The sequence below is a fragment of the Sorghum bicolor genome, chromosome 1 (genome assembly GCF_000003195.3).
Source record: "Sorghum bicolor cultivar BTx623 chromosome 1, Sorghum_bicolor_NCBIv3, whole genome shotgun sequence".
Classification (NCBI taxonomy): Eukaryota; Viridiplantae; Streptophyta; class Magnoliopsida; order Poales; family Poaceae; genus Sorghum; species Sorghum bicolor.
Window position 1 is genome coordinate 70,329,536 of NC_012870.2, and position 134,119 is coordinate 70,463,654.

At 46.0% G+C, this 134,119-nt stretch overlaps 19 protein-coding genes, 1 long non-coding RNA gene, 1 other non-coding gene and 1 pseudogene across 28 annotated transcripts; 10 read left to right on the forward strand and 12 right to left on the reverse strand.

The window, feature by feature from the left end:
• On the reverse strand, window positions 2,131-7,759 carry LOC8084941 (probable tRNA (guanine(26)-N(2))-dimethyltransferase 1). Its single transcript, XM_002468062.2, has 12 exons — window positions 7,454-7,759; window positions 6,247-6,537; window positions 5,713-5,800; window positions 5,497-5,618; window positions 4,997-5,136; window positions 4,850-4,922; window positions 4,591-4,679; window positions 4,394-4,499; window positions 4,079-4,294; window positions 2,877-3,071; window positions 2,689-2,766; window positions 2,131-2,573 (listed from the first exon to the last, which is right to left on the reverse strand). Exons 1-12 carry the CDS (start codon window positions 7,556-7,558, stop codon window positions 2,262-2,264), a joined length of 1,815 nt encoding a protein of 604 aa, XP_002468107.1. The 5' UTR covers window positions 7,559-7,759; the 3' UTR covers window positions 2,131-2,261.
• On the reverse strand, window positions 9,973-13,650 carry LOC8081511. Of its 3 annotated transcripts, XM_021451942.1 has the most exons (4): window positions 13,506-13,650; window positions 13,274-13,418; window positions 10,474-11,114; window positions 9,973-10,380 (listed from the first exon to the last, which is right to left on the reverse strand). In XM_021451942.1, exons 1-4 carry the CDS (start codon window positions 13,633-13,635, stop codon window positions 10,319-10,321), a joined length of 978 nt encoding a protein of 325 aa, XP_021307617.1. In that variant the 5' UTR covers window positions 13,636-13,650; the 3' UTR covers window positions 9,973-10,318. The 3 variants fall into 3 exon arrangements, with proteins under 3 accessions (XP_021307617.1, XP_002468108.1, XP_021307618.1); XM_002468063.2 differs by lacking the exon at window positions 13,274-13,418 and having other exon boundaries at window positions 9,993-10,380; window positions 13,506-13,629; XM_021451943.1 differs by having other exon boundaries at window positions 9,993-10,380; window positions 13,274-13,621.
• LOC8081512 (E3 ubiquitin-protein ligase SDIR1) lies at window positions 16,379-20,920 on the reverse strand. The gene is made up of 9 exons (XM_002468064.2): window positions 20,765-20,920; window positions 20,357-20,527; window positions 20,177-20,234; window positions 20,038-20,090; window positions 19,689-19,902; window positions 19,468-19,603; window positions 19,260-19,308; window positions 18,688-18,813; window positions 16,379-16,790 (listed from the first exon to the last, which is right to left on the reverse strand). The coding sequence occupies exons 2-9, from the start codon at window positions 20,435-20,437 to the stop codon at window positions 16,665-16,667; spliced, it is 843 nt and encodes a 280-aa protein (XP_002468109.1). The 5' UTR covers window positions 20,438-20,527; window positions 20,765-20,920; the 3' UTR covers window positions 16,379-16,664.
• Window positions 21,198-23,662, reverse strand: LOC8081513 (aspartic proteinase PCS1). Its single transcript, XM_002468065.2, has one exon. It carries the CDS (start codon window positions 23,001-23,003, stop codon window positions 21,579-21,581), a length of 1,425 nt encoding a protein of 474 aa, XP_002468110.2. The 5' UTR covers window positions 23,004-23,662; the 3' UTR covers window positions 21,198-21,578.
• LOC8081514 (E3 ubiquitin-protein ligase RDUF2) lies at window positions 27,718-29,129 on the reverse strand. Its single transcript, XM_002468066.2, has one exon. It carries the CDS (start codon window positions 28,911-28,913, stop codon window positions 28,086-28,088), a length of 828 nt encoding a protein of 275 aa, XP_002468111.1. The 5' UTR covers window positions 28,914-29,129; the 3' UTR covers window positions 27,718-28,085.
• On the reverse strand, window positions 30,478-37,492 carry LOC8081515. Of its 3 annotated transcripts, none has more exons than XM_021464808.1 (4): window positions 36,926-37,492; window positions 36,646-36,813; window positions 31,599-31,668; window positions 30,478-30,782 (listed from the first exon to the last, which is right to left on the reverse strand). In XM_021464808.1, the coding sequence occupies exons 1-2, from the start codon at window positions 37,475-37,477 to the stop codon at window positions 36,679-36,681; spliced, it is 687 nt and encodes a 228-aa protein (XP_021320483.1). In that variant the 5' UTR covers window positions 37,478-37,492; the 3' UTR covers window positions 30,478-30,782; window positions 31,599-31,668; window positions 36,646-36,678. The 3 variants fall into 3 exon arrangements, with proteins under 3 accessions (XP_021320483.1, XP_021320476.1, XP_002468112.2); XM_021464801.1 differs by having other exon boundaries at window positions 31,576-31,668; XM_002468067.2 differs by having other exon boundaries at window positions 30,490-30,782; window positions 31,385-31,668.
• LOC8081516 lies at window positions 37,548-41,137 on the forward strand. Its single transcript, XM_002465443.2, has 6 exons — window positions 37,548-37,828; window positions 37,936-38,081; window positions 38,971-39,021; window positions 39,837-40,058; window positions 40,146-40,248; window positions 40,358-41,137. The coding sequence occupies exons 1-6, from the start codon at window positions 37,743-37,745 to the stop codon at window positions 40,902-40,904; spliced, it is 1,155 nt and encodes a 384-aa protein (XP_002465488.1). The 5' UTR covers window positions 37,548-37,742; the 3' UTR covers window positions 40,905-41,137.
• TRNAG-UCC lies at window positions 38,241-38,312 on the forward strand. The gene has a single exon. It is a non-coding gene; the product is annotated as a tRNA-Gly (tRNA).
• On the reverse strand, window positions 41,167-43,254 carry LOC8084942 (pentatricopeptide repeat-containing protein At5g59600). Its single transcript, XM_002468068.2, has one exon. The coding sequence runs from the start codon at window positions 42,774-42,776 to the stop codon at window positions 41,367-41,369; it is 1,410 nt and encodes a 469-aa protein (XP_002468113.2). The 5' UTR covers window positions 42,777-43,254; the 3' UTR covers window positions 41,167-41,366.
• On the reverse strand, window positions 43,405-48,484 carry LOC8081517 (protein TOC75, chloroplastic). The gene is made up of 7 exons (XM_002468069.2): window positions 47,054-48,484; window positions 46,495-46,716; window positions 46,085-46,192; window positions 45,046-45,240; window positions 44,701-44,949; window positions 44,140-44,394; window positions 43,405-43,941 (listed from the first exon to the last, which is right to left on the reverse strand). The coding sequence occupies exons 1-7, from the start codon at window positions 48,335-48,337 to the stop codon at window positions 43,702-43,704; spliced, it is 2,553 nt and encodes an 850-aa protein (XP_002468114.1). The 5' UTR covers window positions 48,338-48,484; the 3' UTR covers window positions 43,405-43,701.
• LOC8081518 (RNA polymerase sigma factor sigB) lies at window positions 48,837-51,970 on the reverse strand. Its single transcript, XM_002468070.2, has 6 exons — window positions 51,650-51,970; window positions 51,007-51,546; window positions 50,057-50,287; window positions 49,833-49,973; window positions 49,457-49,654; window positions 48,837-49,347 (listed from the first exon to the last, which is right to left on the reverse strand). Exons 1-6 carry the CDS (start codon window positions 51,830-51,832, stop codon window positions 49,054-49,056), a joined length of 1,587 nt encoding a protein of 528 aa, XP_002468115.1. The 5' UTR covers window positions 51,833-51,970; the 3' UTR covers window positions 48,837-49,053.
• On the forward strand, window positions 52,169-54,297 carry LOC8081519. The gene has a single exon (XM_002465444.2). It carries the CDS (start codon window positions 53,208-53,210, stop codon window positions 53,694-53,696), a length of 489 nt encoding a protein of 162 aa, XP_002465489.1. The 5' UTR covers window positions 52,169-53,207; the 3' UTR covers window positions 53,697-54,297.
• LOC8084943 lies at window positions 59,369-61,430 on the forward strand. The gene has a single exon (XM_002465445.2). The coding sequence runs from the start codon at window positions 59,820-59,822 to the stop codon at window positions 61,257-61,259; it is 1,440 nt and encodes a 479-aa protein (XP_002465490.1). The 5' UTR covers window positions 59,369-59,819; the 3' UTR covers window positions 61,260-61,430.
• LOC8084945 lies at window positions 61,681-68,595 on the forward strand (annotated as a pseudogene).
• On the forward strand, window positions 63,841-66,356 carry LOC110431814. Its single transcript, XR_002449277.1, has 2 exons — window positions 63,841-64,446; window positions 65,227-66,356. It is a non-coding gene; the product is annotated as an uncharacterized LOC110431814 (long non-coding RNA).
• LOC110436881 (serine/arginine repetitive matrix protein 1) lies at window positions 69,269-76,338 on the forward strand. Of its 4 annotated transcripts, none has more exons than XR_002454761.1 (13): window positions 69,329-69,465; window positions 69,585-69,674; window positions 69,805-69,927; window positions 70,562-70,729; window positions 71,117-71,203; window positions 71,346-71,470; window positions 72,376-73,182; window positions 73,257-73,373; window positions 73,503-73,640; window positions 73,745-73,825; window positions 73,918-74,046; window positions 74,573-75,509; window positions 75,879-76,338. XR_002454761.1 is itself a non-coding variant. In XM_021464536.1 (13 exons), the coding sequence occupies exons 1-13, from the start codon at window positions 69,445-69,447 to the stop codon at window positions 75,327-75,329; spliced, it is 2,553 nt and encodes an 850-aa protein (XP_021320211.1). In that variant the 5' UTR covers window positions 69,329-69,444; the 3' UTR covers window positions 75,330-75,603. The 4 variants fall into 4 exon arrangements, 3 of the variants coding, with proteins under 3 accessions (XP_021320207.1, XP_021320211.1, XP_021320216.1); XM_021464536.1 differs by lacking the exon at window positions 75,879-76,338 and having other exon boundaries at window positions 72,376-72,690; window positions 72,781-73,182; window positions 74,573-75,603; XM_021464532.1 differs by lacking the exon at window positions 75,879-76,338 and having other exon boundaries at window positions 69,269-69,465; window positions 74,573-75,603.
• On the reverse strand, window positions 82,458-84,019 carry LOC8084946 (AT-hook motif nuclear-localized protein 22). The gene has a single exon (XM_002468071.2). The coding sequence runs from the start codon at window positions 83,538-83,540 to the stop codon at window positions 82,722-82,724; it is 819 nt and encodes a 272-aa protein (XP_002468116.1). The 5' UTR covers window positions 83,541-84,019; the 3' UTR covers window positions 82,458-82,721.
• LOC8081520 lies at window positions 92,303-97,834 on the reverse strand. Its single transcript, XM_002468072.2, has 3 exons — window positions 96,352-97,834; window positions 92,867-93,436; window positions 92,303-92,776 (listed from the first exon to the last, which is right to left on the reverse strand). The coding sequence occupies exons 1-3, from the start codon at window positions 97,261-97,263 to the stop codon at window positions 92,675-92,677; spliced, it is 1,584 nt and encodes a 527-aa protein (XP_002468117.1). The 5' UTR covers window positions 97,264-97,834; the 3' UTR covers window positions 92,303-92,674.
• LOC8081521 lies at window positions 101,755-104,664 on the reverse strand. Its single transcript, XM_021462553.1, has 3 exons — window positions 103,188-104,664; window positions 102,113-102,733; window positions 101,755-101,968 (listed from the first exon to the last, which is right to left on the reverse strand). The coding sequence occupies exons 1-3, from the start codon at window positions 104,049-104,051 to the stop codon at window positions 101,864-101,866; spliced, it is 1,590 nt and encodes a 529-aa protein (XP_021318228.1). The 5' UTR covers window positions 104,052-104,664; the 3' UTR covers window positions 101,755-101,863.
• LOC8081522 (proline-rich receptor-like protein kinase PERK15) lies at window positions 105,753-108,697 on the forward strand. The gene is made up of 8 exons (XM_021463496.1): window positions 105,753-106,298; window positions 106,421-106,879; window positions 106,980-107,066; window positions 107,164-107,234; window positions 107,500-107,576; window positions 107,709-107,856; window positions 107,962-108,123; window positions 108,224-108,697. The coding sequence occupies exons 1-8, from the start codon at window positions 105,821-105,823 to the stop codon at window positions 108,443-108,445; spliced, it is 1,704 nt and encodes a 567-aa protein (XP_021319171.1). The 5' UTR covers window positions 105,753-105,820; the 3' UTR covers window positions 108,446-108,697.
• LOC8084947 (tropinone reductase homolog At5g06060) lies at window positions 108,905-112,303 on the forward strand. Its single transcript, XM_021451382.1, has 6 exons — window positions 108,905-109,095; window positions 109,187-109,394; window positions 111,152-111,368; window positions 111,475-111,581; window positions 111,838-111,988; window positions 112,086-112,303. Exons 1-6 carry the CDS (start codon window positions 108,995-108,997, stop codon window positions 112,226-112,228), a joined length of 927 nt encoding a protein of 308 aa, XP_021307057.1. The 5' UTR covers window positions 108,905-108,994; the 3' UTR covers window positions 112,229-112,303.
• LOC8084948 (probable protein phosphatase 2C 30) lies at window positions 123,938-126,957 on the forward strand. The gene is made up of 3 exons (XM_002465450.2): window positions 123,938-125,482; window positions 125,591-125,926; window positions 126,023-126,957. Exons 1-3 carry the CDS (start codon window positions 125,162-125,164, stop codon window positions 126,569-126,571), a joined length of 1,206 nt encoding a protein of 401 aa, XP_002465495.1. The 5' UTR covers window positions 123,938-125,161; the 3' UTR covers window positions 126,572-126,957.

Below are 134,119 nucleotides of genomic sequence, written 5' to 3' on the forward strand. Positions count from 1 at the left end.
GACGCAAGACGATCGAGACGGCGGCCAGGAGAGCGTAGCTTTAATTTAACGACGCCCGGCAAGGCGGCAACGCAGCATGGACCGCCCGTCTCGGCTCCCGGATGAATATGAAACGTACCTCGAGGCCCATGCCCCCCGTGCGCCCCCGATGGGACGTGCCACCAGTAGTGCGCGCCCGTGCGGCACGTCCTTGGCGCGCGCGGTGCTTGAAGCGATCGATCGGCAGCTAGTGGAGCTGAGACAAACCGATGTAGTAGTAGTAGTAGTAGTAGTAGTAGTAGAACAGATAGGGAACATGAAGACGCATGCATGCACCGAGTGCGTGCATCAGTGGAGACTGGAGATGCGACAAATGCACACGAGCTGGGAGCGCGCACCGCCGGGAAATTTCTGTTCCAGGCATCATCCAACGCAGCCTGCACTCCGAGGCACCTCTTTCTTTGACGATTTTACTGCCTGCGAACCGGTTCTCTCCTCGGGTTCGCACTCATCCACACCTGCTGTCTTGTCTCATCACCGACTCGCGCGCATTAAACGGTTGCTTCCACCGCGCGCGCACTCTCGATCGATCCACATTCCACACGCAGTCACGCACCTCGACCTCGTGCCCGCCCGCCGGCCCGAGCAAGCAAGCACCGGTTCTAGCAGACTGCTGCTAGCTGCGGTGCATCGTGCGCGTGCACGCGCGCCTTGCGGCACGGGCAACTTTGCCACCCTACTGCATTCGGGCGCTGCGCCCGCGCGCACGGCACGGCCCGCCCCTGAGTCCCCTCCAACATGTGCGGACACGTTGGGGGCGGCGCTGGAGGTGCCCGTGCGTCGAGAGTCGAGACCCCAGCCGCCGCCCCTCACGACGCGAGGCGCCGCCGACGTGCGTGCCGCGTGCGCATAGGGGGTCTCGTCTCCATCTCCCGGTCACACGCCGCCGGTGCACCTGCCGCTGGCCGGAACGGAGGGCAGGAGCAGAGGATCCGCGCCGTGACGCTGACCGTTGACCTGACACGGTCTAGGACCCACAAGTAGCCACCACGACGGGGAGTCCATCCAGCAGTCGAGCTCGAGAGCGGGCAGCAGAAAAAAAAGAAGGCACGCAGACAACCTCAACATCGCACGTGGGGGTGGCGGCCCCATGCGCTCCCCCACCAACCGGACCTGGATCGGCCCCGGTGTGACGGATTTGACCGCGGACGGGGGCCACACGCCCACACCGGCGTCCGGGCCCTTGCTGCCCGTGGGTCGCGGGTCACGTCGCCGGGGGCGGCCCGGCGGCCCGCCACGTCGGCGCGGTCCGCGGCGAGGCCGGGGTGGGGGACTGGGGAGCCGGGCCACGTGCGGCGGGACCCGCCCGCGGCTGTTGGGCTCGCGCGCTGACGCCGGGGCGCACCGTGCGGGAGAGACAGGGACGACGGAGCGGCCGCCGCGGCACACGAGCTCACATGAACGGCGACAGGTTTCACACCGTCGAATCCTGCGAGCTTTTTCCATGATTCTTTTTCGGGGTGCTCGCCGGCTGGAAAATCTGCCGGTGGGTACCGAAGAGATTCAGGTGCCGGCCGGGGCTGGAGTGGAGACGCGACTGGGACTGGGATGCGCACGTACGTAGCGCCGCCGTTTGGATCCATGCGCGCGTGTGAATGATGAGGATACCAATAGGAGCTCCGTGCGGGACTGCAACGTGGTCACCGATCTCATGATTCGGGTGACAACCGGCTGCAAAGAGTTGGTGGTTTTGATTGTTTCTGACGACTGACCGCGCGCACACCCACGCACGCTGCTCTGCTCGCAGATGCTGCAGCCTGCAGGATGACTGACCTCAGAAGTCGTAGGTTCTTGGAGAAGGATTGTTCGCATTGTAGCTGGAGTCCATGCGTCCAATGTTAATACAAGCATCGAAGATTATACGACAGTAATATGATAGCCTCTCAGTGATCAAATTTTGTTTGATCTGGTGATTGTTTGCTGTAGTTTGCTTATACGACAAGGGCTAATTTCCACGATGGTTCCCTTCTCAAAATCCAACGGCGTCCACAATATAGCCAGCTCAAGCAATACTAACATCTCGACATTGCAAAAGCTATGTATATTACGCTTTAATAGGGCTTTCCCTCTGTTAAACAGGAGCATCACACATGCAGCAAAAGATGACAAAAACTTGGCGCAAATTTGTTCCATCAAAATTCAACAGGTGATATAAATAACCCATCGGCCACAAACTAGCAAAGCACAGACACAAAGGAACCACACGAAAGATTTCAAACAAATCAAGGTTCGCTTGCTGGTTCGCCGTCGCTGGTTTTTTGGCGTTTGTTTGAGGGTTCATTCTCAACGTCTTTGATCCCCTCGGGTTCTGGGGCTGTATTATCTAGACCAGCACCGTTTCCTTCTTCGTGGCAGTCACCACCATTCAGAGCGCCATTGATAGCGTCAGGGCCCAACAGAGAGATATGTTTGCTCGTGATCTTCCTGCCTGCTCTGACCTTTGGACCCCAGTGCCGTTCTGGGTTTGGAAGGAATCGTTTAATCTTCTTCGCCTGAGCCTTGCTGAGGGCAGCAACTGCTCTTGAAAAATTTGCCTATAAAAAAACATAAAGAGGAAAAATAATAAATCAAATAATACAGTTTGCAGCCTGCATAGAAAAAGAAAAACATAAAGGAACATCATAGGCGCAATAATTATAGACCACATACTTCTAGCTTTGGCGATTTTGAAAGGATCGCCGTGCCCGGTGAATCACGGGGCTGTTCCTTAATAGGATGATTCTTCACCTGTGTTGAAGTTTGCAATCAATTTTGTAAGGCAATTTAGAAGTTCATGTAGGCAAGACATCCACCAATTCATACTAGACACGAGACGCTGAGGAACAATACAAACTTACCCAGCAGCGCATGATGTCCCAAATAACATCCCAAGGGGCATCAGACTTAATGCCAAGTGGGTTAACATGGGTGCTTGAGATCTGATACCCTGCATTTAGAACTGCAGATCGAAACATAACCAAAGATGGAGATGTGCACTTAACAGTGCCAGCTATGTTATGGAGACTGAAAAACAATGGAATGTCATGTAACTCCTGCATCAGAAGAAAAACTCAAATGAAGTTGAGTGTTTAGAGAGTATACAAAATACTTCATGAATTGCAAACAGTTAGTCACTCTAAAAAAAGAACAGCTTGCCAAAAGACAAAAGCTATTAGTCAAACTTTCTGCAAATCCTCCCAAAACTTAGCTGCAATGATTCAATTTTTTATCATGCACAAGGGGAATGAAAACAAGGCCCAGAAATGGTTTATTAGTTGCACTTGGGTAACCTATTGACTAGTAGATAACCTAATTCTTGACTTAATGGCCTATACATCTAGATTGTATATCTCCATTCCCAGATATATAGCTTATATATACTTTGGTTTTGTCCTAAGTCTAACTTCTCTAACAGTGACAATTTTACAGAAAAATACATATATACGATATCTAATTACTATATTAAAATTCTCCATGAAATATGTTTTGATAATGCATTTATTTGAACTATAAATGTTAATATATTTTTCTAACAGTCGGGTCAAAAACAAGCTATAAGTTTAACCTAAGACAAAGACAAAATAAACTATAATTTGGAATCCCCTACATTGTTTCTTTGACTGGAGCAATAAACCATGATTAATAGGTTATCAAAACATTGACCTTGCTTTCAAAACTCTTCCAAGCATTACCTTTTAATTAAACTACTGTATATACTAAAGCGTAAAAAATCTGGAGTTGGCGATACAAAATAATATCAGAAATCAATAGGCCTTTAACAGTCACGAGAATAACCATTTTGATACTCCATAGGCATCAATTCAAGGCATGAGTAGGGAAAGTCAAATTTAATTTTGAAACAATAATTCGACAAATTATATGAATGTTTAGTCATTCAAAGTTGCATCAATAAATTTGTATTCAAAGTGCCTTTAGGATTATATGGATTTTATGGCAATTGACATAAATTGCAAGAGAAATTAAGGGTAAAAAACTACTACGGAACACTTTTCCCCTACCAAAACACACCTAAAAATTGATGGAGGGGGCTGGGGGATACCTCTGACACAGTAGTTAGAACTGAAGTAATTTTATCATATGCAGGATATCTATCCTTCATTGACTTAACACCTGTCAAAGTAGAAACTACCCAGTCTTGGTCATGAATAGGAGCTGACCATATTGGCCCACCTATATTAAATTTCTTTCCACAATCACTGCATTCTTGAGGAACAACAGGTCCAATAGCAGGTGCATGCTTCACACCATTATTCTTCTGCTTATACAGGAAGAAGAAACAAAAGGAAAGTCAAGAGTGTCAATACATAACAGAGAGAATGTTGTATCAAAGAGTTAAATGGTATGGAAAATAAACCTTCGGAACAGTCCTTGCAAGACACTGAAGATGGAAAGAGTCACAGCCAACACACTGATATATGTAAGAAAGTTTAAGAGGTGTATTCTTTATTTCACTTGCAGAACTGCACGTGGAATCCAAATACAATGCCACATTAGAAAAGAGGACTTTAACCAAATATGGAACAAACTAGGCACTAGAGGGGGGAAACTCACGTGAATACTCGAACAAAAACACGGATATAAAAATCCATGAACACAGAGAGAACAGGCACAATATATCGCTTGTACCGATTTGCGTGGCTCTGGTGTAAGAAAAGAGGGGTCAAGGGCATGAGAAACTAAGATAACCAAAGAATAAAGCATGTAAAGTGCAGATTAACTTGATACATCATATAGATATAGCAAAAGACTGAAATGGAAGCAGTTTATAGTCCTCAGTATATATATTGCAATTTGTAAATCACCTATGTACCTCAATACTGGCAAGGAGGATCCTCAAAGCCATTTCGTGGCAATACTTGCCCTTGGTTGGGAATGAACCATACCTACAAAACATAATTGATTATTACACTATAGATGGAACATTCCTTGAACACGTAGTACAAAACTATCAACATACTTCGAGTAACAAACTTCTCCATTGGTACCACAAAGAACTGCCATATCAGTGGCAGTGCACATTAATAAACCACCATCAGCAACAGCCTGTACAGCTGAGTCGAGAAATATAGATGGTGATCCATAAGGGTCAAGATCAACCTAAGAACAATCAGAAGAAAATATGGTGTAAAATCATAATAAAATAATTTGCAATGTTTATAGAAACAACCATTATCATTTAGTGCAATTATTTCATGGCATATTTACATGTGACTTTTCAGTCCATTGACTTGTACCAAGAACAAGATTCACCCTTGCATAATAAATACCAGAAACTTCAGATTTAGAATCAGTAACCAGAGACATAACCATATAAATGGTAACCCCCGACACCCTGACACACACAAGTGCATCATTCCAATAAAAAAGCTAATGTATACAACAACGTTGAATCTATATTATGCTTTCATCTTATCTTAGAAAGAACATATTTAGAAATATTTTTCTCGAATGCCTTACCACATCAAATTCTTTTGGATGCATCAGCATGTGAATTCGAGCATCAACCAAGTAAGCTTCCACCTTACTAGCAGCGGAAGCGCCATTGAACTTTATGTTTCGCTTGCAATCTTCGACAGATGCTGAAGAAACAAGAACCATAGTGAATTAGGGAAATCAAACGCGGAGGCGTCAATAGCAAAGAACATAAGCAAGTTTAGTAAACTGTAGCATTACCTTTATCATTATCCAGAGCAACTACCTTTCCTAAGCCCTCAACTTCACGGGCATACCGGAGAGATCGCAACCCAGTAGCAGCCAAAGCCTGGAGAGAAAATTAGCGGTGCAATCCACAAACCTAGATATTAATTATGAGAAGGAAACTAGATATTTGAAAAAATAAATAAATAAAACTAGATATCATTTAATGTTAATGAAGTATACAGAAATTGCATTTCCATTAGGGATAAAATATGGGAAGGATATTCCAATCTGTCCATCCTTCTGAAGGATTTAAATCCGCCTGTAACCAAGCCCGGATATTCAATATCCCTTTCAGATGGATATTCAAAGTTGGGTATATGATACAGATATGTCGTATTTTATTATTGTCTGACTATCCCTTGACCAAAATTATCCGTTAGTATCTGTATCCAACACACCTGATAATATTTGTGTACGAATCTGAATTTGATTAAAAAAATATCTGTATTCATATCCATATATATTTGTTCGTATTCGATCCATCCATATTATTATGAGAAGTCTCACCTCGAGGACAAGTGGTGGCTTAAGCTCCCTGGTTACTTTCCAGGAAGGTTTTGTTGCTTCTTTTGGCAGATCATCAATTTGATCTTCAGCTTTATTTAGCTCCTTTTCACAAACAACATCCATTTCATCTTGCTGGCCAGTTGACGCATCCTCTCCAGTTTGACTCGATGTTTCACTCTGTTTGTTTTTTTCATGTGATGTATTCCTCTTGTCCACCAGCGCTTCATGTTCTTCCTTGCGCTTGGCAACAAAGGTCCTTAAAACAGCAATGGACATATCTCTGTTGTGAACCTAATCAAAGCAGTAAACACAATTTTCAGAAATCTTTATGATGGTATAACTGGGAAATTATCCCTAACTTCGGAGTTGTATGTGATTTTTCCTCAACGTATCAACTTTAAAACAATAACAAATTTGACTATCAACAAACAGTAACTACTTTCATTTGAGGAAAAAAATGTTTATAGCTATGTATCTGTTATGGCAAAAAATCAGGGAGTTACATCACAATTTGAAACTGTTATCTTCTTCAATGAAGCTATAATAAATTTTGGTGATGTGAAACCACTAGACTTTTTTTTTGCCAGGTGCATAATCTAATACCAGAATATGACATGCAGAAGCTCAATCTACTGTTTCGAGTTTGCAATAGATCTAAGCAATTTGAAACTTACACTGTTCCCATCCACTATGACAAGCAAATAGGTAGAATGGAAAAATTCATTTAGCTGGACAAACTGGTAGAATGAGGTAATCTTGGAGTGGACAACTTGATCACTAATTGATTTCCACAGAAACCCAGTTGACAGCAAAATAAACAAGACACATACACAAAACACAGTTCACTGTTTGGTCTCTGTGGAATAGCAAGCTTAACCACTACCGGTCTATGTGAAGCACTAGTAAGTGCAAATGAACTGTGATAGCAATAGAACTAGATAAACTTGAAGCCTACAGACCCAATCCCACACCAATCACCACCCAACACTCAATTTGGAATCCTCCAGAATACCGCAAAGCAGCTCTACGAGCGATAAAGATAAATTATCAACTGGAAGTCAACAAGTCATTACAGCAAATCGCTACGAGCAAATTCAAAGCGTGCAGACTGTAAGCTAACGCAGATAAGGAACCGATAGAACAACACCCCCGTTTTTTTTTTAAAAAAAAAAGGAGAAAAAAACAAGAAAAATGGAAGAGAACGGACCTGCACGGGATTATAGAAGACGGCGTTCTTCTTGTGCAAGAGGATCTCTGCCTCTCCCTCCTTCTTGATCTCGTAGTCCTTGAGCTTGTCCTCCACTTCCGCCATGTCTCCAAATCCAGAACCGAACCCTGGCACGGATAGGGCTGCCAGGCGTGCCAAGAAGCGCGCGGGTAAGCACCTGGTTTTGCGGCTGGGACGCGGAGGCTGGAGATGCGGCGGCGCGTGGATCCAGCACCTGGATTGCGGTCGCCCTAAACCATAAACCCTAGTGTACGCTAGTGAACGGGAGAAGAACTTCCGGTGCTGCTTACAGCAACTTCTCTCCACGCGCTAGTGGGCCTATTGGGCCGGTTTCTCTTTTACTCATTTCTTTTAGAAAAAAAAAAACATCGGTCTTTAACTATCGTGAAAGTTAATTAAAAAAACTATGGCAAAAAGTTTGATTTATCTCTCCCAATTAGAAAATCAGATTCCTTCCTAAAAAATCAGATTGTTTTGAACTTCCACGTCAGCAATAGGAGAGGTAAGTCGAACTTTCATGACAATCTAGGGGTTAATTGGACTTTATCAAAAATTATCCTAATTGTTTTTAAAAAAATGTCTAAATATTTTTAAAAAATAAACATTTAAAATACTAAATTATGTTTTAATCTATGAGGAATCGACCCACCACTGTTGATGCTGCTAACAACGATAGCCTTGGTGAGGTCAAGTACATGATGCAACAGCCCACGCAAGAGCATTAGGTACATGATGCTACATCCCATGCAAGAGTGTGTCATACATGACGACCATAGTTATTAGGACCGGACCGGACCGGCGGTTGGACCGCTAAAAGACCGAACCAGAGCTTAAACCGGTGCGGTTCACTTAAAAGACCGTTTGAGCAATCGAACCGGTAAAAACGGTTGAACCGGCCGGTTTTTTTGGGAACCGGTGAACCGGCCGGTTCCAGTCGAACCGTCCCGGTCCGTAATGGGGCTTGAGTAATTAAAATATTCACCATTGCAAAATAATCTTGAATGCTAAAATGGAGTGTACTATTGCGAAGACCTCGTTATGACAATCAAAATAGATATATTATTTATCTAATTTGGAGCTTATTTAAAAAGTTATAAAAATTTAAAATTTAAAAGATTGTGCTGACACTAGCGCTACCAAGCATCAAGACCCATGAAACATTCAAACAGGAGCAGCCAATGGCAGGTGCATGCAGTCAATCCAGCCATGCACTCCACCCGTAACATTCAAAAAAATGAGGAGCAGCTAGGGGGCCCATTGATGCCACGTGCATGCACTCCACTGACCAGCACCACGCAGCACAGGAAAACTGCAGTTGAAATAGCAAGCGCCATTACGGACCGGGACGGTTCGACTGGAACCGGCCGGTTCACCGGTTCAAAAAAACCGGCCGGTTGAACCGGTTTTTACCGGTTCGATTGCTCAAACGGTCTTTTAAGTGAAACGGACCGGTTTAAGCTCTGGTTCGGTCTTTTAGCGGTCCAACCGCCGGTCCGGTCCGGTTCTAATAACTATGGTCCGACCCGCCACAAGACCGTATCGCCCAACAAAGTCGGTCTTTATGTAAAACTAGCAAATATATACATGCGTCACACACGTGTCCATTGAATAATATATGTACACAATAATGCTATGATACAAAGACTATTCTAACTCCATAAACATAAATTCCTTCTTATTAAAATATTTTTTTTCTGACATTCCTTAATGCATATCACAGAAGACCACAATAGATCAACATTGTCCTGGACCTTAATTAGGAAAAAAAATGTGACTATACGAGCAAAGAACCCTAACCAATATCAATATCAAGAATATTGGATAAGAACAGAAAACACTTAACCTTTGGTTGTAGGCTTGTACCATTGAAACCTTTTAGTTGTAATGCAAAACTAACAACTACGTGGTCTTGACATTGTAAAGATCAACAAGAGCTAGAAAAAAGTGGCACATGAGTTAGCGCATTTTGCTATTAAATCTAGTCGTAGCCAAGTCTTTCTTGCTTTTTTTTTCCAGAGTTTGTTCAGTCAATGACAGTACTTGATTCTTAATAAATTTCCCTTTTTGCAAAAAAAAAGAAAACACACACACACACACACACACACACACACAGAGAGAGAGAGAGAGAGAGAGAGAGAGAGAGCTGTAGGACACTGGTCGTTCCGGCAACCAGGTGCTACAACGGCGGTGGTTGTACAGTACAAAATCCATCGACTCGAAGAAGAAACCTGGTCCGCCCGCTAGCGCCACACACGTATACATGGCTTCCACGAGCATAGCAGCAAGAAAGAAGGTGCTGGATCAACCGAGATCTACCAAATCGGAGGGGACCCCGATTCTGATCAGAGAGGTAGGATCAGTTATGTATAATCATGAAAACAACTGAATTATTGGATGGTTTATAGAAAGGGGTAACTTCACACATAACGCACGCCCAATATCACCTCCTGATAATCATGGATTGTGATCAGAGAGGTAAGATCAGTTTTGTAATCGTGGAAACAACAGAGTCATTGGATGATTTAGAAATGGGTAAAAATTGTAACTTCCGTCTCCTTACCGATCTATTCCGAGACACTAGAACATACAAGGAATACGCTATTTACTATTTTGCCTAGACATGTTCTTATCTGCACACATTATTAACATACATCATGATGCCAGCATTTGATGGGCAAGCTGAAAAAGATAGACATATCACACATATATACATTCAGTGATAGGATTCGGTGTACAAATAGACCGATAGCATCAATAGTAGCCAAGGTTCGCCACTTTGCCCAGCAAGCAAACCATATTTGGAGGTCCCAACGCCATTTTTGTCACAAAATTATCCACTAGAACCTACAGCATGAGGTTCGAAAAATACTGCTCAAATTCTTGATCGATGGTTAGCTTCTTCTCACCTGATTGATTGCCACACACATTACCAGATCCCACTGTGTTAGTACCTAAATCAAGCAAGCAAATGCAAAAGGGAGGTGCATTGGAGAGCTTACTGTGATAGCCGGTCTGGCCTGTTGGCAAAATCTGAATATCATCAACACCATTCGAGTAAAGCTTTTCATCCATGATCTGAGCAGCAGAACCAAAAACATCGTCAGCCATTAGTTTGTCCTCCATTAGGTTATCATACTGTTCAAGCACATTGTATATCCTTTCCAGGTCGTCATTATGTGGTTTCAGCATCACATCTGAATGATGATTCTCTATATCGTGCATAACCCAGCTGTCAGTTTCTCTTGTGCCGCTGCTATGGGAAGAATTAAAAGCCTCCGATGAAAAATTGTTGCTCGAGCTACTGGATGCAGATGTCCCGATCTCAAACATTTTTCTCAAAGATTGTTCCTGAATTCCATTTTTTGAGTCCACTTCAATGCACCCACCAAATAGGCTCATAGTGTTCTCACAAGAGTCCAATTCTTCAGGTATGCTGACCATGTCCGTCCCAGAGGTCTTGTTCATGAAAATGCAATCATATCCTAAACTTTCTGTGGTTGCAGACTCATCATCGTGGCAAGATAACCGTTTGCGAAACTTGCATTTAAGTGGTACCAACTTTGGATCACTCAGCTCATACTGTGATTTTCTTTTCTTATGAGGACTGTTGACGGCGTAGACTTTTTCCATGCTGCTGGAACTGTAACAAACCGTAGCAAGGCACATTACAAACCAGAACTACATATTCACATAGACACAAAACAAGTTCACCTAGGAAACGAAAATAGTCTCACTATTAAGCATCCACATTAATCCTCATGAGACGCACTAAAGAAAGGGATAAATACTAGAAATTCTCACATAAAACAGAAGCATCTAGCCACTAGTATGGTAGACTCTAATCATCAATTCATCATTGATAATAATAGCCATTGGATGGCGACACATTAAACCAATATTGAAGACACATAAATGTATGATGCAGAGGAAAAACTATAAAAATGGACGGAAAAAACAGAGTAACTGGTAAATGATTTTGTCACAACTGGTGGCTAGATCTGCCTAGTAGTAGTGGAGTTGGAGAAGGGATCAAGCCTGAGTTGCAGAGCCATCCCTAGTGGCCAAATAGGAGGATCCAGTCAGCCAGTCGGCTTATTTGTTGTTCTCTCCCATGCACTTCCTAAGTCATTTCAAGAGCTCTATATTTTTTCAAGCATGGAGAATATATGAAAAGACCAATGCCATTGATTTGGTGGCACTCAGTTAGGACATGGGAAGCTTAGCAAGAGCTTACAAATGTACTCTCTTGGGACATCATTTGTTGATTATATGCTGTCACATATGGCCAATCAACCACAACATTTGGTGGGCCTGGGCAACACTAAAATATGAGTCCCGTTATTTTGATCCTTCTCATGATGGTTATATAACATTTGCTAGGACACAAGACTTCCACAGTTTTTTTTCACAAAATTGCTAATTCTCAAATAAATAGAAAAAAACATTGTCTTTTAGTATTATAAGAAATAGAAAAGGTTGCTCTTTTGGCCCAGATTGTTTTCAGAGTTGCATATTTGCCACTAGAATAGACTAAATTTTTATGGTTAGATTGTGAAAGACAGAAAGAGAATCTGCACGTGCAGGAAACTTTTCAACTCCATTGGGAATCTTGTCAACCTCTAGCTAAATTTCCCCAATCCTAATATGCACTATAAAACTCTTTGAGATATTAGCATGCATTGGTGAAGTAAATATTGAGGCAAAATTTCAAGTTAAAAAAAACAGACACTAATGTTGTAATGGCACTTTGGTTATATAGTACTGTCAGGATCCATCAAATGGCCATTACCCACCTACAGAATGAGAATGTATGCTTGCAGTAGCTATTTGTGACAAAGGGCATACGTAATACTCGACGAGTTTTAAGGTACTACTAGTATTAGACTTCCTACACCTAAAAGGTATTATACTTTGTGATCACTAAACTCCTTAAGTGCATTCAAGCAAGTCCCCTCAGGAACCTAGGGTGCTGGTTCGTTGCCCCGCTTGCCCTTCTCCAGGGTCAGGTCTGCACACCATCATGCCATTCAGATTGCGTGTGATTTTGTAACAACTATGGATTTCAGCATAAGTGTATGCTGCAATTAGAAACTGTGCGAGATTGGGTTGGCACTTGGCAGTGGAACCATATTGGGGCAAGTATCAGATCATATACAATGACATATGAGATCCTCAATTTGTTGTAGTTTATCCTTACAGCTGAGAACCACAAATCAGTAGGCACAATTTGCTAGCAATTCAATAGAGTGGACAGATCACCTCATTTTTAATCATACAGAAAGTGGGCGTTTGATGTATTCTGATATAATTCAACCAAACTTCTGAGACTGTGGGTGGACGTTTTTTCTATTAATGGAAATTGTGGGTGTCTCTACCTCTATTATCCAAAAGACATCCGCCTAACTACTATGTCTGTGATGTCATTTTCTTTTCCTCATCTTCGCTAGTGATAAAGACTACAACAAAAATTTTAAAATCATGGTCATCTTTTCAGGCAATGATTTTGTTCCATTGTTGGTTTCACCGCTCGGTAGACCACAAGCATTAAGGGAAAGCACTTGATGTTATCTTTCTTTTCTCCCCCAAAATACTAGTTTGTAGTTCTTCCCAAACGTGAGACCATGCAAAACCAGAATACTATGCACAAAGGTGCCAATCATTTTGGATTTCACCCTCATAGCTTATCGCTAGGCCTAACTATAAATCTATCACCGGCGGAGCCATGGCCCGGCCACCCTGGGCAGCTGGCCGGGCTCCCACGGGAACAGCAGAGGCGGGAGGGGAGAGGGAGGTGCGTACGCAGGGTCGTCGGCCGGTGCGCGGAGGACGCAGGCGAGGGCGCGAGGCGACTGGCGAGAGAAGGTGGGGGGAGCCGCCGACGCCGCCGCCGAGCCTGGGACTGCCCCTCCGTCGCTGAACGATCGCGCGGGACTCCGACGAACAGCTTCGGCGGCGGCAAGCTTGGCAGGCGGAATCATGCCAACGAATACAGATTAAGTAGGGAAGCTGAGTGGAGAGGGTGTGTACTGACCAGCCTTTGAGGATGAGGCTGCACTGATTGGTGGAAGCTGCCGCCTCCGCGTTCGCAGCCGCCGCCCGGCACCGCGCACTCCCTCTCCGCCTTTGCTCCCATTCCGCAACCCACAACCGCGATCCCACATAGACCTTGTTTAGTTCCAAAAATTTTTGCAAAATCGACACTGTAACACTTTCGTTTGTATTTGACAAAAATTGTCCAATCATGGACTAACTAGGCTCAAAAGATTCGTATCGTCAATTTCGACCAAACTGTGCAATTAGTTTTTATTTTCATCTATATTTAATACTCCATGCATGTGTTTAAAGATTCGATGTGACGGGAAATCTGAAAAATTTTACAAATTTTTTTAGGAAGTAAACAAGGCCATAGAAGAGCAACTGAGCAAGTGGTGTCAGGAAATGGGCGTCCATGTGATATGACGGAGGTCCGTCCCCCGTCGGCAATCCCACGAGGAGTCGGCTAGAGATGACAACCGGTACAAAGCCTTTTACCATTCCAAACCTAATGCCCCACGAAAGTAAAATCTGCCTGTTAAAAAACCTATGAACAATCAAGAATTTAGTTTTGTGTCCAAACTCCAAACCTATGCCCATTCGGGTCACGAGCACCCGCGGATCGCTCATGATATCAATAAAATTTAAACTTATTTTATACGTAGATATTTATTAGATATAAATGTCTCACGTAGTTCAACTTTTTTGTCTTTCTAATCTAAGAAAAAAAATATTATAGATTTTAACTGCTTGTCTAGGTATCTAGATTCCACCACTCTCTCCTCTAATTGGTGATATAAGACTAAACACATTATGTTGTAAGTAATAACTAAAAACAAACATATGTGGGCTCGTTTTCCATGTTAAGACCCAGGTAGACAACAACACCTCAAGCAAATGTGTCATGTATGGATACTTGTGTTTTGTTCTTTTCTCTATCTTTTCTAATACTATAGCTCAAATTTAATTTCCATACCTTATTATCTAAAATTTATTTATACAAAGCGCGTGTGATATAGAGTAGGTGCGTAGATATAAACTACTTTGCTATCATGGATTGGGTTTACAAAACCCATGTGTTTATGGGTTTGGATACTACATTCCAGACCCATGCCTATAAACCCACTGTGTCTAGCTTTTTAGTTTTTAACTATTAACAAACCTTGGGTAGAAAAATTGACCCAAACCCATGCCCTAATAGGGTAAAAACCCATCAGGTTTCGGGTATCCGTTGCCATCTTTAGTGTCGGCTGCAACTAGATTCTCTATCCACCAATCCCATCGGATTATTTTTTAATTTTTTATACAAAATAATTCTAGTCCCAGCTCTTTTTTCCTAAAAACTAAGAGAAGTTTAACAGGTACTATAGTATTTTATTTGACAATTAATGTTTAATTATGAAATAATTAGACTTAAAAAATTCGTCTCATAAATTATTCTCTAACTGTGTTTTAGTTTCGTAAATAATCTATATTTTTAGTTTTGTAAATAGTTTATATTTAATCCTCCACACGTGTGTCCAAAAAATTGAAACAGGGCCTAACTCGTTTCACCATGCCAATCTCCGTGGCATGATAGGCGTGCCAGTGCCAGTTCATCGACCCAATCACATGTTGACGTGGCCACCCTACCACGCCACCGCATCAAGCGAGAGGCCGCTGCCGCGCCAACGTGCCTAATGCGGCAAGGGTGGATACAAAGCCACACGTGGCTCCCTTCTCACTTCTCTTCTTCCTCCTGCTCCAAATGTGCTGAGTGGTGGCCGCCACCGAAGATTTTTTTTTATCTAAGGGCTTGTTTTGCACAGCTCAACTTCACTCGTAAAGCTGTTTTTTTTAGAAAATAGCTTCATGAGTGACTTTCTAGATGAAGCTGAGCTGTTTTGGAAAAAGTGTTTGGCAAAATAGCTTCACCAACTACTTTATACATAGTTGAGAGAGAGAGAAATGAGGGAGAAGCTGCAATAAGCTACTTTTTTCCAGCTTCATCCAACTTATGTATTTGTGAGAGGAGGGGAAAAACAGTTTCACCCATGAAGCTGTTTTGGAAATAAGTGTTTGGCAAAAAAAACAGCTCACAACAGCTCATGAAGCTGTTGTGAGCTGTACCAAACAGGCTCTAAATCTGACAATTTGGACTCGCATCTTGGTGAAGATCTCTCCTAGAGCAAGGTATTCTCCCACTCATTTCTTTTTTCACGGTTGCTTTGATTGTGGGTGCAACAAAGCTTGGCAACAATGATACAGTGTGTTCTTTTTCCATGGAGGTCGTGGTTTGTTGTGCTTGCTAGGGGCTTGGCTAATGTTTGACATAGAAAAGTCGAGGTTGCTTATCGCTGGATCCTGTGAAAAGCTCATCTTATCGCTGGATCTTATGATAAACTCATCAACGATGGCGTGCGGTGGCTTTGTGTCGCTGGTGTGGCACCTTTGTTTGTAAATGGGTTGCTCAAGGTTAGCCATTTGAGCTGTCATGTTTAGTTTTTTTTTCACTATTTTTCTTTTTGGCTTTTCAGCCAAACTACCAGGGTATTACTGTGTGGGATGTAAAGTATTCTAGCCTAGTATTTCTTGTAAACTGGATCAAAATTTATTTCTTCTTAACAAAAGACAGAACTCCTGGCACTGTGTTAAAAAAAAAGAAAAGAAAAGAAAACCAAGCATACTAAGAAAGGATGGGGAAGAAGATTGTAACGTCCCGCTTCTCTAGGACATTAGACTACCCTTACCAACCAACCAGTCTTTTTTGCACACTTTGTCCTCATTAATGCGCACTCAAGAACTTTTTGGTCGGTCACCCATCCTAAAATTACTCTAGGCCAAGCACGCTTAACCTTAGAGTTCTTTGAAGATGAGTTTTCAAAAAAAAAAAGTTATAACTTGTTAATCCTATTAAGCCCTGGGCCATGATGTTACAAAGATTATCATCAACCTTTTTATGCATCAGCATCACATAGAATGAGAGAAACATTAGTTGTACAAGAACTCAGCGCACTAGACAGCTGGTTCCACACTTGGTTTTGTTAGGATAGACAGGCTTAGACCACATCCCTAGATTGCATGAAATCACTCCAAAACCGTCACCTCCAAAACAGCGTTCCACGGATTCTGTTAGCAGCTACTACTAGTTACCTATGGCCTACTCCTAGGCAGCTACTTACACCATGTAAGAGGCATCCTCTTCACCGTTGCCTGTGGCATGCCACCCATCACTCACCTGGTGCTTGCAGATTGGGCATGTACCCTGTTGGCGCAGCCATGGGTCGATGCAGTTTACGTGAAACTGTAAAACAAAGAGAAAGTAAGAAATCTTGCATTGTTGCGAATGTTGCCTCATCAGGACACATCACATTAGCACTTATTTTTTTTCGAAGAGCTGTGCCTTGCACTGAAGGGAGAAAACAGAACAGGAAGTTTTACCAAGGGTAGCTCCAACACTGTTCGAAGAGCTAGGTCATAAAATATTTTTATTAAATACACAGAAGAGATAATGATAAGTTAAAGAGCTAAGCTCAAACACTTTTTTTGTATGTTGTGTTACTCTATTTTTATCTTCTTTTTTCTTTATAAGTTCATATGAGCTAGCAAGTTGACTCTATTGTTAAGAGTGCTCTAAGGGGTAGACACACCTCAATAGGCTAAAAGACAACCCAAGCCCTTGAGATAGACAAACCACAAAGAATCAGAAACGAAATGCACATTAAGGCCTCTAACACTAGTTTTGAAAAGCACGTTGTCATTGTTCGAAGTCCTGTTTTGTGTGTAGGACAATCGAGACAGGCGTGGAGCAATCATTTTGGAAATCCGCCGATTTCTTTCTTTCCACAAATTCCACATGATGTAGATGCATAACCCGTTGAAGTGTCATCTTTTATCTTTCTTTCCACAAATCCCACCAACTTTTAATGTTAGTGCAATTTGCAACCTGTACATGCAGAGGTAAAGAGCAATGCCCCCACACTAGCACCCTCCTCCAGACGTCAACCGTGATTTTATCTTGGATTAGGGTCCATGCGAAAAACTTGCATTCTCTTCATGTATGCACTTGTAACAACATCAGTCCTCCATAGGACAACACAAGCTGACTGCTGACATGCGCCTGCACTGCATATGCAGGCCTCAAAAAGTCAAAAGCTTTTACGTTCAAAAAAAAAAGTCAAAAGTTAGGCTGTGCTTACGGGCAAGGTTATAGACTTATAGCAGGTCTTGTACAATAGTCTCTAAGGTTCCTACTAACCTTCAAATATAGGAAGCCAATGGTATGGCGAGACAGAGTGGGGGAGTAGAGATCACACCTGTATTACCCCTTAATCCTATTTCACTTGTGATTCCTGGTCTATATTGTTGTTAAGAAACATGTGATTCCTGATATTATAATCAGGCGTGGGTAAAAATATGACAAATTAGAACTCTATGGGGCAAAGAATGACAAAGCAAAGGAAGTTATTGATGTGTCAAGTAATCAGTCAAATTTAAGTTCGTTTCAAAAAATTCACAGAATTTCAGATCTGAGTGTAAAGAATATAAACTACAATGACACACTCCCTACTTTCTGTTCTGCAGAATCAACAACATAGCACCTCACACTGGTGCATACTCCCTCCAGTATTCCAGTCAGAAACAAGTGGTGTTGTGGGGTTGTCTTAAGTCAATGATTTTAAATTCTGGTCACACATTACTTGCTATATTCTAATTGTAGATATTTGAAAATTATTCGGGTAGGTTTGTCTCGGAAGTTCATAAACTATTTTTTGTATGTTCTACAAATATTTTGTAGCAACAAGTATCATTCAAAGTTGCATTTTGGAGAATGTGTCCAATAAGTCACTTATCTATGAAGAGGTAGCATGAAGCAAGTGGTCAACCAAGTGCAAGATGTAAAATGTAAAGTAAAATATGATATATGCAAACAATAACAGTTAAAAAAACTTTTATCTTAAGTGTGTCACAATATCACAGCGTTCATCCACAAAATGTGTAAAATGCACCAGTTTGTTGGTACATCAAACATGATTCTGGTTTCACGACGTTGTTTTAGGATGTTAGCTAACATGTCAAGTTACTATATCAAACTAGAGCTAAAAGGTGCTACCAGGATCATTTCAGAAAGGAAACAAAACGGAGATCATCTGCAGTTTCCATACAAGGAAAACCAAGGGCAAGACAATGAGCATGATTACCTGATGCAAGCATGGTAGGCTTCTCAACAGATCACCCACGGCGACTTGCTCTAAGCAAACACTACATGTTAGTTCATCCTCTGGAGTTTTGCTGGTTCCATCTGATTTTAAACCATCCTGCTTCTTCTGCAAGGCAGAATCAAGTTAAACAATAATCATTGTGGCCCAAAGTCTGAACCATGCATGTGCTACTGCACAGACGCTGATGGTGATCAGTGATCACAGCAGCTATGTGATTCTAAACACTAGCTGTTACATCAAATAAGAAAGTGTAAACTAGAAAAATCCTTGACTCAAAATATCATATAAAACCCAAAGCTAACCAGACAACAACCAATAACTTCAATAAATGAGGGCTGAACTAAAAGTGTATTGCCCAGTTATACAGATATACATATATGTTAATCTTATCTTTACAATGGAATATTGTAAGAATATCATTGCATATGCATATGACTGACAACTGTGACATAAAAAATAACATGACTTTTTAACAGCCTACATGATTGATGATAATACGATATTTTTCAAGTGACCACACCTTGAGAAACAAGTCAGTATTTATCAATTACCTCATTGCCAGATCCAGTTGAAGAAACCGATAGCTGAGATGGCCCATCACTATTGAAAAACATTCGTTAGAAACACATCATAGAGACAAATTACTCCATGTCTCCATTTCAGAATTAAATGTTTGGTCATGTGTTGATGATGGGTGATACTGGAACCAACTTGACATGGCCATTTGAACAAATCAACCCAAAGGATAATTTGTCTTACCTTTTCTGGGCAGGGGCATTCCCCTGCTGCGCCTGAACTTTATATTTGAATACAGGAAGAGAATTTATTTCTTCTTCACTCATAGAAGGAGTATGCGGGCTATTGTCAGCATCCAATGCTCTCAGAGTGTCATAATCTGAAACAAAACGATTTCCATGGCGCTAAGTTTCCAGGAAACACTATAAATCATCAAATGAGTCGAACGGAATGTATTGGCACACCTAAATCGTCAAATTCACGATCAAGAAGAGCCAGTTGAAGTCTAAGGCTCTGTAACCGGCCTCTCGTAGCAAGGGCAATGGTCGGCGGTACATGCACACGCAGCTCAGTGTGTCCAAGAAAATTGTTGGCAGCTGCAGCATGAGCAAGCTGCTGGCACGTGGCATACATTCTAAGGCTTGTGGCCATTAGGAAGACTCCCAAGACAAGCCAAAGCTAAAAGAGAAGAAAAGATCACACAATCCGACAAATATATAGTTATTAAACTGTTCCACAGTTGCATGCTTCGTATGAATAAGAAACCAACTTCAATCAACTCATGGATACCTCGCACGGAGCATGAAAACTTACCAAAAGATTGGGAGACATCTGGTGTGAGTTCAGTACCATGAACAAAACAAGAACTGCCCAAGAAAAAAACATAACGTTAACCAAAAGAATAATCTTTAGCAGCTCAACAGTATCGGTAACAGACAGGCGAACGGATTACCAGTTAGAAGAAAAGCCAAGGAATTGCTATTCACCGGCCTGCTCCCTGCATGAATTCGCTACACGCAAGCACACATACGAATGGGATCAGACATCAGGACAAGGAAACCGGTTTAAGCTACACTACCACCAGTTACATTTTAGCAGAAATGCGTCACGGATTGAGCAGACACACACTCACCATGGCGCGGCGCTCGGGGGCGAACCCCGGGAAGCCACCGGCCTCGATGTCGGCCCTGCTCCCTCGGAAGACGAAGCTCATGGTGCCCACCAGGCGCTGCCACCGCCCTCTAAGGCGCAAGATTGGCTCCAGACTCCAAAGCCTCACGCAGCAACGAATTTGGCCGTGAACCTGAGGCACCGATAAATATAAATGAAAAATAAGCGCCGGAGAGCGACGCCCCAACCGAAATCCCAGCTAGAAACTCCGTGAGGCCAAGCGATCCGGTCGCGCCGTCGCGGGAAGCGAAATGCCGGGATAAACCCCGAAGCTTCCGGAAGCTTCGCCCGGCGCACGGCTTGGGCACTGACCGGACCGAATCGGAAGCCAGACGAGGAAGGCGAGGGGGAGTTCGAGGAGGGCGCGCACCTGATCGAAAGGCGAGATACCAACCTCCCGCCGCGGCGTCGAGCCAGCGATTCGGTCGCTGGCGGAGGACGAGAGCAGCAGCGCCTGCAGCCTGCAGATGGGGAAAAGAGAGAGGGGGATAGCAGGACTGCAGGAGGTAGAAAGGCTTCTGCGGTTTCGAGTTCGTGCGCCGCAGTGCCGGGCACCCTGTGGAGAGTGCGTGGCATTATCTGTGCCGTCCGTTTCGTGATGGACGGCGCACTTGGATCACGATAGCTAAAACTGAATACCACCATCTTTAAATTTATCCAAAGTTATAGAAAAAAATACTAACCTTTGTGATATGAAATAAATATTATTATAATAATTATGAAATATAACTTCATAATAGATTGATTCAAAGAACAAAACAGTTGCTGAAATAGCAAATGTATAGTTTTATTTGTGGATGAAATTGCGCTATTCATGTCGCATTCAAACTTTTAACATGTAAAAAAAAAGTGTAGTTAAAGTTAATTTGGAACATTGAACTTTATATAGCTCGAAGACATTTGCTTACTCCTGTTTGTGACCGGAGTGAATAAATATTCATCATAATAACTATTTCCATATCAGCTTGTCACCGACTTGTATGTATACCTGATCGCATAATAAAAAGTATCCATAGCTATGTCTATGTGTATATCAGCTTGTCACCGACTTGTATACTTGATCGCGTAATACAAAGTTGACCACGTACAGCAGCAGGTGATCGGAGAGACCATCTCTAATACCTGGTCTCTACCAACGATTTCGTGCCCTGCTGCTGCGTGCCATCAATCAATGCTACCGAAGCCTATGCTCGGGCGGCGAGGCGCTGGGTGGCGAGGTCGCAGCGCGCGGGCGCAAAGCCAACGCGGCTATTCTGGAGGTCGTACTCCACCCAGACGTTCTGCTGGTGGTGGTGTCCGATCACGTACGCCGACATGCCCGCCATGTCCGAGTTCCCGAACGTCAGGCACCACACCGCCTCGGAGCCGCCCTCACCGCGACGCTCGCCGGGCACCATGTACAGGAGCTTCTCCCCGCCGACCGCCACCTCCGCGCCGCGGAGGACGAGGCCCACCTCCGGGAGCAGCTGGCTCGCCGTCGCCGCGGCCACCCGCGCCTCCGACGCGCGGAAGCAGGCGTCGAACGCGCCCTGGAACACGAAGTCGGGCTCGCCGAGCGGGGCCAGGAGCGCGCTCGTCTGGTTCAGGAACTCGCCCTTGAGCGGCGCGTAGGCGTCGGCGAGGAGGAACGTGAACTGCGTGCCCGAGTCCACCATGGTCTGGCCCGCGCCCGTGTGGTCCGGCGCGAGCACGGACTTGGGGATGGGCAGCAGCGCGGCGCCCACGCGGATGCCCTCCAGCTGCACGGAGTAGGCCACCCTGTCGAAGTACGGCAGCGGTTGAGACATCTCTATCAGCGGCGTGTAGTTTAGCTGCGGTGCCGCCGACAGGGCGGCGCCGTCGCCGTCGCCGCCGAGGACGAGGAGGCCGGGCCCGTCCCCTGGGGCAATGCAGTAGGCGAAGCGGAGGGTGCCAGTCTGCGTTACGAAGGACAGGCTGCCCCGGTTCATGCCGAGGAGCCCCGTCGCCGCCTCCGAGGAGTTGGTGGCGCTGGCGTCGTTGCCGTTGCCGTTGCCGTCGGCAGTGGAGGAGGACGAGTAGGAGGTGATGCAGCCGAAGAGCGCGCGCACGGGCGGCGCCCCGCCGAGGAGGAACGTGTCGGCAGCCAGGACGCCGTCGGCAGACGAGGCGTCGGCGTAGGAGAGGGACACGCGGCAGGAGTTGGACGGCGGCCCGGCGCAGAACGGCGGGACGGGGAGGTCGCGCCCGCGCCACTGGCACTCGGGCGACGACGAGCAATGCGCGGCGGCGTACGTGGACGACGCCGACCCGTTGAACGCCGCGGGAGCCTGTGGCTGTGGCGGTGTGGACGGCACGCGGCTCCCGTTGCAGAGCAGCCAGGAGAGCTCGCTGCCGGTGTCGAGCACCATCGTGACGTTCTGCGGCGGCGCGCCCACGGCCACCGGCACTGTCAGGCTGACGTCGTGGCGGAACCGGAGCCTGTTCGCCGCCGGTGACCGTGTAGGCGGCGCCACCACCAGCTGCTGCACCCTCAGAGGAAGAACTGTCCCCTCGAACCTGGCATCTCTGCACGCCGCCTCCGCCCCGTGGGCAAGGAGAGACAGGCAGAGAAGAAGGATCGGCTCCATGTCCATGGCACCAAATGGCATGCAGTTTCTACTACTCTCACCGCTGACTGGTGCGTCACTCACTGGCTCCGCGCCTCCGCCTTCCTGCTAATGTCAGCGTCTCTTTTCCACCGGCATTCGTACGAATCACGTGTCAGTGCTTTTCGTCTGGTTCGGTGTATCCGCAGCAGTTACGCTTGCACTGTGTCACATCTCGCATTCTCGCGTCTTCACCGGCCTCGAGTGCTCGTTTCGACGTTTCCTCTGTGCTCGCATTCACGGTCTCTATTCTCCCATCCGATTCTGCGATGCAGCGGTCGATCGGCGACCTCATCAATACAGGTAGTATAACCTCATGGACACGGCTGTCCGTCCAGGTGGCGCAGCTGGAGCTTTTTTTTAGAGACAGGCTCCTGGACATGGGGGCTGGGGATCCCGCGCTCCCGATTTGCCGTGCCAATCGCCATGGACACCTGAGAGTTTTGGAGGCGAGGGAATGGCTTCCAGTTTCAGGCAGCTGCCTCGCCAATCGCCATGATCTCTCGTTAGATTTGTCGAAAAGGCCCCTGGTATTCGGTGCAGCCGTGCAGCGCGCGCCAGTTCATCCTGCCTGCGGTTGAGAAACCCGTGGTCGACAGCTGGAGAGTGGACACCTACCAATACAGTGAGTGCAACCACAGCCCACTGGCCCCTCATCTTCCTGTGCTCCGCACCCTCGCATGTTCGGCCGCTCAGAAAACAGATTCAGCCATTCAGGAACCACGCTTGCCCCTCGGTTTCCAGTTTCTCACCGGTACGGTTTCTCAATTCTCACAGCAGCTGTGGGCTGTGGCCTGTGGGGCTGTGACCGTGAAGGGGTGAAGGGGGCTTGCCGCCACGGCGCTGCCCGGTGGTTCCGGAAGCCACGGCGATCATGACTTCATGAGCCACCCCACCCAGAGTGCCAGACGGTGATGGTGACTGCCGGTGCTCTGAGCTGCACCGCATGTGACGTGCTCTGCCCTCGCCCTGCCCCCGCTTGACCCGGTGGGCATCATGCGAGAATGACGCAGCATTTCTTACGAACGAACCTTGGACCTTCAAGCGGCTTTTTTACCTTTACCAAATTCCGATACGTTAAGGGAAAGCAACAGGCACTATGGCAAAAGCACGGTACGACACAAACACATGTGGGCCAATTGAGAGTTCTTGACGTGAAATGTGCGGACTTGAAAAGGTAGTGAGTGGTATACTACCGGTATCATGAGAAAAGCCACGCAGAGAGAAATGTGCGAACTGCGGACATTCACACCTTTTTCATCGCGGGTGCTTCAGAAATTTGGCCGGATGGACTCGGACAGGCAGATTCCAACTTCCAAGTAGCAAAATGCTATCCATGCATCATACAGTATTGCACAGGCGTGGGCTCGCCGCTCGCACTCGAGCTAGTAACATCGCACTCAGTCAAAACGCTGCAACTATCATCAGAATCAGAATCTACACACGAGGACGCTGGGTTCGTCGTATTCAGTTTTGTTCTCGCAAATGATTAGCTTCTGCCGCTGGAGACATGTGTTGACCCGACACGAATGGCTACTCTGCTTCTTTTCAATAGAAGCGATCATCATGGCACACACATGGCACACCAATCATGCACAACTGAAGGCTGCTGCCAGACTCCACGGAGAATACATGGATCTGCACGGCAGGAACACTCATATCCAAGCATAGCATGATTTAAGCTGTGATTGTTCAGTCCTGCAGCATTGTTTGGAGACAACTACACAATGAAGCACTCAATCTTGGAACCAACAAAGTGGAGTAGGCTTTCGGAAAACATGGAGCCTCACCACAGCAGTAAGGACTAATTAAGGACGCCGCAGGACCATTGCTTCTGAAGCAACTACTATAATTATAACACAAATCACTGGATCGAGTGCACGGTATTATGAGGTTTGACAGCCGTCAAATTTCTGCAAGGAGCGCACCGAAACATGGAGCGGTGGCTGTGCTGCTGCTGCCAAAAACTGAGTCCATTGCACAGAAACATGGAGCTTGAAGAAAGTTCATCTCTTAACTTATCACAAATATTCTTGCCGGGAAGGTATACGGAACATCTGAGTACTCCAGCACTCTGTGTGATACAGATTTGGCACAAAAACGAAAAGAAGGCAATCTTTCCCAATGCTTCGTAAAAGTTAGGAATGGGAATAAAGCATCGCACCGTGAGCAGTTAGAGTTAGGATGCTCATTCGGCAGCAGTCCTTTTCGTCGAGCACTCAGAGTGATGCGCCAGAACACTGAAAGTTCTCCAAGACCAGGACCACCACCAATAGATTCCAATGCACTGAGCCATCCTGCCAAATGTTTCCCTGATAGTTAAGCCAGCCTAGGTACCTAACAGAAGGTCCTTACCTCGAGTCTGAAGATGAGCACCCATGATGGTTGAGAAAAGCAGGGCGATTTTCTCACTGTAGATGGGCTCAGATGGGTCCGGTCCTTCTTGACCTGATAGCTGTCTTCCAATCTCCGTCACCATGGCCAAGGCAGCATAAATGGAAGGTTGCACGAACAGTGAGCTGTTGAATCAACCGACATTCAGAGAAGTTGATTGCTCAACAACCAAGATAATACATCATCTTAATACAGATAACAAAACTGCTGCGTTAGAGCGTAACTGAGTTTGCCATAAAATGCTAATGGATGGACAATTCAATAACGATGCATAGGCAAAATCTGGTAGGGTAATGTTCCTACCGACGGATGCCCCCACATCACCATACACTGTTACTGTATTGTTGCACTGTGAAAACCTCAAAAATAAATGACCATCACCCTTGTCACTGGAATTCTTCATTGTCAACCTGCAGGCATGAGAAGCATGGGGGGTAATCATCATGAAAAGCATACAGCATTTCCCTCCAGAAAATATGCCACTAGCAACAGACGTACATAACATAGATTAACATTTCTGGAACAATTAAGCTGGAAGAAAGCAGCAAGACAAAGAACCATGGTGCAAAGGGTAAAGCAAACAGCTAAGAAGTTTTTAAAAAAGAATGAGTCACTGGATCTGGGTGATTACTCAGAAACAATAAAAGAAGGGAAGTCAAATAACTAGTTAGGATCTGCTGTCAGTTATCAGCCACTATACAGAGATATTTCGCAACATATAATGATCAAATAATTGGTGCATCAGCAGTGACCTATTACAGCTATATCCAAAAAAAGTACAGGACAACCCCGACAAGAGGGAATGATAATGACATAAACTAAACATCAACAAGCTTCACTAACAGCAAGTGAATTGTTATCATGGACTATGATCCAAACTTAAGAAATGAGAAAAATTTCTTGTTTTTACTGTAATGATATTCAATTGGTGTTTAGTTTTTTCCCCACCAGCAGACAACAGAACCCTGCATAGATGCTGTTAGCATTCATGTTGTTACCAGAAAAGATGTTAAAGAAGCAAACAACAAGGACATGCGCCAGCATGGCATAGCAAGTCTTTCCGAGGCCAAATGGTACTAAAGGTAATCAAATGAGCAAAGCAAAGATTACGGTATAGAGAATTTTATGCAGTTTCTCAGATATCCTTCTGCTTTTAAGTAACTCCCTAAACTGCAACATATTCATATCAGAGTAGAGGCAATACAAAACAATAAAGCAGGCATGAGGTGATCAAGACGAGAAATGAAGCCTTTTCCACCTTCACAAGTACGACATAAAGCCATGAACATATAGGGCTTGAGTTGTGATGAGTTTCTAGATTGAAACCACAAAAGGAGCAAAAACAATAGCTATGCTAATTAATAGAACACAAATAGATGAAATAACTCTGGCAATCTGTCAAGGATGCAGAACTTCTATCATCGTTGCAAATTCACCCTTTACTTATTTGAAAGTATGCACATGCACAGAAGAAATGATAAGCAAAAATTACACAGTTTGCCAACCACTGCGTATGTTGTATGACTCAAACAAGATGGAGGGCTACAGGGATGGACATAGACAAATAAATGCCTATTACAAGATGGTACAGTTCATCATTTCTGCCAGAAATGAAAATGTAGAACATGACACCCCTTTAATTTCCACGTATCAATAATAGAAGCACTAAAGAGTAATTAAAGATAGATAGTAGGTAAAATTCTTTTAAAAATAGCAGCTACTATACCACGAGAGCAAAGCTGCAACCAAATTTGTAGGATCCATCTGGACATGTGTTGTATTCAAGTTAAATTCATCTAATCATCTACGTTCAAAAGTTCATCTAATCATCCATACTAGGACATACGGTAATTTAAATTGCTTTTTTAGACACACAGCAGTCCTATATTCAGATACTTTGAATAAATTCTTATATTGCCCTTACACCATGTGCACCACCCCAAACATGACCCTGCACTAGCTGAACTCACTGAAAAAACCAATCTACTATCGTGACATTTTTTAGGCATAGAAAATATATTTGAGTTGGCACATTTAAAATAGCATGGGACTTGAGGTTTCCTTCTCTAGCAGAGGAAACAAAAACATAAAAACTGCAGGAGAAAATGGACAGAAAATTGAAGAGAACAGTCCTGACCACTTACTAGTTAGCCATAGGAGCACAAGCTAGGTAAGCTATGACCATTAAGCACAAACAAGTGCTCAGCTGGCAGCTGTTATGACTGATCCATGACACGAATACTTCAAATTGAAGCAATGAAGGGATGCAGCTACATGAACAGAAGTAATACCATAGATTTTTGGTATTTTTAAAGTCAATATAAGATATAACAGAATGGAAATTCATGTTCAACCAATCCAGTATGTACACAAACACCAGGATGCAAATACAACAATTGTTCTCTCTACCTACAATATTGACAAAGATTGATTTCCCCAAAACATTCATTGCTATTCCTTTCTTGAAGGTTTGCACTTGTGCGTTTGACCTAATTTGGTTGCAAAGCTTACTCCAAGATGTTTGCTCATAGCCATCTCTTAATAATTCTTAAATGAGACAAAGGAAGGGGGAATGCTAGGCCTTCATTTACATCAAAAGCCCCAAGAAATTATAATCTGGGTTCCATTCTTACACTAGCCCTAGTTCTTCAGTGCTATCAATTGAAAACTTGTTACCAAGGAAAACTGTGCTCAGCCACTACGGGACTGCGACGAACTCGCTGGCTGACCAAAACAGCCAAATAGATTCCTAAGTAGGCGGCGAATCCGACCTTCACCACCATCCACTTGTCCTTCTCCCTCTGGCCATGTCACCCGCCTCGGCCCAACCCCGTTACTGAAGCCGCCATCCAGCTCCGTGTAGACGACCGGGAGCTGCTCTCTAGGCCCACCGGCGAACCTGCCTACGGCAAATCCACCGCGTGGAAGTCGCCATATGGTGAGCCCAGCATCCGCCTCCGCATCTGGGGTGGCTGCGGCCGGAAGCTCTTGGCGACAGACGGGGCAGGAGTTGCGGAGCGAGAGCCAGGGAAGGATGCAGTCCTGGTGGTAGACGTGCTTGCACGGCATCTCCCGGCCGGCGGCGCCGGGCTCAAAGGCCTCCTGGCACACGGCACAGTGAGCACCACCTCCGGCGACCGTCACCGACGGCATGGACTCCACCGCAGCCTTCGACGCCGGCGGACGCGGAGCCGCCGCCTCCAGCCGCGAGAACTGGTCGAGCAGGCGGTGGAAACCGGACCCCATGAGGAGGTGCTGGACGTCACCGGGCAGCGGCCGCAGCCCTTCGCCTGCGCCGTCGTCGTAGTAGAGCTCGAACCCGGAAAGCGATCCGCCGCGGAGCACGATGACCGGGTTCATCGTCCCGCGCCGGCCGCTCCCGCCGCCGCCCCGCGGCGGCGGCTGCGTAAACTGCTCCAGGAAGCCGCCGTCGCACTCCGGGCAGACGACAGTCGACGGAGACACCCTCACGAAGCGGCTGCAGCTGTAGCACCAGTAGGACACCGGCGACGACTCCATCCCCGAAATCGAAGACCCCGACCGCCCGAGGCCCCGACCAAATCAAGCAGGAAAAACTCGCAGGCTCACTCCAGCCGCAGATCGAAGACGGCGGACAGACTCAGATCCAGGAGATTTCGGGGAGCGAGGCGCCGAAATCCCCAAATCGAACTCCGCCGGCTTCGAATCGGGGTTTCGGGTGAGGGGGGAGACGACGACGGGAGGGGACGGGAGGGGAATTGTGGGGGGTGGGTGAGTGGGTGGGGCGGTTTTATGTGGAGTTGTGACGGCGTCTGCCGGAGCTGTGACGTCGCAGATGACGGAGATGCACGTGGAGCGCGGCGATTGGGAAGGTCACGCCGTTAGCTAGCTGCTGGTGGTGACGTTGACTGGTCTGCCGGCCGGGGAAGTCAAGGGGAAGACGGGGAGCCCGGGATGGGTGGATCAGCGGCGGCCGGGTGGGTTTAACAAACCGCCGCGTGGATGGAAAGACGGAAGAAGGGACAAGGGAGGCGGTTTTGACTTGCGCGGTGAAAGGCGTCAGGTTTAAATTTGGTCTTGTTTAGTTCTCAAAATATCTCTAGATTTTTCGTCAAATCAAATTTTTACGACACATACATGGAGTACTAAATATAGATAAAAAAATAATTATTACATAGCTTGCTTATAATTTACGAGACGAATTTTTTAAACCTAGTTAATCCAAGATTAGACAATAATTACCAAATACAAACAAAAAATGCTATAATATGAAAACCAAATTTTTTCACTAACTGAATAAGCCTTTATCGTGGTTTTGGTTTGACGCTGGCCACCAGTTTAAAACCGAGAAACAGTACGACTACTTTTGAACTTACAGAGTGTAAATTAGTTAAACTTGTTGATCGCAACCCATATTAACACGGCACAAACAAAAAGATGGACACTGATACATGACTTTTCTTTGGATGTGAGTCGACTATCAAATCAGGCATGGCTTCATATGTTTTTGTTATGGTTAAATAGGAAATAGTTTGACTTAGAAAAGAAACTGTACTGATTTATTTTTTTTGATAGAGATGTATCAAGTTGTTGTTTAAGATATTAATACAACTCCGGTCCGGCTTGCAACTCTTGTAAAAGTAAACTACTTTAAATATATAAAGTATATATAGTTATATAAATTATGAAAGTATTTTCATGGTTAATTTGGCAACACCGATCATGTTTTAAAAATCTACGTGATTTTTTATATAATGGTTGACCAAGTTTCAGACGTTTTTTCTTTTAAAAAAAGTTTCAGAAGTTTAACTAGCTATAATCCTAAAACGATCTACATTTATATTGGAATCGAAGGGGAGTAGTTAACTCTATGTTTTTTGTCAATTTTGTCTTAAAAAAATCGTTTCTGTCTCTTCAAATATATTGGCAAAAGTCATCCACTTTTGCTTCTCGACGAAAGGATATTCGCTGCTATAGATGGTTCAGCGAATGGTCGCCGTTGCTGCAGCAACTACACTTTCAGTCGCTTTGTAATCATCACTACTAGTCGCTTTCTAATCACTTTTGCAAATACGGCGTATTTTCTGGTTAAACAAAAAAACCGTAAACCAATTGCTGTATTTTTAAAAACCGCAAACCAATTGACCTTCACATGTGTCTACATGTACAGGAACAAAATAGCCAGATTCCAAAAGTCGGTAAAGTTTGACACGTGCTCGAGTCCACGTCAGCGATAGATCAGATCTACAGAACGAACAAAGAAACTTCATATGCTGTCATGCTCAATCAGACATGATACAATCACTCCTTGTCTGCGAACAAAGTTGACGAGAAGCTTCCTCCCCATCCCTTGTGGTCTAGCCACGGCTTGTGCAATTCCAAGTCTATGACGCAATTCAACACCAACAACTGCAATCACACCCGGGTATTGGTCACAAATATATGTAGATGACTTGACGTTCAATTCAGAAAAAAAAATGATATCACCTTCATTCTAGAAGGAACAAAAAATCGATACAAGACATTATCTTTTTTTAAAAAAATCCAGAGTTGTTTGCAAAGCTCAAACATTCATAGTTGTCCACAACAAATAACCAGGCTATGCCGAGGCTGCGAATTTGGCAGCCAGTTCATTCCCACCTTCTCTATATAGCCTCACAGCTCACTTGGCACAATTCACAAAGGAACTATTAAGTTATTTTGCTCTTCTAGAAGGATAGCAAACAGAAATATAATATTATATGTAGCTTCTGTTTCCAAGGCTCCTATCCAAAAGTCAATGCCTAACCAGCCCAAGTTTCAACATGCAAGCAACAGAGAAATATAAGACTTCAGTTTCAAAGTTACCAGTGTATATGGCGCAACAATTCAGGCATATTTGATATTAATAATCTTAAATTCAACCAAAGTAACAAACTGTTCATTAACCCCCAACACCAGTAACAGCCAGGGCTGGCAAAGTCCTGTACATAAAGTTCACAAAAAGAAAGAGTAACAGTAACAGAGCGCACCTCTTGGTGTTCAACACAGTGAAAAGAAATCATGCTAGATTCAGATTGAAGCACAAAGATGCTGATATGTGATTCAGATGCGATGTAGAATTTATGAAGCATCTGTTGTAGTACATAAATTTTACTCACAACTTGAATAAATGAGAAGAAATCAGGCTACTTTGAACAGAGCACAAAAGCATGGAGCTAACCAGTTTTCACAATGACATAAAACCTGAGAAAAGGAGATGTTGAAGACTGATATGCATCTGAGGAGCATTGTCAGCATACGCAGCACATATAACCTGCATAAAAGTAATTCCAGTAGATAGAGGAGTCAAGACATACTTAAGTATGCAGGATCATCTAAATATGGTAGATACATAACATAGGTGATCAGTTGTATGGTCAGATTTCAAACGAGGAGCACAAACATGACAACGACCAGGCTCATAGAGGAAGTATGGTTCATTGACAAAGGGAGGTGCCAACACTGCTCTAACTAGTGATACATTATACATCTGATTCCCAATGTAAGCCGTTTTTAGGAATAATCAGGTAAAACTTTTTTTTAACTTGGTCCATCAGTATATTAAAAGTGACATATATTGACAACATATGGTTCATGTTACTATATTAATCATGGAAAATATTTTTTTAACGAAAATACAGCAGGGAACCTCCATTTAAGCATTTTTTTTATCAAGAAAAAGGAATAGAAACTGTACACACAACCACCAAAAAAAAGCAAAAGAAGCAATAAGCCAGAGAAAGGGTAAGAAGCTAGGCAAGAGAACCTATACAGAGCACAAAAGCAGGACGTTTAGCATAACAGATTCTAACAGCTTCCAGTCTAGCCTCCTCTCAAAAGAAGCACTTCCAAGAATTAAAGGAAGGGCAACCCCTATCGAAAATGAAGTTACTCCTTTGCTTCCAAATTTGCCAAGCAGCAATGACGAATATCTCCACAAAAAAGGAATTCTGAAATTGTTTCTTTGCTTGCATCAACATCCGGAAGAAATCCCTGCATTATTCCATTGGATGCCCTAGTGCTGCCAATAGGCTCAACTGAAGGTGCAGCTGAAGAACAAATGGAAAGCAGTTTCTTCCACATTGTTACTGCAGAGAACACAGTATTAACTGTTTCCTTCCAGTTTATGCTTTTTCCTCTTAGTATATTCCTTGTATTTAGCCTATCCATAAGAAGCCAGGAAAAGGCTCTGAGTTTATTCACAATGTAACTTTGAAGATTTACGCAGCTCTCCTGCGTGTTCGAGAAAAAAAAACTTTGAAGATTTGATACTATTGATAGGCTTGTTCAGAAAGGGGAGCATTGAGACACTGAGATCTTTTTGTATTTGGTAAAAGAGAAAAGCCTGGAAAACTTGATTTGCATAACATTGTCATTCCAAAGATCAGACCAGAATAAAACAGTAGAGCCATCTCCAATGTGAAATTGGCAATACCTCTGAAGAGATACATTATTTTAAAATGTTCATCCACCAAAAAGAGCCCTCATCAGTTGTTGCATAATAAAATATAACTTTCACTATCTGAGATTGTATATTTTAACAAAAAGTTCCAAGTCAAAGTGTCACATTAGAGGTTGTTTCTGTCCTAAACAACCTATATTCAGAACCTTTGGCTCAGTTATAGAATAAGGTGAGATTACCTGAGTAGAAATTATAAAAAGAGTGGGAGCATTTACATGACACGCTTTGAGGTACGCCACAGATTGTTTCCCATAACAGTAACAAAAAATATATATATAAATACAAAGTCACTGATCGGAACACTTGCCTAAAGTGAAGGCAAAGAAAAGAGTGTCTAATGAGCAAATCGAAATAATATAAGTGGATTGGATAATCAAGATAGATTGCAAGATGAAGATGACATGTATTGCTTGTTGAATGGATGATCATTATAGTCAAAGTCCTTGTTAACATATTATCTGGGGGAGTATATATACACATATTATGTGTTGCTCGAAAAGTTTCGGCACAAATGAATTCATTAAAGTTATGTTTTGCCAAATACTGTTATCCACCTTACGAAGTATACAGTAAGGTTTAGTGGTATAATAACAATTTAAAGTTAATGATGGTTTTAAATGTTCGGTGTACCCTTTACAACACCAGACCGACCAAGACCACATCTATTAAACACAGGCCGGTCAACCTTCCTCCGGCATAAGAGCCAGGAGAAAATTAACACCTCATGCTCCGGCCAAACCCCAAAGATGTAAATCCTCCATAGCTAGCAGCAAAGCTCAAGCCAGACTAGAGGAAGCACCACCAAAAACACACCTATTGAGATGCTTCCAGAGAGTCCAAGCACTTAGAATAACAAGGGAATTAAGGCCCTTTTGAATAAGATCAACTGCCCCTCTGGAAATTCTATCTCACCAGTCATCAAAGTAAACATCTTCCATTTGAGGACCAACCCTTCGCCTGAGGGAGAACCAGGATTTGTTGGTTTTAATATCTAGGTTTGGTGTGGGTTTGTGTGGTTCTTTTGTAAGAGATCTTACCCCGTGTTTTGTTCACTTTTTAATATAGTGATACATAGCTCTTCTGCATGTTCATGAAAAAAAATGTTGCGGTTGTACATAAAGTGATACATGTAAGGAATCTTGTTGACAAAATAACTTGATACCACCATGATCCTTTCATTTCATTTCAATTAAAGATGGCTTGAATGTTTCATCTTATGTGAGATCTTAAAGGAAGTATATTTTCAATCTCCAAATCATTACACTAGCCAAGTGGGAGAATATAAAAATATTTTATTCCAGTTATCAACATTCTAGTGTGACGATTGCTTACAAGGGCTTCTGAGGCAGGGCTGCTGCAGCCCCTGTCTAGAAGACCAATTCAGCATAGAATTTCCCTCTATGCAGATGACGTGGCCCTCTTTTTCAGACCGGCTGCAGAGGACATCTCTTTGATACCAAGCATGCTCCAACTTTTTGGGGATGCTTCGGGGCTCGGGACCAACGTTCAAAAGAGTAGTGTGATGCCAATCCAGTGCTCGGATGCTAGTATGGCTGTGATACAGAGTTTACTGCCCTGTGAAATCATGAATTTTCCATGCAAGTATTTGGGTTTGCCCTTGTCTCTCAGGAAACTAACAAAGGAACAATTCCAGCCAATAATTGACAGAATCACGGATCAATTACCAGGTTGGAAGGCAGACTTGATGACACAGGCTGGTAGGTAGTGCAAATGCAATATGTCTTAACAGCCATGCTGATCTATCTAGCCATGGCAATTGACTTACCTCCTTGGGCAATTAAGGCCATTGATAAAATCAGAAGAGGGTTTGTGTGGAGAGGACGCAAGGAAGCAAAAGGTGGGCATTGCCTCATTGCTTGGAGGTCTAGGAATCTCTGATCTGAAATCTCTAGGTATTGCACTAAGAGTAAGATGGCCATTGCTCAAGAAATCTGAACCTAATAAACCCTGGGCAAGTCTACCACTTCAATTAAGCAAGGATGTTGAATGCCTTCTTTCTCTGGCCATTATTACTGAAATTGGTGATGAAGCCAGTACCCTTTTTTGGAAGGATAAATGGTTGACTGGTAAAAGCATCCAGGATCTTGCACCCAATCTGTATGCTCTTGTACCAAAAAGAAGGGCAAGCAGACACACTGTGATGGCTGCTCTTGATGAGGAGAAATGGCTAGAAGATATTCAGGGGGAAATATCCGTGCAAGCATTAATGGAATATCTTGAGTTATGGGATATATTAGAAGGTATGGTACTACAGGAGGGGATCCCTGATAGGCGTATTTGGAGGCTTTCAGCCTCAGGAGAATATACAGCTAAATCCACCTATGATGCATTTTTTGAGGGAACCCTCAGTTTTGACCCATATGAGCGCATCTGGAAATCTTGGGCGCCCTAAGTGTCGCTTCTTAATGTGGCTGGTTGCTCACAATCGCAGTTGGACAGCAGACAGGTTGGCTCGGCGAGGTCTTCCTCACCCAGACAGGTGTCTGGCTGTCTGCTATGTGATCAGGAGGAAGAGAACATCCAGTACCTCCTAATTGGATGTGTGCTTGCAAGACAATTCTGGTATGACATCCTACATAGCATCGGTCTTGCAGCACTTGCCCCACAGCCAGTCCATTCCTCCGATGCCTGGTGGGATAAGGCGGTCTTGACAGTAAGCGGAGATGCGCGAAAGGGGTTGAATTCCCTTATCATCCTAGGCACCAGGACCAAGCATCGAAATGACTGTGCGCTACCCCTAGACTGTCTACGGCTTTGAACCTTGCTCGGGAGGAAGCCCTTTTATGGTCTATAGCTGGTGCTAAGGGACTGTCCCTGCACACAGCTCGGGATGATGGTTAGAGGGTCTTTGGTCAGGTCTGTCATAGGTGATTAGTTTCAGTCAGTAAGTGGGTGTGTGTGTGTTTCGGTCTCTGTATGACTCCTATGTCTACTATTAATACAATGATACGCAGTTCTCCTGCGTATTTAAGATACATTAAAAGAATTGAAATTATTGGGTTTAAATACCCTCCTCTCTCCCTTTAAAAACTACATGGAATGTGTTCATGTATGAAGGAATGGACCCTATGCATGAAAGGACACTTATTATTGAATGAACACATTGAGATGACATGACAATCCATGAAAGGTGTCACTTCATGAAGAGACTAGAGACATGATGGTTCACTGCAACCCTTCATCAAGTACAAATAGATGGGGCATTAGCATCGCTCAAAGAATATACAATAACACTACTTAAAAGGATAAGGATGTTGTTCATGTCTATCCTATTACCATCAAGAGAACACTTAAAGAAGAAGGAAGAGAGGAGAGAAATTCTATGGCATAGTTTTGCAGCATGAAGAAGAGATAAAGATATGTATATCAAAGCCAATTTCAAGGTCCCAACACGTTCTAAACACCTTTCACATGGGACAAAATGCAGCTTTATTCTTGTTTTCACTCTTAGAAAGAGTAGCGTCGTTCAGTCACTCGTCTTTCCAAATTTCATTCGTTCTTGCTTTCCCTCCAGATTATTTTAAGAGTGGTGCAAATTGCTTTTGATTTAATGATTTGTAAATATCCCACATTTATAAATGGATCATTCCTAAAACAAATTAGTTGTAAGCTAATTTAGTTTAGCACGCCCCTCAGCTGAACTGATCAATATGCTAAAAAAAAGTGAGAAAGGAAGGAAAACCACATGTGATACTAAAGGTGCAACGCTACATATAAAAATCATCGCTATTACAAGAAATAGAGTGGAAAAGAAGAAGAAATGCTCACATTGGGGGGTGGGGGTGGCAGTTCATCCCGAAATCAATAATTTCTTCTCTTCTGCCTGGACTTAGCCCTCTTCTTCCTCGCCTCCTCTTTCTGCCTCTCAGCCTCCTCCTTCTCAAACTTCTCCTTTTCCCTCTTCTGCAAGAAGTCCTGCACCGCCAGGTAGATCACCTGCATTGCAAAAAGAATCGTGAGCCAACCAAAAAACACACAGCCTGGCGAGATCAGCAATCGACCATCCAACGCCACAACGGCTCGCTCGCAAGTCGCAGCACACACGCACCCCGAGGGTGAGGAGGGAGAGGCCGACGAACGCAACCGTGAGCAGCACGGACACCACCGTGGCCGTGATGCTGTCGTCGTCCGCGGCCACCCTCATCGCGGCCTCCGCCTCTTCGAGGGGCAACTCCGCTTCGCCGGCCACGGCCGCAGCAGCCGCAGCCGGGCGCCCGCGCCGCAGCCCATCATGCCTCGCGAGGAGCAGGGGACTCGAAGCCCTTCTCACTCGTCCCTCCAACACATTCCTAGCTGCGCGCCTCAACGGAAGCGGCCTCAGCGGCGCGAGGGGCAGAACTGAGACCGAGCTCACCGCTGCTGCCATTATCCCCTCCCCGGCGCTCGCCGAAGCAAATGAACGGTCGAAACGAACGGCCGAAAGACAGAGGGAAAGAAAGGCCCTGGGCCGTATCAGAAAACATAAAACCGAGCCTAGTGGGCCGCAGGCGGTGCAGAACAAGATGGGCCGTTCCGGCCCACAGAGCTGCCGCTGCGGGGTCCGAACAGCCGAGTGATTTCCAGAGACATCCGTCCCTATCCCCAACCTTCCTACCACCATCGTGACGTGACGACATTTGGCGTTTTAGCTCCTAGGGGAGAGTCATCAAACTCATCATCATCCAGACCTGTATCCAGAAGCGGAAATATCTCGCGTCGCCGCGAACGAACGCACACGAGGGAGACGAGCGCACGAGCACACGCACACAACCATCACCGGCTTTGGGAGCCGCAGAGAGAGGAATCGCACGGGACGCGCGGTCGGTGCGTGGTTTGGTTTCGCCGGAAGCGCCGTTGGATCAGGAAGGATAGAGGGAGGAGGACAGATGGCGGGGGATCGGCTGAGCTGGGCGGGGCTGCTGAAATGGAGCCTCTCCTACGTCGACGGGGCGGGGCCGTCCCGCGCCGTCAGGTAAGGGGGGATGTTGGATTGCTGGTGGGAAGGCGGGAGTGTCTGTTGTTATTTTTTAGCGGTGGTGGCTGAAGCGCGTGTTGGTTGTCGGTGGTGCCAATCAACAGCGAGGAGGAGCGGCGGTGGCTGGCGGAGGCGGTGGAGCGGCACATGATGATGGACGTGGTGAGCCGGATGAGGGAGATTGCGCTGCTCATGAGCACCCCGCCCGCCGTCCTGGAGGCGCAGGGCATCACCCACGACGACATCGAAGGTATGGGGTCGATTACGTTGCATGATTGCAGGATGCATTTCCCACATCTCCTGCTTTAATTCGCCGAGCACGCATGCTAGTGTTGGCTTTACGATTAGAACTTTCAGTTTCTGCGTTGAAATTTTAGTTTACATGATGAATTTCAGTTAGTGAACAACAGCGTTTGTAGTCCAACGGTTAGGATAATTGCCTTCCAAGCAATAGACCCGGGTTCGACTCCCGGCAAACGCAATTTTTTTATTTTCCTTTTTCTGCTCATAATTTGAACTCTAGCCTGCCCCCAACTTGCTTGTAACCAAAAGGGGCGATGGATGTGGAATTGGGCAGGCAATTTTTCTTTATAGAAACTTTCCACTTCACATCAAGGAACATAGGGACATTTCTGGCTTTATGAAACTTCGAATCATAAAATCGGAGCTCAGTAAGCTCACAGTAACGATTAGACAAATGATCCTCCCTCCCCGCAAAAAAAAAAAGAAAAAAAAGTTTTTATTATATGTATTATAGCGTTGAATATCTGTGGACTGTGGTAGTTAGATAGCAACTACCACTGTTATTCCCTGTTTCACCCTTTTCTAGGTTGGTGGAGATATATTTCTATGCAGCTTTCCGATGTACTTGTCTTCTCCTTACTTGATTGTTTGAAGAACTGACATCTATCTAACGGTTATAGGCATAGGCATGTTTTGGGCCCAGTTTGAGTGTAACAATCTGCAAGTTAAGGGGAAGCAGATTGTTAATTGTTAAAGTCTGGCTATAATCTAGAATGTGTTTGTTTCAACTTGCAGATTGTAACAGCCTTCAAGCTGACAATCTGGGCCTTAATTGCATTTAGTTTCAAATGCCACTACCTGGTCGATACTAATCTGCGTGCTTCTGAAAATTCCAGATTTGCTGAGTGAGCTGCAGGTGCATGTGGAGTCTATCGACATGGCAAATGGTATGTCCCAGATTCATGTTTAATTTTCCCCATGTCTTGTTATCATTTCATGTATATTTCAGAAATTCTCATGTTTCATATCTCAATTTGCAATCATCTTCTAGTTTTATAGTCATAATCTTTGTATAACCCCACCCTTACCTCAATATGGCTCCATTTGTGGTATACAATACAACTTGCTGCACCTTTTTGGGATTCTTGAGGGTCCTTGATGTGGATGGCTCATTGGGGCCATATTTTTGCACAATTACAAATCACATGACAAAAGTCCTCTTGAGCTATCTGATATGTGTAATGTGTGTGTCCATTAGAATTCTCCTAGTGTCAGTTCGTAATTGCTGCTTGCATTAAGAATATGAACATATTTCATTCATACATACATGAACTCAAATTATTACTTAAGTGAAATCTACAATTCCATATGTAGGAGACAATGGTAGCACCTGGAGTCATGCATTCTTGGTGCCAAACTGAATACATTCACATCATTGGATGATTCAAAATGGCATTCGTAGTTTCTGTTGAGGTGGCTAAACAAATGGATGGAGGCAACTATAGTGGTTTTTGGCAATAGAACATTGCTATTCAGGTGAACTCTCAGCTTCCCCTTTTAATATGCTACCGTGCAACTTTTCAAGGGGAGCTGATCCATTAGAATAAAAATAGTTGACTGAATGATGAACTAATTGTTTACAATGAAGCAATAATAGCCATAAGTCTTAACTTAAAATGTTCTTTATGTGAATCTATCAATTTTTATACTCACAATTTGTTATTTGGATGACTTATTTTGTTATTTCTATGTCATGCTCTAGATTTGCATTCTGTTGGTGGGTTGGTTCCAGTTATCAAGTACCTCAGAAATTCTAATGCCCGTATCCGAGCGAAAGCAGCTGATGTGGTAACAACAGTGGTTCAGAACAATCCGACCAGCCAGCAGTTGGTCATGGAAGCTAGTGGTTTTGAACCTCTCTTATCCAATTTCAGATCAGATCCTGACCTTACTGCTCGGATAAAAGCTCTTGGTGCACTATCTTGTAAGTATTTTGTCCACATTTTTAGATGGCCACAGTATATTATATTCTAAATTGACATGTCTAATGATGTCCTCATTAAATATTCAGCTCTGATACGGAACAACAAACCAGGAGTTTCTGCATTTCGTTTAGCCAACGGATATACAGGACTAAGAGATGCATTGAATTCAGAAAGTGCAAGGTTTCAGAGGTAACACAATTGATTCGAAATTCTGAGGTGATGTTTTTCTGGCAAATGCCTTGCTAACATGTTATTTGACTGAGATGTTCTTGGTCTTTTTTGGTTTTTTGTGTGTCAGGAAAGCGTTGAGTCTGACTCACTATCTGCTCAGCGAAAGCCATTCAGATTGTTCAGTATTTGCACAGTTAGGTTTCCCCCACCTTATGATGCGTTTGGCATCCAGCGATGACTCTGGTGTTCGAGAGGCAGCATTAGGGGGCTTGCTTGAGCTAGCAAGGGACACAACACTTGGAAATAGGAGTCTACTAGCAGAACATGACAGGTTACGGCGGCTTCTCTGTGGACGTATGGAAAGCATAAGGACGATGACTCCTGAAGATTTGGATGCTGCACGAGAAGAGAGGCAGCTTGTTGACTCACTGTGGATCACATGCTACCATGAACCCTCCATGCTCCGCAATGAAGGCCTCCTTGTTCTGCCTGGGGAGGAATCTTTCGAACAACCTCCTGATGTGGCTGGTAGATTCTTTGAGCCAATGCGCCGAGCTTCTGCTAGGAGGACACCCCCTGTTGATAGATCAGATCCAGGGGATGAAACTGGGGGAGGTATGGTTTTGCTTTTGGGTCCAGCACCAGATGGTAGATCAAATTCCCCCCGTCACTGATCTTTCTGGGTGGTGAGACCGTGCGTGAGGAATGGAGAAAGGAAGCAGACCGTGCTGCTGCCTTGTAATTATATAAGTTGCTTCGAGTATTATGTAATGTTATTAGGATCTAGGGACCTAGTATCCATTCTCAAATAAGTAAATACTATGTTGTTGTTTATGCTTGTATAGTACTAGTGACTCCCAATTATGTTATTATGATGCTTTAATAGTTACAGATGTGTTGTGTCAGACGTTGAGTAAACGGTGTGAATACTAAACATTTCATCTACCAAATCTCAGTAGCACAGCATTTCTATTTCCATGGTAGCATCAAACAGACCAATACATGCATTTGTAGGAAAGCGGCTAATTAGACGAGGTAACCTGAACTCTGGGATGTTTGCTTCTACAAATCTAGGCAACCATGAATCTGTGATCAATCAATCAATCATGTACTTCTGATGATCTCAGAGCTCTCGATTATGTAGACTCACTCAGCCAGCTGCAGCCATCCAGCTTCTTCATGCGCCGTCTCTTTGCCAGCCTCTTCATCTTCGTAACATCATCTTGTCTGCCTGCACCTGCCAGCGAGTCCGAGAGTAGCAGGCAACTAGCTGCATTGGCCGGCTCGACGGTTAGCAGGTGGGACGCAGCCAGCTCGGCAAGCTTGATGTCGCCATGGCTCCGGCATGCCCCCAGCAACGCCCCCCAGACGAAGCAGTCAGGCTCCAGGGGCATGGCTTTGATGAAATCATAAGCCTCGGCGAGCCAGCCGGCTCGGCCAAGCAAATGCACCATGCATGCGCAGTGCTCCAGCCTCGGCTCGATGCCGTGCTCTTCCTGCATGTCGCGGTACAGGCTCTTCCCGAGCTCCACCATGCCGGCGTAGCTGCAAGCCGTCAGAACGGCTGTGAACGTCAGGTGATCCGGCCTTGCTCCGTCGCACAGCATCCGGTTGAAGAGACCGATGGCTTCTTGGCAGTGGCCTGAATTCGCCAGCCCGAAGATCATGGAATTCCAAGTCACCGTGCTTCTTTCCGCCATCCTGTCGAACAGCCGGCGTGCTTCCAGCAGGAACCCGCTCTTCGTGTACATATCTAGTAGAGCGCTGCCCACAGTAAGCTCCTGTTCGACGCCGGTCACCACGGCGTAGGTGTGGACTTCCTTGCCACGCTTCACGTCAGCGACATTGGCGAAGGCAGGCAGGATGCTGACAATCGTGGCCGAGCACGGCAGGACGGGGTTGCCAGCGGTCACCATTCTCCGGAACAGCACGCGCGCCCTGGCATACTGGAAGTTCAGCACCGAGCCGGATACAAGCGATGTCCAAGTGACCACGTCCGGCTGGAACCCGTCCTCCTCCATGGCGCCGACCAATTCCCCGGCCATCTGGTCGTCGCCAGCTAGCGCGAAACCAGAGATGACGGCGTTCCATGTCATCAGGTCGGGTCGCAGGCATTGGCCCCGCATCTTGATGGCTAGCGCCAGGGCCCGGTCCGGGAGGGCGTGGCGCGCGTAGCATGCGACCAGCGCGTTCCAGGCGACGAGGTCATCCTTTCGCGGCATTTCGTCGAACACCCTCTGGGCACTCGCGACCAGGCCGCATTTGGCGTACATGTCGAGAAGCGCGGTGGCGGCGACGGCGTCGGCGGCGAGGAACGGGAACCGGGTGATGACGAGCGCGTGGATTAGGCGGCCGGAGGAAGCGTTTCCGAGGCGCGCGCAGGCGCGGAGCGCCGTGGGGACGGCCGCGGGGTGCAGGTCCACCAAGCCGCGATCGCCGCGTCGGAGGTGGGCGAAGAAGAGGTGGAGAACGCGGCCGTGGCGGCCTTGCCGGGAAGCGTTCGTCAGCTGCTTCATCCATGAGCTGGTGGTTGTGCGTGCGCACATTAGCTCTACGCCTCTACCTCATCTCACGTTAATCCATGACTATGAAGCTTGAATGTGAAACTTCAAGCCGAACGAAGTGATGCACCTCTTGCGTACCGAGAGTAGTAAGCTTGTTAAACAAGTGACAACCATACGTATACAGTATAGTATTATCACTTGTGTACTTTTTTCGCTTTAGGCCTTGTTTGAATGTTGTCAGATTCATCTCAATCCACGCGTGTTGGAGTGGATTGGGGTGAAATTTAGTTCAAATTTCACTCCAATCCAACCTGTGGATTGATGTGAATCCGACTACATCCAAACAAGGCCTTAACATGAGATTTTCCCCGAAGCATTAAGCATTATACTGTACTAGCCAACCAGATCAACAAAATACATCCTTTCAAAAAAAAATCAACAAACAAAACTTAATTTTTCAAATTAACTAATAATTACTATCTAGCTATACCAAAGAATCGTATTTAAAACGATGCCACTAAATCTTGTACGTATTTCTGAATTTGAAGCTAGTATCGGCACTAGCCACCCAATAAGGAGGGCATCATCATCAACAGAAAGCTATTATACTTTAGTCACAATCTGAAAAATGACAATGGAACAAAACTGTAGATAAGCAACTGACAGATGGTGAAGGGCAAAACGAATTCAACAATTTGACAGAAGCACAAACAACACAATTGACGGTAAAAATTGGGCCAATATTTCTGAACATTCATCTATTTATGAGCTCCAAGCTCTGAAAGAACAGATCTTACATCCTACATAAAGAAAAGTTAATCTCACACTAGCTATCACTCTTCCTCAGAAAATAGCTTCATTATTTCAGCAGAGCTCCAATGCCGTTTGAGTCCTATCACAGTCCACAAGCATCGCTAAACAGAGTGCCTCAAAAGTCTGTGTTCCACAGTGGCGGAATGAAGCGTACTCAAAATCTCTCACCAAATCTGAAGAAAATGGTTCCGGTACCAGCATTGTGATCTACAATGTACTCTCCCCTTACCAACCCAAGCTTGACACCAACACCATATGAAGATCCATGACCAACACGCCTGAAAAACTCTGTAGGGTTTCCTTTCACATCCTTGGAACTCCCAAGGTCAGTCCCATGTTCAGCAAATGCATAAACGTGTGTGTTTCTTACAGGGATGCGCAACTCAGTAGCAACCTGCACAGATTAACAGACAAACATTAGTTACCAAACAACAACACATTTTTGTGATGTCACGGTGCCAATTACAGGTATTCTTTTAATGAAGGAAACCAGAATAATCAATGGCAACAATAATACTAGGGATGAAAAAGGTGCATCAAACTATTAATACAATGATGCATCAAATGAAAATCAAGAGTGAGTAACGCATACCTCAAGAATATTCCTAGAAGCGCCCAGTTCACCGTTACTAAAGCCCCTAACAGAGTAAGGCCCTCCAAGTGCGAACGCATCATAGCTTGGCAAATCACCCACACAGCCAGCATAATGACCATGAAGAACTAAAACAGCTGGTAGTGGCTTGCCAGCACCTTTCTCTTGCTTATTTAAATTGATGAACTTGGTCAGAGTAAGTTGATGACGGTTGAAGAATGGGTTTTTGCTTCCGATGCCGAGACCTTGGTCTAACTGCAACCAAGAAAATTCTCCAGTTTATGTATTTTACCATGGCAAAGACTAAATGACAACATGGAACGATAAAAGAACAAGTGCAAAGTTCAACATAAAGGTTCGTAAACAATAAGAGCACTGGGCAAGAAAAAAGTAACTGAAAAAAACATTGAATTGCAATCAGTCAATGAAAGTTTAGTGCACTGTGGCAAGCCTCGGAAGTGTAGCACTTCAAAGAGTCTTACAGTCACAAGGCAAATGCTTGAGCATCAAAGGGTAACTTTACTGTATGTCCTTGAAACCATAATTGTACAGGTAGCTTACCTGAAAAATGTATCTGTCTCCAACAATTGCACCATTCACAAACTCAGTATTGTCGCGGGTTATATTAGCCTGAAGGAATGCCATTCGGTCAACTCCAGTACCACTGAGGGTTGTGGGAGGTCCATCCATGCTCAAACCGCCGCTAGGCATTGCTCGAGAACCATGGGTGCAGATAGAATTAGTTTCATCACGTGTTGTAATCTCTTCAACCACAAGGCCATATGTGAATTTGCTTTGCCGTGTGAAGCTCTGAGAATCCAAACAGTTTTTCATCATGTTACAAATATTTCTGGAATAGTACTTGCTCATAAAATAGAAAAAAAATGCGGAAGAACTCGAGCAAACCTCTGTTATGTTGGCTTTAAATCCAACTCTATCGATCCAAACAGGTGGAGCCTCATCCATGTTGGGACCAGCAACAAAGACAGGACTCAATTTCCTCGTGTTGAAGCAGCTAGTTTTGAATGTGCGGTTTTTACTACGATCATCCACACCATCCAAATAAGGATGAACATACTCAAGCTTGAATGAAAGATCATCCTAAAGATCCCCCAGAATACACATGAATAAGTGCACGAGGTCAAAAAAATATAAGTGTTGTTGCTGACAAAAAAAAGTATAAAGACCTAAATAAATACTGTTAGACAGATGTTAGCCTATCAAATACAAATAGAATAGAAAGTATTTCTTAATGATGTTACTATTTAATAAATATATTTCAATAGAACAGTCAATAATCAAGTTTAAGATTGATAAGTCCTAGGTAAATATAATCCCTTCCAGAGGCTAATGCAGACTCATTGCTCTACTTGTTCAGTAATTTTAGACATGAACTTGTCGGCACTTAAAAATGCACAATTTCCACTTGGCAGTCTAATGAAATAGACAGACTAACATAAGCTTAGAAATGCCATGATTTAACTCGCTCGCTGTTAAACACATGCCTCTTAAAGTATATAAAGTGCCAAGGTTCTGATTGGTTGCCTGCAAAAGCCCTTATCCAGGTCCCCGTAGTACAATTCATCCCTATTTGGTTATCTGCACAAGCCCATATGCATGCTAGTGCTGTCCTCAAAGCAAGCCCAGCCTGCATCCCACAATTCGGCCAAATCCTGCATATCCGCTATGCACCCCCCCCCCCCCCCCCTCCCACCCGCACCCGGTCTACCGCCCAAGACTCAGTATGACCACTTACATAGGAAACCAATTACACACATAACTTCCTATTCAGACAAACCAAACAACAGCTAACTCCATAGCCTTATGCAGGTTAAGGATATGCTGTATAACCCCTAATACAATGCAACCCCAAGTGACCAAGGTAACAATAACCAAAATCAGCAAAACAACAAAACTCCCAAAAGAACATTCATCAGCAACTAACCTGAGGGTTCAGCAGGTTGCTGGATGTAACAGAACCAACAATAGATCTATTAAGACCATAGATGTTCCGGTGCTCAAATGACACAGTTCCTCCAGGTTGTATGGATGCCTAAAAGAAAATAGCCATAAGATCTGAGGTTCATGACAGATAACAAACAAGATGTACTTTATTGAAATAGTGTAGCCTAACAATTATATACAGTGGAGGAGTTGCACCTATGGCAGTTATGGCCCTAGGTGCAGCACAAATACGCCTATAGAAATATCATCAAACTTCAATATAAGTTCAAAGAAATCTACAATCTAGTTTGAGACGCATGAATCCAGCCCTAGGTATGGTAAAATCCTAGATCCACCCTTCCTTATATAGAGAGGTTCCAGAAGGAACAGATGAATAAATAGGTACATTACCAAAGTTGGTCGGCCTTCACGCCCAGGTACAATACTCCATTCTGTGCTTACTTCAGCTGACTTGGGTTCCAGCTCCTTGAGCTTAATTTCAACTACTATGCCCCCTTCCTTTGTCTCATCAGGACGTGGATTAACTTCTATATTGGAAAACAAAGCAAGTGAATTTATATTCTTCAGAGCCTGTTTCCCTGCTCCAATGTTAAAGATGTGGCCAGGTCGAAGCTGTAAAAGATTAGTAGTCACAGATTAACAACTGAAGTCACAAACATGCTAGGAGAAAATTCATGTCAGGACAACAACTATTTAGTAAAAATGTACAGAGCAAGTATTCTTGTTGCACGTCAAACAACGTCATAGAGAGCACAAGACCAGAAGAATAATGTGTGATGGCTAACACTGAGTGCAAGTTTGTTTGCATGCTACATGATATTTTAGTTATTGATCCACACATCCTAGTGCACAACTGATCACTGAGTTATATTAGTGAAAATAAAATGTCACAGGCGTTACCATATGCTAACCAATGTAATATCTTTAGTGATTGGATGTAATTGGGTACCTGTTGGGGCAGCTCTCGGTCTATGATCGGAAGCTGGGTATTTCCCTCAACAATATTTCCAAGCTTATCCTGGAACTGGTACTCCACCTTGGTGATGTCACCCTCGACCACCTCACACACAACCTCATTGGTGTTAAGGTTTCCAAAGTTAACCACCTGAGCGCATACGAAACCCTCGTTGTGGTACCATTTCTGGACATGGTCCCTGATCTTCTGCAGCATCCTGGCGCTCACCTTCTCCTGCTTCTTCATCATTCCCAGCACCTCTCCACGTACATTTTCTGGTAAGATGCAGGGCTTAGCACCCCGTACACGCTGCTGGTAATCACGTTCCTGCTTGCGGAGGTAATCCATTTTCTCCCTCTCTGTCATGTCCTGGTCGAAGTCAACCTGTCCTGACTGTGACATGAGCCCCACATTGATGCACTTGAACTGCTTTGCGGCACTCCACACACTCTCCACGAAGGAGACTGTGAGCCCAATTGTGTTATCCGGCTTGGGCTTCACCTCCAGATCAACCCGCTCAAACATGCCACAGGAGACGAGTGTCTCGAGCTCCTTCAGCAGCTGCGACTTGGTGTACACACCACCAGGCTGCAATGTCACCATTTCGAAGAAGGAATCCTCCGGCCCCGTGTAGGCACCACCGCCGGCAGCTGCACGGTCGAAGAACTTGAGCTCAGACAGCTTGTACCTCTTCAGCCCGCTCAGCTTCGTGAGCGGCACCGTCATGTTGACGGGGAGCCCGTGCGCGTCCCAATCCCCCGACGACTTGTCATCCGCGTGCGCCGCGCCGACGGAGAACAGCCGGGACAAGAAGTCTCCACCCCCTCCGCCACCGGCACCCCCCGCGCCCCATCCACCCCCTCCGCCACCGCCGCCGAAGAGACCCCCAGCGCCGCCTCCGAACCCCCCAAACGACCCGAGAAGAAAGGCCGCGCCCGACGAGGCGATGAAGAAGGCAGCGCCGGTCTTAGCGGCCTCAGAGAAGACGGTAAATATCGCGGGGAGCTCGATTCTGGGCTCGGCGGGGACCGGGTCGCTGCCGGGCTGCGCGCCGGCCGAGGCGGCGGCGCGTATGGCGGAGGAGGAGGAGCCACCCCGTGGTGGGCGAGCGGCGGGTTCGTACCTGGCGGGCGAGATGGATAAGGCTTGCCCCGCGTGATGCTGCCCCCAGCCGCGCGGGACCGCGGCGGCGGGCACGGAAGAGGACCGCCTCCCGCCGTGGCCGCGGGGCCCCGCTGGCGGGGAACGCAGGGTGATGCCTTGGGAGGTTAGCGCCATTGCGACCGCGGATGCGGTGAGGGTAGGTGTCGGCGAGGGGGGAGAAAGGGCGGAGGACGAGGAGGGGCAGGGGGAGCCGGGGAGGGGTGTCTTCCTCGCCTCTCCCTGGGTAAGGGTTTGGGTGTTGGGTCTCTCCTATCTTTTGCACCCCCACCGTTTTCGAGTTTTCTGTTGAGGGTTTAGCTGCGGTGGGCCGTGGGTGGGAGCGCCGGGCGGCGTGGATACCTCACACGGCGGCCCGTGATGCGGCTTGCGGAAAGCGCTGCGGTTTGAACGCTCACTTGATGGGCTTTTTTTCTTCCTTTCCCTTTTTCTTTCTTTTCTGATGCTGTTTTTGGTGCCTTTATTTGATTATTATTATTACCAGAACCAGCTGCAAAACCTGCTCGTTGCTGATTCCGTGACTTGGAAGAGAATTTCAGTGTGTGCATCCGGGTTGGGCATACGTGTGGTGCACAGCACAGTACAGAAACGGCTGGCTTCACACCACACGTTGTTATTTACTGAAACACAATTCTTGTATTTTTGCGTTAAAAAAATGTTTCAGCTTCTTTATACACTTAGTACTAGAACATGGACAACGAAATGGATCGAACGTGTATACGTTAAATCCTACAAAAAGAACGGTGTACATACATACGAGTATATACGAATCGTCACGGAAAGCCAGCCGTGTGCAACGATGCGGGTAGTGCTGATCGACATGGCTAGGCTAGCTACCAGCTCTCCGCCGGCTGCAGGTAGTGCTGCAGCGACTGCACCCTCTTCTTGCTCCGCAGCTTCCGGAACGCGCCCAGCTCGATCTGCCGGATCCGCTCCCGGCTCACCCCCATGATCTGCCCGATGTCGTGCAGGGTCCTGGGCCGCCCGCCCTCGATGCCGAACCGGTACCGCATCACCAGCTTCTCGCGCGGGCTCAGGCTCTCCAGCGCCGTGTTCACGTCCTTCTTCATCAGCCACCGGTGCAGCACCTCCTCGGCCGTCTCGGCGCTCGTGTCCGGCATGATCTCCTGCCAGGTCGACGAAGCGAAGCGGAGGCCGTTCATTAGTTTAGATTCAGTCGCCATTATTGGGATGCTCCACCGTGTAGCGTCTACATGCATGAAGGGACGAACAAACCTGGTATGTGACGTCCGTGCACCCGACCTTGCTCGTGAAGGACACGCTGTATTTTGGGAGGCTCATGGCTGCCTCCACCCGCCGGATCGTCATGCCAGTGTCCACCGCAATCTCTTCGTTGCTGGGTAGCCGTTTCAACTCACGACGGAGTCGCCGGCAGCATTCCTTCACTCGGGAACTTGCTTCGGCCATATGTGCCTACATAACAGAGAAAGAAATTAATTTTTGGGTACAATATTGCGACATAAATTTGGTCTCGCATAATGCCAGGTAACAGAATGCAGCATTAGCATGTTGGTACCATCATCGTCACCGCTGCCTTCACCGAATATCAAGAAATTCAAATGGTGAAAGTACAGGGAGGAAGAGGACATACCGGCAGGCGAATTATCTGGGTTTGTTCTAAAACGGACTTGCGTATTGCTTGTTTGATCCACCAATGAGAGTAAGTGGAGAACCTAAAACCCTTTGAAGCATCAAACTTTTCTGCGCCTCTTATCAGCCCTTGCATCCCTTCCTGCCATGAAGACAACGAAATGAGAATTGTAATAATACAATTAAAGCAATAATCTTATTTCAGGAAGAGCACATGTACAGCACCTGAATAAGATCAGAAAACTCCATTCCAGGGCCTTCATGTTCTTTTGCAATTGAGATTACAAGTCGCACGTTAGATTTCACCATCCTGTTCTTGCAGTAAACCCCATGATTCAGGCGTCTCCGCAGAGTGTTCTCATCTGTTCCAGCTGCTGCCGCCCACTGGGAAAATGTTGGCTCACCGCCATTATATTGTGCAACCTCCTTTTGGATGGCTTCCAGTTTCAGGAGGTCCTGCATACATTCATTGTGGCATGCATGATAAGTTCAACGTGATGGTACCAATAGGACAATGGTAAGTGGTACCTAGCAGAAACACCTGACGAAATGGTGAATTGGTTGACGAATGGTGATGGTTGATGCCACCAAGAGGAAGAAGAGCACACTAAATTTTGGCTATATAAATTCGCATAAAACACAAGAACACAAGCTATCATGTGTGCAATGTGCAGTTTGGTTATGATTTAAGTTGAACAGAGCTGCGCTGCAACATGCCAACATTGTGCATTTCACTATCTTCGTTACTTAGCACAGGACACGCAGATACTATTGCAACCTCTCAATAATCTAAGACTGAAATGCATCATGTGTCCGCAAACTTTTCCCACATTCTCATCTGGTCCATAAACTCAAAGTGATCATCTGGTCCTTCAACTTTTTATAAGTGGTTCGTTTGAAGTTAGAATTCAAGTCCATGACTGTGACTGGAACTAAAGTAAACTTGAAATGGATCTCTTTTTTAAAAAAAGAAAGTGACAGGAACCCTGCATTCCATCGAAGTAAGTAGAATGGCTCATTTTAGAAGTTGAAGGAGCATCATTTTGAGAATGTGGGAAAAGTTTAGGGAGGCACGGTGCATTTTAATTTACTCAATAATCTACTACTAATATGTCTCCGCAATCCGCATAGCACCACAAAATCACAAATAAGCTTAAATTTGTTAGTCGTCGTACCTGAATGCCTTCTGAGAACTCGACTTCTTGTTCCGCCGTCAGAAGCCTCGGGCCGGTCATCTTATAGAAGCACCCGAGAGGAGTCTGGCAACCCTTCAACCGCTTCTTCCTCGTGGAGGACGCTCCAACAGCATTCCTGCTGCTGAAACACTTAGCCGCCTTCATCGCTGCCCTCACTCTCCGAGCCTTTCTCTCGGTCCGCCGCGCCGACTTCACCGCCACGGCTATGCTATGCCCGCTGTCATCATCATCATCATCCTCGGATTCGTCGCTGAAGATGCTGCTGAACTCTTCGCCCTCCAGCAATTCGAGCCCGGCGCGCCTCGCCTCCAACAACCCCACCTCGGTGCGGAGGACCTCTCTTGACAAGAAGCTGTCCCCCGTGTCATCACGCCGCGGTAAGTCCGCCGGGTGGTCCTTTTGCGCCATCCGGGCGACTTCTCCGGCGACTTCGGCCGCTGCTCGAGCCAGAGCGACGGCTTCCGCGGCCGCAGCCGCCACCATGGCCTCCTTGTTGAGAAGCGCCTCACCGAAACATCCCTGAGACGAACAATTTAGAAATTTGCCAGTGCAGCCCGAATTGAAACTTGCAGTTACAGGCTTAACAGCTGAGTCAGACCGACGAGATGGAGGCAGACGTTACCGGAAGGGTTCGGTGAGGAGAAGGCGGCGGCTCGACGGATAGCTCTGCATCGGCGACTGCCGTGGAGGAGAAAGAGCAGTTTATCCGACTGGGGCGGGATCCTGCGCCGCCGGAGGGCTCCCTGAACACGGCCGCGCGGGCGGAAGGGAGCCACTTGAACTGCGGAGGCGCGAGGAACGCCATCGACGGTAGTTCGTCGGCGGTTTCTCAACGAATGCGCGTCGCAGAGGTCGCGGCCAAATGACGCATTCCTACTTTCCTAGCTCAGGAGTTTGGGACTCCCTGCTCTGCGGCGTCGCGTTGAAAGTGAACGCGTGGAGGAGCAGGACCGCGGTGAGGCTGCGGGAAAGGAGAGAAGCGGGAGGAGGAAAGCGGATAAGAGAGGGTGGGGGACGGAATCGTGCGGAAAAGGAAGCGGCCACCTCCACGGCTACCCAGCCGCCGGCCACGAAGTGGGCCGGGCCGAAAAGGGCCACTGTTTTTTTTTTTATCCCCGAGAACGTGCAATTGCGCGTTTTCAGGCCACTGTTTGTTAGGGATTTAGTCCCAGCTTTATTATTTATGAAGACACCTTTCGCAAGGCATCCAGTTGCACAAATAAACGTTTATGTTAGTGTTACACCATAAGAAGCTTTGAGATATGGACCATTCCGTGCTTTGATTAATCACGATGCATTTCCGAGCAAGAGGGAACAGGTAGCGTATATACGCGAAAAGCAACGGAGACAACAATGCATGTATCTCTCTTGTTCATCGCGACGACATTGACGACGCCCAGACGCATTCTCCAAGTTCGTCTATGGAGTTGGGGTTTTTTGTTGTGTGTGTGTGTGTCTAGTGTACCTATTTTTGCAAGGAAAAAAACGTGTAAAAGTATCGGTGAAGAATTGTTAAAATAAACATAAGCACTTGTTATTAACATAATCAACCTTGCCGTCCAATCCCAGAATTTTTTACTGTGACCTCTTCTGCTGTACTGTCCGTTCAATGAACTAATAACGTTTATCACTCATCAGTCGTACGATCCCAACTATTTGTAATGCGGCCGAGTTTTGACGTGCCAAAACTTCAATAAACGCCGTCGGCGAAGCACCGAACCCAACCCCAACCCCAAGTGACGTGACAGGTGAAGGATTTTTTAAAGAAAACGAGGGGATCAAATCGAGTCTACGACCACATATCCCAAGACGGTCGCCGATCCCAATCCGATCAGAGCCTGAAGTCAGAAACTGACCGCAGGCATCTCGCTGGGAGACGGTTGCAGGAAGCAAGCGAGCGTTACAAGGGAACTGCCGCACGCCCGCACCGATCCCTCCCCACCGTCCACGCCGCCCCCGTCTCCTCCAAACCCGGCCACCCACTCGCCACCGCTCCGCCCTTTATAGGCATATAGGAGAGCCATCCCACGAGCGCCGCATGCACGCATGTAGGAGAGACTACCCTACGGCAGTTCCCTGCGGAAGCCAGCCGGGCAGACGTACGAGAGATCAGCGAGTCGCCGCGAGAAAGGGGATCGCGCGGAAAGCGAATCAATAATCCACCTGCTCAGCATCAGTCGATGGAGATGAAGATGTCCGGCTCGGGCTCCGGATGCAAGAAACGGCCGCCGAGCCGTCTCCAGAAGCATGCGCCGGCGTCGCTGCAGCTGGAGCAGGCCGCCGCCGCCGGTGCGGGGACGGGGACGGGGGCGGCGCCCGCAGTGTGGGGCGACGGGAGGGCGCCGATCCCGCTCCTGTCGCCGCTCGTCGTGTCGCCCACGGTGCCGGTCTGGGAGGCGGACCAGGCGGGGGCCGCCGCCAGGAAGGAGGGGGGAGGGGACCAGCTGGCCGAGGGCAGGAGCGGTGCCGAGCAGCAGCAGCGTGGCGCCGCCCGGCACGGCGGCAGCGGGGAGCGCCAGGCGCACGACATGTCCCCCAGGCCGCCGTCGCCCGCGGTCGGCGCGGGGTGGCGGCACCCGGCGCTGTCGGCTCCGGTGGCGGAGCCGGCGTCCCTCGTGCCCTTATTCCAGTCGCAGTGCGCGTTGGAGGTGCGCAACGCGCAGCAATGAGGGATTGAGGGGAAACGCTTGCTCAGCCAAGCAACCAGGCCCTAGCCCCCTAGTGCGCGCGCTCGAGCTCACGACAGGCGCCGCTGCGACGTGAGAAGACGCCGACGCTTCCGTCTTCGCACGCTGTCCTCGTCGTGATATCTCTTTTGAACAACTAGCATGCATTGATTTTGTTCTTCGTTAGATTATCGTGATATCTCTATAATGTGGTCGCTGTTCTTTGTGAATATTTAAACTCTATCTCGTTTTAGCGATGGCTGAATCAAAATGTCAGCGGGAACCGATCCCCGATTCCCCGCGGATGGGTTTGGGACAAAATCTCTCCCCACGTGGAGCTAAATGGGGCAAAATCTGTCCCCGTCGGGTTTTGTGGGGGCGAGTCTGGTGTGCCTCCTCCGTCCCCGTTCCCCGTGGAGACTCGATAATAATAAACTTATGCTCGATGTTTGGATTCTTAGTTGCTATTTCTAGTTGATGAATCACTTGTGGTGAATGTATGAACAATGTGATTGTTTCTGTGTTGTTATGAACTATGCAGTAGGCAATTATGGACAAATGGATGTTATTTGTATGTGAATTATTGAATATTTGCTGATGTTTATGTAAGTGATTTGTTGTTGTTTATATAATTGTCGTGGGGACGAGGATGGGGTAGAAGTTCTCCCCGTGACCCTTCACGGGGACGGGGATGGAGGAGAATTTGCCCCCGCGGGGACAGGTTTGGGGAAGTAACCTCCGACGGAGAATTCCCCGTTGACACTCCTATGGCCGAATGTTTGAGAACTATACATCCTTTTGAAACAGCTTCTCTAGCTTTGTCATTGGCCATTGTTGCTATGATTTGGTAAAGCATCGTGTCGACATTCACGCCATTGGTCAATTTTTGACGGTCGGATTATACGTGATAGATTGAGGGCCTATTTGGTTTCTCCTTCTAAATTTTAGTCAACTAAAACAATTTTAGCTACTCTTGGATGACTAGTGTGACTAAATTATTTTAGCTCCTTTTTAATCAGTGTGTTTGGAAGTTTAGCTTTAAAGTGACTAAAATTAAGCTAGCTAAAATTTAGCAAGAGGAACCAAACAAGCCTTAAAAGTAGAGTTTTGTCCTCAACTTTGATATGATGGCTTGTAGAACGACAGCTATGGGAGTCCAGAGGTAGAGGACAGTCGACGGGTAGGGGGGGTGTAGTGGCACCCTGATGTGTTGGGGAATATAGAGTTTGGATACCAAATCAGTTGTGGTATTAAAATGGGCCACAATTTAATTTTTGTTGTAGGAACCACCCAACTCGATCCTTGTTTGGATGTATAAAATTATAGAGTTGATTTTTGGTCATGTTTGTGGCCACCTTCTACAAAAATAATACTTCCACCACTCGTCCACAATGAGGAAGAAAAGAGAAGGGGGTGCTGGCCCCGAGAAAGAAGGGAAAGAATGGGGTGTCAGCCACAAGAAAGAAGAAAATAATGAGGTACAATATCGGTCAAGAAGAACACGAGGAAGAACAAAAAAAAGGAGATGTTGTCCACGAGAAAGAAGAGAAGGGGCCATGGGCCAAAAAGGGGGGCACTCCAGGGAGGATAAAAAGATGTCGATTTTGAGAAAGAAAAGAATGGGGCATCGGCCTTGAGCAAGAAGAGGAAGCTGTTGATAGGGAAGACTAGATCTCTATTCTCGATGCCATAGAGGAATGAAGAAGGAAGCTGATGAGGCCACGACATGATGGCGAAGCATAGTGGTGGCATAGCATAAGCGTGCGACAATGGTAACTAATGCATAGGGAGAGCAGAGAAGGAGGAATGAGCTTCTTGTCTTTTTCCTTTTGATGAGGGGTAGACGTCAGTCACGTACGTGATGCACCAATGAGGCTCTTACTGTTTGTACGCACCAACACCGATAAGTTCTTGTTGTATTGCAATTTAGCCTAGTCCCTCCAACCCCTCTCCTCTTGCGTGTGAATTCATGAACCATAGTCCGTAAGACCTACTGCAACTAGTGATGTGTGGCACGATACAGTGGACAAAGGGGGCAATGTTACGCGAGAAAGAGAAGCTAGTAGGGGCTGTTGTCTACTACGTGTGCTGTTGGACACACTCTTGAAGGAAGCGGTCTACACTATGCTAGATGGCCGGTTCCTATCATGTGTGATGATAATGGGACTTGCTAAAATTTAGGTAATATACCACAAAAATAACAATTACCCATAATAGTTGGTTGTACAAATGCTTAAAATCATCTTAAAATCCAAACATCTAAATTATAAAAAAGTAGTAGAATTATAATAGTTAAAATTCAGACATCGGCCCGGAAGTAGAGTTTTCACCTTGATTCTTGCCGCGAAAACGGGCCACATGTGGCACATTTGAAGCCGTGGCTTAGGCACCAAAGCTGCAGCCTCCACCACACCATCCACACCGCCACCCCGGTCGGCCCCGCACAGCATCATCGTGGGAGCGCCGCCTGGCCGTCGAAGGCGTCGCGAGCGCACCGTCAGCGCCCACAGTCGCCATGGACATGGCAGGAGAGGATGACCAACCACCCGCTGCCGGACGCCGCCTGAGTTGGGCGGGCCACGCCACATCCGTGGTCCGTGGGCTCAAATCTGGCAGGCCGCCCCAGGCACGACAGCTAGAGGAGGTGCACCAGCACGCGGAGAGTCGCCAACGCTGGCGGCACCAAGCCCCTAACGCTCGACGGACGCATGGTGGGGCATGCTCGATGGCCGTGAGCTCGGATTGCAAACTTATTATGTTAGAGCATCTCCAACCGTTTTGCATATGGGCTTTGCATTTTTGTATTTGCAAAAAAGTGTAAAAAATATCCATCCAATGGTTTGGCAAATGGGCTTTGCAATTTTGTTAGCTTGGCAAAAAGAGAGGAAAGATTGGCATATATGCCAAGCCCGACCTCGGTTGGCATCTGAGAAACTCGCGTGAATTGCGTGAGTCCGGGTCAAGGTCGCGTGTCCCTGCGATGTTCCGGTCTTCATCAAGGTCGAGGTCGCGCGAAGAGGGGAATGATTCTCGCGTGAATTGCTGTTGATGTCCGTCGATGCCGTGCGGACGTATCTACAAAGGCCGGGCTGCTGCTGTTGATGTCCGTCGATGCCGTGCGGGCGTATGTACGAAGGCCGAGCTGCTGCTGTTGATGTCCGTCGATGTCATGCGGGCGTATTTGCAAAGGCCGGGCTGTTGCTGTTGATGTCCGTCGATGCCATGCGGGCGTATTTGCAAAGGCCGGGATGATGTTGCTGTTCGATACATGCTGCTGCTACTGCTCGATAGATGCTGTTGTACTTCGATAGATGCTGTTGCTGTTGTTTGATAGATGTTGTGTCATGTTCATCTTATTTTATTATTGTTAACCTTTCACATATTTTTTTGTAGATTCATTCAAATGGATGGAATGTGATCGACGCAGAAAATGTCGGCGCTAGAAAATATCGGCAGAGATTCCACGCCGGTAGAGACTCAACGCAGAAAATGTCGGCGCTAGACCACGCAAACCAACGCAGACCTGGGCTCTAGAGCCGTGATGTTGGCGCCTTGGCGCAAAACAATTCCCGCGAATACTTTCATCACACGCGGCAGGAGAATAGATCGACAAAAAAATTAGTGGGTCCCATATTTTCCTTTTTTGCCAAGTGATTAATGCCAAACCATTGGAGATTGCCTCTTTTCACCTTTGCCATATTTATTTGAAATTTGGCAAACTCCCTCATTTACCAAACCAATTATGCAAAATGGTTTGGGATGCTCTTAGTAGCTCCTGGAAAAAAAAGACAGTACTCAGTAATTGGGTAATGCAAATTCATATAGTTGATAATCTTGACCAAAACAAGTAAACCAAATAACAAAATGTATATTTGCGCTAGTGCTCGCCACTTATTTGATCTATTAAATTCAATGATTGGAGCACTTGCAATTATTGTGATATGCCCTCGATTCACTACCTCCTTAAAAATTTTCCCCTGGTTAGCCTTGATGCACTATACATTGTTCTGCATCCACACTGTGTAAACGTTCTGAAAACAAAAGTACTGTGAATGAATCACTAATATGTAAATATTCTGTTAGTACTGGTATTTGCATTTGAACAAGTAAATTTCATTCAAGTTTCATGCTCCAAGAAAGAATTATATTTAACGTGCAGTTACTTGCATATGTTCATACCTGGAGGAACTCATGTTCCTGAGAAAGGCATTCCTCTCATTCCAATTATAATGATATTAACCAGCAAGAATCAAAGGTAAATCTGTTCTAAGTTTATAGTAAATGCTCTCTCCATTCCAAATTATAAGTCATTCCAAGAATCTTGGAGAGTCAAAGCATTTTCAAGTTTAACCAAAATTATAGAGAGAAATACTAAGATTTGTAACATAAAATAAGTATATTATGAAAATATAATTAAGGAAGACATAAAATAAGTATATTATAAAAATATAATTAAGGAAGAATCTAATAATACTTAGTTGGTATCATAATTATTATTATTTTATCATATAAATTTGATCAAACTTAAGATATTTTGACTCTTCAAAATTCTTAAAATGACTTATAATTTAGGATGGAGAAAATACAAAACATATGGCCTGTAATTACCGCATACCGTTTTCTTCTCCATTTCTCAAACAACTACCACACAAATGAGCATATCAAATCAAACAATTTGAAAGCCGCACTTGGAACTTTAATTTGTGTGCCCATAGTGAGGCTGGGGTAGCATGCCTGACAAGATAGAAGCTAGTGTAGCCAAGTTAAGAAATATATGTTGAAGGGAAATCTCAAATGGAAGATACAACATTCGCACACAGGCATACATAATAATCCTAGTGTTAAAAAGGTTAGAACACATCGTATCCAAGGACGCAAACCAAATTGACGATGACTTGGGGAAGCAAAGCATTTCCGTGCTAAGATGAAGACTCTAGGCACACTTACATTGTGGTGTGGTCAAAAAAGGGGCAGCTCCTGTTTCTTCCTTTTGCAAGTGACGACGCTCGGGTGGTTTCCATGTGACAGCTTTTGGTGGAGCCTCTTTTGGCTCCTTCCGCCAAGCCGTCAACAACGACGCCGCACTGATGGGCTTGGGCAGCAGCTAGCAGCACGTAACGTTCCGCCGGTCCGGGCGCACCGCGCAGCCGCGCAGCTTGGAGGCATGCATGAGCGTTGAGCTAGCGATGAGTTGATGACGACGCGATTACGCGAAGCATGCTAGCTAGCTACTGTACGTGATTTGGTTCAGTTGACGGACGACGGCTCCTGGGCAGGCTGCGCTCGAATCGGATTGCACGATCGAGTAGCTTCAGGACAACAGGTGCAGGACGACGACGACGGAAAAGAGTCTTTTTCTTTGGTTCCAGACTGGTGAAATCTGTGTAGACGCCCTCTTTTTCCAAAGTGCACTTAAGTGAGAAAGCGACGGCCATAACCATAAGTCGTGACCTGGAGTGAGGCGACATGTTCGGACGCGCTCCGCGGCGCCATGCGCCATCCCCAGCGACGTGTTCTGGACGTGGATCGGACATGTTCCAGCGAGACGAGGAAAATAGTGTCGCGGTCGGCGAAGACTTGGGCTGCGGATCTCAGTCAGTCTCCGGCCGCGTCAGCTCCATCACTTCTTTATTAATCCATAAGTGTGCTGCATGTAGCGCTCTCCCCCGCGCGCCTGCATGCGGTTGAAGAACCGGCCGGCGCCCCGCTGCCGGTGCCCACATGGCTCGTGGCTGCTACTGATTCGGCCAAAGCGTGGCCGACTTTGCCTCTCCCTCTAGACGCAGGCACCCGCCCGCATGGCACCCTCGCACTGCCAAGTGCCGACTGCAGGTCGACTGCCCTTCTCCCTCAGTCATCCTGTGTAGCTTGCTTGCTTAGCTCTGCTCTTTGCTGTTACAAACGCGTTGTTGCCGTTGCGTCCACGTAAGAATTCCTGACTCGTCTCGTACGTATCATCTCACGCGATCTAGCTTCTTATCGAACTGGTATTAAACATGAGCTGCCGCAGCTGTTGTTGTTTGTATTTCTGAGGTCAACCGCGCGCGTACAAAGAGTCGCTTGTTTGTTACTATTAGTTAGTTTCTTTAGTTTCCTACGTACAAGGGACTGCTTAGCTTCTCGGCTATGCCGGTCAGGACATGGCTCGCCGACCTGCGCTCGAAGCTCGTCGTCGGCGTTGGCCCCCGGGACCACGGCGGGCTTGGCATCCTCGCCTTCGAGGCAGCAGCCACCATGTCGCGGCTCGTGTCCCTCCACCGGACGGTGTCGGACGTCGAGGTCAGGAGGCTCCGCGGCGACGTCTTGCGCGCCGAGGGCGTCGCGCGGCTAACGTCCGCGGACCAGGCTCTCCTGCTCCGTCTCGCGTGCGGCGAGCTCCTGGCGGACCTGGACCGCGCCGCCGACAGCGTGGCGCGCCTCGGTGCGCGGTGCTGCGCCGGCGCCGGCGACACGCCGGCGCCGCTCCTGCGGGACTTCGACCGGATCTACGCCGAGGCGAAGCGTAGCCGCCTCGCGCAGCTGGACGCCACGGTCGGGTTCTCCAGGGGCGCCACGAAGCGGTTCAGGGAGATGGAGCGCCACGTGGTCGTGGCGGCGAAGCTGTACGCGGAGATGGACGCGCTCAGCGAGCTGGAAGCGTCGCAGCGGCGGATGGAGCAGTGGAAGCAGCACAGCGGGCCCATCCCGGCGCAGTCTTTGGGGACGGGCAAGAGGTCGTCAGCGGGCGAGCCCGGAGAGAAGCTGATGAGCAAGCTCAGGGCGCAGCGGCACAAGGTGCGACGGCTCACCGAGGGATCACTCTGGAACGTCGCCGCCGGCAAGGCGGCGAGGCTGATGGCCAAGTCCGTCCTCGCCGTGCTCGCACGCATCTCCCTTGCTTTCAGCGCGTCCGTTCCAGGCCTCCCCCCTTGGACGGTAGGACGCGCGTGGGCGCTGGGTCACTCGTCAGGCCCGTTGCACCGGTCGGCGACGCCCGCGGCGCTCCGGCACTCGGCTCCCATCTTCGGCCAGAAAGACGCCGCCTCTCCACTGTTGGAATCGATCAAACCATCGGTGAGCATGGTCGGCGGCTCGAGCATGGAGCTGCGATACGCGAACGTGATCTTGACCGCCGAGACGTTGCTCGCGGCGCTGAGGCCGCCGGCGGCAGGTGACAGCGAGGAAGTGCAGGAAGGGATGATCGACCTGTCGACGAGAGACGCGCTGTACAAGATGCTGCCCGTCAGCATCCGCGAGGCCATGAACACGAAGCTGAGAGAGAGATGGGGTAAAGGACAACCCGTGGACGAGGTGGCTGCGGCGGAATCGAGGGATGCGGTGGAGCGTCTGCTGCGATGGTTGAGCCCGATGGCGCACGACACTCTGCGGTGGAACGACGAGCGGAGTATGGAGCGGGCGCAGCGGTTCGGCATGCAGCCGCGCGCGCTCATGGTGCAGACGCTGCACTTTGCCGACCGGCAGAAGACGGATGCTGCTATTGTTGATGTGCTCATCGACCTCAGCTGCATATGCTGGTACGACGATGAGCGGCGACGGCTGGAGTCTCATGACTGGGACGCCGAGTAGCACCTACAGATTTAGCTGTGATTGTATCGTGTGTGAATATCATGGTATGGAGTAACTGCAAGTCACAGGTACATAGAGCAAGGTCTTGTTTGGTTTGGAGAGTTAAACTTTAACTCTCATCATATCAAATGTTAGACTATTTACGAAATTAAAAACATAGCTAAAGAGTAACTAGGCTTAGAAGATTCGTCTCGCGATTTATAGGCAAACTGAGCAACTAGTTTTTGTTTTCATCTATATTTAATACTCCATGCATATGTAATTCGATGTAACGGGAAATCTTGAAATCCTCCATGAGTCGAGTTTTTTTAACTCAAAATGCTATATTTGGTTTAACAAATTTGGTTTTGTTACGTGGGTCGAGTTTTTTTTACTCAAAATGCTATATTTGGTTTGAAAAATTGGTTTTGGTATGATCCATCCTAGGCTCTTTATTTCAATGTAGTAGCTTATTTGTTTTTTCATAAGTGACTTTAGCGTACCCTTAGCAACCATGTTCTCGTTTCCATTTTCGAAACCGGAACAGGAACAAGAACTTGGAAATGGAAACATTCCTATTTTTCAGAATGTGGATACAGTTATGCAATTGGAATTTGTCATTTGTTGGAGTTTGCCAAGTCCCTAAACGCTTTGCCAAAGGAAAAATAAGTTCATCTCCAAGTGTTTGGCATTTTTGACTTGGCATATCCCAAAATAGTGGACCCAACTATTTTTGTCCGGGAATCTTTCATCTTCGCGGGAAATTTTCTCGCGCGTCATGCGGGCTCCCATCGCGCGCAAGTCCTTCGCCCGTCGCCGCCAATTCTCTCGCGCGTCGCCGCTTGGTCCATGTCGTCGAGATCCGATCGAGGCAACAGTCCCAGGATGCACCGCGGCATCCAGGTCGCAAGAAAAAAAGGAGGCGGCGCGCAGAAAAAAGGAGACAGCGCACAGAGGAAAGAAAATAGTCGCGCACGCACGGGGAAGAGTCATTTCGCGGGAAACTATCGTGACGTGGGGAGTACGGGCACAACAAGGAGTCCAAGATTCTCAGGATATCAAAATTGTCAAGCCATTGTGCCTATGCAAAAATGCCAAGTTTGGTCCATCAAATGCCAAGTTTGCAAAAATGCATAAGTCAAATGCAAAACTGTTGGAGAGCAATTTTTAAGATTTTTAGCAAATTTTAAGAATGCAAAGTCCAATTGCATAACTGTTGGAGATGCTCTAAGAGCCTACCACGGGCCGTCGGGACTGGAATTAGAGAAATCATCAATGAAGTAAATAATCACCCCGCAATCTAACCAGTTGAGAGAAAATCAATAATCAATAAACTATTTTAAGGAGAGATTTATCCTTTCCGAACGCATCATATAACCCCCGATGTATTATCCTCTCCAAGTGTGCTTCTTCCCTTTGTCCCTCTTACCGTGGCAAGTCTTTGAAAAAAAAATTATATAGGCAGAAAAAGACAGAGGTTAAAAGACCCTGTCAAACTGACCTTTAGCGCTCGCGAGATTATGCACATGTTTTTGATCTGGACAAAATAGACCATCACTTTGGTGTTGCGGCATGCAGCCATGCAGGTTCGGGCGCATCGGCGTGTACAAGACCTTCATGCTCAGCAAACCGACGATCCTGGTGACCACCTCGGACGCGTGCAAACTGCAAACGGCGGGTGCTGATGGACGACGACAACTTCGCCGAAGGGTGGCCCAAGGCCACCGTGGCGCTCATCGGCCGCAAGTCCTTCCTCACTCTACCCTACGAGGAGCACCCGGCGGCTGAGGAAGCTCACGGCCGCGCCCATCAACGGCTTCGACGCGCTCACCGCGTACCTGGGCTTCATCGACCGCACTGTCGTGTCCACACGCTGCGTGGATGCTCTGACGACGAGGCCGGCGGTGAGATCGAGTTCCTGACGGAGCTGCGGCGAATGACGTTCAAGATCATCGTGCAGATATTCCTGACCGCGGCCGATGACGCACCTGGTGGTTTGGCAATTTTGGTTTGGCATTTGTTGTTGTTTGCCAATTCCTAAATGCAAATGCAAAGGAAAAATATGGTCATCTCTAAAGGTTTGGCATTTTTGACTTGACAAATACCTAAAGTGGACCCGATCAAATCCATTCGTGCTTCTTTCTGTCGCACGCGCGAGTTGGTTCACGGCTTCACGCGTATTCTTCTTCGCGCCGCCGCCGCTCGCAGGTGCATCAAATGATCTATTGTGTAATTCAAGTATTTATTCGCCAGTCATAGAGGTGCAGGAATGTCGCATCCGATGATTACCTGATCATCACCTAACGCAAAATCTTCTCTGTCATATCATCACCATTGAGGTGCAGTACGGCAAACCGGCGACAGAATATTGTCTCCGGCGATGTAGAGGGAGGGACGTACCAGCCGTTGATCGATGGAGATCGCACAGCTCCGGCGATGCACCGTGGGCTCGCGTCTCTTCTTCAGTCGCGATCTGGTGGCGGCGCAGAAACTATTTGGTGCGGTGATGACTCCCAGGCACGAAGGAAACCGCGCCAAAGAGACCTGCTCGCGCGCGGCTAGAACATAGGAATACCGGGCGGACACGTTTGCCAAGCCACAACCCAACTCGCAAATTTGCCAAGGGGAGTCTCTCAAATGCCAAGTTTACTAAAATGCTAAACCCATATGCAAAACCATTGGAGAAGTGATTTTTAACTTTTTAGCAAATAACACAAATGTCAAACTAGAATGCCTTCGCACCTGGAATTAGCCAGTGGACCAAATCGGATCGACCCAGGGCAGAAGAGGAGCAAAAGGGTCGTGACCCTATCGACCCCCGGTGACCCTCGGGTCGACCCTGCGACTCGCCTCATAGCTGTAGCTACTCACCGCCGCTGCCACCCTCCTCCGCCATTGCCGTCGCTGCTGCCGCCACCCCGTCCTCCTCCTCCTTCTCCACCACTTCCCTTACCCTACCCTGGATGTACCACTCGTCTCTTCTGCCCGTCGCGGATCTGGCGAGTTGCCTTCTCCATCTGTATCGCCTAGGAAGAGGAAGCAGAGGAGCAGCGCCGCCGCCTTGTTCTTGGTGGCCATGTCGTTCGTCGTCGTCTGTTGTGCGGTGAATCAGAGAAAGGCTGGATAGCCGGCCGGGGAGATTTCAGGCCGGGACACCAACGCGCCGCCGTCGGATGCGGACGGAACAGGACTTCTACTTCTACAAGAGGTACTATGGATGGATCGTAGGCTCCTAGATATATGTAGGAGATCCGATGGATAACAATAGATGAATTTAATTGGAGATATTTCTACATAGAATAGACTGCCTCACAAATTGCTTGGGATATAGGAGTAAATGATACGACCGAGACTGATTCAGAGGGTGTGAAAATAAATGTGAAATGCCTATGCATGTCATGCCATTGTAATGAACATGCAGCAAGCAGTGCATGAATGTCAAGTGTCGATGCCTCACTTTTGCATTCCAAAATATAGTATGTTGCTTGTCGAATGTCAAATGCTTATGCCTCACTTTTGCATTCCAGAATATAGTATACTAGGCTGCTTGTCTTATTAGTTTAAGTTTTATATCTATCCGTAATATTAATTAGGGATATATCTATATATGTATCTGTATCTGTATTTGTATCAATATCTATATCTATATCTATAATTATATTTGTATCTATATCTATGTCTATGTCTATTCTATATAACTATAAAAGATTTGATGTGTGCCACTCAGTCACTGTAGTTCATTGTTTGTGCATGCATTCTCAAGTTTGATTATTTGGATTCTGCAACCAGCTATTTAATGCAGTTGCAAGTTCAGTGCAATTGCAAGTTTCTTTTGGTTTTCCAATTAACCATTGGCAAATAGGCTTTACAAATCAAAAGATACAGACTGATTTCTTTTGAAGTTGTTAGACTTTGTTGGCTCATAGTAGCCCTTTTTTTTTGGTACACTTGGAACAGATTCTCATGGGTTTGGAATTTTTAATTTTAGGAACAATTGGAGGAGAAACACATGATGCTGATGATCTGTACAAAATTTTAGTAAAGGGAGACCCTTTTCACCTGTACTAAATCATATGCCTGAATGGGAAGAAAGTGTTCTTGTTTGAACTCATCAATGTTCTTAGTTTGACTGTCTTTATTTTCACCCTATCTCATGAAGTTTCCTCATTCGCTTACATAACAGAGTAACCTTAAGCGCTTTTTATCAAAAAAAGATAGCTTCGGTAATACATGTCCACAAGTGCATGGGAACCTGCAACTGAAAGTATAGCATATTTATTTGGTGTTGGCATCTCACTGGACAGTTTTCATAAGCATGTTGTAGATGTCATTTAATATTCTTGGTTTTAGAGTTCAAAATGTTGTATCTTTGAATTTACAAGATAGGTTAATTATAAGTATTTGCAATTTACAGTCTATGTATTTATCTGCAAATTGTTTGGAGAATGTTAGTTGCGAGTTAATATTATTTACTTAAGGGAGTTAATATTATTTACTTAAGGCTTTAGGGTATGCATATGGCTCTTTGTTATTAGATAACTCAGTATCTTTACTTTGCTAAATGAAGTAACTGTGTGGTAAACATTACTTCCTTCTTGCTTGTTGGGTATACTATATTAGTTTTACAGTATATTACCCCGAGACCAGAGAAATGAGTCTTTGTCATATCATTTTCAATCATTGTCTTTGTTTGTAATTGTGTGCCCTCATGTATGTAGTACTAAATCATATGCTGATGTGATTTAGAAGTTAGCATATGAGCTTTAACTTTACTACTACTGTCATGAATTTACTAACTAATTATATGCAGTGTTATTCAGCTTGGTATGCACATGTTCCAAGACTTGAGATTCTCACACCATACTCTTGCAGAAGATGTCTGAGGCTTGCTCAAAGCTGCTACTGCTATTAGGGATCTGGATCCTTTTATTTTCCTGGATAATAAATCGTTGTATGTCAGTGTGATCTTGTTGAATCATTTTGCTAGGTACCTATCATTTTGAAGTTGTCTAAATTATTTGTAGGATGAAATGTTCTCAAGGTCATGTAAATGATATGCTTATTTTACTCCTGCAGTGGAAATGCACTTTCTGTTCTGAAATATTAAGATAGCTTATATCTATGTTCTGAACTATCTGCTGCAATGAATCATGAACTGATCTGTTGTAATGAATGGTCTAACTCCAAGGCTATTTGTTAAGATTGTTGGTCCATGTTCTAAACTATTTTCTATAAATTAAATAGGTTGTTTTGTTTCTTTTTTATTTTCCTTGATGGTGATAAGACAAGATAGTTCATGGCTATTAAGCTTGCTTCGTAGCCTATTTCTTCGCCAACATGCAGATGATCGACCAGCATTAGTGAACTGCATGTACCAAAGAGGAGGAGGTCCTCCTATCTCACATGCACACACACGCACGCTAGGCAACAGATGGTGCAGCGACAAGCAACTGCGACGGCAACAGGTTCGACCAAGAATATCCACGGTTCGTTGCACGGACGGAGCGGGTCGACCCCCAAACCTCATTTAGCACAAACGGATCAGCGGGGCAGCTTTAGGAGCGCTCCGCTCCGGCCCCTTTGCAGCTGTAGATGACGCCACGATGCTGGCGCTGGAGAGGAGCTACACCGACTGACCGACCTCAACTACGGGATGAGAGCCATGGCCATTAACCTTCCCGGCTTTGCCTTCCACAAGGCTTTCAAGGTCATGCTCATGCATATGCATATATGCCCGATCTTGTGAGCAAAAACGATGGACACTTGGATTGACACACCTAGCTAGCTGGACAATAATTTCAGGCTCGCAAGAAGCTGGTGTCGGTGTTGCAAGGTGTCCTCGTCCCAGAAGGGGGTAAGCCTGAGAGATTTTAGGAAGATGAAGTACCTCTCACAGGCACGACTTCTCAAAGGCTCAACATATCAAAAGAAACTGAAAATAATCATACTTAGAACATTGCAAAATTTTTTTTGTAAAGGTCATTGATGAGACGCTGCGCCTGGTGAACATCTCGTTCGTCTCGTTCCGTGAAGCGACTGAAGACGTCTTTGTGAATGGTGTGCTATTGATCCAGACCTCTTTTCTCCAGTGATAATAACCTCTGCCTGAATTGCATAAAACTCGATCTGCCTCTAAACAAGCCACGCATGCCATAGGTTACCTGATACCTAAGGGTTGGAAGGTTCAGTTGTGGTACAGAAGTGTACACATGGACCCTGAAGTTTATCCTGACTCCAAAAAGTTCAACCCATCAAGATGGGAGGTACGTAGAAATTATTTCAATTTACTGAGGTTTTGCCGCTCTGGATAATCCTAGAAGCATCAAATGGCATGCTAATCCTAGAAACATCAGACGACATGCTAAATGTACAGTTCCATTGAACTATTTTCAGGGGTTTTCACCGAGAGCCGGCACATTCCTTCCTTTTGGACTTGGTACCAGATTCTGCCCTGGGAACGATCTTGCAAAGCTGGAGATCTCCGTCTTCCTCCACCATTTCCTCCTTGGTTACAAGTACGCTCTTTAGACGCAAACCATAAGTAGAATTATCTTTTTTTTCTTCTTGTTTCTCCATGTACAATTTGAGATTTAAGTTCGAATTTATGATTACTTTTTGGGAAATTTTCTATCTCTATAGTCAATTTAACATTAGCTTCTCCTACATACCCTATGCAATATAGTCCGATCAAATATTAATCTATTTTCTACAATAGGAAACAATGTCGTCTAAGAAAACCTGTTAATTTGTACACAAAGGATAGCTTGGACCAGCCAAGAGAGACTGTGATTATTTTTTTTTCTAGAACACGACTTCACGTGTATTTCATTAAGGAGGAAAAAGTTAGACAGTTTTACAAAAACCGAAACAACGACCCCCGGCGAGATGCCAGGAAGCTAGGAGAAGAGGATACAGGCGTGGGAGACACGCACGACAATTGAGGTTAAGGAAACATCGGTATATATTTTTTTAAAAAATTATATCCAGATAATTAAATGAACTCTTTTCTTTTGGTGTCCACAGGCTCACGAGGACAGATCCAAACTCCCGGATACAGTACCTTCCTCACCCTAGGCCGGTGGATAATTGCTTGGCGAATGTCACCAGAGTTTGCGATGAACAATAAGGCGGCCTCAATGAAGCTATTTCTCCTGGAACCCAGTAAAAATCACTTGTTAATGTTTGTCGATGAAACAACTTTTGTATTGGCATGCGTTGCTATGGTGTGAGGTTGTGAGCCTCCTGTGACAAGGTTCTATATGTCGGCTGGCTTCCTGAACTCATGTCCTTGCTTTGCCTCGTCAACACAAATAAGCTTAAGTGATCTCCAACTTGTAAATGACTGTAACATCAGAAATTGAGAAGCCAATGAATTAGGTTTGTTACAGGGCAATCTCAAATATAAATCATTGGACGTCAGAGCATGTTTGGTTTGATGCTAAAAGTTGAACAAAACAATTGTTGGCTGCCTAGAAAATTTAACTGATGTTTTGACTCTAACTCAATATGTGACCGGCCATAAAATTTTGGCTCCGGCTGCCAACACAAGATCTGATGTGGGCCAGCTGTGACATGCACTCGTTATTTCGCGCACGCGGTTTCGACTTTTTGAATCACCAAACTTAACAAATGTTTCACTAAACCATTTATTTATTTTTATATCTTTTCACCAGGTTATTCTTCGTTGAAGAAAATGCAATGACAGGTGGAAGCTGTTATAGTCACAACTCAAGAAAAATTAGACCGGACTGCCATAAAAACACCAATTTCCCGTATATTGCCGACATTTTGGCATGATGTTCACAAACCAAACGATATAATTTTGTAACGCATTTTTGCAGTACACCCATCACCCATGTCGGGCCATAACAAAAACACGCCCTAGTCCTAAACGGATCACAAGTTCATGACACAACGCTCACAAACTGCCCAAACGGAGCCCGCAACATCGGGCCAAGGCCCACGAAGAGGGAGCCTGCCTAATAGCCCCCTCACGTCGTCACGTCTCACGTGCCCGCCCCCGCTTCACCCCACCTCCTCGTCTCGTCGCCTACCCTTAACCCTTTCCAGTCCCAAGTCGCATTAGCGGACGCCATCTAACCCTAGTCACCCGCGCCCCCCCTCCACTCCGCCCCCGTCTCCTCCCTCAGCGGCGGCGGCGGCGGCGGCGGCTGCTGCTGCTGCTGCGGCATCGGTGTCAGCGAAGATGTCGGGCGGCTTCTTCCGGGTAAGTTCCAGAGCTCGTTTCCCCGATCTACATAGCGCGCGCTTCGTCTGGTCGCCCTTGTTCTCGTCGGATCTGCTACTGAGAGAGGCCGTGCCGTGTTTTTTTTTTCCCCTTCGCAGGGGACGTCCGCTGACCAGGACACGCGCTTCTCCAACAAGCAAGCCAAGCTGCTCAAGACGCAGAAGTTCGCGCCCGAGCTTGACCATCTGGTTAGTTCGTGCTTTCACTCATACCCTTCGTTTATGCTGTAATGAGCGCACTATACTTTAAGGATATAATAGCTGTTGTCTTCGAGGGCTTCCTCTGATTTGGTGATTTTGTGCTGGGGGTCGGTGATAGGTGGATATGTCAAAGGTTAAGATGGACGTGATGAAGCCCTGGATTGCCAAGCGAGTCACTGAGCTCCTTGGGTTCGAGGACGAGGTTCTCATCAACTTCATCTATGGCCTCCTCGAGGAGAAGGTATTTATTCAAGTCCAGCAATGTTGCTTGTTGATATTGTCCTTATTGAGTTGTGCATGCATATTCCCTTGCAGGTACCAAATTTGATTGAATTTGGTTCTTTGAAATTGAAAGCAGTAATAAACCTGGTACACATAGGTCATGCCGAGATAGGGCTGATTTAGTCTAATCAGTTTGGCTACTGTAGCTCAGAAACTACAGAGCAGCCATTCTGTGGTCTAGCTCAGGAATTAGAACTGAAATACGACTTGGTATTATGTTTTAGTTCAGGAGTTAAATCAAACCTGATAGTCTTACCAATCATGTGAAGATATTACTTTCGAATTTCTGGCCTCACAAAGTTCCAACTATGACTTAGTTGTCTTGTAGCCACACAATGCCCCTTGTTTTTTCTTGGAATATTTGCTTGTGCCTGATGACAAATCTATCTCTCTGTTGGGAGGTTGTATTTCTGACTGATCTGGGAGTCCAATGTTGCTCAGCTGTAGAATTGGATTTTTTGTTAATGTTATCTGAAGGCAAGTACAGATAGCTGGATTGTTTCTTCTAATTTTTAACATTGATTTGCCTGTATGAAAGATGGTAGCTTGTGGCAATGAGGTGTGTTTATGCCTTGTTTTTTTTTTAATGGCAGGAAGCGGATGGAAAGAAGATTCAGATCCAGCTGACAGGTTTCATGGAGAAGAACACAGTGAAGTTCATGAAGGAGCTCTGGAGCCTTCTCCTCAGTGCACAGCAAAATGCCAGTGGGGTGCCTCAACAGTTTCTGGATGAAAAGGAGGCTGAGATACAGCAGAAAAAGGTTTGTTTCAATGAAAATATACTAGTTTACCATCACCATATGGCTGGTCCAACATTGGATATGCTATTCTCGACTAATGCAGATACTTATGATGGGAGTTATGGCTTTTCAGTCCTTGTGCACTGTGTGACCAATAATGATAGTTCATCCATATGACTGTTTTTATATTATTATGTACCATTTTTGTGTCAAAACTGTGTGGAGGTGTTGAACATTTTTTCTCCATTCCTTACATTTGATTTTAAAGACAATCAGTTAGCTCGTATTTAGTGTATTTTTGTTTAATTTTTTTGTTGTTTGGTGAAACCATAACATTTTTCAGACATCATCGAGAAATGTTAGTTATATTTCATTTTAAGAAATCTGAAAACCTTCTACTTAACGCAGGCAGAGGATGATAGGATTGCACAGGAGATCCAAAAGAAGCGAGAGAAAGAGGCAAAGGACTCAGAACTGGAAAAGAACAAAATGACGGTGAGATATCCCTTTCAGCCAATTTTTGTATCATTGATTTTAGGGTTATCAGTTATGTTGTGACACCTTGTGTTTCTGATGACATTCAGATAACTTCTCCGATTATTTGGGTTCATATCGTTATTTACTTCAACTACTGTAGGATGGGGATGCTGGTAACTCAAGATCCTTTGGTGATCCAGTTGGCTCTGCTTTAAATAGTACAAATTTCAATGCCGACGAAGAAAAAGACAATGATTTCAAGCGCAGCTTAAGACCAAAGAACAGGTCCGTTATCAGTTTCTAATAGAACCTTGTAGGCTTTCACTATGACTTCGATGCATGCTTTACATCAGATGCTATTGCTATGTGCCCGTATTAAGGTGAACCAGATCCTTTTCTATCTGTATACTAACCTCTGCGTTATGAATATCTATTTTCCTTGCAAACGCCCGTCTGTGTGTTTTGTCTAGTGTCTGTTCAGCAGTTCAGTGTATATCTGATTTATATGTAACAAACAGTAACTGCCAATATATTTTTAGTCCACTTAGTAAACCTTTTTAGGAATGCATCAGCAAATATTTTTAGAACAGTAAAATAGCAATTTGGTATTAAATAAACATAATGAGAATGCCTGGATCTGGAATCTTTCTAATCTGTCATGATATTCTGGATAAAAAATGGGAAGTATCTCAACGATGTCTTCTTCTTGAGGAGCCTGATTACTGGGTGGTAGTCATCCAAGTTCTCCTTTTCTCTGGACCAAAAGTCCATACTAGATGACCAATCTTTATGACCTTTGGAAATTCTCCATCTTGAATTAGTGAGTAACTGTAGGCATTGGGCTCTGATTTCGCAAATCGTAAGGATGCCACAAAATGCTGCTTGTAGTTAAGGATATTCACATGCGGACATGCCAAATGCAGCATTCGTGCAATCAGTGTACCAGTTTTAAGTATGAACTTGATTTCTATGACCTTATCATGGCGTTTGATTTGATTGATGCTATATAATGATGTTTGTCCCTTTATTCAGTTCACGTCTTTTGTATTAAAAAAATGGAAAGTTGAGATATGTCAACTTCAATTCTACCATAGTGTTCAACCTAATTATTATATGGAGAGTAAACAATTTTATATGCAATAAACAGAGGCAAGCTACTCATGGGAGCCTTATAGATTCTTCTTTTGCAGGGGAAGTCGCAGATCCAGGAGCATATCTTTGTCGCCACGCGGTAGGCAAAGATCTATTTCTCCCAGAAATAATTCTCGTTCTCCTCCTAGGCGTTCCCGCTCTATTGATAGACACCGTAGATCATCACGGCGTTCACCTTCACCTAGACATTCTGTTTCTCCCCGAAGGCATTCTCCAAGAACCACAACTTCAATTTCTAGAAGGAGATCACCTTACTCAAGGAGAGGGTCACCTTCCTTGTCAAGATACCCATCCCCATCTTCACGCCGGAGGTCTCCTCGTCGCAGAAAATCACCATCATCTGGGCCAGAAAGGTCACTTTCTCCTCGCCATCGTCGTTCACCAGCTCGTGCACCAAGGAGATCACCATCTCCTACAAGTCGAAGGTCTCCTGTTCGACGCAGATTCTCACCAGGTAGACGTCCATCCCCATCCCCAGCAAGGCGCAGGCCAAGGTCCCCATCTCCAGGAAGGCGCAGGCCAAGGTCCCCATCTCCAGGAAGGCGCCGGCCAAGGTCCCCATCTCCAAGAAGGCGCAGGCTACGGTCCCCATCCCCAGGATGGCGCAGGCCACGATCCCCGTCCCCAGGAAGGCGCAGGCCACGGTCCCCGTCCCCAGGAAGGCGCAGGCCACGGTCCCCGTCCCCAGGAAGGCGTAGGCCTCGGTCCCCATCTCCAGGAAGGCGCAGACCATGGTCGCGATCTCCAATAAGACGTCGATCCCCATCTCCAAAACGTCGGAGGAGATCACCGAGTTCACCAAAGACTCGTTCTGCAAATCGGCGTTCGTCTCCACAGGGAAGGAGGTAAGCTGCAGCCAGATTTCTTTTCCACCTCTCTGTGGAATCGGCCACCAATTGTGATATACCAATACTTGCAGGAGTATCACTCCGAAAACTAGCAGGAGTCCTGATCGTTCTCGCCGGAGTTTAAGTAGAGACATCGAGAAAGAAACAAATGGCATCCCCTCCATTAAAGACAGAGATGTGCACCCAAGGTAATATGTATGTTTTATTTAGAGACAGGCTTCCCTTACATATTACCTATGGAACAAAAAAAATTGGTAAACATGTTCTTTACCTGTATCCAGAAAACTATCAACTAACAGCCTTTTTTTTAATCATAGGGGCCAAGAACAAAAATCAGATGATGCCGATAGGGATGTTGCAAGGATTGGTGGTCGTCATTCCCCAGATTCTGAGCATAGATTGTCAAAATCCTTGAGGTCTCCTAACTATGAAGAAAGGAACTCCAAACGTGATAGGTGTGATTTCCACATTGTGTTGTACATGCTTTTCTCCATATTCTTTTCCCCAGAGATTAGAGAACATATTCTGACGCAGAGAGGTCTCATATTCTATTTGGCAGCTCTTTCAAGAACTCAGGCAAACATATACCTAGTCAGGGCAGCGCAGATACAAGTGGAGATGAGGAAGGCAGTCGTGCTAGGTTGGTGCCATATTTTCCTATATTTCACTTGCAAACTTTTGTAGCATTTCTGAATATACCTTTTCAATTTTCTTGTTTGTTTCTTGTTTCAGAGAGAATGCCCGAAAAGCAAATTCAGCTCGTAGGAAAACAAAGGATTTCTCGGCAGGTCTGGAACTTAAGAAAGTTGGTGCCGGTGACTCAAGCCCTAGAGAAAAATCTCCATTCAGTTTACGACAGAGGTTGGTTTCATTTTCTTAAACGCTTTTAGTTTTTGAGACAAAATTGGATGGTTGCTGGAGTCGAATCTGCTCCTTGCCCACTGCACCACACTACTCTGCTACTGTACAGTACAGCACCTTCATGCGTTTTTTTTCATTGAAAATTGAATTGAATACTAGTAAGAAAATTTCAGATGAGGATGTATACTTTGATATAGTTATTTTCAACCATTTCGAGTAGGAAGGCATTTGTTTGAAAAGTTCTATACTGATCAAGTGAACACCTATTAATTTGGTAGCGGTGGCAATTGTTATGGCTATATAATTCACTTAGTAACTATGATGATGTCAGTCATAATTTGAGTGTAATCTACTCAATCCATTCCAAATTGTAAGTCGTTTGACTTTTTTAATATCAAGTTTGACCACTCGTCTTATTCAAAGTTTTATACAAAATATTACTTTTTTTTTGTTGTGTATTGGTTTATTAATAAAAGTTCTTCAAGAGTGACTCAGCAATTGTATGATGTTGTTTTCTGTTCTCCAGTGGCAAGGGTGTCCAGAAGAAACACCCTGATCAACTGTCAGAATCATCAGAAGACGAGCTTGTTGGTACAGGAATAAAGCGTCAAACTGATTCACCTGAAGACTCTCATGGGAAACAATGTTCCCCTACTAGAATTGAAAATGATGCCACTTATTCGAAGGATGGTAGAAACAGTGAGCATGTCATGAGAGGTTTGCGTGATGATTCTGATGATGCTATTGATGCAAAGAAATATTTATCTAAAGTCAATGAGGACTCCCAATTGGAAGATGGAAGCCCTTTGAAAAAAACTAAGAAAAGAACATATGGTAATAGCCACAATGATTCTGGTAGTTCAGGGTCTGAAGAACGTGACAAACATAGATCCCACTCTGAGAAGCGAAGGCACAAGAAAGCTCATAAGCATAAGAAACAGTATGATGATAGTTCTGAGTCTGATTCTGAGCCAGATGGCAAAGAGGCAAAGAAGAGAAGGAAGGAAGAGAAGAGGCTAAGAAAAGAGGAAAGACGTCGAAGACGTGAAGAACGATACCGCAGAAGGGCGGAACGCCATGCCAGCAAGCAAAAATTAAAGAATACTGATACTGCTGCTGTGCCTTCAGACTCTGAGAAGGATCGGGATTCTGATTCAGATGTTGCTGTTAGGAAAAGAGGTTCTCATGCTGGCAGAGAAGAGTCTGATCAGAAGAAACTAGAAATTGAACTTCGTGAGAAGGCCCTTGAAACTCTTAGAGCAAAGAAAGCCATCAACAACTAGCCTGAGAAATTCCTTGCGACACATTTGAATTTCTATTTTCAAGAGCTTTTCTCAATGTTATGGAAGTGTGTTTATATGATACCTATTTAATGTTCTGTGTGTTTACGTGGCAGTTGATCTGAGGATTCCTGAGCTGTTTCCTTGATGCAGATGCATTCAGGCTTAGCAGCCAGTTATCTGGTAATGTTTGCTTCTATAGATTTGTATGAATCATAACTCTGAAAAGGATATGTTTATGTTATGTGTGCATTTGCTTCCCTTTTTTTCTTCTTCATAAGTGTGAACTTATTCTGATAAGTTTCTTTACTAGTATAGTATATGATGTCGTGTTGTCGTGCACGCTGTTAAAGTATAACCTTGCACAATTATCTTTACACTACTGATTTATTGGAAAAGTAACAACAATTAAGACCCAGTACTGAATTTCAATGTGGGGATAGTTGCCATGCGCTGCAATGGGTACCTGCTTATTTAATTTTTCCACTTTTGTGGATACTTTGCTGCTGTATACTGTGTCACTTTGTTGATTTGAATTTGGGTTATTGGCAGATTAGCACCATGTGCACAAGCTTTTTATGTTCTTCAGGATGATATCAACGCCTCAACAAAAACAAGTTGGTAACATATTGATTGGAAAATCTGCTAAAGCATTCCTACTTACCAGTTGTTTGGTTGGTGCTGCTTAGTTTCAGGTTCGGCAGCAGTCAATATATCTGATTACCAGGTTCTTATCAGCAAAATATTCCAAGCAGTTAATAATTTGCAATGCCTAAGTCATCATTACTTTTCAGTAACTTATTTCTAATGTTGACTGAGAAATAGAGGCCTTATGCCACATTATTTCACACATTGAATCAGCAAACCAGCTGGTTATTTGAGTTGCAATTAAGATTTGCAGAAATCATCTTCCACCTAAGATGAAATGCTAAAGTTTGCAGAGGATTTTAATGGACTCTAGGTTTAGTCCACAAACTTATGCTATTATATTATACTTGCTGTTTCAATGATACTCTAACCAGTGTGGAGAAGGAATAGAAACAGTGGGAACTCCCTGTTCTCCATGGGTCAGTGTCCTGTTTTGTCTTAGGTTACACATGCGATTTTTATTGATTTTGGTAATTCTGTGGTCTTATTTGTTCTAGTAATTGTATACCCAATTGAGAGGAATGGAAATATCCCAAAGTGAAAGGAAATATGACCTCATAGAAGCAGCTGCCAGGCCTGCTGAAAATTTACTGAACTGGTTTGAAAAGACAAATTGTAAGTAGTCACACACGTTTGACGACAATTGCGCTACCTGAATTTTTAGGCCCTTAGGCTGGTCCTGGAGAGCCTGTTAAGGGCGCTAGCTCTAGGCCTCTAGCTCATACCCTGGGGTCACCCGATGACCACCTGCACCTCACATCTCAGCACAGTGGAGCTTGTCTTGGAGAGCCTCTTAAGGGCTGCTAGCTCAGGCTCATACACCTGGGGGAGCATCGCCACCTGCACCTCATCTCAGCGCAGTGGAACATGTAACCCGCATACTGTCCAAGTCGCCTTACCAATATTTCATCTCCAGTGTTCCTCAGTAATGTTATCATACTGTCTATTTCTGGTATAGAGCCAGCCTAACTGTTCATATCGTGCGAGCTCCTTCCCACAGTACTCGAAATCCTTTTGTACACATAGCATTAGTGCCGAAAGTCTTACCAGATTCTGCCTTTGAGGGTTTCTCATGAGCGTGTGGGAGTTTTTGTTTCATTTCGCTTGAAACCTACGTTCCCTCCAGGAGCACTCTGACTACAGATCAATCAATAAAATGGGTATATGATAGAATGAATATAGGTTGTTTTTGAAGGCTTCAAAGCAAAGGATTTTGAGGAACTATGTTCACTGCATATTCTAGTTCGATGGATAATGCAAACTGAGTTGAATAAATAATGCCGATTGATTGACATAAATTGGATGCTAATGCAATTTCTTTTCTATATAACTGGTACTCTGGTAGAGCTTTGGAGCTCGTCCAATTCAGACAAGCTGTATAAATGTTGATGCATTCATGCATTAGGTAGGGACGTAGGGTGGGTTGGTGAAGCCGCCCATGGGGTTCTTAAGGGGTAGAGAAATCATGCTTTCACTTGCTCATTCTGTCTGGGTCACCGATGTTGAGGCTCAAGACCTACTTCATCATCCTTGATGTTGGCTCGTAAGCATTGGGATGTAGCATCCTACTGACATGCTTTACACTGCATCTTGCATAGACATGCATATCTAAGGCCTTGTTTAGTTTCTAAAATTTTTCAAGGTTTCCCGTTATATTGAATCTTGCGGGACATGAGCGTTAAATATAGATAAACATAGATAAAAAAAATAACTAATTGCACAGTTTGTCTATAATTTGTGAGACAGATTTTTTGAGCCTGGTTAGTCTATGGTTTTATAATAATTGCCAAATACAAATAAAAGTGCTACAATAGCCAATCCAAAAAATTTTACGAACTAAACAAGCCTAAGCAATTTTGAGGTGCTGTGACCTTATCTTGGGTTGCGTGGAGAAAAATACTTAGTTGTTTGGTTAGTTGTGGACAATCTGCTTCTGATTGCTAATTTTTGTTACCTATAAATTCAGTTTATGGGGCAAAAGAATTATTTGATGAGACATCGGAAATTTCCGGTGTGCTTTCACGTTAACTCTCTGGTGAATTATTTAGTTAGTTTGGTTAGTTGTGGACAATCTGCTTTTGATTGCTAATTTTTGTTACATATAAATTCATGTATGGGGCAAAAGAATTATTTGATGAGACATTGAAAAGCCATGTTTGAAAGTACTATTTGCTATTGTGAAAGAAAAACACTGTCGAATGATTGTCGGATAAGCTCAAGTGAACATGCTTAGTTCCCACTAGTTGCCAGTGGCCCAACAATGCGACCAGTGGAATCTGAGTTCGAATGACAACTGTTTTTTTTTCTATAAATTCAGTATTCCAGTCTATCTGTATGACCAATTTCTATGTATTTACATTTCACATCACTTTATGGATGCCAAACGCCCTTCAACGGTTGAACCTATTTATTTACCCATTTACCTAAGGTGTATTCGTGCATGGTCGTCCTTCTCAAAAGTTGTCTTTGTTTTTTTTTGTGCTTGCCAAAATTGCATTTGTTTTCCATTGCCTTGCAATGTTAACAATGAAGTATGCAGGATTTATATTAAGTGTCTGTTTAGATACACATAGCTAGTTACTAGTTGGGCTAAAATTAATTCAAAATAGCTATCACTTGCCGTTCCGATTCCAACAGATGAATTAGTACCGGTGCTTTGCTCTTTGGTTTCCACTTGTACTGCACCACAGCACCAGTGTCACACACGCTCGAGCGCTCCCCGTCGGCTCCAGCGCATGCACCCGGTGCAGTGCTACGCGGCCGCCTTGTCCCCTTCCGCGTCCAGCGCGGTCCAGGACTCAGCCCTCGCTCTGTTCCCAGGCCTGCTCGTTACTCGGTCATGGCTCTTGTGTCGCGCGATGCAAGTGGCCCTTCTCCCTCCTGCGCGCTAGCCCCGTTCGGCGTCAGACCCACACGTTCCGCGTCATGCCGTGCTAAGCGCGGCCACGTTCTTCTGCAGTATCGCAAGTTGGCTGGACTTTTTTTTTTTGGGGGGGGGGATCAAGCTCTGTTTGAAGTGATAGCCGGTTCCGGTTGGACGAGCTGGCGGCACGGTGCAGATGCATGCACCGGGACAACAAGTCGCACTCGTATCGTATCGTATGGGATCGAACCGGGCTCCTCGCTCTCACAGTGTCTGGGACGTTGACCCATCATCACCCCCGGCGTAGCTGTTCGGATTTCGGACCTGAACGACGCGAGCAACTCGCCCCGCAGACCGGCAGACGCCTGGCTCGGTCACTACTCATTCCTGCCTGCATTGACACACGGACCCGAACCGCTCCTCCGAATCGGTAGTTGGATCATAGATTTAGAATCTGTGCGCTTGATTTATGAGAGGAAAATAATACTAAATTATTGTGTAAATGACCGACAAATTCGTGACAAATTCGACAGATAAGGTTAAGCAAATGGGCTCTACGCGCGCTCAACTAAGGCCTTGTTTAGTTTCCAAACTTTTCAGATTCTTCGTCACATCGAATCTTGCGGTACATGCCTATAACAATAAATATAGATAAAAAAATAACTAATTACACAGTGTAATTTGCAAGATGAATCTTTTGAGCCTAATTAGTTCATAACTGAACAATATTTATCAAATGCAAACGAAAATAGTACAATGTTTATTTTGCAAAAAAAAAATTGAAACTAAACCAGGCCTAACAAACAGTCTGGCGTGGGGAAGGGGAGGCTGTGCCTGTGCGTGGCCATGCTATGCCGACCCCGCGTCGCGTCCCCTCCCCGTGCCAGCACGCCCCACGGCAGGTCAGGTCAGGTGGGCGACGCGCGGTGCCGGCCGGGTACGTGGCGCCGTCGCCTCGCCCCGCTAGGCGCTAAAGCCAACGGTCGGCTCGGAACGGCACAAGGCGGCCCCGCTCCTCGGTCGGTCACTGATGACGCCGCCCGTGCATCAGTCCGCGCGCCTTCTCCTCCGCGGGTCGCAGAGACTCGCAATGGCAGCCGGCACTCCGGCAGCGGCAGGCACGTACCGCGTACGCTAGTCGTGGATGCATGGAGACCGGAGGCGTGCGTCGCGCAGCGGTGGGGGTGAAGGTGGTGAGGTCAAATCGGTAGAAAATGTCAAGCCTAATCCGTCCGGGGGGTGATCGAGTCGAGCCGGGGAGGGAGGGAGGGAAGAGGGTTTAACGTTTACTTCCTCGACGGGCTAGGCAAAGCGGGACGCTCGCACAGTCGTGGAGGGGCCCCGGCTCGGAACAACGCGTCAGGTCCGATGTGAATGCCTGCACTGCACTGCAAGTGCAAAGGCCCAACCACCTCTAGCTGCTTCCCTTCTCAACAAAGACGGGACAGCAGGCATCGCCAACGCCAACTTGGATCACACTTCGGAAATCAAATCGACCAGACGCATCGCCCCATCCATACCACCATGCCATAGTCACACCCACCCTGCTACCACCCTTTGGGAGTACCAGAGAGTTGGGTAAAAATGGGATATGCCTTCATCACCAAATCACGGCACAGCAACCAGCAAGTTTAGCGAATAAGCTTGGAAACGGAGGTTCGTTCCCATGCGTGTGTCTGTCTAGTTTAGCGTGAGAGACGCCGTGAGAGCGTGTGAGCAGGGAGACGGTGGATGGACATATATGGCATGTTCTCCGAGCATCCAAAGATGGGCGAAGAAAACAGGAGCGATCCATCCGATCCCTTTCGTCTCGTGTAGGGTTTTCCAACATGTAGGCAGGCAGGCACGGACACGGACACGCGCACCCCACTCACACACCCATCACTTCATTTCGTTTCGTTTCACCTCGCCGTCTAGCTAGTGTCCGGTGGGGGCCAGGCAACAGTGCCGCCGTGTCGCCGTCTCGATCCCTGTCTCCATGCCTCTCCCTTAGGTTAGCTTAGCTTAACCAAGTCCATCGGCGCTGACACAGTAAGGTAAGGTAATCCAATCCAGCTACTGCTGCGTAATGAGATTAGAGCATTTCTTCCTGTCCGGGTGAGGGTGAGCTGATTTGGGAAAAGGGGGGAGGAACGAATGGGGCGAGCACGAGCAGTAGTGGGGGAAGAAGCGAAGCTCTTGACGGGACGGGGCTTTTCTTGGGGGCAGACAAGAATGCAACGTTTGATTCGGAGCGGCTGGAATTTTGCTGACCAGCGAATTTGGCTGCTCGGCCCGTCATGTTTTCAGAATGTGCTGGGAGTATCACAAAAATGGTAAAATGAGTTGTACCACTGCACTGTTGATCCTTGTACTTGTTTTAAACACGTACTAGGTCGATTCTTTTGCGTACTACGTCAATTCTTTTGTATACTGTGCCTGCCAGTAGTTGTTCTCCAGGTTCTTCTCGTACCCATATTTTTCAATCGAAACACGGACTGGATGACTGTGCATGTCTTACTTTAAGAAATTGGAGTACCCATACATGGGTATCTGACACTTATTTCGTCTGTATATGCCTGATGCCTCCTTTTTTCCCACCCCCTCCATTCCTTTTTTTCTTGAAAGACGAACCCTTCATTCCCTATTAGCATAGATGTCAATCCCATAGTAAAATCTATCACCGCATTTGATGAATAATCCCTTCCCTAACCTTCGCGCATCTACCCAACACATGCAACTCGATCGACTCGTCCAATGAGTTTTCTCCACCATTGGTTGGACAATCACACTTATGTAGATGGCTTTAACACATGTCAAAAACTATCAAGCACTTACATACTTGCTCACGGTGCATGGCGGCCAAGAACACCAGGGTGTGAAATAGAGCCATAGCAAATACTGTCTCTAATCATTAATATATAACGTTAGAACACTTCGACCCTATTTACTCGAGCTTATCTGTCGAATTTATATTTTTCTCTCACAACAAACCAGCGAACAATACTTTCAGTCATAGCTTTTCAGCCAGTGAACATGCAAAATTAGTGCAAATTTGTACTAGTTTTGTGCTAATGTCTTGTATATTAATGACCGGAGACAGTATGTAATGGACCTATCATTGGCGAGAAGGTAGATTGATCTAAGAAGAAGCAATAAACTATCAAAATGGAATGTCAAGATAAGCAGACATCCTCACAGTAAAGTTAAAATCCATGAATTCTTCATTGAAATGATCATAATCATACTTGAGAAATATAATGAAACATGAGAAACCAACCAAAAAAACATGCAATGGGGTCATCGGTTCATGACAATATGACACTTAATTTCTTGTTGGATATCTCATATATGGATCCCTTTGGATCAGCTGAACTTTTTATAAGATGCAATAGTGGAGCTAATAGCTTTTTATAAGCTGAGTAGTTGAATAATTTAAACTGAGCTATAAGGTAGTCTATAAGAAAACTGGACTATTTGGATCAACATATATTTTTTAGCAGTTAGCAACTTATTTCAGTAAATTCAAGCACATATAGCAGAACAAAGAAAACAAAGCTTTTTCTTTGATGCAAAGAATGAAGATTAACTTATGGAACTGATTCGCTTACCTCGTTAATGCAATGCTCACTGCATATAGATTGACAGATAAGTAAACATTGACCAATTCCGATATACGCAAATATGAATTGTACATTGATTCCACAGGCTCCAAATAGCTAGAAGAAATGGGAAAAGATCACACATGCATGCCATGGCACATTAATTAACAGCGTGGGTAGTCGAGCTAATGTAACAACGACTAGAGTACTAGTAGCTAATACCTAGTGAAGAAGTGGAAATCTCTAACTAGCAAGAGGTAGAGAGATACGGCGGCAGGCCGGTGCAGGTGCAGCTAGCGCTAGCTAGAACGACGTCGGCGGTGGCCGCGTCACAGCCGCGTGCCCCCACTGGCCGAACATGTCGTGCGGCGGCGTCTGCGGGACGGCGTACATGGACGACGGCGGCACGACGGGGCCCCCGCTGCTCTGCTGCTGCTCCAGCTGCTGCGCGGTGGCGCCGCCCTCGGACGACCCGGAGAGCACGGCGCCCTCCTCGGCGTCCTGCTCCAGCGGCAGCCTCTCGTAGGTGGCGTTGCCGAACGTGGCGGCGATCACCATGACGGGGCCCGACGCGATGAGCTCCCCCATGACGCTCCCGCCCACCACCTGCCCCTGCCCTCCCGCCAGGTACACGGCGAGCCCCGTGGCCCCCGGCGGCGCCGGCGCCGGGAGGAACGCCCCGGACATGGACAGTATCTCGAACCGGCCACGCAGCGCGATGGCCGCCGCGCCGGCCCCCGCGGGCTGCCGCAGCGTGACGTTGGTGACCGCGCCGGTCCCGCTGAGCACGGAGACGCCGCGCTGGCGGCGGCGGGAGAAGCCCGCGATGGCGTCCACGATGTCGGCGCCGCTGGCGATCTCCAGCACGTGGGAGCGCATCGCGTTGGGGCTCTCCCGCGTCACCACCACCGGCGGCTTCGGCTTGTTCTTGGACCCCGGGGGCCTCCCCCGCGGCCGGCGAGGACCTCCGCCTCCCCCCGCCGCGGCGCCGGCAGGCGGGGGCGACGCGTCGTCCTCGTCGTTGTTGTTGTTGCCGCTGCTGTCGGGGCCCGCGCCGACGTGGGAGTGGGCGTAGCCGTGGTGATGGCCCTGCTGCAGCGAGTGGCCGTCGAGGCTCCCCATCTCCTCGGCCGCCGCACTGCCGGCCGGCCACCGATTTGCCAGCCCTACTATTTTCGTAGCCGTAAATGAACACGACGCGCGGCGAGATAATCAGGAGGCAGTAGTCTCTGAGCTACCTAGCCAGCAAATGGTCGGGACGACGAGACGAAACTATAGCCGGCTTTGCTCTCCGCGGCTATTTATGCCGAGAATGCACTTCTCGGGATTTTTCTTATTCCTACCACTCAGAAACCTTCTGGGGCGCGCTATCACCGACGGATAATGGACGACACCTCCGACTCCCTCCAACCCGAAGAGAGACATATATACACGGTACGGACAGTGGATGCCCAGTGGCTAAGCTGCCACTACTGTTTATAGAAACTGTAGTGCCACATGTGTACGTTCGTACGCTAATTAAGCAGCCAGAGAGACGATGGTGAACGTTCGGGGAAGGTGGGGGATACGTACGCCCATGGCGATGGCGGCATGGCTGTTCTGAATTTCTGATCGCCGCCCAGATGGGCCGGGGTTTGAAAACTGGTCGTGCAAATAGACGGGACATCACACACACCAGACACCACCCTAGCCGGGAGCGCGACATATCACCGTCAGACCGTCGTGTGCGCCCGGCCGGCCCGTGAAGAGTGCCATCATGCATCGCCGCACGGTGCTAAACCACGTGCGTCTTTGGATGCGACGACGACCGTTTCCATCAGGCGGCGCACTGGACCGGTTAGTTGCCGACTTGCAGGTTTCTTCAGGATCCCAACGGACGGACGGTAGGTGCGTGTGGGATGTGGATGTAGCGTGCCTCCTTGCATTGAGCACTTGATTTCGTATATATTGAGCAGATTCACCTCCTGTAGCCTCGTTATCCCACCCGGTTTTAGAAACCTCGAGAGGAAAAACCCGGCCTCAAGAGCCTTGTCAATCCAATCTCCAATTTTTTGAGCTACTATTTCATGGGGGTTATTATGGACGTAAGTAATAACATTTCCATCAAGAAGGAATTCCCTGAAAACTCAACTAATGCGAATTTCAAAAATCTACACAACTTTAAGCGATGGCGCCAGCACCTCAAGCAAGGGAATCGGCTGGAGCTGGATGAGAAGATGGAGGCGATGAAGATTTGGGCAAGATATTTTGCTATGAAGATTGCACTAAAAACTTCATGTAGTCTAGTATGCAGTCACAGTGATGGAGCCAGATTTTATGCATGGTGGTTGGGGGGTCTCCAAGAGTTTGAACCATAGAATAACTGAGCGTAGCTTATTTGCTTGGATTTTTGCACCGAGAATAGGCTCTTACTTTTCTAAATTTATCCATATTTCACGGTTTAACTATGCACACTGATCTTCCGTGGTAGATGATCATGTCCGTCGACAGCGGAGCTAGGAATTATTCATAATAAAGGGCTCATCCAAAGATAAAAATGCAAATTTGTGTGATTTTACTGTCCACAAGTTATCAAAAAATATATGATAAACACTTTTATTATATCTATCTAATATAGATTATTAAATTATATATTATATAATAAAATTATTATGATGTTGGGGGGCATGGGCCCTACCAACCCCCCATTGGCTCCGCCAATGTCTACAATGTAATGTCTCCTGGTTAGGTTGCTTGGTTAAAACTCAATGACCATGTTGGGCTCGAGCCATGTGGGAGTTTGTTCTATTTTGTTCCTTCCTATAATATGTTGTAGTGTGAAGTTGGTTTGCTCTTCTTATGAAGCTTAAAATTGTAAGGTGGTAAGCCCAACATGTTACGTTAGCTAACAATATGCTTTCAACATAAAGGAGGGAATAATATGTTTTCAAAACAAAAATATTGATCATGTTATCCCACATATATCGCTCAACAGGGGATTTGCTTGACATCCCGGCCATCTCGGCCCCTCCCTCGCAAGCACCTGGTCTTCCTCCTTGACGACCACACATTTGTTGATCTTTTAGATCGCTCTTTGGGTGTAAGGATGGCAGAACCGGCGTGGTAGATGGCGACGAATCTGTAGTCCTTGGACGGTCCTTTGGACTTGTTAGTGATGAAGACGGCCTCCTTGAGATCCCCATAGGTGGCAAATAGTGGCACAAATTGTGTCATAGGTGGCCTCCCACTATAGCCTCCATATGTACACACTTGCGAAGGATTGAATTGTTGTTGATAGCTATGTGCATGGTGTCGAGTGTGGCAGCGGCAACGATGTCCATGAGCTAGTCCTAGAGAGCGAGTCAAGAGGGGTCGGGGACGTCATCGCAAATGAAGCCTAGGGCAGCAGCCCCATCCGCAGGAGAGGCAATGATAGTTTTCCTTTTCGTCGAGCTTACGCTTCTTGGAGAAGGGGCCATGGGGGCAAGTATAGGGAAGGGGAGGAATTTGGCTTGGTGATGTAGCAACAGCCAAGGTTAGGGTGAGATTGGAGGCTGGGAAACGAGAGGCGGGATTAGCAGCGATTTTATATTGACCTTGCAAAAACATGATTTTTTATTTTATTTTATTTTAGCTGATGTCCTTTCTCTAATCAGCAACCGGTTGCAGCTGGCCCCTGTCATATGTCCTAGGTGGAGCAAGCCATGGTGGATAGGATCATAAAGTGGACCTAGGTGACACGATGAGAGAAGGATAACCCTTGCGATCCGATCACAATTAGTTATATATGTTGTAGATCTGTACCTATTTTGAATGTCTAAACAATCAGATTTGGAGGTTCAAATTAGATTTGCTCTCAGTGATAAGCCGATAATTAATCGCTCATCGGACCATCGTCAAACTACATGTACCACGTGTTATATTTGTACAAGGACCACGGCATTGAAGTTCGCAGTCCAATCTCTTTTCATTACATTGGACCACGAAGGCACGCACAGTTTGTATATCCCTGGTCCTTCCTGATGAAAGGATAATGCAAAAACAAAATAATAATAATAAAATAATATTGAGCATATGGTAGGGACTCGCACAGGGCTCTGCCATACCGGTGTAGCACCCGTTGGTCGCGGCACCCGTTGGTCGCGCTTTGTTTTTTTAAAGACCAGATGACTGGGCACTGAGGACAAACACACTATCTCCTTTAGTTTTCCACTTAATTTCCCATTAATATCGTTTTAATTAGTCGCATATATTTTACGCATAATAGTATACAAGTACTAAAGAATCAGAGTCGAACTTTTTTTTGACAGCAATCAGAGTACGTCGATCATTGTAAACTGCGACTGGATGCATGTGTGTAATCTCATTCTTATGCTAGCTTAGCAATCCAGCTACTGATTGGCTCGACCTAAATGGTCTAGGGTTGGTATGACAAACACGCCGCAGCTTTCGTGCCGGTGTCATTAGACCGCACTGCCACTGCATCGCGGGCGTGGCCAAACAAAACGCGATGGCCGGCCGCTGGCGCGTTGCGATCATCGGCGACAGCGACGGGCGCGGGAGCGGGACAGACAGGACGATGGGGCCCTGTGCTCCTGCTGTCCGGCCGCAGCAGCCGCGCCCGCACCCATCGCTCGCGCCAAGTACAATGCATGCGGCCTCCCTTCCCGCCTTGCCCAATCCTGCAATCCACCACCACCCCTCTCGACGTGACGTCTCCATCTTGACTCCATCGCAGCAGCGCCGCTAGCTCCCCCCGTGTAGCCGTAGTTGTTAATGGTTTGATTTTGGAACGGGCAGTTTCCTGTTTGGGTCGACATCGCCTCGCGAACTTTGGGGGCTCGCTGGGGCCGCCCCGGGCCCTGGTTTTCTCCAGCGGCCGCGCCGGTGACTTCCCTGTCTGCGTCGATGAACAGCTGCAGAGAGCGATTAGCCTCCGTTGTTACGCAGAAAGGTAAGTAGGCTATAATTGCCATCAGCAAAAACCTTGTTGCGTTGCCTCTGCTCTGCTGCCAGACGCTTCACTCTCACTCTCATCTATACTGTAGCCTGTAGGTCCATCTTTTTCTTGCTTTATTTTGAGATGTCACCTATTAATTAGGTCATGATGGAGCTAGCATGTCAAAATGGTTATTTTTTTTGTCCACTAAATCCAGTAGACCAGTAGCCACCCCATTACTGTCTGTCTCCGAATTTTTCCGTTCGATCGCCCCTGAGAATATAATGTGAACTCTAGCTAGCTCTACCTTTGAGCAAGTAGTGGTTGAGCATAGGCAGGCACAAGAGAAGAATCCATGCTACGTTGCTTCCCTTGCAAATGAAGGAAAGGAGCACACAAGGTTTGACGACAAGCACCTTGCCGACGTCGGCATGCATGGACATGGCATGGTGCCGCGCGAACATCCCCATCTACCGCGCTCGCGCCGCCGTTGGAGCTATAGCGGCGCGGCCGGCCCACCGCGCACGTACTGCATGCACGAGACCTTTTTTGTGCTGCGAAAGGAGCCACTTCAATTTTGCCTCGCCTTGCTCTCTGTTGGCCCCGGCCAATCGCCCTGGCAGCTTCTTCGTTAGCGCCCTACAGTAGTGTGCTTGTGTTCAGACTGAACAACGAACGAACGCAGAAGCACCAGTGCATGCAATTCGTGTACGGGCGGTACACAGTAGAGGACGGTACGTGCGCAGGGTGCACGATTGCATCAGCGGTTACGCTGCGTGACGGCGACCGCGCGCTAGGTGCAACTGGCGCGGCGTCGAGTCCAACGACGCCGAGATATGTCGAAATCGAACCACAGGAAACTCGAGTCTCTGGCCGCTCTACCCATGTGTCCATGTGGCGCCAAAATTCCACGAGGCTCTCGTGTCTATCCACATGCATGTTGTCTTCTTCTTGATCGATAAAAGTTCTGATCCGTGGACTTGTTCTTTAAACAAGTTTTGAAAAATACTCCATAGGTGGCCAAGTTGCTTGGCCGTATATTCATGATTGCGTGTTTTGAGTTTTGACTTTCCTCGGAACAAGGACTGGCCGTACATGGTACTCTTCTAAAGAAAATCAGACGTATATAGCTGGATTTCAAAGTGTTGATATAGTTCGCATACAGGTTCAGCGAAATTAAATCAGATATAGAAAGCTGTTCGAGTGGGACTGGGCATGCACGTATATATTTCTCCTTTTTTGTACTTAATAAAAATAATGGGGAAGAAATCACTTATACTAGTACATACGTATTACATATAAAGAGTAACGGCATGATGATTTTGCAGTTTGGACTTTGGACAATGTCGAGTACAGCGGCGAACAGACAGGCAATCTGACGGAACTAGCTTGATGGCGCTGACTAGGCTGACTTTTCTTTCAATGGACGGGACAAGTTTGGGCCTTGTTTAGTTCACCTCAAAATCAAAAAACATTTTATAATTTTTCATCACATCAAATCTTACAGCATATGGAGCATTAAATATAGATAAAGATAACTAGTTTCATAATTTATTTGTAATTTGTGAGACGAATCTTTTTTTAAAGACTCAGTTACGTACGCAGACACTGATATACACAAGTATGCAGTTACCTTAAATCTTTTAAGCCTAGTTAATATATGATTAGATAATAATTATTAAATACAAACAAAACTGCTATAATAGTCAAAACTAAATATTTTTGTGAAGTAAAAAAAAGGCCTTGGCCGCGTGCTAGCAAGCAACTCATGGGCTACTTCCACGGGTAATGTGAACCACACAATGTTGGACGGCTTGGATGTTTGACCTTTTTCGACCCTGCTCCCCACTTGCGTGAAGCTTCGAAAGCGACCGGGATGACTTTCCTCTTATTACGTCTTGTTTAGTTTAAAAAAATTTCTAAATGGCTCGTCAAATCTTACGGCACATATATATGGAGCATTAAATATAAATTAAAAAATAATTAATTGTATAGTTTACCTGTAATTTGCGTAGCGAATCTTTTGAGTCTAGTTAGTCTATAATTAAACAATAATTACCAAATACAAACGAATATGCTACGGTACTCAAAACAAAAAAATTCACAAACCGAACAAGGCCTAAAACCTTCACAAGGCAAGGCGATTCAGCCCTCTTCTTTAGCACTACGTACTTTTAGCGATTGAATAATATTTTTTTTCATAATAAATAAGCATAAGCAATAGCATAAGCTAAATTTCAATGAAGTGAACAAGGGGGTAAGTTTCATGAGAAGAAGTTAACAAATATGCGTATTGGCTCTACTGCTGTAGCTAGTGCTCGATCGAAAATTTAGCTTGTGTAGTGTAGTAAGATGATAAAGTTCACTCTTGACTTGAACTTACCAATACACTTTCTGCCAAAACCGGAGATATGCAACCTTTTTATACGCTGCTCCACTTCCGATACACTACTGTCTGTCAGCACGTACACCCGACTTTTTTTTATCAACCATATCTGTATTAAGTTAAGGAAACATTACACGTACATGTAGAAGTACAGATACGGTGGAGCAGGATACAGAGAACAACTCTACCACTATAACAGCACAGAGGACCTTAACAAAAAAGAAAATTACACATAAGTCCTTAGGCTCTCCACGCCTCGAAGCATCCGGAAGAAGCCACCAGCCCCCGCCGACGACCACCGAAAGCCATGGCCACAAACCCGAGGTCGGAGGGAGCTCCATTGCCACATGGCTTTGAGAAGAACCGCAGTAGACACTCGCCCTTGGACGAGATGAAGGCAACGTCGAGTAAACATCGGTCGGGGACACACCCCAAGCTCCAACAACCATGGAGCAGAGCTCACCGGCGGCGACAAAAATCACCGCGGGAAGACGAGCCTGCTCCACTCGCCAAACTACCACTAGAACCGGAGCCAGCTCTGCACCTACCAAGCAAAAGGTCGGCGTACATGCCTTCGTCGCCGGACGCGCCCCCAGCGCCACCGTGACAACGGGGCCCCAAGCAGCGCGGTCTTCCTCACAGATCTCGCCGACCTCGTCACCGGTGACGCGGAAGGAGGACATCACCGGGGCGAAGAGCAGGCCGCGAAGGCTTATTCGCCGACGCCGAGAAACAGCAAGCCGCAGAGGAGATAGCCCCCCACCCCTCGGCAAACCTTAACTCCGTCGCTATAGATTGACGACGAGTATATACTAGCTATCCTAGCTATACAGGCCCTCCCGCCTAGGAACCGGGCGCCCCTCTCATCCCCGTCGCCGGCGAGGACGCCGGAGGAGAGGAGGCCGGCGGATCGACGGAGGAGAAGAAGGTCGCCCTCGAAGTCGCCCTCTTTCACTGTAGAAAGGGGAAAAAACAATTCGATGTGCTAGTGTTGGTATTCCAGCACGTACACCCGACTAGAGAAAAGGCAAATGAAATAAACATCGCAAGCCACTGGGAAAGGAACAAAAGGAAGCCTAACCGACCGACCCAATCTATTCACTCAAAAGCAGCCCGGCCCACACAAAAGAAAAGGAGACTTGCATGTGGGCTCAATATAAAATGAGAGCCCACGAAACTACACAAACTAGCCTATGACGAGAAGAGCCCACGATGAGATGGCGTGAGCACACAGATCAGAGATCACCGAATTTGTCAAAGGAAATATAAATGGCATATATGGAATATAATAGCTGGCTGTTGTAAAAATTTCCATATGTATATGCCCGAGAAATTTTCAGGAAAATTAGGTCCAGAAGAACTGGTGAAAGAAAGGGCAGGAAATTCGAATATAACGATAGAACACACTGATTGGAGAACAAAATCAAATGCTAAGATTCAGATGAGCTGTCACCTTTTACAAGAAAACCAGTTGCAGCCCGTTATCACAAACTCCTTTCCCCTGTGCAATTGCACAATCTCAATACCTTTGGAATGGATCGATGCCTACAAAAAATAACTTTCAGTGAACTCGTGTTGACTTCACCAAAATACGTACGCATTGATTCATGACTTTGTGGTTCGTGCAAAGAACCATGTCCTTGTCAGAAAAGGGAACACAGAATCCATTACTTGTCTGCGTGCAAGCACCAAGCAGAACATCTGGGTCTAGCCAACAAGATCAAATAGGTAAAAGGTACCGACCTGTTTTTCAGATAATAATGGAATAAAAAACTATCTAAGCCTCTAAATTATCTGATGCAGATGTCCAATACTTATTACAATAGCTTTGCTGCACGAAGCCTCGAACAGTTGTTAGAGAAGAATGTGCTATGAACTAAGATATAGCACCACGTACTCTATTGCTAAACTTCCATCCACAGTTAGCGAAGCTTACCGTTGTAGCGGCCTCTTTTTTTCGAGAACGCTATTTGCTTAACCTGCCAATGCACGGAGATTAGCCAAATTAGAGAATATGAGGACGCCCATTGACGCCTGTTGCATTATGTGGCATTGTAGCGGTCTGCAACGTGCGATATAAATTGCGCACATGCATGATCCCTATTCCCTATCATCCTCATTCTGTAGTAATGAGAACATTGTCCAATATGTGACTCTGAATAAAAATACTTGCAAATATGAATGTATCTTCTGTTTATCAAACACAATGTCATTTTTATTTCTGGTAAGCCATATGCCCATATGGCACAACAATGAGCTCCGATCCTGTGTCAACTAGAAGTTGTTTAGATTCCAAGTTTACTCCGTGAAGCCAAGAATTAGTCCCCCTGCCACCTTGGCATGATCACGTACCTTTAGGTCTCTTTTCAAAACTCAAATGATCCCTTTCGAATCCATGCCTTTAATTTTTCAGGGTAGGAAATCCATAGGGATATCATTGGAATAACAGATTTAGTTATTCATAGATGGTTTTCAACCCCTGGTGTGTCTTCCCCTTGGTTTCAAAGTAGTCCTTAGTGAGAATCACACTTCTATATAAGAGACATAGAATTACTCATCATTTATTTAACAGAAGACGAGTTTGATACGAAATTTCCCATGTCAATTCTTGTATTTGTACCATTCACAATGGTACGAGTCGATTTTATTTCCCAATCTGTACATCACTACAACGTGATCAAAATGTGGTTTTCGCATGTATGTGGGTGTAACCTGTATATCTCAGTCTCGTAGGTAGTAACACAACCTTTTATACACAGCGAGGACAATCTGTCGGTAGCCAGCAGTGCCAGGGAGATACTCTCCACTCCACTCCACTCCACTCCACTATCTATACTGCTTCTCTGAGGCCTGAGCAGGATATCATGCCTTCCACCATTACTACTATTTTCGTTGGTGTTCCGTGGATAAATATTATATTAAGCGAACGGAGACGACGAACCGTCGATTCTACTACGGCGACGTGAGCTCTCCTCTGCCGCAACGTCGTATCCGCACCTCCAGCACCGAGCCCCACCTCGTCCGCTTCGTCTTGCAGCACTGCCGCCGCGGTGCCTGAAACACATCCAGTAGTTCCAACGTGTAAGCACATCAGAAAGGCAATCGGGACGGACAACAGATGCGCGCGGCAGCGGCGGCACTTACCCGTCTCCAGTCACTCTCGCTCATCCTCGGGGCCATGACCCTGACCGTGTGCACCGTGGACGCCGCACGGAAGCTGGCCTTGTCGCACTCCCCCTCCTTCCCCGACGACGGGGCGGCGGGGTGCCTCGCGTACTCCGTCACGGTGGCGCGCGCCGTCTCGTTCCGGACCCGGCTGAGGAAGAACATGGCGGGGCGGGCGCACGCGTCGTGCGGGCTCAGCGGCCGCGTGTTGAACACGAACGGGCCGTCGGCCCAGCTCCGCCAGGTCCGGAACGTCCGCAGCGGCACCTCCAGCTCGTGCGGGGCCACGGCCCACGGGTACACCTGCACGGTGTAGCCCCACGCGACGGACACGGACCACACGTAGCCCGGCCCGCGCTGGTAGCAGAAGCTCTGCTGCAGCACCCGCGCCGGGTCGAAGCGGGACGCGCCAACCAGGGGCCGGACCGCGTCCAGCGCCGTCTTGCCCCGCGGGGTTATGGGCTCCACGTGGTCCAGGTGGTGCAGCGACACCAGCGGCGCCACCGGGTGGGCCGCCAACATCCCGTACGCGTCGCCGCGGATGTCCACCTGCAAGCGTTGCACGGGCGACATGTGTATTGTGTCAATTAATAAAAAAATAAAGCTGCGATGATTCTCTCTGGAAAAAAAGGTAAAGAAATGTTCAAAAAAAAGGTAAAGAAAGTAGTACTAGTAACTTTTCTGCACGCGTATGGACCTCTAGATTCTCGAGGGCCAGACGGCACCTCATGACAATTTTTTGGCAGGAAAAGGCTCGACCGCCGGAGACAAACGGCACCCCGGCGGAGTGTGCACCACGCGACGAAACGCAGGGATGTCGCAGATCTGATTCTGAAGAATACCCCGCAGGCCCGTACTCCACGTTCGATGGCGAACGGCTCACGGTTCAAAAATCAAAATGGCGTGGTGAAACCGGGTCGCGAGTCGTCGTCTGTCAAGTCTTTTTTTCTCTGGCAACGTCAAGCACGGTAGCAAATGACGATGGGATGCTGCGCCGTCTGCCGCGGAGCGAATCACGCCCGTTACACAAGTTACAGGGGCAATCCGATTCTCACAAATTCCGAGTGTCCGACACGGTTCTGTCTTAGTCCTCGCGGTGCACACTACGCCTAATCGCGCGCCACCTAGACCGGCAATTTCTCGTCACCGGAAAAGGACAGCCGCACACCTGGCCCGGTGAGGTCAGGCGTCGCACCAACCATCTACCGGCATGCCCTAAGGATGGCGACGTTCAGATTTCGGCCACACAACCGGCCCCGCCCAACACGGTTTTTTTACCACCTTCAACCTTACGGGTCCAAGACGACCTGACGCTATTCAGTAAAGCTACATAACACTCAATATCTAGTGTATTGGATCCAACTCAATATCTGAATTTCTCCTTCAATCCATGAAGGTCAATTGCTTGTCTATACCTCTACATCTTTCTCCAACCTTGGCCATGGCTCTGACGAGGTTATGTGTCAGGGTTTAAGGTCTTTGGTGAAGAACTCAATAATCTCAGGAAATTGGGGCAGTAAGTAGGCTTGGCAGTGGTGGCGATTGTGGGGGCAAAAGACAAGGTGACGGGCAGATCTAAGTCAACATTATGCGTGTCACATCCACAGGAAAAAAATAAAATCTAAATTTTCACCATATTTGTACCTTCGAGAGTGTCCTACTCAGATTTAATCTAGCTCTACCCATAAGGTGTCCATGTCATCACGGGGCACGGTAAGGATGAGACATCACAATGATGGCCTAATGGAGCCAAGTTAGCACGAGGATTCTACGTAAAAGATGGAGTATCACAACTAGGGCAATCATGGATGGCTATAAAAACATCGAGTCAAAAAGAAGAAGGCGTGGAGGAGCTACATCAGATAGATTTTAGTGTTAGGTTGTGGTGGATATAGGAGTATCTAGCGTCGCTGCCGTTAGAGGTAGCTAGGAGGCAGGTTGGCAAGTGAGCATGGAAGAACAGGAGATAAGATTGAGAGACAATTTATCACAACTAGCCAAAAGCTAGAAGAAAAAAAAACACTTAACTGTTTCTATTAAGGTATTTATCACTCAAAAGAAAAACAGGATCAAGTCAGACGAGAAACACAAAAAAAGTGATATACTAAAATATTAAGACGGACAAACATAGGAACCAAACACATCATGACAATGTGGTTATTTGGCATGTTATTAGGAGCCTTGTTGAAATAATTTGCGGGCTTCTTGATGCCTCTTAGGACTTTCTAAATCCTTGAATTAATATTTGAAGGCTGTTCTAATAATAACTGCGAAAGTTTATCAAGTTTTGAAAACAACGGGTGTATACGAGTCAATAATGTCAAAAACGCAATCCCACAAAAAACACATGTAAAAGCACCTCATTCGGCTTCCAATTCTATTAGAGACACGATGGGGATGATCCTAGCTGTTTTCATCCCTGTCTCTGAGCCACTCATCGTGGTCGTGGACACACCACCGGCGAAGGCGTGCGGCGGTTTCATCATTTCGTTGGTGCGCACAACGATAGGTCAAACACCGGCTGGGGCACGGCGAAAATCTACCCTTCCATTCGTGGTCTACTGTGGTACTAACGACGCCGGCTGGGGCACGGCAGAAGTAATGCGGTGGCATTGGCACTGGCACTGGCGTGGTGCTCGGCAAAAAGAAGAGAAGAGAGGGTGTCCCTTTTTCTAGCGGTGGTTGGCTAGTTCAGCCAGTGCTCTCTTGTGGCCTGTCGACGACGCTTGTCGTGCTCGATACCCACGCCACATGGCCACATGCTCACATAGTCACATGGGGTGAAGTGGTGAAATGGGAGCGAGCGAGGTGTCGCTCGGCTAAAGCTCAACTCAAGGACTGCACGGACAAGTAGGGCCTGGGTCCGGCGACTCCACGCTGTCCTGCAACCTTTAAATCGAATAGGCCGGATGGCACTGTCCGTCACTCCGTTGTCGCATCGCATGCCGCCACGGCGCAACGCAACAGCCGGGCTCCAGTGATTTCCGGAATAGGTTCTGCCTTTTGCAGCAACCGAAAGATGCTTCGACCGTGGATTCACTACGCAGGACAAGGGATCCTTAAAGGTGCTGAAGCCTGCCTCAGGCCTTTTCGCTGCGGGAAACGGTGAAAGGTTGGGTCAAAAAGCTCTGATCCAGGGTGATGCAGGGAAAATCGAACGGAATCAGCATGGCCAGTCAAAACTGCGGCACTATGACTAGCGGAGCCGAATTCGGCAAGCGAACCAAAGGCTCAGATAATCCGTTATCGATATACCTCATCAGATGATTACAAATGACATTTTTGGTTTGCTTAGATTAGACTTAGAAGACACAAGTTGTGTACTCTTCTTATTTAAAGAATGTCATTTTGGAGTTCTTTTTTTAGTATAGTATTCCCATGCACAAGGAAGCATATGCAAGTGCTTAGTGTAACAGACAAAGAGATGCAATGCAGCAGCTAGAGTTAAGGAAGGACGGTCTCACCTGGTGGAAGCCGGGCTCCCGGGTGAGCGGCACGCCGAGCTCGCTGAGGCAGGCCTTGACACGCTCATCGCTGCCGAAGAAGTACCTGTAGCGGTCGAGGCAGCCGTCCATGGCCGTGGCGAGCGCGGCCGCGGCCGGGTAGCTGACCGCGAACCCGCCGCCGCCGAAGGCCGTTCCGTACGAGTGCATCACGTCCTGCTCCACGCTCTCCGACGGCGCCCCGACGTAGTACATCTCCTCGTGGTCGTACTTGCGCAGCACGGCCACCAGGTTGTCCGGGAAGAAGACGGTGTCGTCGTCGCCCATCACGAACCACCGCACCTCCTCCTCCCGGTCCCGGGCCGTCGTGTCGTTCCCGAGCTCCGCCGCGACGGCCAGGAACGAGTCCACCACGATCCGGGCCATCCGCGACGCCGACGCGCGGTCCCCGAACCGGGACGCGTCCGCGGAGACGCGGTACGGCGGGCACGTCGCCGCCGGCCACGGGGTCACGGGCTGCTCCTCGAGCCAGACGTGGCCGCGCATCTGGTCTGGCCGCCACCACAGCTCCGCGTACCCGCGGCGCTGGTCCCACGTCCGCGCCGACGCGCCGATGCCGAACACGACGTGCGAAAGCGTCGTCGGCGAGCGGGCCACGCGCGCGGCCGAAGGGCCGTCGGCCGCCGCCGCCGCCGACTCGTCACCGGGGAACTCGCCCAGATCGCCCGCGGCGCAATCCTGGCACCTCCACAGACTGTACAGCCCGTGCGCACCATCGTCCGGGAAGAAGGCGACGTAGGCGAGGAAGGCAAGTGTAGCCGCGATCAGCGTGGAGAGCGACGCCGCCACGCACCGCCGGCGTTGGTCGCCGCCGCCGCCCGCGACGGCGGCGGCGCACCCACCGCCCTCCGCGACCTTCCATTTGTGCAGCATCCGCGACCCTGCCCGAGATCGCCGCCTTCCCCCGCGCTACGCCAACGGCTTGGCGAGAATCTCGCGAGGCGGGGCGAAATGGCCGGCAGGGCCCGAGACCCCCGGCCGTTCCTTCCCGCACGAACAATGATGAGAGAGGCTCGTGGCGTTGCGCCCCTTCCGCCCGTTCTCCGGGACGGTGGGATCGTGGCGGCCGCGAATGGGAACGGAACGCTACTCTGCGCTGCTCCCCTCTCTCTCCTCCCTTGTCTCCTCGAGCTGCTATATCCCGGCGGCGCACCGATCGATCTCGCCTTCGTTAAAGAAACGAGGCGGCGGCGCGCGCGTATACGTCGTGGCCTCGTGGGTGTTGTGGTTTGGACGCCTCCCTCTCCTTCGTTATCGCTCGCAGTCGCAGGTGGTGTTTAGCTCGGGAGGACGCCGCGCGGCGTGGCACGACAGGAATAAAACGCGCGTTTTTAACTCTGGGTTTGATAGGGTTGGGCCGGGAACGCTTGAAAAGCAAGGCAAGGTGGCTCGATAATTATTGATTGCGTCCCCCGAGATCACCGAGCCGTTAACCCCCTCCCGATAAAGGCTCCCCACGACTGGGCTCGAGGAAGGCAACTGCCCGTCCCGCTCTCGTCTCCTCGCGGTACACGATGAGTCGAAACCGACCTTTCCGTTAACCGGTTATACTGTTGTTTGTGGCCCTCCCGCAATTGGGACCCGCAGGGCCGCAGCGTCCATCTCTTTGTGCGAGTCGTGACTCGTGACGGAGGCCGGAGAGCAGCCGCAGGTGCAAGAGACGGCGGGCGGTGGCCGGCCCGGCCCTGGCCTCCCCCCGCCGGATGCGGGATGCGGCTTGCTTTTGGCGCCATCGGCCAGCCTCCGTATGGAGCCATGGGAAGGACCGCCTCCAGCGCCTTCGCTGCTGTCTACTTTCTTGGAGTGTTCCGGGCCTTCACCTAGGTGGCGAGCACATGGACGAGTCACCAGTCAACAACTCAACGTAGTCGATCGGGTGCTAGAGCGGCAGGTTCAAATGTGCCTAGCATCTGTTGAGCAAACTTGGATGTACTAGTGACGTACTATAAGGAAACAGAAGATGCCGGCATGTCGACAAGGCGCTATGTACTTCGGTGGCAAGATTTGCCCCGGGCAGCGGCCTGAGATGTGGCATGTGGCGCAACGCCTAGAACGATTTCCAGTTTGAACAAATTGATGTACACACCGGCTCCCGGTCCAAAAGTGTTTCAGATCTATTTTCTTTTTTCAAAAACATTTTTATGCTGGATTACAATCATTTCGTGGCATGTGGCTAGTTTGTTAGATTCTTGAAAGTGGAATTACAATTAAGACAAACGGTAATTTAGCGTCCGGACGTCTGGACAGACGTCTTGTTCGGACACCACTCCCACGCCACCTCCATACATCCGCATAGTTTGCTCGCCACCACTCAAACCTACTCCATCTAGACGTAGCACCCGCATAGCCCACTCCTTTTCACGTGCCCATATGCATATCAGGAGGGACCGATCCCAGTCACCTACCCCGTCTGTGTATGTGCATCCACGTGGGGCTAGCACCACACCAAACATCACCCGCATCGAGAGAAAGAGGATGGGGTGGCAGATGCCTAGCCAGTGTCGAAGAGGAGGAGACACCGAGGCAAGGGAGCAGAAAAAGCGAGGAGGACACAACACTCCATCTGCTTTTGAAACATCCAAAAACAACAGTTGCAACCTACGACTAAAGGCAGTTGAAACACTTGAAAACATACTTATAAAACACTTGAAAAACATACCTGAAACACACTTAAAAACCATTGCAACTATACGCAAACATCCGAATAAAACACATGCAACATATGCGTACAACATATTCAACATCCAAATAAACACAATTGAAACATACAACTGGAAAACACACAGACGAAACATACTGCTGAAACATCTAGAACACTCGAAAACATATTGTTACAACATACCTTTAAAACAATTGAAATGTAGGCAACATGTACAACATTCTCTCATATACTTTTGCAACATCCATTTGATTCAACTGCAACATACCTTTGAACCTTCTAAAACAATCGAAATATACAATTGCAACATAGGGTGGGCGGAGAGATCCTAGCGTAGGGAGTGCCATGGCCACCAAATCTGCGGACATTGGGGGCTCCCGGTGGGGAAGGACGCCGGTGTGGGGGAGGGGCGTTGCTGGGTAGGGGAAGGAACCACAGGAGGTCGAGGAACATAGGGGAGCAGGAGGCTCGTACTAGAGTTGTGCATCTTGTGTCGGAGCCAGGCTACGCTCCTGCGCAGGATCTACGCCCACGCTGGATCTACGCCCGCCGTCTATCCCCACATTGGAGTTGAGGCCGGGGGTGGCTAGCCGGAGAAGAGAAAGGGTCGCCGAAGGTAGCCACGAGGAAGAATGTCGCCGGAGACTCGCGCTAGGGACGCCGTTGCACTGCACGAGGAGGGAGAGGGAAGCAGCGGCTGCATCTGCTCGTGCAACGCGCGTGGGGTGGGGGTGCAGGGGCATGGCTCCACAGAGGAGTGTCGCGGGCGTGGTGCGGAAATGTCACAGTGGGGAAAGAAGCGAGGAATAAGCGGATAAGAACGGCGTCCGTCCGGACATACAATAGGTATCATTACCGTAAAAGAAACTTGATTTTGGATGCTTCTCTAAACTAGTAAAAAAATTGGTTTTAAGTGATTCTTCCTAAAATGTTCCCTCTTTATCGCATTTGGCTCGATTGAAACATTTTTTGTTGCCAAACACGATGCGAGGAATGACTAAAAGCGATTCTCCACGACACAAAGAATCTTATAGATAGTCAAACGATTTCACTCGTTCTTGCCAAGTGCTTTCACTTTAGCGGAGAAATATTTTTAGAGGGAATCTATGTCTAAAATGTTTCTTAGAAAATCTTGATCCCTACCAAACACATTCTTAATGTCAAAATAAAATCTCTACATGAATTAGAATATGCGACTGCCATGTCCACTAACCAATGGATTAATAACACCTTGTTTGGAACGGAGGCTTTCTGCAGGAATTTTGAAGGAAATCACTTTCTATAGTTTGCTGACGTCATCTAGTGTTTGGAATGGAGGAAAACAGATTGCCATTCCAGAAGAAAGGATTGGTTCGTAGAAACACAGAAAATAGAACATCCAGTTCGAGCTTGTGTTTTCGCGGAAGTCCGAGGCAAATGGCCGTCGTTGCTCGCTCGCGGAGAGAGAAAGTGCAGGCTTTGACGGTTGAACGGTGGTGCCCTGGTTGAACTGCTTCAAAAGAAGAAGAACAAATATTTATTCTTTTTCTTTTGAATAATCATTAGAAATAACAAAACAAATATTTATTATTTTTAATCGCACCGTATAAATTCTTACGTCCCAAACGCATTTATTTGTATTTTTCTACGTTTTTTTATTCCTCTGTTTTCTCACGGCACTTCTATCTTATTCTTGTACTTTTTCCCTTTTCTCTCCTTTATTCCAAACAGACCCTACAGGTGTAGTGTCTGATCTTGGAACAAAGATTCCTCCGTTAAAAATTACTAGTATAGTGCCTAGTTACATCCATCAGTCCATGGAAAATGTGTTTTGGAGACAACCTTCCGCTGCGTCTCGCCCATATCGTCATTCCCACAGGCTGTCCCTTGCACGAGAGACAGCTTTCGATTCTTCTTGCTCCCCATATTTTCGCTTGATTGCCGTTTGTCTGCTGCCTAATGATGACTGACCAACTAGTCACATGTGTAAGCCGCAGTCATCATCAGTAGAGGAATGCTACGAAGGCGATCATCATTTCGTCAGTGCAAATGCTACACTAAAGTAGTACTAGCTGTATATGTGCAATCTAAAAAATCAGGAAATCCTGTGTCTGAATTTTGGCGACGTGGCTATAGGGTATGCTGGACTGCAACATAGTTCGTAGGAATAATATAGCAACATTTCAATACCAAACTAGTTTCGCTAATGCATTTTATTTGTAAATTTGATATATTTATATATAAATTTGGTCAGATCAAGAGAAGTTTGCGTTACAAAAAACTTTAGGGTTCTTTTGGTTTTCTCGTTTCACCTTGCCCAGTAATGTTAGCCTTGCGAGTTTAATCCTGTTCGTTTGTCTTGTGAGCCGTATTGTTTCAGCAAATGAATAAGATTTTTTTCTCACAACAAATTGACACTTTTAGCCATAATTTTTCAGCCATGTGAGTCAAATTGGCTGTCCCAAACTAGTACGAAAAGTTTTGCTTGGATATGAAACGAGGTAGGCAGGCAAAAAGTAAACAAACGGACGTTATTCTAGTTTCTTGTCCAGCGAGATGAGATGAGCTCAAGCAAGGAATCCAAACCCCCCAAAGCAACTTATACTCTAAGTAGAATGGAGAGAATAGGTTTAATTATGTCATTTTGGCAGTAGTGACCAGGGAAGTCTAATTTATATTTAAATCAGTCTTTTTCCACACACAACCATGCATGTGCCGACCAGACAAGACAAAAACACTTCTTGTTATCACCGCATGTCCGCACAAGTAACATAATAAACCAAGTCAGCTGTCGTTTTTGTATAAACCTGGCAATTATAGTATTTTGCTACCGCATTAGTGCTGCCTCAGTGCCTCATTAGGTTTACATTCATAGATCTTGACGACCAGAGAGTCATCTTCCTTCGAGCTCTCCACTTTGCAGCATTGCCTCCGTGGAGCCTGGGTCACAACCAACAGAGGCAAGGTTATTAGCATCTCAACAGTGCCAACGCAGTTGACGGATCATAATAATAGGTTCGTAACAACACAGGAGTTTAACTTAATGTCTCTGACATGTGTGCATGCATGAGCACACGTACGTACCCGCTTCCAGACGGCAGGATCCATCTTGAGTGCGAGCACTCGGATCGTCTGCACCTTGGCGACCGCGTCGAAGCCGGTGCCGTTGCACGCGTCGCTGCTCACCAGCTCCGGCACGTACTCCGTCAGCGTCCGGTTCTGCCTCTGCCTCTGCCCAGCCGCCCCGGGCGACTCCTCCGTAGTGACGCGGTCCAGGTAGAACATGACGGGCCGGCGGTGGCATGGCAGTGCGGTAGCGTTCGGCGCCGCCTCCGGGCGCGTGTTCACCGTGAACGGCCCCGCCGGCGACCCGGACCACGCGCGGAACGTACGGAGCGGCGTCTGCAGCTCGTGCGGCGGGACGGCGGACGGGTAGAGGTGGACCATGTAGCCCCAGGAGACGGACACGGACAGGGTGACGGTGACAGCGCCACTGCCCCGCGACCGCGGGCGGTAGTAGCAGATGGACTGCTGCAGCGTGCGCGCCGGGTCGCGGCGGGACGCGCCGACCAGGGACCGGACCGCGTGCAGGCGCTTGAGCGAGTTGGGCGAGATCGGGCTGAGCCGGTCGAGGTGGTGCAGCGACACCAGCGGCGCCACCGGGTGCGCCGCGAGCAGGCCGTACACGTGTCCTTTCAGGTCCAGCTGCAAACGTAGTACGAAAGCAACGCCAACCAGCAAAAAATGTGAGTGACAACGAACGAATGGACGGCGCCTGTTCTGCAACGATTTGTTTTGATGGGTCCTCTTTGGGTTCATCCAGATCAGCTACATTTAACTGTGCGTCCTGCTTGTACCAACCGGAAAGGCCATTCGTGAACGAACATGTGTTGTACCCACGATAACTTTTTTGTTTTTCCACTACCTCAGCTGTCAGCACCCTTAGCTTGATCCAGAATTCCATAGAAGCACAGGCCACGCTGACACGTTTGCCAACAAAACTGACATTAACATCGCAACCACAAAGATTTTGGTGTTTGTCAAGAGGTTTGCGTCTCCTTGTCTCTGAGGATGAGTCGTGACAAACATTCCCTTTCACGGTGGGTGTGAGTAAACTGTTGTGTTGTTGTATCGCTAACAAGGTGAACGGCGTATTTACCTGATGGAAGCCGGGCTCTCTGGTGAGCGGCACGCCGAGCTCGGCGAGGCAGGCCTGGACGCGGTGGTCGCTGCCGTACAGCTCGTTGTAGCGGTCAAGGCACCCGTCCATGATCCCGGCGAGCGCCGCGGCAGCCGGGAAGCTGACGGCGTACCCGCCGCCGCCAAAGGCCATGGCGTACGAGTGCGCCACGTTCTGGCCCACGCTCTCGGAGCTCGACCCGACGTAGTACATCTCCCGGTGGTCGTACCTGTCGAGCACGGCCGCCAGGTTCTCCGGGAAGAACACCGTGTCATCGTCGCCCATGACCAGCCACCGCGCCTCGCCGCTGCCAGTGCCAGCGCCAGCGCCCTCCTCCGGCCCCGCGGCCGCAGCGGCGGTCTCGTAATAGTAGGCCTCGGCCACCGCCTGCGCCATCCGCGCCGCGGCTGCGTGCTCCCTACCGAACCGTGCCGCGTTCGGCCGCAGCACGCGGTAGGGTGGCCATGATGGGTGCCAGGGGCCGGAGGGCTCCCCGTCTAGCCAGACATGGCCCCTCGTTGCCCCCGGTCGCCACCACAGGCCGGTGTACACCCCGCGCTTCGCCCAGGTGGTTTTGGACGCGCCGATGACGAAGACGATGTGGGCGAGAGTGGTCGGTGAGCGGCTGGCTTCGGCGGCTGCTGCGGGCGCGGGAGGCTGCTCGCAAAATGGGCGTTGCAGGAGGCTGTGGTGGATGCTGTTCCGGGAGAATAATGCGAGGTAGGCGAAGTATGAGAAGGAGAGAAGCATGAGCACGTACAGAGATCGCCGGAGCCAACTCCACCGCGCGTTCTTGGCATCGGCGTTGGAGAAGACAGAAGACAACCGCCACTGCAGGGACATGGCAACTGACGCGATGGAGCATCAGCATCTTGAGACGATACAAATTTTGTTGCAACCTCTCCCCTACCTGCCAGATATTCAGGACAGAGACTTCTATTTCTGTTCTTTTATTTATCCGTACTAGTAGTAGATTACACTTTGATCCATCGTTCATTACTAAGATGGGGTGTCTCATGTAAATGGTCAGGAAATTGTCGCATATCTTCGCAAGCTAGACAAAACATGCTGTGCGTGCGCAATATAGACTTGAATTTCTATGGGCTGATTATACTGCGTAACCTAATTTCTTTCTCCAACTAGCTAGTCAACCACAGTAAATTTAGGTTAATTTTTCTAGCTTCAACAAGTAATTAGCCATACCAATATTATAATATATATCAATATTAATATTAACATGGTAACTGAAAGTACTCTACTTTTTATATTGTTATACACATAATTCTTTGATAAAAAACCTAACACCATGAGCATTGCAGGAGGTTAGTGCAAATTAAAGACGACTAGCTATGACCTCCAATGTCTTTGAGATTCTTTTGGTGCAAGTTTTTTTGATGGAACTGGAGGGATCGGGACCCCTACAGAAATTTTATTAAACAAAAGAAAGGGTACAAACACAGGAACAACAACTCTTTTGGTGTAAGTAGTGATTGTTAGGCTTAAATATCCTCTCGTTGTTAACACCTTTGGCCCCCAAGCTACAACTAATCTTGAATGCTGTTGTGCAGGTTTAAATGTCTGTTGACGACATATATATAGTAGTAAACAGTACAAGGTACATGCTAGAATTATTGTTTTATTAAGTACGAAAGTAGAGTTTTGAATAAAATGCATAGTAAACACAAGGCTTTCAACTTAACTTGAGGATAAACGGTTGTTGCAACCAATAAGATCAAAATTTCAAAGTCAAAATCAAGATTCATGACATTATGATACATGCAACAAAGAACCACTATAACTTAAGCTAATGTTTTAACTAATGTGCCATGAAGAGGGAGAGAAACTATTCGTATAGATGGAAAAACTTACAGAATAATTGATTTATCACAACGAGATAAAGATTACATAGTAGTTATAAGTTATAAGCATGTTGTGTAAAAAGTGGAGAGAGAGAGAGAGAGCGCGTGCAAAGATAAATAATTTTTATAGTTTTATGTATTAACATGAACTTATAATGCTTGTATCTCCTTTTTTGAGAACTTTTAGGATTTATTTTTTTGCTTAATGTGAGAATTAACACGAGTGCCTCTGCTGTGTAGCCAGTAATAATAATGAACAGTTAGATGCGTTCTTACTAAAAGGTGGTACCGTGGTAGACTGCATCTTTGCATCCAGCTCGATTCTACATACTGTTGGCACGACTGGTTGAACATGCCATCAACTGCTTTATGATTTAGTCCATCCCCTGGATTTGACCCCACTGACACCAGAAAATAGTCTATCTCTGAATTTGACATGATCCGATGCATGAGTGTCCATTCCAGCCAGCGCTTACGCGTATTAACAGGTCTGATAGAGATGGTTCCAATGGAAAAAAGCACACTGCCATGGTATCCCACCTCCCATGCTGAGCTGATTGTTTCCGCTTTCCTGTGCGCTCACAGCACTCTGTTCTACGGAAACAGCAGCATCCAGCGCCGCAAGGTTAAGAACGACGTGCCAAGGCAGCCGCGTCCGGCCCTCCAAGCTTCAATCAACAAGCATAAGCTTATAAATCTTGCGTTCCCGCTAGATGAGTTACATGGTTCCATACTGTACGCGCAGAAGCCGTGATGTGGGCGCGTTTCTGGTTTGCCGTGCCGGCCAAGAGGCCGCCACGGCCACCGTTTACACCTCCTCCTCCTCCTCCGCCGCCGCCTAAGTACGGCCCTCTTCCTGAGCCATCATCCGTCGCGTCGCTGTACGACCTCGCTGGTAATTTCCTCGACCGCGCCAAGACAGTGCTGGACACCACCGGCGGTCCGGCGGGTCTCGATGCCATCTCCTCCACGCCGGGCGCACGCCGCGCCGCGGCAGAGTTGACGGCCCCAGCCTCAGACGCGGCCCCAGCGGGCACAGAGAGTGACTCGTGGACCTTGAGTTCGCGCGCCGTGCACTGGATCATCGCGGGGGCCGTGGTGGCCGCGGTGCTTCTGGTTTTGTGCATGGTGGCCTGCTTCGTCCGGCGGAGAAGGAGACGGCGCCGGCGCCGGCCGGTGGTACTGGTACCACCTCAGCTGCCACTGCCAGCACCGATGGTTTACCACAAAGGTACGTACAACAAGGTGTTCAGGCATACACAAGCATCAGCTGTGCATGTCCTTGTCGGACACAGTCGCTAACAGCTCGCTACTTGCGTTGCGTTGCGTGCGTGCGTACGCGTGGTGTTTCAGATGGCCCGACATGGCCAGTACTTCAGCAAGCGCCGTCCGAGCACTACTTCGCGCAGCAGCAGCGCCCCACACCACCCCAGACGAGCGGCGCTTTCTCGGACGCGGGATCCGAGAACCGCCCGCACTCCGTGGACATCGTCACCGAGCTGCCGACCGGAGGCTCGCACTCGTACGAGCAGCTCGCCGCCGCGACGGACGGGTTCGCCCCCGGCAACATCATCGGGCAGGGCGGCTTCGGGTGCGTGTACAGGGGGAGGCTCGACGGCGCCGAGGTGGCGATCAAGAAGCTCAAGACGGAGAGCCGGCAGGGAGACCGCGAGTTCCGGGCAGAGGTCGAGATCATCAGCCGCGTGCACCACCGGAACCTTGTCACGCTGATCGGGTACTGTATCTACTCCGATGAAAGGTTGCTGGTCTACGAGTTTGTCCCCAATAGGACACTAGACACTCATTTGCACGGTAAGTTACTGGAAGTTCTTGGTCCCCGGTCCTGCATGTTTGCACGTTCGATGAATGTTCTTGGAATTGGTTTAACAGATTGACATTGGACATTACATAGGGCACAATGGTCCACCGCTTGACTGGCATCAAAGGTGGAAAATAGCTGTGGGATCAGCAAGGGGCCTGGCCTATCTTCATGACGACTGTTAGTCAATACTTCTGCACATTTCTTGTTCTCTTCAGTTTTGAGTCTAGAAGAGCAATATTGAACTCTGACGAGCTACTTATTGGCTTATTGCCAGGTTATCCTAAAATCATACATCGTGATGTCAAGGCGTCCAACATTCTTCTTGATCATAATTTTGAGCCCAAGGTATCATTTTTGACCGATATGGAGAAAATATTGCAGTACATGCCATGCCAAAACAGCAGCTGTACTATGAGTTCTGTGTTTTTCTAAACCGAGTGCACAGCATTTCAAGTGTAACCTTTGGTATAACCTAATGCTGCACTTGAACAAAATATTGGTTCTAACTGAACTTTAGGAGTACACTGTTAAGTTCAGCAAGCATAGTTGATCTTCAACAATGTGCAATGACATAAACCTTTGTTTATTAGTATGTCCTAATTCTTTGCAGGTTGCAGATTTTGGGTTAGCAAAGTATCAACCAGGAGACCACACTCATGTTTCCACAAGAATAATGGGAACTTTCGGGTCAGCCCTTTTATCGTTGCCATTCTACAGTACCATCATTCAAGAATTTTTCTATTTCTTTGTTTTCAGCATAAACTTCTTCAGCAGATGAGCGTCTAATATAACCACCGTCTCTTCACTTGTTTCCTGCAGGTACATAGCTCCAGAGTTCTTATCTAGTGGAAAACTAACTGACAAAGCTGATGTTTTCTCTTTTGGCGTCGTTCTCCTGGAGCTGATTACTGGAAGGCTACCGGTTCAGTCATCTCAGTCCTACATGGATGACACATTAGTTGGTTGGGTCAGTCCATCAGAAACAAGTTCCTGAATTTACAACAACTGATGTTATCAGACGCTTCTTTAGGTAAAAGCCTGAAAGTTCATTCCTATGCGATTGCTTCTGCAGGCTAGACCCTTGATTCAGCAGGTTGCAGATGATGGCAACCTTCAAACCCTTGTCGATCCACGACTTGGAACTGATTTCGATCCATCCATAATGATGCGGATGGTCGAGTGCGCTGCGGCCGCTGTGCGCCAATCAGCGCTGCATCGTCCATCCATGGTTCAGGTTCGTTCGTTCTCTGACCACTCGCCGCCGCCGGTGATGAGTTCCAATTCCAACGCTTGTGGTTTGCTTAAATTTGACATGATGTTGATGTGCTCCGCAGATCCTTAAATACTTGCAAGGGGAAACACGGGCAGATGATCTGAGTGGAGTTTTCAAGATTACAGCAGTAGAGGAGTCTTACAGCTCCAGCATGGAATCCGGTGAATCCGTTGGACCGAGGCCAAGAAGAGCGCAGCGGAGCCAGGAGAACACTGGCAACGACTACAACAGCGAACAGGCTCCGGGCAACAAACCAAACTGGAGCACGGGCAGCGCGTGGTGAAGTGAAGATATTCTTTCTTTCTTTTTTTTTTCCGGATGAATGATGATGTAAAATTAAGAAGACAAATGTTCAACTTAGAGGAGTTCAACCTGTTTACACCCCGGCCCCGCTAAAGGTGGCTTCACGAATTCATCTATTCTGGGCTTTTGTCCAACAATAGAATGGTGACTGAAATTTACACAAAATGAAACTGTAGGGCTGTTTAGTTTCAAAAAAATTGTAAAATTTTATAAGATTTTCTGTTGCATTAAATCTTGCGGCACATGGAGTAATAAATATAGATAAAAAAAACTAATTATATAATTTGTCTGTAATTTACGAGATAAATCTTTCAAGTCTAGTTATAATTATTAAATACAAATAAAAATATTACAAAACTTAAATACAAAAAGTTTTTAGATCTAAAACAAATTTGCCAAAAAAAAAATCTGTGCTTCTTATCCGCGCATGTCCCCCGTCAATCAGTTCCACAATCCATCTCCATTGTAAGCTTTCTCTTGTCACCGGCTGAGCAAGGAGAGGCAAGAGACCGGGAGCAACAGCTGCGAGATGGCCGCGGCGGAGACCTCGGGCACGGCGATAGGGACCTCGGGGAGATGGGCACTGCACGGCAAGACAGCCCTCGTCACCGGCGGCACCCGCGGCATCGGGTACGGCTTCCCTCAAACGCCTATCTAGTTTCTTCCGGCACTTGCAAACCCGCTACGGAGATTCAATCGAGCCCGCGTTCGTGTCGTGTAGGCGTGCGGTAGTTGAGGAGCTGGCTGCGCTGGGGGCGGCCGTGCACACATGCTCCCGAAAGGCGGAGGAGCTCGGCGAGCGCATCAAGGAGTGGGAGGCCAGGGGATTCCGCGTTACGGGCTCCGTTTGCGACCTCTCCGAGAGGGACCAGCGGGAGCGGCTGCTCCGCGAGGTCGGCAACCGCTTCGGCGGCAAGCTCAACATCCTCGTGAGTCAACAAAATCACCTGCTCCCGTCCTTTTGGTCCTCTTTGTTTAGTTCCGATGTCTAGTGTGGATTTATAGCGTGTATAGAACTTTGGCTAAACATGATAGTATGTTGCAATTTGGCAATTAGCAACAGTTAGGATTAGGGTTGGGAGTTTATGTTTTCGGTTCCAGTCTCGTTTTGGCAAAGAGGGTGGGAAGTTGTTATTGTATAGGCCATGCTAAAGCAAATCACAATGAAGGGTTGAGATGGTGCCCATCTGACTGTAAAGATAAAGAGCATTAATGGTGCCCCTCACTCAGTGTGAATGTGTGATTTACAAAAGTGGAACTTTGACCATCAATTTCTCATTCCTCATCCCACCCCAATTCCTATTGACTTCAAAGCCTAAATCCCCAATTCACATTCATTTGCACTAATTTCATCTAACCAAACAAGTATTTATCACATACTTGCATGGTAATGATACTAGTGGATTCCTCATAAGAACTGTTTTTGACAAATATGTATAATGGAGACTGTCTACGCTGAAAACAAGTACTACAAAGAGCACAGAGACATTATTTATCAATGACATGAACAGCAATAGGGTCTTGCAGTTTGTGCACACCAGATTTGGAGTTGAGTGTAGTGAATTGTAGGAATTCATTAATCTTGACCATTGGCTACCTTTTCTTTTCTTTTTCATCTTTTGAAGATAACCCCTGGGCCCCTGCACCTATAAAAGATTTTTCAAGCGAATAGATGCAAGTCCAAACCTGATTTAATGGGCTATTAGTGGTGTCCTTTAACTTTTATCCTATTCAAGTTAAACAACACTGACCATGTGTCTACAAATACGATCTATAGGATTTATTTTTTAAAACTGTCTATGTCAAAAACAAGTACTAGAATGGAGGTTTTATTTTGGTGCTTGTGCGCACCAACTTTGGAGCATTGAAATGAACTGTGTTGCAGGAAGCTGTTAGTCTTGACCCTTGGCTCCTTTTTCTATTGAAAAGAACAAAATCCTTGGGTCCTTGCATTCCTATACCTTTTTAAGTGAATGGATGGATACACCCATATGCATTTATATCATTTCATTAGATAAGTGTCCTGTAAGATTGACCCTATTAAGCAATGTTGACCATGCGCCTCAAGATGTTTAGGATTCTTTTTCCTTGAAAAAAGGTATTAGCTCTATTCGCATCTAGAATTTGGCCGAGGACGACTAAACTACATTCAAATAATGTGAAAAAAGGTTTTTATAGATTTCACATGATTGAATTGCCATTTAGATTATTGGAAAGTGCCATGTTATCTCTAGTTGCTGATTAAATTATGTTTTTGAAATAGATAAGTTTCTTAAATGCCCTTTACAAGTTTAGAGACCCAACCCAAATGGTTCAGACTTAGAAATTTCGGGACAGGCAGTTCTTTTCAATTTAATCTTTACATTTTGGCAGTGCAGTACTATGCCAAGACATGAAATGATCGCATTACTTCTTAATCAATAGAAAAGGATATCAAACTCCATGAAGAAATTCCCAGTGTAGATGTTCTGTTTTGTGTTCACGTGCATAAGCATAACATTATTGCATTCATGATCACAGATTGATAAGGTAGGAAGTACTTAATGGTTGCAGGAACTATGTTGACTGATGGCAAATGTGTCTACATTTTTATCTACAAATTATTTGTAAACCCTACAATTTGCTTATTTACAGTCTGAATCTGTTTCATGTTGATTTATCCTGGCTTCTTCATTTGATCTTTTAGGTAAACAATGTAGGAACAAACATAAGGAAACCAACTACTGAATTTACTGCAGAGGAATACTCGTTTGTGATGGCTACTAATCTTGAATCTGCATATCACTTGTGCCAAATTGCACATCCTCTTTTGAAATTATCTGGGTCAGGCAGCATTATATTCATATCATCTGTTTGTGGAATGGTGGGTGTCTTTAGTGGAACTATATATGCTATGACTAAAGGTAACAGTTGTACTCAATACTAAACAACCTTCTATCTCTTGGTCATATATGAATACAAGGTGTTCTTGACATGTGGCATGTATAACCAGCTAAACTTCTTGTTTAGGTGCCATTAACCAGCTAACCAAGAACATAGCATGTGAATGGGCAAAGGACAACATAAGAGCCAACTCTGTTGCTCCGTGGTACATCACCACTTCACTTACGGAAAGAGTAAGAATCTTCTATTGTTTTATATTAACTAATTACATTTGTATCGTACTCCATTCCAAATTATAAGTCATTGTGTTTTTTCTAGATACGTACCTTTTGCTATGCACATGAATATATATTATGTCTAGATACATAGTAAAAACTATATATCTAAAAAAAAAGCCAGAACGACTTATAATTTGGAATGGAGGGAGTATTTACCTAAATTGTAACCCTAAACTGTCCTTTCCTTTTATTACTGCTTCCTTTTGTGCAGCTTTTGGCAAATAAGGATTTCGAGGAACAAGTTGTGAGTCGAACTCCACTTGGACGTGTTGGAGAACCTGAAGAAATATCGGCACTTGTTGCTTTTCTTTGCATGCCAGGTTCCACTTATATTACCGGCCAGACGATTGCCGTTGATGGAGGTATGACTGTGAACGGGTTTTACCCAACCAAGCCCTAGGCGGAAGCTGCCATGTCTGGATCGTTTCTGCGGATATGCTGATTTGTGTTCTGTGGCAGAAAAAGTACGGTTGATTGTGGCTTATAAGTTAAAGCGATTCTTGGAAGTTGGGGGAAAAAAGGCTAATAAGATGTACGTAAAGGTGAGCTTATGTTGGATATTGTTCATTACATGTTTACGTAATTCTGTCAGAGCCATGTGAAGAATGTTGAGTTTAGATCTGACCAGTGTTCTGCAATTCAATTCTGCAATGACGCCAGCTTGTTTTGACAGTTAATTTCATCCGCGACTTTTTTTTTAGCAGTGCTGCATGAATTACGCTCCACCTGGTCGAACTATAGTCGACCTCTGACCAAAGCGTACACATGACCTTTTCTTTAGCAGTGCTGCATGAATGTTACGCTCCACCTGGTCGAACTATAGCCGACCTCTGACCAAGCGTACACATGCGTGTGCCAATTTTCTCATGGGCCAAATTCGTTTGTGGGCTGTTGTGTTTTCCGTCCGCTTATCCGATTGTTTCCTGGCTTGGTGCACAGTCAAGTCAAGTAGATACTACATAGAAACACATTTTTAATGGATAGTTTTTTTTCAAAATTAAATTTTGTCTAACTAAATGTCTTCTCTTATATCATTTACCAACAGTGGCGGACCCAGGATCTTAGCATAGGGTATGCCATACAAAATTTTTCTTATACCATTTGATAATCATTTCTAATTTGTAAGACCATATTCCAATTCGGTAAAAACCACAAGCATTAAGCTAGAAACTATGACATATTACGATGATACAAATAGCAAAAAAGAAATACAACCAATAAAATAGAATTATAATATCACGTGTCTGACTTGTTTATCCACCGCTTTGTGATGACATGAATGTCTCGATTATATCATCTTCATCCATTTAGAAGAATAATCGTGCTTACTAAATGTGACTAGACAACTAATGTTGGAGTTCAGACTTTGTAAACGAAACATGACATTATACATAGCTACATATTTCCATCCCATTTCATGGAGTATCTCACATGGCACAACAAAGATTTGATAAAAAATGCAAAATAAATGACAAACATATTATTTATAGTTATAATATCTATAGGGGATAAAAAATGAAAAAAAAAACAAAAATAAAGAAACATGTGAGGTCTCGTGGGACAAATCAGGAGGGGATGTAAATAGAAAACTAAAGGATGATGTACATTATATATAATTATGTACATTATATATAATTATTTTTAAAGGAGACAAAATTAAATAGAAATTAAATTTAAAAACAACATTGTACATAGCTTGCAACTAAGGTTTCACGAGACATAAGAAGATGAGATAAAAATAAGAAGACTTAAAGAAAGAATTATATTATCTATAGTTATTAGTTTTTAAAAGGGACAAAAAATAGAAAACAAAAACAAAAATGATGCAAAGGGGATTTGAACCAACGACCTCTTACTCAAAAAACAAGTTAGCTTACCACCACACTAATAGGACACATCAATTATAGTGCTGTAAATTAATTTATATAATAGATGATAATATTACTACTCATTCTTGGAATTTGGAACAAGTCTTTATGTGCCAACTGCCAAGGCAACAAGTAAAGGTTAACCGAAGTCCAAAGGTAGCCACCATGAACACAGACGAAATAAAACTAGCGATCTGTTACTCCTATCACACCAAGTTTAATAATACAGCCACTTGTTGGCTGTAAGGTTTCTTACAGCCTTCTTTCAGCTCACTCATACAATAGTTAGCTATTCACTATTAATATATGGACTACTTATCTCTCACACGAGGTTTTTTGGTTTCTGTGCCTAAACTGCCTGTAAGCTTACAACATGTTTCTCCTCTCTCTCCTCTCTTCTTTCCTCCATCTCAGCATTTAGCCCGCTTACAGCCCACTATAATACTTGCTCTGAGTAGAAGATTATTCTTGGAAGTTGGAACAAGTCTTATGTGCCAATTATCCTATGAGCATTGGTTTAGCGGGTGGTCTGAGTTAAACGCTCTGTATGAGCTGTCCGGAGCCCTCGGGGACACCGGCAGCGGCAGGTGAGAAACCTCTGAACGCAGCGGCGAACACTTGGCACCCTAACGCTGCTCATGCCTGGTACAGCTGGTGCTGAACAGAAGCTTGCAAAATGGTGCCGCCCAAGCCCGACGACACAGCATGAACGGCGAGATGCTGCGGTTACCCCCACGCCGCACTGTCCACCCGACCCGATCGCATCCGGGAATGCGAAAGAGCACAAATCTGACGCCCAAGCTCGTCAAAAAAGCATTTCTCCAGTTTTGTGCGAGAGACCGAGGCCCTGTTGGGTGAGCTGTTTTTTTTCTAAACACTTAGCTGAAGCTGTTTTTCCTCTCCTCTCACAAAGACATAAGTTGGAATGAAGTTAGAAAAAAAAAGTAGCTTATTGCAGCTTCTCCCTCATTTCTCTCTCTCAACTATGTATGAAGTAGTTGGTGAAGCTATTTTGTCAAACACTTTTTCCAAAACAGCTCAACTTCATCTAGAAAGTCACTTATGAAGCTATTTTCTAAAAAAACAGTTTTACTAGTGAAGTTGAGCTGTGCCAAACAAGGCCTTAGTTACTCAAAAATTTTGTAAAATTTTTCAAATTTCCAATCACATCGAATCTTTAGACATATTCATGGAGTATTAAATATAGATGAAAATAAAAACTAATTGTACAATTTGGTCGAAATTGGCGAGACGAATCTTTTAAGCTTAGTTAGTTTATAATTGAATAATATTTGTTAAATATAAACGAAAGTGCTACTATTTATATTTTGTAAAAAAAAAATTTGAAAGTAAACAAGGCGCGAGGGAAACAAAATCTTGCGCGCGAATCCGAGGACCCAGCAGCGCGATCTCCGTGACAGCGAGGTCCATTCCCGGGCCGCCGAACACGTCGCGCGGCCCCCCGGCCCCCGGCCCACGAGTCCGCGACACCTCCCTCCGCGCGATCGCCGCGCGGATCCCGAGTCCCGAGACGCGCGATTAGGGCGGGGACGCGATGCGTGTTGTCGCCGTCGTGCCGGCTTTACGTGGCGAGCGGCCGCGCGTCGGGCACCTGCCGCAGGCCGGGTGTCGTGGTCCCAAAGCAAGCAAGGGAAGCCAGGCTAGCCAGCCAGCCCAGTGTGCCGGCTGTCAGTTGTGCGCGGACGCTGACAGATGGAAACGAGTTGCGTCATGAACATTTCTACTTTGCTTGGCGCCTTGCACGACCCCAAAAGATGAAACAAAAAAAAAAGGAAAAGAGAAGACTCTCTGTGATTGCCCGCCTGATACCATCGACGCATCTGAAGATATCTTTGCCGTATTTGTGATATGAGAGAGCCAGGTTTGATAGGCGAGATGCTGAGAGACTCGTGGCGATCACAACACAACAGCAAAATGTCGAGGTCCTAGGACCAAATGCATCTTGACCCATCGTTATCAAAGTGTTTTTACTTTCTTTGTATCAAGGTAACTGGGACTCGTATTAGTCATATTCATTTGTCACCACCATCAGACGGGTGATTGATGAGAATGATCCGCTGAGTTTCACGAAACCGATCCCACAGAAAAGTTGGCGACACGAGTGATGGCCACAGATTGAAACCCCATACCTGCACCATAGAGACAGGACAAAGGCAACTCTAGAATATCTCAGTACCGTCCATTACTCTACAGGGCTCTCTGCTGCCTCGTGTCAGCCAGTACGGTAATCAAGTCGCCGTGTCAGCTAGGCGCGCGGTGCTCGTTTCAACCATGGCTAGAAGCGTGAAGATTGATAGCCGAGTGTAAGCTTGCATCGCGGCCAATCACACACGACGAAAATATCTCGCCGACGATACGGACCACCATTTTTCTTTCTTTTCGAGAACATGCGAAACGGACCAGATGGCTGGCTGGCGTTGCAACTTGCAAAGCTGCTCCAGGCCCATTTTTTGCACGAGGCGCCCAGCCATTGAGAAGCTGCGAAGCGCGACCTAACTCTCTGACGTGCTGGCGTGCTACTGCGTCCGGCGAGAGGCCGAGACCGAGAGCTTTCCAAGCAAGCAAGGTCCGGAATCCATTAGCCTTCGGCTAATCAGCTGCTCGTAGCTAACCTCAGAAACATGGCCTCGGATCAGTGCTAGTAGTCTCGCAGTGGGGAGCGAAAGTACAGCGCGCACTCGACAGATCGCGCACCATCGGATCCGTTACAGTACAGTGTACTTGCCCACCCACACCAGTTTGGTTCCGAGGACTGTGCGGGATTCGGTTCATCCAGTGTGTTGCAAACTTGAAACAGCTCCTGGCATGCGTATTCGCTCATCGCCGGCTTCAACGTAACTGCAACAGTATAAAGCTCTCGATTTTGGGCAGGGCGCACTAGCTATAGAGGTCTCAGAGGGTGCATAGATACCCAAATACTCCCTCCGTCACTAAATACTGCTATTTCTAAAAAAAAATTTTGTCCACAAATACTGTTATTTCTACTAGCATACTTAGTCCACCAAGCCATTTAATTCTCCTCGGAACTTGCATGGTCCACCAACTCATTTAATTTCTTCTAGGGAGTAGTACTTTGGCGCATGATAATTGTTTGAGTCTATTCAGTTGACATTAAATGCAGCTCGTTGAAACCAGAGAACCATGGCTTAACGTGCATGATTAAATAGTGGAACCCAAATTAATTGAGGGTAGAATGGTTTTTGTTTGTCACACTAATCTGTCTGAAATCTGCTAGAAATAGCAGTATTTGGGGACGGAGGGAGTATCTAGGTCTCGTTTAGTTCCAAAAAGAATTGCAAAATTTTTCAGATTCCCCGTTATATCGAATTTTATGTCATATGCATTAAGCATCAAATAAAAATAAAAGAAACAACTAATTACATAATTTATCTGTAATTTGCGAGACAAATCTTTTGAGTCTGGTTAGTCTATGATTAGACAATTTTTGTCAAATACAAACGAAAAAAAATTTGCAAAAAAAATTGCAACTAAACAAGACCTAATCTGTGTCTAATAAAATTGGGATATAGATATTTGTATTTGTATATGGTTCTATATACGGATAGTAAAATGAATGTATCTAAATCAAATTCTCATTATTTTCTTCTATCTGCCGTGAGGGACAAAAATATCTGCTGAAACTATTTACAAGTTATTTTTTGTAACTAACCATATTAATTTTAACATTACTAATGATATGCATTAAAAGTACTCTATGCCTAACCACTAATGATATTAAATCCAACTAGCAAACATACTCTTGCATTAATTGTAACAGAATGCACGTCTCATTGCGCAGCCACATGAACGATTTGAGGCTCGGAGATTTTTTCAAAAGTCGTGTTATCTATTCCAATATGTCTTGGAGTTGAACTTCCATAACTTCATTGAGCGCATACTATCTTTAACCCATACGAGTACGTGTGTTAAGTCCAACTCACAATCACATGGGATAAGAATAAGAGGGCGTGAGGTTATCGTGGGAAATAAAAAAGGATTGATCTCTAATACTCCCTCCATCCCCCCAAAATAATAAAAATCTCACTATTATTTTTGGATGGAAGGTATTACTTATAGTTATTCCTATAAATATTAAGTTTGATTTTAGTATTATTTATTATTTATTTTTATATTTAAATTATAAAAATGATTATTTGATAAACGTGTTATTTTTATGAGCTATATCTTTGTCAGCATACAATATGTTACATACACATGCTTTAATATCTACTTGCAAAATAATATGTGCTTTCAAAACTATCGATAAGAAGATAGATACTCGAAACTGAATGGCGTAGTTATCAAAATCCGAATTTGAATCAGGACTATCCATTTTATATTCATATTTAAATCCATATTTGTATCTAGCAAAATTGTAGATTTCCGACTAACAAATATCTGAATTCCAGCGGTACCAGTTTCATTTGCACCCAATATCTAGGGCCCTATCGTTATCTGAAAAAAATCTAGCTCTCCGGTACAGCAAGCAAATGTCTAGGCTTGACACGTATCCCGTGGCGTCATTACGATAAGTGCCTTATTTCTTGTGGGCGCAAATGTGCGTTTAAAGTACGTGTTCGGATTTTTGCACACATGGCATACTGGCACTGTCATCGGACAAGGACTTTTTCTGGAGCCACGGCTGATATCATTTCACATATTCACATTCACATATGCTTCGCGTGCAGAGATGATGGTAGTAGAATACAGTACCGACTAGCAGCATTCTTCTTGGTTTTGACTTCTGATCCTTTTCGTGAGCGTAAGTAGCAGTACTTGAGACGCACGACGGTCGCTCTGTTCTCAATACTTTCAATATTTTTTCTCTCACAATATAAACTAACATAAGCTAAATTTCAGCAAATATTTCCATTGCCAGTTTGTGCCACCAATTAAAAATCGCACAAAGAGATAGCGGTACAGCAATCAAGCTGCCAACTTGCAGCTATAGAGACATAATGAAGCAATAACTTGCTGCCAAAACTTTTTTTTTCGAAAGATCCGTTGCCGGTTAATGTGCTTGACACATTTCCTTTTCCATTACTCAACCCCACGGGTTTTAGTACCCTGGAAATCTCGGGACGAGATTTCTTTAAGGGGGAAGGGCTGTAACATCCCTGATGTTACGAACACTAAAACTGGATCATGTCATCATAAGCATTTCAAAGCATATTTGTTGAGCACATCATTATGCATCAACTTAAAATAAGTTTATTTTGGTTGATTGTGCTTAGGGAATTAAAGTGTGTTTATCTTGTGAAGTGATGCTTGTGATGGTTGTTTAATCCCTAGTTAAGGAGGGTGGTAAGGGAATAGCTAAGAAAAACCCCTAATTTCAACCCCAGTTTTTGCCCCCTTTGGTGCAATTTGAAAACTAAGTAAAATTTGAGGTTGAGTTTAAAAGCAAAGTTGTAGATCTTGTCAAGATGTACAACTTTGGTATTTTGAGTTTTTGAAGTTTCAGTACAAAATTCAAAGTAATTTTGAAAATACAGATTTCCAGAAATTGTCCCCTTTTCCAATTTGAATCCCCAATTCAAAATCTATTTGAAATCTTGAAAAGTGGCCAACATAAAAGTTGTAGATCTCAAAAATTTAAACAACTTTCATGTTGGGAAATTTTCAAGTTGTTTTGGAAAATCAAAAGTAATTTTGGAATTTCTAATCTGCCCCAATTCAAAATTGGAATTTTTCCAATTTGAGATTTGAATTTCAAACTGTTTGGCTCAAATTCGTCCCTCTCCATTCAAAATCAGCTTTGGATCCTTAAAGATGTTTTGTAGAATTCAAAATTTTGAACAACTTTCATTTGGACAGAAATTTGAGTTGTATTCAAATTTTGAAACTAATTTGAATTTTGAATCTGGAAGATTAGGATGAGCTACAGTAGCCCGGCCAATGGCCGCCGGCCAGCTCCACCTCCCGGACGTCGGCGTGGTCGTGCTGGCGCCTTGCATGCCTCTCCACGCAGCTGCTCGCATGCTTGCTTATCCCTGCCCTATCTCGCGACGTCCTTATCCGAAGGAGACTATAACCTCGCCCCTGCTCTTCCTCTTTTGCCACGGCCGTCCACCATGGCCACCGCACCAGGCTGTCGTGAGCTTCCCTGTCCGGTTCACCTCCGTCCAAACTGGATGCACCTTCGCCTTCTCCAGCTCGCGTTGAATCTCCCAAGCCCTTCCTTTAATCGTGACCACCATTGGAGGACTGCTTGCTGCAGCGGCTGCCGGCATGGCTGCTGCCATTACCGCGGGCACGCGTGGCCACATGGCCATGGGCCATATTCAGTTAAACTGAGGGCACACGAAGGTGCGGCCTGGCGTCTTCAAGCTCCAACACCTCTCCTTTGCCGCCGATGAGCACCGCACGGCCGAAAACACGATCTCCGACGAGCTCCTCTGTTTTCAGTCGCGACAGGGACCCCGTGCAACAATTTGAAGTTTTCCAGGGGTCTAATTGCACAGGCTGTGACTCAGGTGAATAGTGTTATCAGGACTTGTTTGTAGATGTTTTGTTGAATCTTTGGAAAATTCATATCTAGAGTTTGGTAGCTCCAATTTTGGTGAACCAAATTTTGTTGTGCTCCTTGAAATGTCTAGTTTTTATTAAAAATATGGAACTGACTATGTTTTATAGTAAAATAATTAGTTATGAATTATGTCTTTTAATTATGCTTAAAAGGAAGAAATTCATATCTATTGCTGTATAGCTTCTTTTAAGATGAAACTTTTATGGTAGGCTAATGATTAGGTGTGTGTGCTGTGGTTAAGTTTTTAGATTCATTGGATGAAATATGATTAAGTTATTAATTTATCTTGTTTAGTGCTTATTAAATAGTTTAAAATTAAACTAAAAATAAATAAATGTAAAATATGGTTCCTCTGCCTTTATATGAGGTCTTTATATCATACAAATACATAATTTAGCTATGTGTTTGTAGAAAATGTCGAGTTTCTTATTTATCTTGTTGCTACATGCTTTCTTGTGATGGAAATTTATCTTTTTCATGGAAACTGCTATACTTATTCAAATGGCATGAAATTTATACAGTAGACTTTGGAGAACATATATGAGCTTCTGTAGTTTTCTCAGAATTTATTGTGTACTTTTGATATATGGTTATTACTTTGTCTATTTATCTAAATAAATTAATAAAGACATAAAAAGAATTTATTTAGGGATGACCATGATATTTTCTAGTATCTCTTTGATGTATTTCAACTTTTGGTGAGCTGGGTTTTGCCCAGGTCCAAGTTTGGAACATAAATGAAATGTTATTTGTCTATAATTAAATTATTAGTGATTTCTGGACAGTTTCTGGAACCTTATGAATTGCTCTAGGTAAATAATGTTGGATATAAAACTTGTCTATAACAAAGTTGTATAGAATTCATGTATCTAGCTGGTGTTAAATTTTGGTGGCATTTGGCCCTATAGTTTCTGAGTTATGCCTGTTTAAATTTAAGTTTCAGAAATGGTTCCTCTCTGTCAAATTCTGGATCAGTTTCTGTAGTTGTGCAATTTCAACCTACTAAACTTATGAATCATGCTTTCATGATAAAAGATGAATTGTAGTAATTTTCATAAGCTTTTCAAAATGTTATGGATCATGAATTTTGGTGATCTAGCACTCTGGTTATAGATGTATGAAGCTTAATGTCTGATTCTGTCCAAGGTCTGGACAGAATTGTTTATTCATACTGTTTGGCCATGTTATCTATTAAATCAGTTCTCGAAGATAATAACAAAGTTGTAGAAAATTATATAAGCTTTCCAGAAAGCCTAATATCACCTTTATTGGATGCTTGGATCTCTAATTATGGTTGAATGAAGTTGTGTATATGCTGCTGTCCTGGTTATGTGTGCAAATAGAGTTGTTTGTTTTTAGCTAGCCTTTACTTAAATAATGAATTGCTTAATTTCCAAATTAGAATTTGAGTGCTTTTGGGATTGTGTGATGACCTGAGGTCATTAACCTTAATGACTTTTGGCACTTAATTATTGTTTGATGTTAATACTTAATTACTGCCATTAATATTTAATTAAGAATTGATTAAGATAAATAGAAAGCCTAATCATTTTAGGTTTTGATTGATCTTTGGGATTGATTGACAACCAGTGGTTACTTGGCATGATAGGCTCCCTGGTTATGGATTATTTCATATAAATAATCTTTGTTGCCTGATATCTATACAACCTTGCTTTATGAAAATGGTAAAATTTGCTTAGTAGTAATCTATGTTTTGATAGCTAAGTTAGTTTGTTTCTATACCGTGAAGGTAAGTTGTACTCGAGGTAGTTATGTTTGTTGTTATCATCCAAGAACATGTAACCTGTCTTTATCATATCATGAGCATCTCATTAATCATGCATATGCACTCCTACGTGTAGACTACGCTCCAGAGGAATCTGATCCTCAGTGGGTTGCTTCCGAGTTTGTGGATCCATCTGGTTTTGCTGAGTTGTCGGACTTCCCTTCCGGCCAAGGCAAGCCCCGGACATTAAACCCTATCCTTGTATTTTCATAAAGTTATTTATATCACTTGAGTTAATATGATGCATTAGGTGAATAGGAGTTGAGTGAATCCTATTTGCTGCATTATCTACCTTGATGATTTCCATATTAACCTTGATACCTGCTTTATGAAAATGCTTAGTATGCTTAGCCCTGCTTATTAGATAGGTTTTCAAATGAGAAAGCTTGAAGGGTTGTTGTGGAATACTTTTATGGTTAATAATGTTTAAACTTGAGACCGGTCGGTGGACTTGCTTTAAGAATGGAGTCTTAAAGTAGTGTCTCCAACTGAGTCGATTAAGGACCGTACCGTTGATTGGCCTGTTGTGATTGAGACCTTTGAGTACAGCCCACATGCGGCGGTAAGCCTTACCTATAGCTATTCCGATACTTGAGAACGGCTAACCGCGTACTGGGAGTGGAAAGATGGCGAGAGTAGCGTGTACCAACCTTACGGATCTGAGATGACCGGGAAACATCTAGATTGGCTGTAGGATGGTGGTGTACTGTACTCTCGGGTGACGTTGGACCCGTTCTTGTATGGGAGGATCTATAGAAAAGGTTGACATATGCAAGATTAAGTTCTACATATGTCGTGTGGTACTGAATCCCCAGCTGGGTTTAATCGATTCGAATCGTCGTGTTTCCTCGGATATGGAGCCTCAATCCTCACCCCATCATCGTAGTAATAAGTGAACCTTTGGTATAAGAAAGATATGGTATGCTTATGCAAGTTTGATAACAATTTTGGTTAGTCATAAATAATGATCTTGAGTTAAAACTTGAAAGTAGGTTTTACTCTTAGTAAGCTTTTATGCAAAAGAAATGCTTTGATCTTGCTAAAGCTTTACCTTGAATCCCTATAGCCTGCATACCTGAGTCTTCACCTCTTTTCTAGTCGGTTAAGTCTTGTTGAGTACTTTTGTACTCAGGGTTTTATAACCCCTGTTGCAGGTGCTGACTTAGTCTGCTAATGGAGGTCATGTCGGTGGGCGCGACATGATTTATCCACCTCTCCTACCTTAGAAGCTTCACCTAAGATGCTTCCGCTACTCTATACACCTTTTGGAAATTTAGTTAAGTTTATACTTCATCATATGTTGTAAATTAAGTTATAAATCTTCCGCACTCTGATCTAAGTTATTTTTGTAACAAATGTTGTAATGTTGTGGTAACTCCATGTTGATCCTGTATGAGTTAAAACGTGGATGATTCGGGTTTCCCGAGGACACCCGACAGACTTCTTGAGTCATTTGGAACTCGTGCACACCGATCAGAAGTCTTTGAGACAATGATAGGTGCATGTGGGCCACTTAATTCAGGAGGTTCTGCCACATGAAATGAAAGGAAAAAATCCTAAGTGGCAGGAATCAATGTCAACCGTTGTTGAATGAGCAGCCCCAGGTCTTGGTTTCGACCGTTGCCCAGTTGCGCGCTGCATCACAAATGGAATGCACAATTTGTTGAGCCGTCTTGATTGTCTTCTTGAAAACCCTGTTGTTTCTTTCCAACCATAGCTCCCAGATTGTGAGGATGATGATTGAACCTGCACCAGGACGAAGTGTTTGGGGAGTTTCAACAATCAGCGCAACAAACCAATCATGTAAGTGCTCAGTTTGAGACCAACTTTGAGGCATCAAGAACGACATCTGAATCCAACGCCCCACCTGTTCCCGGATTTCCCTGGCCACAGGGCATTCATAGAAAAGGTGGTATGCTGTTTTCAGATTTCTGACGCAAAGCTGACAATGAGACATAATAAAGCATAACCTGCTGCAAAAAATAAGGTCTTGTTCAGTTTTCAAAATTTTTTGATTTCGATTACAGTAGCACTTTTATTTTTATTTGACAAATATATTTTAATCATAAACTAATTTAACTTAAAAGATTTATCTCGTAATTTACAGATAAATTGTATAATTTATTTTTATCTATATTTAATGTTATATATATGTGCTATAAGATTTAATGCGACGGAAAATCTTGATTTTTAGAGTGAACTAAACAAGACCTAAAGCAAGGGAACACCTTAAAACCCGGTGTACTGTATACTGCGCACGGTGCAGATCCACCGTAAACAGGAAGGACGACAACGAGAGGCAGAGCTGGAGAAGGGAGCTAGCCCGTACACCACCCCTTGCCGCTCCGCCTCCACGTGTCTGCCGTCCGCGCCTCTCTGCCGACCTCACGCTGTCATCCGTAATGGTTATGAAATAGCTAGCTAAGAGGAATTCTATTGGCTCTCAATAACACTTTATAAATAGCTAGCAAGATGATGTATAAAAATAATAAAAAAGTAGCACTCTCATTGGCTATCGAGGAGAGAGATCAAATAGCTATCGACTTCCTAATAGCTAGCGACTCATAAATTGCTAATGTAGCACAATCTTCTAGAAATAGCTCTCTCACAATACTCTCCACAATAGCCAGCGACTTTCTAATAGCTAGCGACTTCTTAAGCTAGCTATTTACAAATTACCATTGAGAGCCAATAATATTCTTCCTAGGATGAAATAGCTAGCGATTTGAACACCATTGCGGACGCCCTTGTCCCTCCACGGAAGAAGGATGCGTCAACCACGTAGACCGGGCCCCGCCCGCCTCCCCCTCCCCACACAACCAACGTGCCACGCGACCCCACCCCCTCGACCTCGAGCCACAGCGACCGTGGCGAAACACCAAACACCGCGCGCCGGGCCGGCCGAACCGCCCCCCGTCCCCGTTGATACTCGTGGCACGCAGCCGCGCGCCCCAGCTCGCTACCGCCTGGTGGACGCGCCCACGCGTCGACACGCGTCCCGCGGGCACGTACCGGCCACGGGCGCGCGTCACGTGGGGCGTATCCGACGGCTTCGACAACTGTACGGGGGCCGGCTCGGCGGGCCGCGTGGCGCGTGGCCTCCCTGCCCGCCTTTTATATCCCCGGGGCACCACTTGGAACCCAACCCCTCTCGCTCTCAAGCCCTCAAATCCCACTACCGAAAGGAAAACGAGAGCAGCAGCAGCAGCACCCGCGGCCGCGGGCTCCATTTATTCTTCCTTGCTTGAGCACTCGCCTTTGCCTGCCTGCGCAACGCGTACTTGATTTCAGGAGAGTTTAGCTAGCTTTGGTGGCATCGGTTCTTTGTTTCATGGCCGAGATCTGCTGCGAGGTGGCGGCGACCGGGTCGGACCGGAAGGGGGAGTGCGTCGGCGGGGACGCCGGCAGCCGAGCGGCGCGGAAGCGGAGGATGGAGATCCGGCGGCTCAGGGTGGTGGCCGAGGAGGCGTCCGCCAAGAGGCGGAGGCTGGAGGCGGATGAGGAAGACGCGGTAAGGAGACCGGCGCCGAGGTACGGCGTGACGTCGGTCTGCGGGCGGCGGAGGGACATGGAGGACGCGGTGACCACCCGGCTTGGGTTCATCGACGGCCACCACTTCTTTGGGGTGTTCGACGGCCACGGCTGCTCACACGTAAGTGCCCGCCGATTCTTGTTCGAACAGTTCAGTTCTGAACTGTGGTTGCCCAAGCAGTTGTTTCAATTCGCCGCGTGTTTACCGATTGGCTGCATGTGCATGCAGGTGGCGACGTCGTGCGGGCAGCGGATGCACCAGATCGTGGCCGAGGAGGCGACCGCCGCCGCGGGCTCGTCGGCTTCGGACGACGCGGCGCGGTGGAGGGATGTCATGGAGAAGAGCTACTCGAGGATGGACGCCGAGGCCGTCGGCTCCAGGGACACCGCCGGCCCGGCGCCCACCTGCCGTTGCGAGATGCAGCTTCCCAAGTGCGACCACGTGGGCTCCACGGCCGTCGTCGCCGTGGTGGGGCCACGCCACCTCGTCGTCGCCAACTGCGGCGACTCCCGCGCGGTCCTCTGCAGCGGAGGCGCCGCGATCCCTCTCTCTGATGACCACAAGGTACTTCGAACAGAGCAAACAAAAAAAAAGTTTGTTTTTTTTTCCTGCATGCGTTGTTCTAATCAAGTTCGTCTGAATGATGATGATTCGTTGCAGCCTGACCGCCCCGACGAGCTGGAACGGATCCACGCAGCGGGAGGGCGCGTCATCTTCTGGGACGGCGCCCGCGTCTTCGGCATGCTCGCCATGTCCCGCGCCATCGGCGACAGCTACCTGAAGCCGTTCGTGATATCGGACCCGGAGGTGCGGGTGGTGGAGAGGAAGGACGGCGAGGACGAGTTCCTGATCCTGGCCAGCGACGGGCTGTGGGATGTGGTGAGCAACGAGGTGGCGTGCAAGGTCGTGCGCACCTGCCTCCGGAACAGAGCGCCGCCGCACCCGCACGGCGGGGACGGGGAGCGTTCGAGCCCAACCTCCAACCTGAGCCCCAGGCAGAGCAGCGGCAGCGGCAGCAGCAGCGGGGACGAGGAGGGCGCTGGGCCCAGCGACGGCGCAGGGTCCGAGAGCGACGGCGACGGCGAGAGCAGCGAGGACAGGGCGTGCTCCGAGGCGGCCATCCTGCTGACCAAGCTAGCCCTGGCGCGGCAGACCGCGGACAACGTCAGCGTCGTCGTCGTCAACCTCAGGCGGCGCAGGAGGTCGTGATCGGCGGATCCAACGGACTAGCCGTTCTTGGCTGATTGATTTGCTGGCCGTCCGTGAATTCAAATCGGAGCCACAGTTCACATTTGCTTCGGCCGTGCAATCATTGAACAAATGTCAAAGCAAAGATCGAACAGAACAGTGAGATCCTTAGCAGAATTGCATACTGCTTCCTTTTATATACAGTAGTGCAGCAGGATTATTTCGTTAGCATTTCTTTTAGGCTGATCTGGTCGGAAAGATCAGCCCGTCTTTCTTCTTCCCCGAGCAAAATTCTCCAAATAGAAAAGCTTGCTCGTGCCTTTCCGATGTTTGAAGAAACTTTATCAAGCGTCCGAGAAGTTAATTAATTGTAATATACTAGTCCAGTGCCCCTTTCACTAGCCAAATCCTTCCAACCTTCTCTGACTAGATCGTGATGTGCTCCTTCGGTTACGTGTTTCATGTTGTATAATTTGACCCATCATGGTCGCCCAAAACGATTTGACGCGTTCGGCGACGCTGCGTCAGCTGAATACAATACACCGGGGACGGATGTTTTCTTGGTGCCGTCGCCGCCCAGAAGCTCAACAAAGTTTTTTTTCCAATAAAATTGAGCTTCCAGCTGAACACAGTTACACGCAGAACAAACACTGTCAAGCATACAATAGCGTTTTTGGTGTCTCCTGCCGGCTCCCGTTCGTCGCTGAAAAGTCCGTCCTTTTCCCTGTGGTGTGCTGGTGGGTGAGCCGTGCTCCGTGCAGCTGTGCAACGAGTCAACAAACAACCCCCGCTGCTGCCTAATCATGGCGGACACGAGGCACGCATCCATCCATGCTACGACCTGATCACGACGTCGAGTCGAGGAGAGAAAAAAGAAAGACACGGAACGAAAAGATAATCACGTTTTGTTTATCGGGACCGGGAGGTTTCTGTGCCGCTGGCTTGACACCTGTTGCGTGGCGCTACGTTGGGTGGGTCGCTGCATTTGTGTCTCTGCGATCGCGTCGGAGATTCTGCTTGCTTGTTTCGATCGGGACGGCAATTATGGTCCGCCGGGCCACGTCACGGGGTTGGGTCGGCCCTTTTCTGTTTCGGTCCCTGCTTTTCGGGGACGCTGATGCTTTTCGTTCCGCCGAGAGCCCGCCGGTGGAAGGTAGCCGTCACGCTCGCACACCTGGCCTCGCTCGGAGGTTCATCGCAGGCTTTAGGGTATGGGATGGGATGTTTAATGGCTATAGTTTTAGTTGACGGCTTTTCCTAATGATGGTGAGTGCACAGCCTTTTTAGCTAATTCTCAGCGCTGCCGCTGCTGCTGCTGCTGCTGCCGCCGCCGCCGCTGTAGGAAGCTGTAGGAATTCCACACGTCACTCAAGACGCGCTAGCAGTTGCCTCAACAGCTTTACAAAACAGCGTACTGGAATCAAGGACGCGTTTGGCACGATAGTTTCTGTATAGTTTTTTTTTTAAAAAAAATTCGTCACCTTGCTTCGCCGATTGGAGCTTCATCAGAATCTGTTCCCCGTGAAACACGAGCTCTCCTGCGTGCCAGCTCTCGGGTTGTCCATTGTCCAAGCCACCAAGGCCATCTTACTATGCACAAGGTTGGAATGCCCTCCAGCCTGCCTTTGGCATTTTGCCCTTGCTTTGGGCCACTCCAAGTGACCTAACGCACGCGGTGACGCCAGATGCGAGACGGGGAGCTTTCGTACAGGAACTCCTAAGCCGTTGCAGTTGCACACGCCCCAGCTCGTCTAGCCCATCGCTCGCCCTGTGTCGATTGCGAATTGCGACGCGTCATCACTGCCGATGAGCAAACGCAGGTGGAGATGCTGCCGTGCCGGCGATCGTGGTGAAAGCAGTGGAACGCTTGGTTGACATGATGGCCAGTGCATGTCGCCGGACGGCGAGAGTATCGGAACGAAAATCCGAAAGTTGCTCTGCTTTTTGGGGGAGGCGTCGAATACTTTTGATGGACCAAAGAAGGTGCGTCGAGCCTCGAGCGTGGCTTCTCCGCCCTGGAACGGCGGAAGAACCTCGTGACGGAAAATGGCGACCGGTCAGTTACCGGGAATCAACGTTCGTGGTCATGGAGCCATGGAGGTGAGAGTAGAGCCTGTCGCGTATTCTCCTCCGTGTCGCGCTGTCGCGGAATACTTGGGTGGGTCCACTGGAGTTTCTCGTCACACAGCTGTTCAGATGCGAGGACGACGGCGGGACAAGGACAATGCCATGGCTTTATATTGGGCCGCAAGTGTTGATTTTAGGCCTAATAAGAATAAAACCATGGCGAAAAAATGGGCCATTGAATTTCGCAAGTTCTTGGGCTGGTAATGGTAATGCACAGATAGTTCGGCGTCCATATCTGGGCCACAAAAAAAAAATTAGGGTGGACTTTTGTTTCCGGTGGTGCCACTGCTTGCCCACTTCTTTTCGTCACACATTTTCAACCATCGAATGTTAAAAATAACACCATTTCAAAAGGCACTTAGAATACAAATATACTGATGCAAGTTTCATACCCTAAAGCTGTATATAATTTGACTAAGTTTTTTAGAGAAAATAAAAAGTTCCAGGACCTATGACCGCATATAGGCAATATAATTTGACTAGTTGTTGATAAAAATTTGTCAATTCACGGATGAAAATATGTTTATTATTTCCGGATGGAATGGTGGATGGAGTATGACTTACCCAAGCAACCAGCCATGATGATACGTGAGCCAATTGACGGTGCATCCTCTAGATCCACACCTTAATCTAACATTCTAATAGCTCTATTGCAAACATACGCTTGAGTTTATCAGCTGAATCTGCCAATAATACTTTTAATTTGTCATGGTTTATCAGCTGAATCTGTCAATAATACTTTCTGTCATGATTTATGAGCTAAACGAACAATGACAACAGAGTTGGTCATGTTTCATTGTAGTAATCCCTAATTTTCTATTAGCCAGAACACACACGAAGCAACTACTACGCTGCTCTAAAACTGGAGAGAGTTCAGATGGCGAAGGAATATGATTCTTAGGCCTTGTTTAGTTCACTCCAAAAACGAAAAACTTTTCAAGATTCCTCATCACATCGAATCAAACGACACATGCATAAAACATTAAGTATATAGATGAAAAAAAACTAATTGCACGGTTTGTCTGTAAATCACGAGACGAATATTTTAAGTCTAGTTACTCTATAATTGGACAATGTTTGTCAAATAAAAACGAAAGTGCTACAGTGCCAAAATAAAAAAAACGGATCTAAACAAGGCCTTATTCTAAAACCTTGTTTAGTTCCCAAAAAGTTTTGCCAAAAATTTAGATCATCCGTCACATCGAATCTTGCGGTACATACATAGAATATTAAATATAGACGAAAATAAAAACCAATTACACAGTTTACCTCCTATAATTTGTGCGACGAATCTTTTAAGTCTAGTTAGTTCATGATTGGATAATATTTGTTAAATACAAATAAAAGATAGTACCCGAAATTCTAATTTTGCTAATTGAACAAGGCCTAACTGTAGTATGAAGAGTGAAGGCAAACAGTGGAACGAACAGATCAGGTCAACTGCATTCTCAAATGAAGTGGGCCGTGGACCAGCTTGGGAATTATTTTTAATGCAAGGTCTTCTTGTAAGTTATAGGCTTATAGGCATGCTGTGTAGCAATCAGTAAAATCAGCTAGAGAACTCATCCTTTCTAGCATCAACTACTTCCTTGAAACAAAAGAACATCATTTTTTTTCATAAAGAAAGAACATCCTAATTGGTGTTGGTTGGATTAAAAAAGTAGCGATGGAAGAGGAGACCATTATACATACTCCGTATGTCAATTGACTAAGGGCAGCAGCAACGCAAACCTATATAGCCCCGGAGTAAACTTCAGCTCCATGTAGGCAAGAAAAAAAATTAAGACCACCATCCATCTGTTTTTACAGAGCTGAAAAGAATGGTGGAGCAGCTTTGCATCAGCTTTCCTACCTCATTTCTCCTTTCAAGCAGTTACTTTTCTCACATAACGCGCTCTCCAATATTTGCTTTAGCAATGTGTCAGATGAGGAGAATGGTGCTTCTGCAGGTCACTACTAATCTCTGCGAGACCACACCTTCTGATGATATGGAACTAGACACACAGGTGGACTCCGGGGCAGCACGCCACCGTGTTGCGTTGGGGAAGCCCTAAGGTCCTGTTTAGTTACTCATTCAAAAAAAATTCATCCATCTCATCGAATCTTTGGACACATGTATGAAACATTAAATGTAGATAAAAAATAAACTAATTACATAGTTTGGTTGAAAATTGCGAGACGAATCTTTTAAGCCTAGTTACTCCATAATTAGCCATAAGTGCTATAGTAACCCACATGCGTTAATAATAGATTAATTATGCTTAGTAGATTTGTCTTGCTGTTTTCTGACGAGCTATGTAATTTGTTTTTTTTATTAGTTTTTAAAAACCCTTCCCGACATCTTTTCGACATATCCGATGTGACATCCAAAAAAATTTTCATCCTCAATCTAAACAGAGCTTAAATAGGAGTGCACTGTAGCTAACAGTTTCATAGATCCATCGTATGCACACATCGGCATCGCCAACATTAAGCATCAACCGACAGCTCCCACCGACAAATGAAGAAGTGTCAACAACCGACAAATCCACGGGCCTTAAAAAATGCCCTACCGTTACCGCAACCGTTAAAGTTTTTTTTTACAACAACCACTTTTAATACATATCATTAGAACACAGTACAGCAGTGTGGGAAAAGAATTCCCAGATTGCAGAGCATAGAAATATAAGCTTAGGCCAGTCTCAGTGGGAGTTTCACCAGGATGTCATGCACATTTATTAGAGCGTCATGTCAGCAAAACTGCACTTTTTGCATGAAACGAAGAGGAGAGAGAATGAAGTAGTTTCACCATGGTGAAACTCCGCTGGCGTTGTTTCCCACGCGGTGAAACAGGATAAAATCCCCACTGAGGACTAAATCGTTTCACCATCTTGCATGTGATCCAATCATTTTGCAGTAATTAAATACTTTGCCCAGCCTAGGAAACATCAAGGTGAAACTCATACATTGTGGAGGTTGTTTCATTGTTCGTTTCATTGATGCTCTGTCAGCAATTTATTTTGGAAACAGTGCATTGAAATGTGCCATTGAAACTGGCCTTATGATCTTGTGTAGACACGGGTGATGTTTCCGTCAAGGGCACAGGGCCCACGAGAAGTGGACACGATAAAAACAATGAGAGTCCTGGTTCTCGCACTCTCCGATAACACAACCGACGCCCCCCTCGACTGTCTTATCGGTTTGTGTCTTTAAGGATAAACAATTTTGAGCCGTAGATAAGATGGGGGCTTCACCGGGCTATACAAGTCTCACAATAACGTTCTCGTTAGGTATAAGTCCTATTGGAATGCACCAACTAAATTTTAATTGGCTAATTTTAGCTACGATGCACCCAAACAGCCAACTAAACTTTAGCTGGAATAAAAAATATACATAATCTTTTTTTGCCGTTTCAACCTAGTTAAAATGCCTCAATGACGAAACTATCTTTAGCTAAAGATTTGCTAGAAGATCCAAACACCCTAGCTAAAGTTTAGCTAGCTAAACATTAAAATTAATAAAGGGTAGCATTATCAAGGTTTTTCAATTAGATAGAGGATCCAAACACCTTTAGCTAAATTTTAGCTCTAGTAATTAGCTAGCTGAATTTAAGTTGGTGTGCATGGAAATATGCCCTCAATGACTTGTAGTAGGGCAGTTTCACAAAATCACACGGACACCGTAACGGTATTCCGCGTGAGATGGGATGAAACAGCGGCACCGGTTCTGTGAAATCAATAAACTTTTGCAGGCATCACGGATTTGCGGTGCATGTAGGGCCTATTTAGGCCTTGTTTAGTTCGCAAAATTTTTCAAGATTCCCCGTCACATCGAATCTTGCGGCACATGCATGGAGCATTAAATATATATGAAAACAAAAACTATTTGCACAGTTCATCTGTAAACCGCGAGATGAATCTTTTGAGCCTACTTACTCTATAATTGAACAATATTTGTCAAATAAAAACGAAAGTGCTACAGTGCTGTTTTTCACACGTTTTTACGAACTGAACAAGGCCTTAGCCATGTGATCCACTAAATGCTGCAGGGTTAAGAGGATGCAAGCCTCGGATCTATCGGCGAAGCAATTGATTAGTGCCAATCAGCAATCGGCTACTGCATCCATCACGTTTGTATCAGGTACGTTCCGTAATACTGTAGAACCTAACCCAGCGACAGCATAAGCATTTGTTCCGGTTAGCAAGTTGCTGTTTAACAGTCTCAGTTTTCGGTCCTTGTTAGAGCATCTCCAAGAGATAGGTAAAATTATATTCTAAACTACAAAATTTGGACATTGTGTAAAAAAAACTCATTCAAAATATAGAGTTCCACAACAGTCTTTGTATATAATAGCTAGTGAGGACAATATGTTATATATGACAAGCGAAAGTTTAGGAATAGCAAACTTGCTATTTTAACAAATCTCTTGGAGTTGCTCTTATAACTAAGGCCTTGTTTAGTTCCCAAAATTTTTTGGATAGGACACTGTAGCATTTTGTTTTTATTTGACAAATATTGCCCAATCATAAACTAATTAGACTTAAAAAATTTATCGTCTATATTTAATGCTCTATACATGTGCCACAAGATTCAATGTGATAGAAAATCTTGAAAAGTTTTTGATTTTTAAGGTGAACTAAACAAAGCCTAAAAAGTGAAAATACAACTCTACTGGCTTACAACCATGAATTGCAAGGTTTAAAAACAAGTATAAAAAAATACTTATGGCAAGCTAACCTCTACAAAGAGAAAGCGTACAAAGCAAGATATGGACGGATCAGGGACTGGGTTAATGGGCTGGAGCCTTGGTTCAGCCCATGAAACAAAGGTAATTTAAGTCCAATATTGCTTATGCCTTTTATAAAAAAAAATATTTGTAGCGTACCATAGAGGAAGTGAATTTTGAATTGATCCCACAACGGCAAAGTTTAAAAAAAAAAACACACACACACACACACACATCAACGTATTATTGGGGACTTTTGTCGAGAAAAATACTTTCTTTGCCCTAAAAAAAGTCTCACTTTCTTCCTTGGGCTCTTTATTTTGAACTTACCTATTTGGCACGAAAGCCAACTTTGGTTCCTTATTTGAGGCTTCCGACAAATTTAGCCACTAAATGTGTTAAGTGGAACACGACTTGACACTTCTTCTCTTGATTAGATTTAGCCACTAAATGAGATTGAATAAAATACTAATGTTCTTAAAGTCTTGAAGATCGCAAATGAATCTTGATAACTAGAAGCATACCACATGGTATGTTGACATGGACAAATAAAAATGCAAGTCAGCGGGTGATATGGCTTGTTGAGGTGGATAGCTTGCATGAATAAATATGTGCCATAATTGCATGCGCTAGTAGGTGATGGATTGCATGTCAAGATAAAATTCTACTAGGATTTATTAGTATTATAGATATAGATATAGATATATAGATAGGAGGATCATAGGAAAGAAACATAA

What these genes read in the sequence shown, in the direction of transcription:
- LOC8084941 (XM_002468062.2), bottom strand. Translation starts at nt 7,558, where the DNA reads ATGGCGGAAGTGGAGGACAAGCTCAAGGACTACGAGATCAAGAAGGAG. An exon ending in TCTTCTATAATCCCGTGCAG is followed by an intron (nt 6,538 to 7,453) that starts GTCCGTTCTCTT and finishes TGCTTTGATTAG; the next exon opens with GTTCACAACAGAGATATGTC. An exon ending in CAAAATCGCCAAAGCTAGAA is followed by an intron (nt 2,574 to 2,688) that starts GTATGTGGTCTA and finishes GTTTTTTTATAG; the next exon opens with GCAAATTTTTCAAGAGCAGT.
- LOC8081511 (XM_021451942.1), bottom strand. Translation starts at nt 13,635, where the DNA reads ATGTGGGATCGCGGTTGTGGGTTGCGGAATGGGAGCAAAGGCGGAGAG. An exon ending in AGCCTCATCCTCAAAGGCTG is followed by an intron (nt 13,419 to 13,505) that starts GTCAGTACACAC and finishes CCGCCGCCGAAG; the next exon opens with CTGTTCGTCGGAGTCCCGCG. An exon ending in AGGCCAGACCGGCTATCACA is followed by an intron (nt 10,381 to 10,473) that starts GTAAGCTCTCCA and finishes GCAATCAATCAG; the next exon opens with GTGAGAAGAAGCTAACCATC.
- LOC8081512 (XM_002468064.2), bottom strand. Translation starts at nt 20,437, where the DNA reads ATGAGCTTCGTCTTCCGAGGGAGCAGGGCCGACATCGAGGCCGGTGGC. An exon ending in TCGTGAATTTGACGATTTAG is followed by an intron (nt 19,604 to 19,688) that starts GTGTGCCAATAC and finishes GTTTTGTTTCAG; the next exon opens with ATTATGACACTCTGAGAGCA. An exon ending in GCCTACCATGCTTGCATCAG is followed by an intron (nt 16,791 to 18,687) that starts GTAATCATGCTC and finishes TTTGTTTTACAG; the next exon opens with TTTCACGTAAACTGCATCGA.
- LOC8081513 (XM_002468065.2), bottom strand. Translation starts at nt 23,003, where the DNA reads ATGCCATTTGGTGCCATGGACATGGAGCCGATCCTTCTTCTCTGCCTG.
- LOC8081514 (XM_002468066.2), bottom strand. Translation starts at nt 28,913, where the DNA reads ATGGAGTCGTCGCCGGTGTCCTACTGGTGCTACAGCTGCAGCCGCTTC.
- LOC8081515 (XM_021464808.1), bottom strand. Translation starts at nt 37,477, where the DNA reads ATGGTGGTAGGAAGGTTGGGGATAGGGACGGATGTCTCTGGAAATCAC. An exon ending in TCTCCCTCCTCACCCTCGGG is followed by an intron (nt 36,814 to 36,925) that starts GTGCGTGTGTGC and finishes TTTGCAATGCAG; the next exon opens with GTGATCTACCTGGCGGTGCA.
- LOC8081516 (XM_002465443.2), top strand. Translation starts at nt 37,743, where the DNA reads ATGGCGGGGGATCGGCTGAGCTGGGCGGGGCTGCTGAAATGGAGCCTC. An exon ending in CACCCACGACGACATCGAAG is followed by an intron (nt 38,082 to 38,970) that starts GTATGGGGTCGA and finishes TGAAAATTCCAG; the next exon opens with ATTTGCTGAGTGAGCTGCAG. An exon ending in GAAAGTGCAAGGTTTCAGAG is followed by an intron (nt 40,249 to 40,357) that starts GTAACACAATTG and finishes TTTGTGTGTCAG; the next exon opens with GAAAGCGTTGAGTCTGACTC.
- LOC8084942 (XM_002468068.2), bottom strand. Translation starts at nt 42,776, where the DNA reads ATGTGCGCACGCACAACCACCAGCTCATGGATGAAGCAGCTGACGAAC.
- LOC8081517 (XM_002468069.2), bottom strand. Translation starts at nt 48,337, where the DNA reads ATGGCGCTAACCTCCCAAGGCATCACCCTGCGTTCCCCGCCAGCGGGG. An exon ending in ACCGAGAGCTGCCCCAACAG is followed by an intron (nt 46,717 to 47,053) that starts GTACCCAATTAC and finishes AATCTTTTACAG; the next exon opens with CTTCGACCTGGCCACATCTT. An exon ending in CTTCTAGGAATATTCTTGAG is followed by an intron (nt 43,942 to 44,139) that starts GTATGCGTTACT and finishes TAATCTGTGCAG; the next exon opens with GTTGCTACTGAGTTGCGCAT.
- LOC8081518 (XM_002468070.2), bottom strand. Translation starts at nt 51,832, where the DNA reads ATGGCGTTCCTCGCGCCTCCGCAGTTCAAGTGGCTCCCTTCCGCCCGC. An exon ending in AGTTTTCTGATCTTATTCAG is followed by an intron (nt 49,974 to 50,056) that starts GTGCTGTACATG and finishes TCTTCATGGCAG; the next exon opens with GAAGGGATGCAAGGGCTGAT. An exon ending in GCACGGACGTCACATACCAG is followed by an intron (nt 49,348 to 49,456) that starts GTTTGTTCGTCC and finishes TCGACCTGGCAG; the next exon opens with GAGATCATGCCGGACACGAG.
- LOC8081519 (XM_002465444.2), top strand. Translation starts at nt 53,208, where the DNA reads ATGGAGATGAAGATGTCCGGCTCGGGCTCCGGATGCAAGAAACGGCCG.
- LOC8084943 (XM_002465445.2), top strand. Translation starts at nt 59,820, where the DNA reads ATGCCGGTCAGGACATGGCTCGCCGACCTGCGCTCGAAGCTCGTCGTC.
- LOC110436881 (XM_021464532.1), top strand. Translation starts at nt 69,445, where the DNA reads ATGTCGGGCGGCTTCTTCCGG. An exon ending in ATGGCCTCCTCGAGGAGAAG is followed by an intron (nt 69,928 to 70,561) that starts GTATTTATTCAA and finishes TTTTAATGGCAG; the next exon opens with GAAGCGGATGGAAAGAAGAT. An exon ending in CTGAGATACAGCAGAAAAAG is followed by an intron (nt 70,730 to 71,116) that starts GTTTGTTTCAAT and finishes TACTTAACGCAG; the next exon opens with GCAGAGGATGATAGGATTGC.
- LOC8084946 (XM_002468071.2), bottom strand. Translation starts at nt 83,540, where the DNA reads ATGGGGAGCCTCGACGGCCACTCGCTGCAGCAGGGCCATCACCACGGC.
- LOC8081520 (XM_002468072.2), bottom strand. Translation starts at nt 97,263, where the DNA reads ATGCTGCACAAATGGAAGGTCGCGGAGGGCGGTGGGTGCGCCGCCGCC. An exon ending in GGGAGCCCGGCTTCCACCAG is followed by an intron (nt 93,437 to 96,351) that starts GTGAGACCGTCC and finishes CAACGCTTGCAG; the next exon opens with GTGGACATCCGCGGCGACGC. An exon ending in GCGAGAGTGACTGGAGACGG is followed by an intron (nt 92,777 to 92,866) that starts GTAAGTGCCGCC and finishes GATGTGTTTCAG; the next exon opens with GCACCGCGGCGGCAGTGCTG.
- LOC8081521 (XM_021462553.1), bottom strand. Translation starts at nt 104,051, where the DNA reads ATGTCCCTGCAGTGGCGGTTGTCTTCTGTCTTCTCCAACGCCGATGCC. An exon ending in GAGAGCCCGGCTTCCATCAG is followed by an intron (nt 102,734 to 103,187) that starts GTAAATACGCCG and finishes CTACGTTTGCAG; the next exon opens with CTGGACCTGAAAGGACACGT. An exon ending in ATCCTGCCGTCTGGAAGCGG is followed by an intron (nt 101,969 to 102,112) that starts GTACGTACGTGT and finishes GTTGTGACCCAG; the next exon opens with GCTCCACGGAGGCAATGCTG.
- LOC8081522 (XM_021463496.1), top strand. Translation starts at nt 105,821, where the DNA reads ATGTGGGCGCGTTTCTGGTTTGCCGTGCCGGCCAAGAGGCCGCCACGG. An exon ending in ATCATAATTTTGAGCCCAAG is followed by an intron (nt 107,235 to 107,499) that starts GTATCATTTTTG and finishes AATTCTTTGCAG; the next exon opens with GTTGCAGATTTTGGGTTAGC. An exon ending in ATGACACATTAGTTGGTTGG is followed by an intron (nt 107,857 to 107,961) that starts GTCAGTCCATCA and finishes TTGCTTCTGCAG; the next exon opens with GCTAGACCCTTGATTCAGCA.
- LOC8084947 (XM_021451382.1), top strand. Translation starts at nt 108,995, where the DNA reads ATGGCCGCGGCGGAGACCTCGGGCACGGCGATAGGGACCTCGGGGAGA. An exon ending in TATATATGCTATGACTAAAG is followed by an intron (nt 111,369 to 111,474) that starts GTAACAGTTGTA and finishes CTTCTTGTTTAG; the next exon opens with GTGCCATTAACCAGCTAACC. An exon ending in CCACTTCACTTACGGAAAGA is followed by an intron (nt 111,582 to 111,837) that starts GTAAGAATCTTC and finishes CCTTTTGTGCAG; the next exon opens with CTTTTGGCAAATAAGGATTT.
- LOC8084948 (XM_002465450.2), top strand. Translation starts at nt 125,162, where the DNA reads ATGGCCGAGATCTGCTGCGAGGTGGCGGCGACCGGGTCGGACCGGAAG. An exon ending in ACGGCCACGGCTGCTCACAC is followed by an intron (nt 125,483 to 125,590) that starts GTAAGTGCCCGC and finishes ATGTGCATGCAG; the next exon opens with GTGGCGACGTCGTGCGGGCA. An exon ending in CTCTCTCTGATGACCACAAG is followed by an intron (nt 125,927 to 126,022) that starts GTACTTCGAACA and finishes GATTCGTTGCAG; the next exon opens with CCTGACCGCCCCGACGAGCT.